The sequence below is a fragment of the Lygodium microphyllum genome, chromosome 8 (genome assembly GCF_053477565.2).
Source record: "Lygodium microphyllum isolate KBCC chromosome 8, Lygodium_microphyllum_v1.1.10, whole genome shotgun sequence".
Classification (NCBI taxonomy): domain Eukaryota; kingdom Viridiplantae; phylum Streptophyta; class Polypodiopsida; order Schizaeales; family Lygodiaceae; genus Lygodium; species Lygodium microphyllum.
Window position 1 is genome coordinate 1,524,870 of NC_141142.1, and position 144,179 is coordinate 1,669,048.

The 144,179-nt window shown below is 40.0% G+C and overlaps 1 protein-coding gene and 1 pseudogene across 5 annotated transcripts; both read right to left on the reverse strand.

The window, feature by feature from the left end:
- Nucleotides 1-43,124: 43,124 nt before the first annotated feature.
- Nucleotides 43,125-100,132, reverse strand: LOC148031890 (F-box/LRR-repeat protein 12-like). Of its 5 annotated transcripts, XM_087682461.1 has the most exons (4): nucleotides 99,590-100,129; nucleotides 50,863-51,057; nucleotides 50,734-50,791; nucleotides 50,491-50,627 (listed from the first exon to the last, which is right to left on the reverse strand). In XM_087682461.1, the coding sequence occupies exons 1-3, from the start codon at nucleotides 99,936-99,938 to the stop codon at nucleotides 50,760-50,762; spliced, it is 576 nt and encodes a 191-aa protein (XP_087538587.1). In that variant the 5' UTR covers nucleotides 99,939-100,129; the 3' UTR covers nucleotides 50,491-50,627; nucleotides 50,734-50,759. The 5 variants fall into 5 exon arrangements, with proteins under 5 accessions (XP_087538588.1, XP_087538584.1, XP_087538585.1 ...); XM_087682459.1 differs by having other exon boundaries at nucleotides 50,473-50,627; nucleotides 50,734-51,057; nucleotides 99,590-100,128; XM_087682460.1 differs by having other exon boundaries at nucleotides 50,620-50,791.
- On the reverse strand, nucleotides 60,076-61,954 carry LOC148031891 (uncharacterized; annotated as a pseudogene).
- Nucleotides 100,133-144,179: the final 44,047 nt, after the last annotated feature.

A 144,179-nucleotide genomic window follows, 5' to 3' on the forward strand; every position in this document is an offset into this window, starting at 1 on the left:
GTCCTTTGGCTAGTGGCAGGGGGGAAGTTCATGCAAGGATCAACGATTTTGCTCGTGTATACGATGAAGAAAATTGCCATGGGATATTTCTTAATTTTTTTGTATATACATTTTGTATTATTAAGGTTGTTTGTTACATCAACTCTTAGATCATTGGACACTGTTGTATCCCACCACTTGCCTCTTGATAACACAGCATGAGATATCAGTGGGGATTATTTGAGGGGGGGCCATGTAGAGAAGCCACACTTTTTTCACATGCTACTTAGAGCTTCCATGTCATCATGAAGGGGTCACCCTCCTTGAGGTGAGATGTGGCATTGCTTCATTGTTTAGGGCTACCTCTAGACAAGATGCTTGTGAATTTCATTGGATGACGATAAGATATTAATCTCATTGCATGTTTTACCTCTTCTTTGTCCAAAGAAGATTCAGATTGGGGAGATGCCTAGCAACTCACAAGTAGATTATGATGCAATAGATAATTTAACTTGCATCTCTCCATATGATGACTAGTGAGTATCTAGCCTATTTTGAAGTGTAAACTGTTGGCATGAATATTTTGTCATGGTCTAGGATCATTTTCTTTTTTGGTATTTGTACTTATTTCATATTGTTTTGTTGTTGCTATCATGTTAGACTTATGATGTTGAGGTGGTTGAATCTAAGGATTTCTCTTTGGTATATGACTTAGGTCCCATTTACATAGTGATGGAATGCCCTGTGGCCTTTTTGTGTAATGCTTAAGTCTATTTGAAGGTTGTGAGTAGAAGTAATTATGAGTTAGAATTGTTTACTTATAGAGTGTTTGTTTTGATGTTATGTTAGTGCGATGTGAATGACCTCATCTTGCATTTGTTTATAGTATTTTACCAAAGTATACAAAGGCTATAGCATGGAAGATGAGTTGTGATCTATATTGCAACCACAGAACAAAGGAGATTTATTGTAGAAGATGCATTTTCTTAGATGATGAGAGCATTGAAGGCAACATTAATATTTAAGGTTGTGTTGTATATTACCATAATGATAAAAATGAGGTAGGTTAGGCATTCAATGACTATTTACATACATCACCTCTAAGCTTTAGATTATGAGAGCATTGAAGGCAATGATAATATTTAAGGTTGTGTTTTATATTATCGTAATGATAAAAGTGAGATAGGTTAGGCATTCAATGACATATTTACATATATCACCTCTAAACTTTTCTGAGTGATTGCTTTTTATAACTGCATTGAGTATCTTGGCATAGTCAATATGACTTGAAAATGGAGAGTCACGTGCTTCCTAGAGTATTGTCTTCCTTAATTCATTACTAGAAGGAATGCATAATCTTTTCTTGAAGTATACAAGCTCTTCCCCAATCGAGAAGTCTTGGTACTTAAGTTACAACTTAGAATCTTGATCTTGGAATTAAACATCTATTCTTAACTATTGATACTTAAGGTACTTTCTAGTTTCTCCCTTTGTTATTTGGATGATAAGGTTACTCAGGATCGATATAGCAGTAGCTAGAGATTCTACCTTCGAGGGTTCTTTTGCAATGGAAACATTGAGGAATGCCTTAGGACTTAAGGCATCCACAACTACATTTTCCTTGCATGTCATGTATTGAATCTCAAAGTCTAATCCTATAAGACTTCAATTCACCTTCAATGTCTCGTGTTTAGATCCAAGTGGGTAAATATCTATTTGAGACATTTGTGATCTATTAGCAAGGTGAATTTCTTACCATGCATGTAATGTCTTCGTAACTTTAGAGTGTGGATCACAACCAACAACTCTAAGTCGTGAGTAGCATAGTTTACTTTATGACTCTCTAGCTTCCTTAAGGAATAAGCAACTGCAAGTCCCTCTTGCGTAAGTACATAACCCAATGTGAGAGAGCTTATCACATCAATAGCAATAGAAAAATACCACTAAACTTTACAAGATGTCTCATTTCCTTAAAGATTTTATCAATACTAATCACCTTTGCACTTTTGCACTTGAGGTGTGTCACCTCATTTTCAAACTCATTTCGAAAGAGAATGCAATCTTTTGGACATGCATCACTACAATCCTAGTCCAACTCAATATAAGAAATCATGTTCTTTGCTTTTGCATGTGATTCTAGCATGCAAATGTCCTAAAGAGATGAAACTTACACAACAATTGAAATAGATCCGTCACACCTATTAATACTTGATCCAAATGATATTTATTAAGCTTAGAAGGGTTAATAAGCTTTGAAAGTTGAGCTCCATTATTAAAAATCTCTTTCAATACATGTGCAATACTCTCCTCTATTACTCTAGCCTTTTCTGATCCCACCTTGACGCTGTATGCACATAGATGATCACACATAATGTCCATGCCCCATGCATTACCATCTCAAAAGTGATACATCATGCATGCATGATGACCAAGTTGGGCATCTTCCTCTACATGTAAATGACCATTGACCGAATTCTCTACATTTGAATGAGCTATATTTGCATGTATCCTTTGTATACATATACTATAATTTAGCAAACTTATGTGTTGTGTGATATCGACACCTCTGCTTGTATCAAAGGTCATAATCTTCTATAACCACCCAACATCAACATGTATATAAACCATGTAATGTCTATCTTGTCAAATGAAAACCATACCTTTAACAAGAGCTCATATATTAAATATGGACACTTGATTTCTTTAGCCTTCATTGAATGATTCAATGTAAGCCTCATGGTTCTTCTCTATATATATCAAGAACGATTTTGTCATTGTCTCTTTTGGTGCTCACACAATGAGCATGTACACGATACCCACTCAAACCATGATTTGGAACCAACTTCCACCTCTTGATCATCAAGATTCATTAAAGAAGGTTTTTGAATTCATTGAAGTAATGACTTGTAGTGAACAAAGAAATATGTGTTTTGTGTAAAATAATATTTTGTCTCTTGTGGCAAACAACCATATCTTACAAGCATTAGAACTTCAAGTGAATTTTATAGATGCTAGAATTTCCAATCTGAGTAGATGCTAGAAATCCTACAATTTCTACAAATATTTTTGGGATTGACATCTCTAGTGTCCTAGATTTTTGGAGGTACATAAACACATATATGTGCTCCATTTATCGTAGTGTTTTCCTTCCATTAGGTTATTGATTTGCCTCCCATTCTTTGTTTATTGGATAACTCAAATATAATGGTGGCTGAAAATGCTCATTTAGATACTCGGATACATTTCAATAGTTTGCAATTCTCTTAGGCTCTATAATAAGTCAAAATAAGACCAAGCTTGTTATTTGGTTGGGATAGTCCATATGATTCATTAGCTAAATATGGACTTTCAAGATTACTATGCATGGAAGAATGTTCAAATATATTGTTGTTTCCTTAGCATTGGATGACCCTAAAATTGAGCTTTAATGGTTGAAGAGAAAGGTAGTAGTAGCTTAGATGGATAAATTAAACTCTATCTCTAAATGACAATGGGAAGACGGTGGTGATTAGGCTACTGTTTGTTGCTATTATGGTATTTGTAGTTGTAGCTTTTAGCTTCAATAGTTGTGTTTTGGGCATCATTGGAAAAATATGTCAATGGGAATTGAAACCTTTGATAGGAGAGAGAAGGCTTTTGCATGAAAAACCTCAATGAGAAGGCTGAAATCTTGATGTTATCCAAGTATTTAAAAAATGTTCAATCATGGGCTAACATTTTAAGGAAATGGATTGGTTTGGTTATATTGCTAGATGATATTTGGAAGGGCTTGATGTCTCTTGGTCAAGGAATTTGGACCTTGGAAGTTGCATTTGACCCTCACTTTTCTCATATGTAGGAGAAACATCAACTATCTAAGTGTTTCTTCAAAGATGGCAAGCAATTTATGATCCAACAAACTTAACTTAGAAGTGCTAGGGAATGGTGCGAGCTTGATAATGGGTTTTCTCAATTCCTAGAGTTGATAATTCTGAGAGGGAATGGATGCAGTTGATTCTATAGAAGGAAAAGGACAAGTGACTAACTCCCTATTAGAAAGTTCATTTGGATTGGGCTGACATTCTAATGTTAGACGTAGGGAAGATACCTTAGCGTTGTCCTAAGAGAAACATATTTGTAAGCCTTGACCATCCTAAGCTTATATTCCCAAAAACCTAAACCTCTCTCTCTCTCTCTCTCTCTCTCTCTCTCAGAACCTAAACGTCTCTGAGAGAGAGAGAGAGAGAGAGAGAGAGAGCTCTGTCAGGCTGCCCGAGATATTGCAAAGGTTATCCTTCTTTGCTGGTGCCGCTCGAGCCGCCACCACCCGAGCTCCCGCTGCTACCCGAACGTGCTTCGACATGCCGATGATGAGAGAGAGAGAGAGAGAGAGAGAGAGAGAGAGAGAGAGAGAGAGAGAGAGAGAGAGGAGGCTGTCAGTAGTTACCTTGAGAGAGAGAGAGAGAGAGAGGAAAAAGGAGAAGTTCGTCTCGACTGATAGAAGCATTGAAGACGTTGCAGGGAGAAATTTGAACTTAGGTTTGAGAGCTTCTTCTAGGTTTGGGGTTATTTTGGTGGTTAAGGAATTACCTTTGGGCCTAACCAAAATAATACAATAATATAATATAATATAGAAGTATAGATTGCCTTTTGTTGGAAGAAGTGTCTCAAGGTGATTTAGATACTCTCTTCATCATTATATTGTTATTAATTACCATCTATGTTTATAATTTTGCACATGTAATGAGATAAGTAGCAAAATGTGGCTCTTATATTTAAAACTAGTAGATTGAGTTGGACACTTCAATACAAAAATGAATATGTATATTGTTCACATGATTTGCCTCAAAAAGATTGTATATATTCTATGCCTGATAAATATGTTAGAATGCTCCAAACTTTAATGCAAAAACTCTAAAGTATCAATCATACTTCTATGAAACTCCAAAATGGTTTATGAAAACTCCAAGTCAAGGACTCAATAAATAATTTCACTCATTCCTAGACAAGTAGTTACTACATTTCCACCTATAGGAGTGCATGTCTTACTTATCCATCATCTTCCATTCTAACAAGATTGTATAATTGTTGCTCTTCTCTTGGGTGCCATTGCAAACAATTGTCCTAACTTCTCTTGATGATTGCATGACAAAAAGTTACTCCTTCATGGGCAACCTAAAATCCAAAAGGATTCTAGGCTTGTTGAAGAACTAGTTTATGCTTCAAATCACTTAGGATTCTCAAATAAATCTCAATTCTCACCACTCGAATATGGGCTATAATTTGAATCAACATAGGGTATAGTGAATATGTAAAATATAATTGTCAGAAAGTGAAACTGCAAGATTTAGTGTTGATCTTAGAATGATTACAAATTGAGTTACTTATTGTAATAACATAAACAGAAAGAAAAAATCAATGCAAGGGAAGAGATACCTTGCCTTCTTGATGATTTGATAAGATGACGAGTATCTAGGTGTAATAAGGATAGGATATGGGCTAAAAATTAAAGTACGAAGAGGGAAGGATAGCATAAACTCCTCTCAATTCAATTGTGTTCCCTATAGGGGGGTACTTCTACTAAAATAGAGGTAGTTGGCCCTTTCTTTAGCTCTCTACAAAATTTTAGAGTTTGTTTATGAGTTAGCAAGCTGATTAGGATCAATTAGATGGAGTTGTGGAGGGTTGAGATTAGTCCACACTGAGGTAGACTATCGTATGCACTAGTTAATAGCTTGGTGTCCATGAGTTTTCATTTTAGATCAATGAGATTCCTCTCTTTGATCATGATTTAGAGATAGGACGATAGTACACTTAGTTTAGAATTAGTTATTTGGGTGTCGATGGGTTTTCACTTTAGATTAGTGAGATCCCTCTCTTTGATCATGATTTAGAGATAGGACATTAGTATACTTCACAATTAGTTATCTTGGTGCTTTTTATGCTTGTGTGATCAATCAAGATTGTCATAAAAATCAAGGTCGAGAGGAGGGAAATGGGCAGCTATGAAGGCATGCATGCCAACTAACTTGGCATATTTTATACTCAAGAGGAGAAAATCATCATGGGTGCCACATACTATACTTCTAACCATGCTATTTAGACCATCACACACAACAATGACCAATACAACCAAATGGGGATTCTACATAAATTGTGATAGGAAATCATACGAGCAAAAACCTCATATAATGGTCCTACAAAAAAAAGGACAGGACCTAAGCATAGATCTAATAGATAGCTTCATGATATGTAGAAAAACAGGCATCCAAATCCCCATAAGAAAACAAAAGTCAAGCACACCATATCCCCAAGCAACTACATAGACTGATTGACTACAAAACCATTGATAATCAAGCAAGACAAGACAAGAAGACACATAGGGTAGAGAGGGAATTTTCATCATCAATATGGATAGGAGAATGCCATGTATATAAAGAATATTAGTGAGGCAAGAAGAAGCGACCAAGAATTGAAAAAAAACACCCATATGTGTTCATGGATTCATTTTAATAAAAAGAAAAATTTGCAAAGTACAATGAAGTGAGGGAGTTAATAATTGATAAATTCCATTAAGATTAAGATTGTACCCCACTTTCATATGATGAATTGAATGGGTCTCTACAATGCAAGTTCATTATTACAATTATATGGTGTGGCACCATTGCATATATAAAAAGGATGGTGGGGTTGATTTTGTTCCAAATTACTAGTATTTGAAGCACATGTGTGCATGCAAAATTGAATGATCGTTTCAAATAAAAATTTAAGTGAGTTGAAAGGTGCAAGGTGCACATGCAATGACAGGGGTTTCTTTTATTTCCCTTGATCATGGGTGGTGATAATGTTAGTGGTGCAATAGAAATGGTTGACTTGTAACAACCTTAGAAAAATTAAAAATATTAAAAAGGTAAATCTTTCATCTCATTTTAATGTCACTCTTGTCCCCATCATCAGTTGCACTGGCCCAATCATCTTCCCTGTGATGTCATCACCACATTCATCTTTGTCGATGTCAACTCCAACTTCTATGGTCGCATATCTTTGATGTGAATTTGCTAAAGTACTGTAGTTAGATCGACTAATAGAGGTTGGAGAAACCCACTTGAACACAGTATAATAAAGGTGGTTGAGTTTGGGGGGTTGAGGCAAAGGCTATAAAAGCCTTAAGACTCCAAGAATTAATGGTAATTACATATTATTTATTTTTTGATTACGCAATGAGTCGCGCGCGCGCACACACACACACACACACACACACACACACACACACACGCACGCACGCACGCACGCACACACACACACACACACACACAGGATAATATACAAGGAGAGAGTAAGAGATAGAGAGAAGAAGAGTGGGCTTTAAAAGTTAGAGGAAGAGAGTGAGAGATTGAGAGGGAGATCAATAGAAATCTAGAGGGAGAGAGTAAGAAGGTGGAGAGAGAAGTATAGAGAGAGTGATATAGAGGGAGAGGGTGAGAAGAGAGAGAATAAATATAGTAATGAAAAGAGTAAGAGAGTGAGAGATAGAGAGAGGGAGATCAATAGAAATATAGAGGGAGAGAGAGAAGAAATATAGTAATGAAAAGAGTAAGAGAGAGAGATAGAGAGAGGGAGATCAATAGAAATATAGAGGGAGAGAGAGAAGAAATATAGTAATGAAAACAGTAAGAGAGTGTGAGAAGATATAGAAATGAGAGAGTGGTTCAGAGACCTTCATTGCATCTTCGTCCTTGTGAGTTCTCTTGCCACATCTCACTTCACCTACTCCAATATAAAATCCCCACCTTTATTCCCATCTTCTCTGCACAAACATCCTACATCCTCCCCTCACCTTGCTATTAAGCCTACTCTCCTAAGCTAAAATTCTCTCTATCCAACCCAACCTACACATTCTTTTAAGCCTTTTCTTACCCCTCGATGAGCCATGGTTTTAGAAAACATGTCGAATGAAGAGCAAAGGGAGAAGGAAGGCAAGGAATGTACCAATAAGATGGTCCCAAAGTGAATAAATACTAGAGCTACATAGGAGGTAGCATGAGAGTGGCGTCCCCATCATGCTAACTCATGTCCAAGAATTTTCCTTTGTATTTTGAAGTAATCATGACGAGATAACAATAGAAAATTGGATACATAATGTGGATAATCTAGGTCCCAACTACTAGGCATTACAAGATCATTGTGGATACTTGAGATATCAAGTAGATGGATAAGAAATATAGTTGCTTAGGAGGAAATTCCAATAGGAATACCCCTCCCATGATGGTACCTAGTTTTTGTTTTAGAATTTCCAAACTATGGATATCTAAAAACATTGATGATGAAATGATTAGTTTGTGGAATATAAAAAATAACTTCTATTATTGAAAGAAAATCTTTAAGGAAGTTATGATAATTTGGAACATTAGTTGAGAAATTATCCTAGTTATCTTTTAAAAATTTATTAGTGGAAAATAATTAACCATTTGAGCTAGTAAGGGTTAGGAAACATCAACCTTTTGTGCTAGGGAATTATCTAACAAGGTATCTCAATGAGTAATTATCTAACAAGGTATCTCATTGTGCTAGGGAATTATCTAATAAGGTATCTCAATGTGCTAGGGAATTATCTAACAAGGTATCTCAATGAGTAATTCATTCTTGGGTAGAAATATTAACCTTAATGAAGTTTTACAAAAAAGAAACTAGATTTTTCTAAAAAGGGAAACCTTCAATGCTAAAAATAGAAGCATCATCTTGTTACCTAGATTGGAAATGAGATAGCCCACTGAAAAATGTATCATTGATAAAACCAAGATCCAAGAACAAGAACCATCACTTAAAAATCAAGTAGAAATTATGCTTATAAGCTCATGGCTTAGATAAGCACTCACGTGCAAGTATATTTTATCATGCTACTTATCACGTTGAAAGGAATGTCCTCATTGCTTGTAGATGCTAGGAATTAATTTACCCAAAATATATTAATTATTGGATGTTCGCACTAGACCTTTCCCAAGGTTAGATACAGTAGTTGTTCACTAAGAGAGCTAGATTACCACTTCGGATTGCTAGGACCAATACTAGATGCGAGAGGTCCCTCCATAGGTACTTATTGTAGGCTAGGAGACTAAGGAGCCACAGGGCTTTGGCCATACTTTTTTGGGTGGCATGTTGGCACTAACTTATCTCATACGAGCTTGGGTGGAACTCTCAAAAGGATCCCATGCTAGTAGCAGAGGGCAGACTTGGCAGTTATTTTTGGCCTTCGAGCGGAGGTTGGATAAGGACTAAAATAATTATTGGAATAAAAATAAAGATAATAAATTTGAATAAATATTTTTTTCAAAAACATTTTTCCATTGTATTTGTGTTTGTGCTTAACTTATGTAGATGAATACTATTTAATGGATTAATCAACAAATTTATTTTTATGTATCAAACTAAATGGTGTTAAGATCATAAAAAAACTAAAAATACTCCTTGAGAAAGCAGGTGGTTAGATCCTGGATGGATATTTCCTATGGTAGGGTAGTCTTGATTAGTTGAGATGCTTACATAAAAATTGGAATTCTAGATTAGAATATGCTAGGAAGGGCCTAGTGAGTCATCCTAAATCCCAACCAGTGGAGTTTTAGGGGGTTGGAGTCAAGACTATATCTTATGGATGGAGGGACCAATGTGCATCTCTCCCTCTCATTTCTCACCCTCTTTGAATCAAGTGTGACAATGGCTTGCTTTAGTTTGATAGATAATAGTAATGTAGTCACCTCAAAAACTAATGCTAGAAAATGTTGATAGGAGGCTCTAATTTTAATTTAGACCACATTTTAGGTTGATCCTTGTGGGCTCAAGTGGAGCTTTCCTAGAGAGAGAGACTCAAACAATTCAATGTTACAAATATTTGGTTATTCCAGGAGAGTTCAGAACAAAAGTTGCCTTGATAACTTGTTGATGGACTATAAAAAATACATGCCATGAGGATTCATTAGATAGACACATTATGCATGGTATCAAAGCAAAGAGAGAGAGAGAGTGGTATAAATATAGATATTATTCGCAAAATATTAAAGCTATATAAAACTTAGTTGTTGGGAAGAAATTCTTTATGGTTTATTTTTCTGCAATGTTTATTGAATTTGTATTAAAATTATGAAGCTTAGAAGCGATTTCTTGTGTTTTGAGCCATGTTTACATTAGCCATGCATTTCCTAAATTTTGGATAAAGGGATTAGTTTATGCATATCTTAGATGAACTTTATGATCCTTCTCCATTGTATCGAGAAAGGCAATGGATGTGAAATGGCATTTATTACTTCATCAATGTTGATGGTCTTTCTTATATTTGAACCAACCTTAAACATATATAGTGAATGGAAAATCTAACGGTTGTCAATATATCTATTTTTGAAAAATCTAGGAATAATCCTATTCATTTCATAGGAGAACAAAAAGTTTTCCTAAATTGTTATATTTATGATGAAGTAATGAAAATAATTCTAGCTAATAAAGTGGTTATTTTAGGTCACTCTCATTGCCAAAATTATTCTAAAGAAGGTTATCTAAATATTCTTTCTAAATACAAAAATTTAGAAGATTTTGTTAAACCTCCATGCTATCACACAATTGATGGATGGGATTTTCATGCATAAATCTTTATAGCAGGATCTTTTATGATGTAATATTTTTGGCTACTAAAAAAATAAAGTAAAAGATGTTTCTTTCTCTTTTACTTATGCATGTTCAATAAAATTTAAAATCTTACATTGAAAATGTGAGAATGATTATATGAAATTTCAATAATGATATGTATTAAACTAGTTCTTTGCACATTGTAAACTAGGATATTACAACAAATGTTAATCCTATTGAACTTCAAGAGGAGAAATCCCCTCTCAAGTAAATAAAATCTCTCGAGTTTGGTGGGAAGGATAAGGATGTAGAGACTTACACTAAAGTCTAGATTGAATTCATGGAGGACTAATAACGGGGAAATACTAGCTACACTGGCTGGTATATAAGGTGAGAGAGACTTAATTTTTCATCATCAGATAATTAATACAATTCTTCTTTCTCCTTCACCTTGCTCTCCAAGCTTCCATATCTTCTCTCTCTCTCTTTCTATCTTTCTCTCTCCATTTCTAGTCTTTCTCTCTCCTCGTACCTATCTTTCTCTCTCTTCTGCTCTTCTGCTTCTTCTTCTCTGCAGTATTCTCTCTCTTCTTTCTCTCTCCCAATCCCTCTCCTTGAAAATTGGCATCAGAGCTTAGGTTCTTGGTCCCAGTTAGTCCTTCATTTTACCCAGTTACAACTTTCTAGTCACATGGAATTTTGAGTCACATGTACACAGGTACAAGGAGCAGTAGGGGAGTTCCCAAAGATTTTTGGACCATAAGGATTGCAGGTAGGAGCATTAATGGCGGCTTGGACCAAGTTTGGAGGAAGGAAGACTGACTTTGGCAGCTCGTTGGTCATTTTTGGCCCATTTTGAAGGTAAACTCTTAGTAACCGTGGTCACAGGAGTTAGAAGAAAGTCTAGTTGGGGTTACTTTTCAGGGAGACTCTTCTCTCTCCCCCTTTCTCAAGCTTCTTGCAAGCTCCCATGGAGGTAATCAACCCCAAAACTCTGCTCTTCCTCTTCCATGGAGTTTACCTTTCTTCCCATGGGCTCCTTAAGCCTTTGAGCTACAGGACAAGTAGTGGAAGTGTTGTGCGAGACCTCCTCTCTCCTCTAGGCAGCCCCCGCATTTCACGACGAAAAATGTGGGCTGATTCCAGGGCAGAATGACAGCACCACAAGCCTCCTCTCCTTCTTGGCTCTCATCCCCAGCTTCTTGTAGGTCATTTGGGCAAGATTGAAGCCTCATTTCTCATCTTCTTGGACTTCCCTTCCATCTTAGAAACCCTAATCATATGCAATCCATGGTAGCCATGAAAGCTTGGTATCAAGCTCAAGAATCTTGAAGATTTTGGTCTCTTCTTGGTCCCGGGGGTTCACTCTTCAAGCCTAGCTCAAGATTTGGCCATCAAGAAGCACGGGAAGAAGATTAGAAGCAAGATTTGAAGACATGCATTTGTGGGCAGCCATGGCTATGGAAGTAGAGCTTCTTGAGCCATCCTATCTCCAAGCTACAGCCACATTGGAGCTCATTCTCAAGATTTGAAGGCTTCTTGGAAGCAAGAAGGCATTATGGAGTGCTCATTTGGAAGGAATCCTTCTCTTGATCAATCTATGCAAGCAATGCCCTTCCCCCATTGAAGAATCCTTCTTCCCCAAGCTTGAATTCATCTCTTCTTGACGGAGCACAACCATTTTGGAGCTATGGAGCATGCATGATCAAATTGGAGCTCTCATAAAGGACTGAAGTGGCATTAGTGGCTACAATCTTCATCAAACAACACAAGGTAACCGATTCTTGGCTCTCATTCTCTCCCATTAAGCCTCTTGTTGAATCCTATCCACTTGTTTGAGAGGATCCATGAGTCCAAGTAGGTAATAGGAGTCCCAAACATTGTATGCATGCTGAATATTAATCTCAGTCATTCTCATTTGATCCTATGACATTGGAATGGATTTTATTCATACTGAAGCTTCATTGATGTAAGAAGCTGGGAATAGTAAGTAAGTGTTAATAATGTTGATATTATCCCATGTCACACTGACATTGGTATAAAAGGAGAGAAGATGTAATTTTTCACATCTTTTTGACACATTAATACAATTACAGTCTTTCTCTCCCTTCTTGCTCACAGCTTCTATGGCTTCCTCATCTTTCTTGTCTTTCTCTCTCTAAATCTAGTCTTTCTCTCTCCTCGTCACTCTTATTCTCTCTCTTCCTACAGTCTTTCTCTCTCCTCTGCAGTCTTTCTCTCTCCTCTTTCTCTCTCCTTGGTTCTCTCTCTGACAAGTGGCATCAGATCTTGAGTCTTTGATCCATTATTTTCTTCCATTTTCAGTCCCATTTTTCTATTTCAAAACCAATTTCAGACAAAAAATGGTACAAGACAGTGACTAGTGGAGTGCTGCAGGACACCTACAGTTAGCAAGTGACTACATCTGGAGATATCCAAGGTCAAATATGGTGGGTAAAGGCTTAAATGGCTGGACGTCATCAAATTTTATGCAAAATTGAAGGTAACTAGGGTAAAGGATGGTTAACCGGGCCTAGTTTGGAAACAAACTATGGTTACTTTGAAAAGAGGGGTTTCTCTTTCCCCTTTACTGGAGTTTCCTGCAGGTTTCATGGAAGATCAGCCCTAAAGATCAGTTCATATCTCTCTAAACCCTGAGTTTCTTGGCCAAATATCACATGGAATAGATTCCTCAGCTCAAAACCTTTAGAATGAGCATATGGTTGCTCAAGTTTGCCACTGCCATGGAGCCAAAAGCAGCCCCAAAAATTGCGGCGCAATTTTCGGGCTGATTCCAGCCCTGCCCCTTGCTCAGTTTGCTTCCCCTCAGCTCTGGCACTCTTCTTGATCCATTTCAAACATAAATCCTCAGCAATATTAAGATTCTCAGCTCCATTCAAGGATTCCTCAGCTCTTCTTAAACCCTAGGTGAACAGTCCATGGGCAACCATGAAAGCCTCAGCCCAAGCTTTCATTTCTTGACAATTTCTTGAAGATTCTTCATCCTTTTGGCCCGTGGAATCATCTCAGCAAGGATTCTTCAACAAATTGCAAGGATTAAGCACGGAATGGTTAAAGATTGAAGATCAAGAGCTTCTATGGAGCAAAAATTTGGGCGAAACGGGTTTAATTCTTCAATTTCAAGCATTTGAAGCTTCAAGATTGGTCTCAAGCACCAGATAAGCAAGCCTTATGGATTATTTTACCAACATTGGACAACCAGGGGCTTTACCAAGCATTTGACAAGTCATCTTCAACCATGTCAAGGTATTTCTCTTCAATTCTTAATCTCTCTCATTAATCCAATTGCTGAGCTTAATCCATTTGATTGAGAGATTAAAGAATTGAACATTATTCATCAAATTCTCAGCCAACCTTTGCTTGAATCCATCTATTCATGAATGCAATGCTTGCTTAATGCATATTAGTTCCAATCAGTGAATTAGAGACTTCAATCTAAAATTTCAGTATAACACTTGAATCCTATTGACTGAATACATTGATTGATGTCTTTGTTTACTCTAATCCAATTGATTGGCTGAATTTCTTTTGCCTAAATTGAAATATTGTAAAAGGATAAGTACTAGCAATCAGTGAGTCACTGAATTGCAGCGGTAAGACCCTTCTCCTATCCCAATTTTTCTTATCTCAATCAATTGCATCTCATGAAAGGCTGAATGAATATTTCTGAATTGCATATCTTGCTGATTGCTTAGCACACTAGCCTCTACCATGTTGATATTCCCACCGAGGAAAAAGGTGGATGCCGGGGGAGATAGTGGGACAAAAGAGAGGTGACCCTCCCTCACTATCGAAGATCCCGAAGGGGTGCAACGAACCGACCCGGGGGGAACTTTGCCCACCTCACGGTGATTCGGAGCCCGTGTAGGGAGCCTGTCATGCCGTTTTATCCCTCACACAGGTACATCGAGTGGAGGATTGAAGATTGAAGACTTTCCAAAGACTCAAGCACCTACAGGACCAAAACAGGGTAAAACAGGGAATTTATAGGTCACTTACAGGGTATTTACAGGTGGATACAGGTACACCCTTCATTGCTGAAGCACAGGTGCAGGTACTACAGGGTACCCAAACATCCTATATACCCCTTTGCAGGGTTTGGTAGCCATTTGGGGTTACTATCTTGCATTACAGGGTCAAAACAGGGCACTTACAGGTCTAGACAGGGTGCAGGACTGGACAGTTCAGACTCTGAAATCCAGCTACAGAATTTTTTTCCCTAAACCTATTATAGCATGCTATAGCTCATCTCAAAGAGGGCATTGTTAGCTTCGATTCACACAAAAAATTTCTGAAATCGGAGCTTCCTAGCCAAAGTTATAGCCGTTTTACTGACAGGGGGTATTGCAGGACTGCACTAGTATGGCAGGACATAAAGGCAAAAATAAGGTCCAGGAGGATTATGCTCAGCAAATCAGGGATTCCATGATGGATAGCACACTTCAAGAGAACCCTGAAGAACTTCAACAAGGAGAAGTCAGTTTGCTCAATAATACTTTGTGTGCCCATGAACAAAGACATAGGGAACGACATGAGGCCATCTTGTCAAGAATGGAGCAGATGGTTCAATCTACTTATCAAACCAAGGCTTCTATTGATAAGTTGGTAGAATCCAACAAAAAAATCATGGCACAAATTGCTAAATTTATGCAGTTGCAAATGGCATCAAAGGAAGTTAATGAGAAGGCTTGTTCAAACAGTGGCCCTTCAGTCCCACTTTAGCCATCTAACCAGAATGGTCATGGAAATGGGATCATTGGAAAAAGAGGCATTCCAAATAGTCAGTATGAAGTAGGAGAAGCTTCACAAAGGCATGATGACTATTTGGGCAGTTTGAATGGGGCCAATACTCAAGCATTTGGACTGCATACTCAAAATTCCAGGGGTACTTTACCAATAGGAAGATTATATGGTAATTCTCAGCCACCTGTTGGAAGATTTCAGTCTCAATTTGGAGGTTCTGTACTTGGAAATCCTGATTAGCCAATTTTGGGATAGCAACCCTTTCATGAAAGAGAATTCAAGGACAAAATTGTTTTAGCCAAATTCAATGGCCAGTCATCTTCACCATCAGAATTAGAGGAATGGACCTCTAAGATGGAGTCCTACTTTGATATATATCCTAAAACTGATGATATGAAGATCCACTTTGCTTCCTTGCACCTAGAAGGATTTGCCCATACTTGGTGGAGGTATATCAAGAAAGAGAATGTACTTATTGAGAATTGGGAAGCTTTCAAGGTACTTATGGCTGAAGTCTTTGTTTCACCTCTTGAAAAAGAGAAGCTAGCACGAAGATGGTATGGTTTGGAACAAAGGGGCCTAAGTGTAAGAGAATATACAAACCAATTCCTCAACTTGACCATGTATGTGGAAAGCATCAGTGATGAGGCCAAGCTACACAAGTTTATGTATGGTTTAGAACCGTCTTTGTCAGCTGATGTTATGGCGCAAAATCCTACTTCACTTTTCAAGGCTATTGAGCTTGCGGAGCGCTATGGAAAAAAGTATAGGAAAGAGTCTTCATTTCAGCCAACTTATGGACAACCAAGGACTGTTTTAAAGCAAGGACAAGTTGGTAACATTTATGGCAACAATCATATGCCTCGTGGGAGCTTAGGGGTACCAACTTATCCTCCATTCAATGCTTCTAGGTTTCAAAGTAATTTCAGGACAGCAAACAGTCCAAAGGTTGAGTTTAAGCAGGGTGACAACAAGCCTAAGTCCACTTCAGCTAATACAAATCCCAAATCTATTCCCATGGATCTTTACAAGGAAAGGAAGGACAAGGGCTTATGCTTCAAGTGTGGAGAAAAGTATACTCCTAACCATGCTTCAAAGTATATATACAAAAATGTCAAGCCAAAGCTTCAGAGTATGCTAGTTTTTGAGGACTTTAAAGATGACATAGATGAAGCTAATGCAGTGACAATCAATGTTGAAAATGAAGATCTTGAGGAGGACATTGGACAGGAGTACTTTTATGATCCAGCCGACTCTTTTCCTTTTGTTCCAGGCGGAGATGTTCCTTTTGATCCTGGTGGATCTTGTGATGGGTCGCTTGTTGCCACTAATTGTTCTATCTCTATGGATGCTTGGACGGGATCTAAGAGCCCTAATACACTTTGTATGAAGGGAAGCATATGTGGAAAGCCAGTGTTCATTCTGATAGATAGTGGCAGTACTCACAGTTTTGTCAATAAGTCCATTATGGACAAGTTAAATTGTGTTCCCACAGACTTACAGCAGCCCATTAGAGTACAAGTGGCTAATGGTGAAGAAGAAATCAGCACACAGATTTGCCCACAGGTTTCTTTGCAGTTGGTTGAAAATTTTGAAGTCAAAGTAAACCTAATCACTTTGGAAATGGGGCCCATAGATATTGTACTTGGTTGTGATTGGTTGATGACATTAGGCAGGATCACTATGGATTTCTCACAGTTATATATGGAGTTTATCTCCAATGGACAGCTCATCCATTTATAGGGAATTCCTAGTAGATCTGATTTTCAGCTTATTACCATTCAACAACTCGAGAGAATACAAGAAGCGCTCACAGATATTTGTTTTGCATTTGAACAAAGAAACACAAGATCAGCCCAATAATTCAGCAAACCATCCAGCCTTGACAGCTCTTCTTGAGGAGTATAGAGATTTGTTTGAAGTACCTACTTCATTGCCTCCTAAGAGAGTGGTGGATCACCCCATTGATTTGGAGCCCAACTCAAAGACAATCAATAGGCCACCTTACAGACTATCAAAATGTGAACGAGAGGAAGTAGCCAAGCAAATCAAAGAGCTTCTTGAAATGGGATTCATTGAACCAAGTTCTTCACCTTATGCATCTCCAGTCCTGTTAGTAAAAAAGAAAGATGGATCTTTCAGAATGTGCATTGACTATAGGGATCTCAATAAGATAATAGTGAAGAACAGGTATCCTATACCCAGGATTGATGATTTGCTTGATGAGCTTAAGGGGGCTCGATTCTTCACGAAGATTGATTTGAGATCAGGGTATCATCAGATTCGTATGCGAGAGGGTGATGAAGTCAAGACTGCTTTTAGGACTAATCGTGGGCTCTATCATTTCTTAGTGATGCCATTCGGGCTTACAAACACTCCAACTACCTTTCAAAGCCTGATGAATAAGATCTTGCAACCTTTCCTCTTTCAGTTTGTCTTGGTGTTCTTTGACGACATTTTGATCTATAGCAAGACTTTACAGGATTATTTATCACATATGAGGAAGGTTTTTGATGTGTTGAGACATCATAGGCTTTTTGCTAAGGAGAAGAAGTGCTCTTTCATGCAGACTGAAGTGGAATACTTGGAACATATAGTTAGTGAAAAATGAATTCAGGTTGATCCCAAGAAGGTGCAATGCATAAGAGATTGGCCAACGCCTACTACTACTACCTCTCTTAGAGGATTTCTTGGTCTATCTTCATTCTATCGCCGATTTATAAAGCATTATGCGGCAATTGCAGCTCCTTTGACTGATAGGTTGAAGAAAGAGGCTTTCTTTTGGGATGCTCTTGCAAATATCAGCTTCAACCAGTTAAAGGAACTACTTACTTCTGCTCCTATCCTAGTATGCCCGGATTTCTCCAAAGAGTTTATTATACAGTGTGATGCTAGTGGCCGTGGCATTGGGGCTGTTTTACTTCAGGAGCATGGAGTAATTGCATTTAAGAGCCGTAAGCTTATAGATAAGGAGATGGCCATGAATGTTTATGACCAGGAAATGTTGGCTATCCTGCATGCAATCAAGAAATGGCACCATTACTTATATGGCAGCTGATTCAGAGTACATAGTGATCATCGGGTACTCAAGTATTTTCTTACTCAGTCAAATCTCACTCCAAAGCAACGACGATGGGTAGCTACATTACAGAATTATGACTTTGACATCACTCATACAAGGGGCAAAGATAACATAGTGGCTGATTCTCTTTCTCGTATGTGGGCTTGCAAAGTGTCAGACATGACAGAACTACATAATGATTGGATTGAAGAACTACAGGAGGCCTATCTTTTAGATGAGGAATTCAGCCAAATCTTTCAGAAATTACAGTAAGGTCTTATGGAAGAAAACTCTCATTACCAGCTTAAAAATGATCTTATTTGGTGGAAGGGCAAGATTGTTATTCCCTCTACTTCTTCTTTCAAGCGGAAAATTATGGAGGAGTTACATTCTTCGCCTTTAGCTGGACACTTGGGAGTTTTCAAGACTTATGACAGGATCAGCAAGAGCTTTTATTGGAAAGGACTGTGAAAAGATGTCAAGGACTGCATTATGAAGTGTATGCCTTGTCAACAAAATAAGGATAGCACCCATAAGCCAGGAGGTTTGTTACAGCCATTGTCTACTCCTACGGGTAAATGGACTCATATTACTATGGACTTTATCACTGGCTTACCTACTACAAGAAGGGGTGGAATAGTATTTATGTGGTGGTTGACAGACTCACCAAAGCAGCTCATTTTATCCCAACAAAAATTCAGTTTACTGCTTCTCAAGTGGCCAATCAGTTTATGGAGCATATTTTTAGACTACATGGATTACCGCAGGTGATTGTCCATGATAGGGACTCAAAGTTTATGAGTAACTTCTGGCAAGCGGTATTTACATCTATGGACACTAAGTTGGCTCCATCTACGGCTTATCATCCCCAAACTAATGGACAGACAGAGAGAGTTAATAAATGGTTGGAGACTTATCTTCGCCATTTGTAATAAATCCATTGTATAAGAGTGAGTTGGCAGTGAGTCACTGCCGGTAAGCTCTCTATCCCTATTCCCAATTCCAATTCCATGCACTTCATGAAAAGCCAATATTTTCACTCCTAAAATGCATCTCATGCTGGGTGTTTAATTAATAAATGTCTGCCATGTATATTCCGGGTGAGGAAAAGCCCGATGCCACGCGAGGTGGCAAGACAAAAGAGGGGTGACCCCCCCTTGCCATCAAAGACCCTGAAGGGGTGCACAAGCCGACCCGAGGGAAACTTTGCCCACCTCCCGGTGATCCGGAGCCCAAAATTCGTTTGCAAATGCAGGTATTTCTTGGGAAATTAGGAAATTGACTTGGCATGATGGAAATTTTGATGACTATGGCATGACATACTCTTGTGTGCATGGGATGTATGATTGTACTTCAGCACATGTATCAGCAAATGTATCTTTAGATACACATGCAGCTATGTATGCAGTGATTTATGGGAATGTATTGCTTCACTTGGATTGAAGATGGATATATGTATCATGGGATACACCTATGTAGTCATATATGTAGTAAGGGCAGTGGTTATACATGTATGAGAGCCTATCTTGTTGGATATGGTCATGGGAATGCTTACTCTTATGCTCAATAATGCTAAAGTGATGCCAAACATGCTAAGGGATGCTAAAGTGATGTATGATGCCAAGCAAACAGTGAATCCCACAGTGCAATAGAAGGGAAATCCAATTTCATCCCTCTTGTGACTGTTTCAGGGTGCTGTACAAAAATTGCTTGCATTTATAGAGGTGTTGCCACTCCCAAGAATTGAGGTGCTGAACTTGGAGAGTACCTTGGCCTTGCCATGAACCCCGCTCAGTTTTGGATACCCACTTGGAGCATACCAAATACCTACAGCCCAAAACAAGCCTTTCTTAGGTGTAGATAGGGTGTTGGACTGCATAGAACAGTCCCACATTTTTTATTACAAAATTTTCTGTATAAAACCTAGGAATATGTAGCTATTCTCATCTTGAAGAGGGCATTGCTGCCTCCGTTTTGAACCAAAAAGTTGGTCAATCGGAGTTGTCTAGCTCTAGTTATAGCCAAAACAGTGACAGATGGTCTCACGGGAATGCACCTAGACATGGCGGGTAACAGGGGGAAAAACAAAGCAAATGAAGATGTTCAGCAACAGATAAGGAATGCGCGCATCTCGAGGGATGACACCAACTTTGAGGTTGAAGAGGAAGACCTCTCTCACTCCATGGGAAGTCTTAGTGCACTCAATCATACCCTTAGTTCACACGAGACTAGACATGCAGAGAGGCATAGGGAAGTAATGGAAGGTCAAGCGCAAATGGTGACGGAGATGCACCAAATGACCTCTACCATGGAAGCACTTGTAGCCAAGTTCTCAATGTGGATGGATTCCCAAATGAAAGGCAAGGAAAAAGAGGATAGACCAAGTATGCAAGCTGAAAGAATGACCATCCCATCCGTGAATGTAGCCTATGCAAGTACCCAAGGTATTTTGGGAAGAACGCGCATTCCCAACATCAGCTTTGAGCAAGGAGAGCCCTCACAAAGGCATAAGGAGCCCATAAACAATGGGATGAGGAGTAACTCTTAGCCACCCCCCGTGCTCGTGCCACCTATGCGTGCTCAGCCGTCTTTTGGAAGGAATCACTCAAACAATGGATCATTTCTTGGTAGCCCAATGGATCATCCCCACTTTGGGTATATGGGACAGCCCCCCAACCATGAAAGGGAGTTGAGAGAAAAAATCATTTTCTCAAAGTTCAACGGCCAGTCATCCTCCCCAACTGAATTAGAAGAATGGCTCTTGAAGCTTGAATACTACTTTGACATAATGCCAAGAAATGACGATCAAAAGATACACTTTGCCATGATACACTTAGAGGGCTTTACCCACACGTGGTGGCAGTGCATAAAGAGAGAAAATCAGCAGCTTGTTGACACTTGGGATGCATTCAAAACTCTTATGATTCAAGTCTTTGTATCTCCAGTTGAGAAGGAAAAGCTTGCAAGGCAATGGTATGGCTTAGAGCAACGTGGGATGACGGTGCGTGACTACACAAACCAATTCCTCAATCTCACAATGTATATTGAGTCCATTAGTGACGATGTAAAGCTTTACAAGTACATTTATGGTTTGGATCCCCAACTCTCAGCTGATGTTTCAGCCCAAAGTCCATCAGATTTGTTCAAAGCTATTGAGTTGGCTGAGAGGTACTCTCGTTGTACCGCCGAGATGCTTCAATTCAGCATGGACAGCAAAGAGGGGCGTCTTAGCCATTGTTTGGGCAGCAAAGAGGACCTATGCAGTCACATTTTGGGCAGCAAAGAAGTGCTGTAAGGCCCTGGCAGTTTGGGGCAGGTTATGGTGGTGGAAATATGCCATTCAGCACCCCGAAGATCCCCACATACCCCACCTTTAATGTCTCTAAGCAAAATAGTAATTTCAGGACTGCAAATCAAGGAAGAGCTGAAAATAGACAAGGGGACAGCAGGGGTAAAAATGCTTCAGCTTTTGGTGGTCAGCGCTCTATCCCGATGGACCTCTACAAAGAGAGGAAAGAAAAATGACTTTGCTTTAAATGCGGGGAAAAGTATACAGCCAAGCATGCATCTAAATGTGCTTATAGGAATGCAAAAGCAAGGGTACATAGCATGTTAGTCTTTGATGAATCTAATGCGGATCATGAGGATGCAAGTGCCTTTGCAATCATTGCCGAAAATGATGAGGTTGAAGAGGAATGTGGGCAAGAAGAATTCATTGACCTAGTTGACACCTTTCCATTTGACCCCAGCGGTCATGTAGATGTAAATATGGGTGATAAGAATGGTTCACATGTTGCTGGCACTGTTTGTACTATCTCCCTGGATGCTTGGACAAGATCTAAGAGCCCCAACACTCTTCGTCTTCAAGGCAAGATTCATGGGAAAGATGTATTTGTCTTGGTAGATAGTGGTAGCACACAGTTTTATAAATAGAGCAGTCATGGACAGGCTGAAATGTTTTGTCTCCAATTTACAACAACCAATGAGGATGCAAGTGGCCAATGGGACCGAGGAAATTAGTACTTATATATGCCCAGATGTACCTATTAACCTTGCTGAAAATTATGAGCAGAAAGTGGATTTGATTGCACTCAACATGGGGCTGATAGACATTGTGTTGGGTTGCGATTGGCTGAAAACTTTGGGTACCATTTCCATGGATTTTTCATTGCTGTACATGCAGTTTTTCAGGGTCGGGCAGCTTGTTCACACGCATGGAATTAAAAATAGTAGTGAATTTCAGCTTATTACAGCCAAACAACTCAAGAAAGAGTTCAAGAAATGCTCCCAGATTTTTGTGCTGCAATTAAACAAGGAAAATGTAGATCAGTCCCCAAAAATACATGATAATTCAGCCCTTAAGGCTCTACTTGTGGAGTATGGTGACTTGTTTCAGTTACCTATAGCATTACCTCCCAAGAGAGCGGTTGATCATCCCATTGATTTGAAGCCCTACTCCAAGACGGTCAATAAACCCCCTTACAGGTTGTCCAAATGTGAAAGAGAAGAAGTGGCTAACCAGGTCAAGGATTTAGTAGATATGGGATTCATTGAGCCTAGCTCATCTCCTTTTTGCATCACCTGTCTTGCTAGTCAAAAAGAAAGATGGCACTTTCAGGATGTGCATAGATTACAGAGATCTGAATAAGATCACTACCAAGAATAGATACCCTATTCCTAGGGTGAATGACCTATTAGATGAGTTGAAGGGAGCTAAGTATTTCACAAAGATTGATTTGAGATCCGACTACCATCAGATACACATGCGTGAAGGGGATGAGATAAAGATTGCATTTAGGGCTGATTGTGGGCTCTATCACTTCTTGGTCATGCCCTTTGGCTTGACTAATGCACTAGCCATGTTTCAGAGCCTCATGAACAAAATACTTCAGCCTTACTTATTCAAATTTGTATTGGTATTTTTCGATGACATCCTCATTTATAGTCTCTCAAAGGAAGCTCACCTTATGCACATGAGGTAGGTATTTGATATACTTAGACATCATAGACTCTTTGCTAAGGAGACAAAGTGTTTGTTCATGCAGACTGAGGTTGAGTACTTGGGACACATTGTCAGTGAGGCAGGCATTAGAGCTGACCCAAAGAAAGTGCAATGTGTCAGAGATTGGCCCACACCTGCAAATACTACCTCTTTGAGAGGATTCTTGGGTCTCTTCTCATTTTACCGCAGATTCATTCGGTACTATGCCACTATTGCAGCCCCTCTCACTAATAGGCTGAAGAAAGAAGCATTTTTCTGGGATCCATTGGCAGATAGAAGCTTTAATCAGCTGAAAGATTTGCTTACTTCAGCCCCTATCTTAGTATGCCTTGATTTTTCTAGGGAATTCACCATTCAGTGTGATGCCAGTGGGAGAGGAATTGGTGCAGTCTTGTTGCAAGAACATGGGGTCATAGCTTTTGAGAGCCGAAAGCTGGCTGAAAATGAGAGGGTTATGAATGTCTATGATTAGGAAATGCTGGCCATCCTTCATGCCATCAAGAAATGGCATCATTATTTGTATGGCAGCTGGTTTAGAGTGAAAAGCGACCATAGAGTACTCAAGTACTTCTTGTTTCAGTCAAATCTGACTCCGAAGCAGAGGAGATGGGTAGCCACCTTATAGAACTATGATTTTGACATTATCCACACTCGTGGGAAGGACAATGTAGTGGCTGATTCCCTGTCTAGGATGTGGGCATGTAAAGTCTCTGCTATCATGGAGCTACACAGTGATTGAATACATGAGCTTCAGGAGGCTTACATGTTAGACACTGATTTCAGCAATGTATTTCAGAAATTACAACAAGGACAATGTGTGGAAAACTCTTCGTATCAGCTGAAAAATGGGCTTTTATGGCATAATGGCCGAATTGCCATCCCTCATGCTTCCCCATTCAAGTAGAAAATCATGCAGGAGATGTATTCAACCCCTATAGCTAGTCATTTGGGAGTCTTTAAGACCTATGACAAAATTGCTAAAAGCTTTTACTGGAAGGGCCTTTGGAGAGATGTGAAAGACTTTGTCTTGGGCTGCATGCCTTGTTAGCAAAACAAGGACATCACCCTAAAACCAGTTGGTTTACTTCAGCCATTGCCTATGCCTGAAGGCAAGTGGACACACATCACTATGGACTTCATTACCAGCCTATTGGTGACCAAGAAAGGTTGGGATAGCATCTATGTAGTTGTGGACAGACTCACAAAGGCAGCCCATTTCATTCCCACAAAGACTCAGTATAATGCTTCTCAAGTAGCCAGCCAATTCATGGAATATGTTTTCAAATTACCTGGCTTATTACAGGTCATTATGCATGACCAAGATGCTAAGTTTATGAGTAACTTTTGGTGGGCAGTTTTTAGCTCTATGGGCACTCAATTAGCCCCTTCCACTGCTTACCATCCACAGACAGATGGTCAGATAGAAAGGGTTAACGAATGGCTAGAAACTTACTTGAGGCATTTCTGTCATGATGTGCAACATGGTTGGGACTCATGGTTGCATTTGGCTAAGTTTGCCTATAATAACTCCACACATGCTAGCATTGGAGTTTCACCTTTTGAGGCCTTCTATGGCTACAAGGTTCCCCTTCCTGTGGTAATCTTCAATGATAAAATAAATCCACAAAGCAAGGAAGAATTGGATAGAATGTAGGCCTTACTTCAACAGTGTAAAGCTAACTTGAAGAGAGCTCAAGATCAAATGAAGCTTTATGCTGATAACAAAAGACAGGATGTGGAGTTCCAAGAAGGGGATTTGGTGCTCTTGAAAGTGCCTAAGTCTAGATATGCCTCCCTTAAAGATGGGTCCATCAATAAGTTGGCACACAAGTTCTATGGACCATACCAGATTATCAAGAGAGTGGGAGACTTGGCATATCGATTGGTATTACCCCCATCTACGAAGATCCATAATGCCTTCCATGTGAGTCAGTTGAAGCCCTTCATTGGCTTAGCAGTGGACTATGTTGAGGAACTCCCACCAATAGATGAAGAAGGCATCATTCAATACATACCTGAAAAAGTCATAGGACAAAGGGAAAAGAGGCCGCGCTCTTGCTCGATCATGGAATACTTGATTAAGTGGCAAGGTTTACCACTTGAGGAAGCTTCTTGGAGGCCAGTTTCAGTTTTGGATGAGTTCCTATATCTTTTAGAAGCAGAATTGGTTGAAATCTAGCTAACTATGGCCCTGTTTTCTCCCAGATTGACTGCAGACATCACTCTATTTTAAAGCAGATTTTATTCTGTACTATGGACACCAATGCACACCATACATGGTTTGAAAGTACTTCTCGAGAGCTCCGTTTTGATATATAGCACACCCTGTTTGGAGCCTTCCACAGAAAGTTATGATAGATTCACTACAGCAGGGTTCTGTAGTAAACAGCTTGATGTCCATTGTCTAAACCCGCATTCACTCTAGATATTTGGGTCAAAACTCATGTTTATAACTCCCCAATAAGGCCCATGTATTGTACATACCCCACGACCTATCATACACAATAATACCTCTTCATTCATCAGTATACCCTTGTAATAATGCAATAGAGTAGTACTCTGATCGGGCCCTCCCAGTTACCACACGTGCCCTTTTGAGGGCAAAAACCTTCGGGTGGGGATGGAATGTAAGAGAGGGGGACTTAATAACGGGGAAATACTAGCTACACTGGGCTGGTATATAAGGGGAGAGAGACTTAATTTTTCATCATCAGATAATTAATACAAGTCTTCTTTCTCCTTCACCTTGCTCTCCAAGCTTCCATGTCTTCTCTCTCTCTCTTCCTGTCTTTCTCTCTCCATTTCTAGTCTTTCTCTCTCCTCATAATTGTCTTTCTCTCTCTTCTGCTCTTCTTCTTCTTCTTCTTCTCTGCAGTCTTCTCTCTCTTCTTTCTCTCTCCCAGTCCCTCTCCTTGACATAACCAAGCAAGCTAATTTAAAACTAATAAGGAAAGCACATCTTTGGTGGAAGCAGTGGTGTAGAGACATTAGAGTCTCAAAGATAGTTGCTATATGGGGTCTCATAAAGGAAGCTATGTATGGAAGATATCTTCCACCTTCTTACTGTGCTTGGAAGATGAACGAGTTTTTCAAACTTTGCCAGTTAGGGTTTAGCATGGAAGCATACTACTCCTCATTTGTGACTCTTAAGAAGTATGCTCCACCTATGCATATTACTCAATAGGTGACTAATTTTTTTTCAAGACTTAAATCCTCCCTTGGATACTCAATTAGAAGGGATGCACATCTAGAATCAAGAAATGCAAGATATTGGGGTCGAGGGTCACCCAATAAAGGACCCGTGTCTTCATAAAAAGAGCACAAGGACAATTTGATGTAAAGAACAAGGCTAATGTTAATACAACCAGCATCTTGGTCCCATTAAATCAAAACAATGGTTCTCAAATGTATTTCCACCGCTATATGAATTGAGCCACTATAAAAGACAATGTCCCAAATTAAACTAGCCTCCTCGCAATAAGGATAATTTCATGGCCAAAATAAAGAAGAAAGAGGAAGAGAAAGAGTTACTGTAGTGATCATCATAGGGGAAAAGGAAGAAGAAGAGCCCTCAATGGAAGCAAAAAATGGAAAAGAGGGATGATTCATGCCACTGTTAATAAGAAGGACCAAATTGCTAGTTCTCAGTGATTGAGACATTGGCAAACCATCAAGGTAAAGTCTTCAAAATTTTGATAGATTGCAAAAGTACTCATTTCTTTACTTCTCTGAAATGTGTACAAAAGCTAGTATTATAAAGGTTGCACCAGTATCTAAACTCTTGGTAGAATTAGCAAATGGAAAGGAAGTTGTGTCATCACAATAAACTAGGAATGTAGAGTTTTGATCTAGGCAATGAGCACACGAGCGTAAGGTTATGTGTCATGAACTTGGGTGGTTATGAAATCTTGACAAGAATTGATTGGCTAATCCCCCAATGATGCTCACAACCATTATGGAAGAGGTTAGGTCTCATTCTGAAACCTAGAAGGAAATCAAGTGACAACTCAAGGAAAAGCTGGAAAATCAAAGATTTAGTTGGTTAAAGCTTCGTAAATAGTGCAAGGGCTATGAAAAGGATTGCATGTATACTTAGTCAAACTCAATAAAATTAGTTAAGATAACAAATCAAAAGAGGAACCTTCATGTATGAGGGAGTATGTTGACCTTTTTCTAGAATAGCTATATAAACTTTCACCTCTAAGAGAAGTTGACCATGAAATTAAGCTACTTCTAGGGGCTTCTTAAGACTATCCTAAATGTCCATCCCTAAAGCTATTGAGTTGAAAGAAGAACTAGAGCAATTATTGGATCAGGGATATGTTTGATCAAGAAATTCACCATGGGGAGCCTTGGTCCTATTTTGGAAAAAGAAAGGTGGAACTCTTCATCTTTGCATTGACTATCACATAATACTAAATTAGGTTAGAGTCAAGAAGAACAAGTATCCAACCCCTGGGATTGATGAGTTACTTCATTGATTTCAAGGAGAAAATGATATTTTTCAAAGATCAACTTGAGGGTTTGGATACTATCAAATAAGGATAAAAGAAAAAGACATCCCAAATTTAATACAAGGTATGGATACTATGAGTTTATTGTTATGTCTTTTGGACCAACCAATGATCCTACAACCTTCAATAGATTAATACAAGAAATCTTTTGGCCTTATCCTAATGATTTTGTTCTCGTTTTCTTTGATAATATTTTGAGCTATTCCAAGAAAGTTGAGGAATATGAGCCATAACTCTGCATTGTTTTAGAAACAATGAGGGCGCATAAGCTTTATGATAAGAAAAAGTATGTGTTCTTTAAAAGATAGATTGAATATTTTGGATTTAAAATGTTAGGAGAAGGAAGTATTGTAGATCTTGCCAAGATTAAGGATGTACAAGAATGGCCATGCACAATGATGGTGACAAAAGTGCATAATTTTTAAGGATTGATTGTTTGATACGGAGTTTTTATCAAGGAATGTGCTTTGATAAAAACTAATCATCACACCTCTCATAGACTTGTTAAAGAAGTAAACCTACATATTATGGATTCCAATCGAGCAATCTACTTTTGATAGACTCAAATGAAGTTCAGTGATTGATCCCATTCTAAAGCTTCTCAACCTAAATCAAGAGTTTGAGATTGTGGTCTAATGTGATGTATGTTTAGATGTAAGTCCATCACTAGCCTCATACCACAACATACAAATGGAAGACCAATTATGGAAAGATACAAGGTCCCCAATGCTTAACCATGTAAAAAGACATCAAGATAATCTAGACTTTATATTAGAGCTTGGAAATGTGTGGCTTAGTCTTCTAATGGATATTGTGAACCTTTTTGGCATTTGATCCACAAAATGGTCAATGTGGCATGTTTCATTAGTGAACTACAACATCCTACACTTTCTTTGTTGATTCCAAGGAATCACAAGATCAAAGACATAAATCTATATTTGGAACCATTGTGGGGTGTAGATGCAATCCATATATAGACAATGAATGGTTATCCAAACTTAAGCAAAGGTGTGTCATTGCAACTTGATGGTTACAACACATGCCCTTCATGGAGTTCACAATCGCAAGCATTGTTATAGTTTGTAGTTGAACAAGGTAGTGTATGAAGCGCATATTAAATATCTTCTACACAATCATCTTGATCATATGTATGGTATGGGACCAAGGTCCATTCACATGACACAAGGTGATTGACTAGATGCATGGAGATATTATGGATATAAGTCTCCCACAGGTATGAAAGCTTTATCTATGTTGCATAAATTGACTTACACTGGATGGTCTTCTTATCTAGCATCTTCAAGATCCAAGTATGTTTGCACAATTTGGGATCACTTAATTGGGAAACTTGACAAGAAAATGTGTGTGACATTTTGCAAGAGTATTGGGCAAATGAGAATGGTTTTCATTTGCAAGATCCATAGGTTTATTAAAAAGAGAGACGCAATACATAAAAAGTACAAACCCCATGGGTTTATTTTGCGAACTCTGTGGATGTTATCAAAAAGAGAGAAGTAATACATAAACTACACAATGACATCCTTCACCCCTTAAGGTGTTATGGACTGCTTAAAGGGATCATTCATATGGGAATAACAAATTGACCATCTTGAAATCACGTAATTGGGATAATGTGTTGTATTTCATACTACCTTCCTGTAGTAATTGATTGTAAGTCATTGTTGGATGGTGTGAACCAATGTATATATAAGTTGGGTCAACTAATGATATGGATTTTTCACTAAAAATAGTAAAAATGGATGCTATTGAGTGTGTATGATTAATAGAAGAACGTTTTTCTACTAAGTTTTTGAACAAACAAATGCATCTTTTGTCCTTTGGTTGATGAAGTTGAGCTTGTTGGCACCATGACACAATGTGGATGTTTTACTTCATGAGAACATTAAATATTTTTTTCAACAAAGATCTCTCTCTAAATGTCACATGACAAAGGGGTGGCTTGTGTAAGATTATTTTATGTATATCACTAAATACCTTGGTCTCATGAATGCCAACATGTCTAAAGTGCCTCACGACAAAGAAGTGAAAATTTCAAAAGTAATGCACAATAAGATCATGTCCTGTCATCTATTGAATGTGGAAGTGATACAAAAGTGGTGCAATGAATGTGACAAAGAAAGAGAGAATCTTTTAGAACCGTGAAGGCAATGGCATGTAGCCAATCATAGTGCATGTTTAGAGCATTTGCAAAAGGCAGCAAAGAATACATAAACATGCCATGGCATCCGAATAAAGAACGCAAACATAGACGTATTCTCTCTACATAAACTTCAACTCCCATAACCGAAAATCATTTATGGTTCCAGAATACATAAATAGAGATTCAAATACTTAAAGAGCATGACAAAAAATGTTGAGAATAGCCTGTAGCGATCATGAAGACCTGGCGTTGAATCTCTTTGTATATTGAAATCATGTGACTCTTTTCCAAGAAAATACGACTACCTGTGTATCAGAATCAGCGCGCCTGAAATACAGGTATCCTATCCTATGACATTTAAAGACACAATCACATAGGCTAATCTCAAACCATTATATCCTTACATGAAAGTAAGAGACTAAGGTCATTAATGGAATTCAAGGCCTAGAGATTTATGCCCCTAACACCTGGCACAACCCAGTGGATGATTGGCATAGGCATGACCCGAACCCACAAGCATAGAGTAAGAGTCTGAATGACATAAAGAACATACTTATACCCTGCCATAAGCCTTGCACCAATAGACAAGCCACACTGAGCTATCATGAGTAGAGCTCCTCTGAGACACTCATAATCCTCTTATGCAATTGCATAAGTAGTTTTAAAGCCAATCAAAAGATGAATGAAGTACAAACTCAAAAAAGAAGTAATAGCATAACACTATGAGCAACTAGAAAGTAATCATGACATAAACAATGATATCCCTGTAGGAGGACATGTGCATTCCAGAAGATGGACCATCATGTCCAGTGGTACACCTCCTCTCATCTCTTGGAACTCCTCATGCACTTCATGCATAACCTCCTGCACCACATCATTGATGTCACCGGCATAAAAATGCTTCTCCTGCAACAAAATAGCAATATAATCCTCACTATGACTTTTTGCTTCCAAAGCCTCCTGCAACCTACATTCCAAATCATGACATTTGTCTTCAAGCATAGACACCTTCTCATGTAATCGTGCATCGTTATGGACCTCAATCGGCTGCTTTACCATAAACACGTCCTTAAACATGGCATATGGTTGAGAAATCAATGCATCCAAAGTTTGAGAAACCCTTTGCCATGACTATTTTACTTCCAAAATCAAAGCATCATGAAGTTCTTCATACTCTGATTTAAGCAGTACTGCCCCATCTACATCCACATTCAAATTTTGAAGAATCTGCTACTCCACCATTTTCAAAGGAGCAAACCTATCCTGTAAAAGTTTATGATCAACTTGTAACTATGCATACATATCCATGAAATTCTGCGTACTATCCAAACACTAAGATTTCAATTCTTTGGTCCATCTTTCAAAGACATTGACTAAAATTTTGTTATGCTCTATCTGTTACTGCAATACTAACACCTACTCATGATGTTTAGCAAACAGAGCATCATAATCTACTACTTTCTGCTTTAATTGCCGATCCAAATCCTCAACCCTCATCCTCTTGGCATTCGATGCTGGACACTTCAAACCTGTGCTACAATACGTGAAAGATCTCAGTCATGCTGTCCCACATAAACCATGATTTTCTGCATCATCCTTATGACATTAGACATACTCGTAACCTAAGAAACATTAGTATCCATGCCACCCGAGACTGAAGGAGTAGAAGGTACATGCACAGACTCAAAGTCTCCATGTAAAGCCATTTTAACATTATCAGAAGCATCAGTTGACACCTATTTTGGCTACTCATCCATATTTCTTTTAGCCCTCAGTCAAATTATACCTATCTTTTCCTTCTTTTTCCCTGTAGATTTCAATACATCCCCTGTGACCCTTGCATCCAAATGCTTCATCTTCTCATCATACATTGACTTCCCATGATCCTTCACAAAATCCATAACAACCTCTCCTGCATAAGACTTCTAATAACCTGCCTGCAACAAATCTTTATAAAGAGCTAATCTCTCTTCATCGCCACCAAAAAGATCAAAAGTATCAGCACTATCTTTCCTATTACTAGTATCCATTGTGACATCATTAACATGCCCTACATCTCGAGATATAGAATCAGGTGTCCAAGTCAATAGGGACTCCATAGTCAAACCAACATATTGCTTAAAAGCATACTCATATAGGGCTGCCAAGAAACAACCCATTTGGGATTTATGAAAAACCTTTTTAGTATTCAGCACTTTGATCTCTATCATTAACCTGTCATACAAAACCCTAGCCCAATTCGGCATATCCACATTCTCAACATAATAAATTAAGCCATAAGTCTCCTGAGCTATGGAGTCAATATTAATAAATAGCACTTCTCCATAAACCACCGAAGATGCATTCTACGATCAGCATCAATATGTTTCATAACATACACCTTGCATGGACCCGTGACATCTCCGAATGCTTCATGCATTTTCTCATCAAAGCATCTCCACAATGTGGGATTTACATTCATTGGTAATGCAAAAACATGGCTTACAGCAACCATTGTAAGCTCATGGTGACTTGCAATTTTACCATGGGATTGTCGCAGGATATCCAGTTGCACCGAAGCATGTATATTGGTAGTCCATGAATCCCAAGGAAGGCATGCAAACTGATACAACCCAATTCTTTCTAGCCATGCCTTGGTAGATGCATGCTCCACATCCAGTGCCAAAGTAGAATCTACAAACGGTGTAGATGCAGCACTCGAAGCAAGTACCTTAGGTGAAGACCTCAGTGTTAGTGCCAAAGTAGAATCTACAAATGGTGTAGATGCAGCACTTGAAGCAAGTACATTAGGTGAAGACCTCGATGTTGATGTCGCTTCCAACTACTCTGAGCGCTCCTCCTCGTGCAGATCATACTTAGTGTCATCATCATCCTCCACATGATCTCTTTTCTTCCTGGACAATGCTTTGGTGGATGTACACCAAGTATGTGTCATAGTTGGCAATGCAGGTCGACACACAGACAAAGATGGAGAGAAAGAAGAGGAAAAAAAAGAAGAACTCTTCATCTCCATCTCGAAATTGAAGTCCAAGTCCTCTATAAGTTTGAGCCTTTTCATGCCAATTGACATTTTAGTATGATACACCTTAGACCACTCCACCCAATCACTACATGTCACACTTGAGTTAACAAACCATGATAAGATTAAATTAACCTATGCATAATATGGTTGAATCAATCTTTTAAGTCTGAATCCATTGATTGAGCACGTTGCCTTGCAAATCTTTGAGCAAAAATGTGCCATGCCCGACATCCTTAAATATCACAAATGGACCTGCATAATGGAGTTTTAATTTACTCAGAAACTTACCGAGTCAAGAATTATACATCACCACCCAATCACCTTCCTAAAATATTTTCTTTTTGATATGCCTGTTTACCCAAGCTTGTCTCCGTTGTTGGGTAATTCTTGAAATATAAGCAGCAAGAACCCTATCCTCCTCTAACTTCAAGAGTTGTCCTAATCTGTAGTTCATTGATTCCTGGGGATCCAACTTATGTGTTACTGTAATCCTTAGACTTGGTACCACAAACTCCATAGGTACTACAACTTCCAAACCATAAACAAGCCTAAAAGGTGTAAGCCCTATTGAAACATTGTATGATGTCCTAAAAGCCCACAATGTTGAATCAAGTTTTGCATCCCAATCATCCATGTTATCCTCAACAATCTTGTTCAAAATGCACAGTAAAATCTTATTTGAACTTTCAACTTGACCATTAGCCTAAGGATGATAAGGAGTAGACTTCTTATGCAAAATCATGTGCCTGATAGTCAGTTCCCTAATAGCTTGATTTAAAAAATGTTTTCCCCCAATCACTTATCAACTCAATAGGACAACCAAACCTGGTCATAATGTTAGAATACAAAAATATGGCCACACTAACTGCTTTATTGTCCTTCAATGCTTGATTTTCCACCCATTTAGTACAGTAATCGGTACAAATCAAAATATATCTGTTACTGGTTCTCTTAGCTACTGGCTTAATCGGCCCCACAAAATTGATTCCCCACTTTTGAAAAGGCTCAAGTGGTAAGACAAGATGATCTTGCATTCTATCTCTCTCAAGAGCCTGACCTTCTTTCAAACATTGCAAACATTATTTAGCATATTGATGAGCATCCTTTAACATAGTAGGCCACCACAGACCTGCCTGTAATATTTTCCTACATGTTATTTCTCCTAAAAAAAGACCACTTGACAATCTAGAATGAGCTTCATACAGAACTATTGGCTGCTCATATTCAAGAACATGTCTTCTTAGAACATTATCCACTTCTCTTTTATACAAAACATTCATAATAACTTGAAATGAACGACTTTTTAATGCCAATCTTCTTCCTTGATCGACATTAAGGTGTGCAAGCATAACTCCTTCCATCAAGAAATGCAACAACTGATCATAATATGAATCAGGATTAAGAACCTGTACTTCATACAATTCAACAACTGGGAGTTGATCAGGAACCCCAACTTCAAGATCATCATTATCCAGTCTACTCAAATAATCAGCCACTACATGCTCTTTGCCAGGAGTATGCATAATCTTAAAATCAAATTCTTGTAACAGCAATATCCATCTAGCTAACCTTCCAATTAAGTGAGGTTTGTTAATCAAGAACAACAATGCCTGATGATCCACATGGAAAATCACTTGGCTCCCTAACAAAAACCACACCAAGTGCTTCTCTTTCCGTAACTGAGTAATTCCATTCAGCTATGCTCAATCTCCTACTAGCATAGTAAATTGATCTAAACCAGCCTGATACTTTATCCTACATACGCACTAGAACATTAAAAGCCTTGTCCTGATCAAAACCTCCACACAAATTGCATGCCCTTCTTGGTCAATGTAGTAAGAGGGAAACAAATATGAGACAAATATTTCAAATATCTATTGTGCCATTTCACTTGGCCCACAAATCTCATAACTTCCTGCACATTAGTTGGAGCTTTTGCTTTCTGAATCATAGTAATTTTCCTTGGATCTGTGACCATACCTTCTTCAGAAAGAATATGTCCTAGAAGTACTCCCCCCTTTGCAGCAAAAATAGATTTAAAAGGATTCAAAGACATACCAAATTTTCTACATCTTTCAAAACATTGCCAAAGATGCTTCAAATGATGACTTTTTAGGCCAAACACACAAATATGATCAATAAAGACCCTCATAAAAGTTGTCAAATAAGGCTCAAAAGTTTTATAAGCTGCTCCTTGAAATTCTAGAGGACCGTTCTCCAAGACAAAATTCATCATTGTATCGACATAAGCTCCCCATTCAGTAATAAAAGCAGATTTATCCATATCATCAAGATGCATTCTAATCTAATATAACCTGAAAATCCATCCAAAAAACTATACATTTCATGTCGTGCTACATCATCAAGCAAGGAATTAGTAAAAGGTAATGGAAAGGGATTAGTAAACTGTAGCTACATTCAACTTCCTATAATCCATGCAAACTCTAATCTTGCCATTCTTCTTAGGTACAACAACAATGGAGGACAACCAAGTCACCTCATTAACTAGTTTAATAAATCCAACTCTCAACAACTTATCAATTTCCTCCTTAACATGCTTAGCATAATTAGGATTCATTCGATACCACTTTTGAATAATTGGTTTTGCATACTTTTTCAAGTTGATTCTATGCTGACACACTACTGGGTCAAACCCTTTCATGTCTGTATAATCCCAATCAAAAATATCATGAAATTCTTGACATAATTTGATAAGGTTCAATTTGAATACCTCATCTACATAAATGCGCATTTTGATAGGTTTTCCTTCCCCTTGTTCATTTAAATTAACTTCCTACACCTCATCTTCAACTACCCTTGCAGATCTTCTCATGGTATATTAGTACCTCTGTTCAGCTTGAAGAATAGCTTTCTGCCCTTCCTCTTCCTGTATATCAAGATCATCTTTTTGCTGATCATGTTTCAATTGCTGATTATCAGATCCAATGTTGCATTTATTTTCAGGAGAACTACTTCCTGGGTCCTGAATCACTTTTCCCTGACTAGTTTCCTAGCCTCTTCTAAACATCAAGTTGATTCTGCTCTTCACAAACAGTAATAGATTGTTGTCTAACAAACTTGAGATTGCAAAATCAAGAATTTGTTGTTCCAAACCTGCATTCCCCTTCCACTAGAGGAAACTCTTGATATCCTTCAATAATACCATCAACATCAATCTCAATAACTGGGACTATAGAAGGATTTGCTTGCAAAAGTTTCTATTTGAGCTTCAATAATAGCTTTTCCTTAAAACCAAGAATTAAATCCAAGATTTGTTCTAAGGTTAAGTCCAAAGAACACTTTGCTAAAGCATGAAATAACTCCTCAGAGCCACCTTGCTATGACTTTTCAAAAACTAAGATTTTAGAAAATTGCTCCTGATATTCAGGGCACTGCTTCTGTAGTTCATGAGACTGGTCCTATAGTTTAGGGAACTGCTCCTGCAGTTCAGGAGATTGCTCTTGCAGTTCAAGGAACTACATTCCAAAACCTCTACTATCATCCAATTGCTTCAATTGAGACTTTTTAGCAAGCTTCTAAAACTTTTTAACTTGCCTTATGGCTTTTTTCCTTGTCTTCTCTTGTTCCTGCCAATCCAACTTTGGGCATGCTTGACTCTTAGTGACTGCTAGTACCAATGCTTCATCAGGACATTCTTCCACTTGAATGCAATTACAACAATCACATTCCAAATGCTAACTTACAACATTTGATATCCTTGACACATTTTCTGACCCTTTGGGGACGGACTGTTTTAGGATACCTTTCCTCATAGCCATCAACATTTGAATTTTCCAAAGGCTGCCTTTGCTCTTGTTGGTTAGGAAGCTCTACGAGGACTGTTGTGACCAAGGTAGGTGGTTGTTGTAGATGAGATGCTCTTGTAGGTCTTCCATCATTGTGTGGCCTTGGTATTGGCATTCCTCTCTCAGTCCTATGCCTTGCCCAAAGTTCACAATTGGGTCCAATAAAATTCCCTTGACCACTACAATAATGGCATGCTTCCATTTGTGTAGGTTGTTGTTGTGCCTGAAATTTTCCCCAAGGTTTTCTTGCATGCATTCTTCTGGGTCCCCTGAAAGGTCTCTGAGGCACTATATCAGACATAATCTGATTAACTGCAGCTGGCTTCATAGGTCTAGGCCTAGGTTCCATCATTGGAACCCACTATGCTATCCTGACATTAGGATTATACTAGCAATTTCGAGTCTCATGGCCATTACTCTGGCAAATATCACAATACTTGTCTTTCTTCTTAATATCAGAAAGATCCAAATCTTGTAGCTTCTATTTAATCTTCTTGTCTACTTTACTTTCCACAACCTTTGCTTTAATTTTATATTTTGTTTTCTTACCTTTGCTTTTGACTGAAAGAGATTTATTTTTTCTTCTTTTTCTTACACTTCTTCTTCTTCTTTGAATCATCTTCATCCTTTGAATCATTGAAATCATCTTTTGAATCCAAACTAAAATCTCTTTCCTCTTCTCCCATATCACTCTCTGCTCTTGAATCCGAATCTGGTTCTGAATGTGAGTCTATATCTAAAGAATCATCATCTTTTCAAGACTTTGACCTAGAAGTACCCAACCTCTTTTCTACTCTCATAGCAGCTCTAATCATAGTATCCAAAGTATCATTTCTGACCAAGTTCCAAATTGACTATAGGGTTCCTCACCTTACTTCTAAGACCTTTGATAAAGTAAGTAATCTTCATTTCTATGGATGGTACATTAGCAGCATTCAACATGTTAAGAAGATTTTTAAACTTCTAAGAATAATCCTCAACCAACATACTCTCTTGCTTAATCTTCTTAATCTTCCTCAAAATATCTCCAGGAGTTTTATCCTTCCTAAACCTTCTTAAAAATGCAATTTTTAGTGCATCATATATATTAAATGCTCTCATTCCATAACTGCTAAACTAGTCCATAGCTTTTCCTTCAAATGTGGCTGCAAACTGCTGCTTCTTAACTTGATCATCATATATCTAGTTAAACCCACTTGCTATCCACCTAGTTTCAAACTGGGCTACATGACAATCAGGGTCTTCTTTTTTCTTTCGTGAAAACTTAGAAGCTCTGACCTTTGGGTTGACAAGCTAATTGGGATTCATTATGTTCAGCTTATGAGGCCTCCGCAATGGTGGTAATGGATTAAATTTTAAAGACTTCTTAACTTGAAATGATGTACTTCTCAGTAAAATTGATCTCCCAACCACTATATGCCGCAACCTCTCCAGTGCCTGCTTAGGAGGAGTTTCCTGATCTTTAGGTGGCAGTAATGGTTCCTCATCTTCTAAAACATTAGGTGAGATTGAAGGAGTTGAATGAGTTGGAAAAGACTCTTCATAACCAACAGGAGAATTAAAAATAGTTGTTGTACCCCCAAAGGGACCCACATCCAAGTACAACATGTTCCTCATCTGGCATGCTTAATGTTGCAACTACCTCTGCATCATTATGAAAACCTTCTTGTTACTATGGTTGTGCCAATGCTTCCCTTAATTCTCGTGATCTGCTCCTAGTAAGAATGGGATTGCTAAATAAGGATAATTGTCTAACATAAATGATGTCCATAGGCCAGGAGGCACCTGATAGATCGCCAATGCCATCAGCAGTCCTGTCGCCTGATCTTGCCACCGAATTTCCCATATATTAATTCCAGCTCTATGCTTAAATCAAGAGATTAATTCCCTGAAACTGGCAGGGATCATCAAAGTGTTTAGAGCATTTGCAAAAGGTAGCAAAGAATACATAAACATGCCATGGCACCCGAATAAAGAACACAAATATAGATGTATTCTCTGCATAAACTTCAACTCCCATAACCGAAAATCATTTATGGTTCCAAAATACATAAACAGAGATTCAAATACTTAAAAGAGCATGAAAAAAAATGTTGAGAATAGTCTGCAGCGACCATGAAGACCTGGTTCTGAATCTCTTTGTATATTGAAATCATGCAACTCTTTTCCAAGAAAACACAACTACTTGCATACCAGAATCAATGCCTAAAATACAGGTATCCCTGTCCTATGACATTTAAAGACACAATCACATAGGCTGATCTCAAATCATTATATCCTTATATGAAAGTAAGAGACTAAGGTCATTGATGGAATTCAAGGCCTAGGGATTTACGCCCCTAACAGTACATGATAGATACATCTAGAGTTTACTATCCCTCCAACATGTGACTAGGAATGATTGGATAATAAACTGACACTGAAAGAGGTCAATGGTATTGACATAAGTAGGGAGAAAGAAGATTTTTTGTAGGGTTGTGATGGGAATTTTTGCAAGCTCTTTGCTATATAGTTACATGGTTAATAATTTTGTATTGCTCATATTGATGAGAATAGATCAATATTTCATTTTGGTGTGCTAGCTTTCTTTGAGCGCCATAAGAATGATTAGGGAGTTGCTAGCTCACTTCTAGATTATCGTGGTCTTCCTAAAAGAGTCATTGAAGCAAGCTTTTAGTATCTATCTCCTCGATATTAAAGGGTTTAATGTGGTGTACCTACAAGGACCTAATGCAATTATGCAAAGAGGTAAGAATGGTTTCTATGGCATAGATTTCACATAGCCATGGGGGAACAATGCAAACATGTATGTATTTTCTCATCATTTTAAGTCACCTCGATCCATGAATTAGAATTCAATAACTTCAAGTCAAAGAGCATCATGTGTGCAATCATTTCAAGTCAAATTGCAAGAATTTTGTAGATATGATGATCGATTATAATCCATTAACATGATTGATAATTCATAAGAGAGAGAAGGAGGGAAGAGAAGGGGAGTGAAGAATGGAAGGGGAAGAAGAGGGGGAGAACAAGGAAGAGGGAAAAGTGGAGAGAAGAGAAATAAATGAGGAAGAGAGATGGAGGACAAAAGGAAGAGGAGGAAAAAGGGAGGAGAAAATTTGGGGAGAGAGAGAGAGAGAGAGAGAGAGAGAAGAAGAAGAAGAAGAAGAAGAAGAAGAAGAAGAAGAAGAAGGGGGTGAAGTGACGAGTACGTAGTGGAGATACAATGGTCAACAATGGTAATGGTTGAGACAAAGACAGAGAAAGAGTGAACAGCAATAGAGAGTATAGAGTGTGAGATGCACGATGTATGGGTATGAAAATGAGTTGTACCTCTTTTAGGTCTTTGTGATAGATATATGTAAAGTACAAGTGCTAAGGGTATGTTCACACCTGAGCAGGTATAAAAGGCACAGTGGCCCTTTATTCCCAACAACCTCCCACCTAAATGCAGCGTGCCTTAAGGTTGAAGAAAAGAATCGACTAAGTCCAAGTATGTACAAAGCTAAAATACATATACTATCCAACTCCCATCATCTATTGGCAATGAGCAAACCCGCTCTACTAAAACACCCTTCGTGAGAAGAACTGCAAGGTTATCATATGTATGTAAAGCTCAATGCTCTTACTGTCAAGTACATCCCTGATAAAGTAATACTTCACCTATATGTGCTTTGTCTTTGTGTGAAAGGAAGGGTTCCGTGCTACCATGATAGGCAGGGTTCTGTGCTTTGTCTTTGTGTGAAAGGCAGGGTTCCATGCTACCATGATAGCACTCTAACTATCACAATGGAGGACAAAGGTCTCAGTAATGCCAAGCTCTCCCACCTAACGTAAAAGCCATAAAGCCTCCTTGCATGTCTCAATGGCCACATGCTCTAACTCTATAGTAGATAATTCAACACACTTCTATAACCTGGAAATCCAAGAAATTGCTCTCCATGTGAAGGTGAATACATACCCTGAAGTAGACTTCTTATAATTAGCATGACCAACATAGTCTACATCCGGAAAGCCAACAATAGATGCCTTCTACTTTCCAAAGCAGATGCACGTCCTTTGTGCCCTTAAGATATATTGTGATACCTTTCACTGCTTCCCGATGCTTTCTACTAGGATGTGACATATACCTACTAACCACTCCCACTGTAAATGTTATTTTAGGATGTATAGAAACCATAGCATACATCACGCTACCCATAGCTGAAGCATATGGAATCTTGGCCATTTCAGCCTTTTCATCATTAGATGTAGGGTTGTCCTTTGCACTAAGCTTCATATATGAAAGCAATGGTATACCAATTGCTTTCTCCCCCTCCATATTGAAACATTGCAAAATCTTGGATACATACTCCTTTTGTGATAGATAAAGAAGATCTGTTGATCTATCCCTGAGTATATGCATGCCAAGAATGTGATTGACCTTGCCAAGATCTTTCATGTCAAAGCTACTATGTAGGTTATGCTGCTTCAATGTGTCCAAAGCATGAACATCCCTACCACCAATCAGCATGTCATCCACGTACAAAACCAACACAATAAGGCTACCATCTACTACCTTTTTGGTATATAAGTAATGATCCAAATTCCACACGACTCCTTTTGAATCCTTGTGATTGCATGAATGTCCCCTTGGCCACAAAACCTTTTGGTTGTTGCGCATATATGTCCTCATGCAAATCACCATATAAGAAAGCAGTCTATACATCCATTTGTAGGAGTTCCACATCCTCACATGCAATCAAGCCCAATATGGTTCACAAAGTAGTCATCTTGACTATAGGAGAGAAGATCTCGTCAAAATCAATCCCATGTTCCTACTTGTACCCCTTTGCAACAAGTCATACTTTGTACTTTGGCAAGGAACCAAAAGTGACCTTCAACTTGTAAAACCATTTGCATGGTAAGATGTTTTAACCCTTGCACAAATGCATCAACTCCCAAGTACCATTATTTTTTAGAGATTTCATCTCTGATAGCATACTTTATGCCATTTCTTGATGTCCTCTCTTTCCATTGCTTCCTTGAAGCATGATGGCTCACCGCAATTTGTCAACATGACATAATCCACAACATAATTTGCACCATGAACAAATCTATGTGGTTGTTTTGTATTTTTGGTTGACCTACAAACCCAATGATCAGTGTTTACTAGTTGTTCAACTTGCAAATCTACATTAACAGCTTGATGTTCAAACGGTTCAGCATGTTGTCTTGCTTGTTTCGGCTATTCTAATGGCACATTTTCTAGCTAAAATTGTGATATATCATGGGCAAATTCTTGTTGGTCAATTTTAGCATCATTCCTTGCATTTATAGGGTCATTTACAATAGGTATTTATTGTTATATAGTAGGCACTCTTTGATGTCCTACAAATATCTCTTCTCGGAACACAACCCTTTTGACTTCCTTAGTCTTTTTAGCTTATTTATGCATGTGACCTTCCCGAAAGATAACATCATTGCTAGTACAATTTTCATTTTCTTAGGATTCCATAATTTATAACCCATTTCACCCTCGTCACCATATCCTAGGAAAATGTATTTACAAAACTTTGACTCTAATTTTTACATTTTTATTTACATATATGCACAAAAGCCTCGCAGTCAAGCACGCTCAAGTGTGCATACAAAGATGCCTTGCCGAAGCACACTTCTTCAGGGACTCTCCCTCCCAAAGACGTATTTGATGACCAATTCATCGTGTATGGCTATCATAACAGCCTATGCCCAAAATCCATGAGGTAATGTATAGCATGGTACGGACCTTCTCTTGAATAATCCTATTTGTACACTCTACAACACCGTTTTGGGGTGGATTATAAGGGGCAATGAGTTCCCTCTTTATTCCTTTGCTGTCACAAAATGTCTAAAAGGCTTTTGACACATATTCTCCACCATTATCAGAGTAAAGACAATTTAATGTCTTACTTGTCATATTTTCAACAAGTGCTATAAATTTTTTTAACTTATCTAATGCCTCATCTTTACAACAAATTGAATAAACCCATACTTTGCATGTGACATCATCAAAAAAAGTGTGATAAAATGTTTCTTTCTTCCTAGAGACAACCCTAGTATCTCACATACATCTCAATGTACAAACTCTAAGGGTGAAGATTTTAATGAAAGAGACTTATTATGTGATGTTTGAGCATGCTTACCAAAAATGCAATGATCAAAATTAGCATACCTGAAACACAGCAAATAACCCAAATAAAAAAGCACTTTCATTCCAATTTGACTCATGTGTCTCAACCGACTATGCCACAAAAACACACTTGGCTGCTCAATTATGGCAACAACATGATCATGCACACTAGATACATGTAATGGATACATAGTGTCACTCTTTGAGCCTTTAGCAACAATCCTAGATCCCTTACATATCTTCCATTCGCCACCTCCAGAAGTGGCGTGATAGCCTTCATCATCTAGTTGCCCTATGCTTATTAAGCTCTTCTTGAGCTAGGATACATGCCTTACATTAAGCAAGGTGAGCATTGAACCATGCTAAAATGCTAACTTCACACTTCAAATCCCTGCAATGTCACATGCATAGTTGTCCCCCAAGTGGATAACACCATGTCTACCACCACTATAGTCAAAAAACCACTCATAGTGTGGTATCACATTGAATGAAGCACCTGAATCAAGAAGTGCATGTCATCATTAGAATCTACAATCAAACTATGCACTAAAAGAAGAAGTAAAGAGTACATCACTACCACTATTACTCTCATGACTAACTACATTGACTTCCTCTATCTTCACATTGCTCTTCTTTGCATGTTGGTTGTCCTTTTTCTCATCTTTGCTATCATCAATGCTTTTTCCCTTGCCCTTTTCTTTCTTCCACTTAAAGTAATCTCACTTGAAATGCCCTTTCTTGCCACAATGATGGCACTCTACATTTTTTCTACAAGACTTGATATGTGCTTTGTTTTTAAAATCGTCCTTTAGCTAGGATTCTGCCTCTACTATATGCAATGCATTGGAAGACTTGTTTGTTGAACTATTTTGCATGTTTAGCTCTTTCATTATGAGTAAATATCTCTCCACATCTAAGTATAACAGTGTAGCATTGGAGTTACTCATTGATGTCCTAAAAGTATCTCAACTTTCAAGCAAAGTGCATAGCAAAAATATTGCCTTGAACTTCTCATCAATGTGGAATTCCAAAGCAATCAACTAGCTGAAAATAGAGTTAAACTCATTTAAATGTACTGACATGGTTATACCTTCCTTCATATGAAGATCCATTAAACCTTGCTTTGTTGGACTTTTCTAAGCATATAACTCCTCGAGTCTTTGCCACATATCATAAGAAGATTTCAATTTCTCTATGTTAAAGAGCAAAGTGTCTCACACTGAAAACTCTATGGTGGAGCATGCAAGCTCATCTAACTCATCCCAATCATCTTGATCCATGGTTGCTAGTTTTATTCATTTTATCTTTATAGGCTTCACCCATTTCTTTTGCACCAAGACATTATAGCACTACTTCTACCATATAGCAAAGTTGTGTGGACCAAGGTACAAAGCAAGTAGCAACCAACAATGAAAAAACAAGTAATTGTAAAAAATTCAAATCTACAATTCAATTTTCAGAGTCATAAAATGTGTGCTACAACACAGCACAAGTAATTGCAACTATGTCACATGCTAATACATCAACTGCATGAAAAATCCCCAAATTTTAGCTACAATTTTTTCTCTAAAAACATCCACGGGCATAAATTTGACTCACATGGTCCAAAGCCCCAAAATATATTTGCTCAAAATGCTCAAATTGCGTCAAACATAACTCCCGAGTGGATTCCACAATCCAATTTTGCCAAAAATTCACAAATTTTGCAAAAGCCCCAAATTTATCCAGGGTCCAATGTGGTCAATTTGCATAGGAATTACATTGCAAGCACACACCAATACCAAATTTCACACATTTTACAAAATCCCCAAATTGTACAAGGTCCAATGTGTCAAAATTTTAGGAAATTGTATATGTTCCAATGTGATTTTTCCAAATACATGAAAAGCCCCAGTTTTTAACACCCAAAAGTGTGCAAATTTCACAAATTTTACTCAACCAACCAAAATCTTCGAATATATGCCAAAAGCCCCAATTCGCAGGAGTAAATGCATGCCCAATGTCTCAAATTTGTCAATCTCTCAAATTTGTCAAATTGTGCTTACATGCACATGACAGTCCGTCAACATTTACCAAGGGTAAACCTTTGAAAAAAAACGTGAATCTTTTTGCTTTTTAAAAAAAGTTGACTTCCAGGATGTTGTGTGCAACCTGCACTTGGGAACTATCGTCAAGGTATCGTTGAATCTATGCCTCAACTACGTTGACTTAGAACTATTGTGATTGTGACCTACTCCTAATTTCAACCTACCACTTGTACATGGTCAACGTGACATGCGCCTGCACAATGTGTGATTTGCAAACTGCCCTTGATGACTTATGCCTGGTCAAAACTGAAGGCAACAACTTGAACAGCTTGAATGGACTTTGGGAAGCAGCTTCATGATAACCGTCTGCTCTGATACCAGTTTAAAGTGATAGGTGTGTAGTGGAGATGCGATGGTCAACAATGATAATGGCTAAGAGAGAGAAAGAGAAAGAATGAGTAGCAACAAAGAGTAAAGAGTGTGAGATGCATGATGTGTGGGTACAAAAATGAGTTGTACCACTTTTAGGTTTTTGTGATAAATATATGTAAAGTACAAGTGCTAAGGGTTTGTTCACACTCGAGCACATATAAAAGGCACAGTGGCCCTTTATTCCTGACAAGGAGCATGTTAGAAATTATCCCAATCTACATTTAAGGCATATCCCAAGAGAGAGAGAGTGAGTGAGTGAGTGGGAAAAAGAGAAGGAGAAGAGGGAAAGTGAGGGAAGAAGTGAACATGGAGGGAAGAATAGGGAAGAGAGGGAATATGGGAAGAAGTGACAAAGAAGAAGAGTAAAAGTGAGAGGAGAGAAGAGGAGAAATCAGCCCATTAGAAGGCTCACCCCTTACCTTCAATATCATACTATCTGCATTTCATATTGGCAAGCCAACCTTGTAGGTAAGGTCAATTACAATTACTTAAGGGGGTTATTTGCAAGGGTATGATGAGGCATACGGACATCAACCCCACAAGCCACAAGTTATTAGGCACTTCCTCATCAAGCACAATAACCTAGATTTTATTAAGTTGTTATCTATCTAGTGAAAGGCTTGATTGTGGATATGTTTAGTATGTGATATTAGGTTTAGCTAAGCAACAAGAAGAGAGTGATTTATGGCATTTGGGCCATCCCAAGCCAAGTGATCATGACACCCATGGAAGGCAAAGAAATCATTAAAGTCACTCCAAACAATGATTGAAGATCAAGCAATGAAATGAGATCGCACTAGGTATATTATTGCAAATAAGGGGCTTATGAGGAAAATAGTTCTTCCTGGCAATTCCATGATAGGGATCCAAACCATGATGTGCCCAGTGTGTGAACATTGGAAAGCTCAATTCTAAATATCAATAGATTAGACTCTAAGGTGAGTTCGAATTCAATATGAGTCAAGGATGTGATGAGTTAGGAGATCAAGAGTTTATAAATAAAGAAATGAACCTAAGCAAAAAATGTTGCTTTAAAATGGATGTTTGATTGTCATGTGTTGTGCCTAAAGAATGTGTAATAATATATGTAACAAGCTAATTAAGAAAGTTAATTTTGTATGTTTCGCACTTTGGTAGCATGCACTGTTTAGAAAACTAAAACTATTTCACTAGGTGCAATGAGTGGAAATTGAGTGGATATGACCTTAACAGTTGCACCCTAAGGATGGGTAGACCCAATAAGTTGGATAGCTTTCCAAGAGTGTAGCGATACTAATGAATTCAGGGTTAAACACCTCTAGAACTTTTATTGGCTTCATTTTGGAAGAATGGGATTGTGGTTGTGCCTATTGGTCAAGGAATCTCATACCCCTCGATCACACTCTATGAATCAAATGCGGAATCAATCATCTTATGCGAATACCCCCATAGGCCCTAAGGGTACAATGTTCCATGGGATTAGATAGCCATGGGATTGATAATAGATTAGATCCGCAAGTAGAGCTAGCTAGGATGGCACATCTCTCTTCATGGTAGAATAGAGAATTCCCTAAGTGGCTAAGTCTAAGCGCTCTAAGGAGCCCTAATCCCATGGGATTGGCCCAAGCTAATAATAGATTAGGTTCACATGTAGAGCTAGTTAGGATGGCAGATCTCTCTTCATGGTAGAATCAAGAATTCCCTAAGTGTCTAGGTTTGAGTTACTCTAAGGAGCCCACCCAACTAGGGTCACATAGGATTGGAGGTTGGTCAAATACTAAAGGTCAACACCCTTGGCCTCTAGGCGAGTGTCAAAGGAAGGGAAATTGGAAACAATCCCAAACAAGGAAGCAAAACCTATGATTGATCGAAAATAAAGTGGTAAAAGTTATTCAAGGATTTGGATTTGAAGGTTATGAAGTGGTGCATTGAGGTGTTAAGGCATGATAGGCATTTTGGTTTTGAACTTGTTTTCCCCTTCTCCATTTGACCCCCCTCTTTATCACCTCATTGGTCAATGGAAAATGTATATACCTCTCCCGTATGAAAGCTATTTTTCCCCCTTCATCCCACAAGAACAATTGCTTTACTTCTTTTCATCTTTCCCATGTGAACCTCCTTTAATATTTCACCAATTAAATAGATTTTTATTTAAAAATGAAGAAAAGGCAACCAAAAACTCTAATAGAGGAGGCAAGTTGGAAGTAGGAGACAATGGGGAAGAAGTGAGAGAGTGGGCGAGAGATGAAGTGTGATAGGGAAAATGAAGCCACCATACAATCAAAAAGTAATTTTCCCCCTCTCCTCTCCTCCCTCGCCCTTGCCCCCCCCCCCCCCCCCAAAACACAAAAATCCAAATGCAAATTTGACCTTCCCTACCCTAAAGAGCTATTTAAGGACCCCTATTCCCTACCCCTCTTTCATTCATGATCATCCTCATCATTGTCCACCTCCTCATGCTAGAAAAGAGATGAGGATGAAGTGAGGAAAGAGAATGAAGAGGTTAAGAGGAGAGAGAGGAAAAGGAAGCAAGGATGATAAGGAATATGAAGGAAAGAAGGGAGAAAAGGGTGGGCTAGATAGGAAAGAAGAGAAGAGGAAGGGAAAGGGGGGTGAGAAGAAAGAGAAGAAACAAGGGAGGAGGAGAAGGAAGAGGGAAGAAACAAAAGAGAGGAAGGAGAGGCATTTGGGGGGGGGGGGGGAAGAGAAGAACAATATGAAGAAGAGAGAAGAGAAAGCAAAGAAGTGAAGGAGATCCAAGGAAGAAGAGAGAAAGAGAGAAAATATAAGAAGTGAAAGAAGAGTAGAAGTGAAACAAGAAAAGAAAGCAGCCCATCGGTAAACTCACCCATTGTCCTCAACACCTTGTCATCATCTCATCCTGGCACGCCAACCTTAAAGTAAGGGTTATTATGGTTGCCTAAGGAGGTTATATGCAAGTGTCCAATTAGGCATAGAGACATCATCCCCACAAGGCATTGGCCACTCCCTCATCGATCAAAGTAAGTGCTATAATACACTTTCTATACTTGGATTTCTAAGAAGTCTAATAAGCTCATATCATGCTTGAATGGCCTAGCAAGAAGAAGAGACTCGTTTACAATAGTCATGCCACCCTAGGCTAACTACTCATGCCACCCATAAGAGATGAAGAAATCATAAATTTTACTTAAGATAATGGCTAAAGGTCAAGCAACTAAAAGGCCAACATGACATCGCCTTGGGCTCCTTACAACACACTAGGCACTCTTGAGGGGTACAGTTTCCCATGACAAATCCAATGATCAAGGTTTGAATCATGATGTACCCAATATGAGAGGGTTGAAAGACCCATTTCTAGGTGCAAATTGATTAGACCCCAAGCTGAGTCAACTCCACAGTGAGTCAAGACCAAAGAACTTGATTAAAAGTTTCTAGGGGATTGAGCCTGAGTTTTAAAAACTCTTTTGAAGTATGTTTGATTGTCTTGGTGGGGCTAATTACTTTTACATAGTTTACAATAGGATAAAATGCCTTGTTTTAGAAACAAAAATTGTTGGCTATGTTGGGTGAAAAGTGGTTGGTTGTAACCCTAACGATTAGGTTCTACAAGTGGATGGACTTAAATCAGGTTGCTTCATAAAGTTGTGATACTTTCTTGAGGTTTTGATCCTTCAAGAAACAATTGGATGGCCCCACCTAAAGAGTGTCTCATATCCTTCACATTATGCTCTCTATGGAACAAATGCAAAATCAATCGTCTTATGTGAACGCCCACCAATCTCGAGGGTGCAACACTTTGTGAGACTAGATAGCCTCAAGATTGATCCAAACCAATGATAGTTTGGATCCACAAGAAGGGTAGAATGCCACATTACTCTACATGATAGAACCAAGGACCCTCTTGGTGGCTAAACGTGGCCTATGGAGCCCAAATGGCGTCCAAAGCCAGTCAGTCGACTATCAAACGGCAGCACCTCTGGCCTATCTAAGGGTCAAGTAATTACAGTTCACAAAACCTCAAGAAAGTATTACAACTTGTAAAAACGATATTGCATGATGTGATACGTGCCTAAAGGGCGTTGCATCGTATTATATTTTGGTTGTGTTTGAAGATTTAAGACTTCACAAAAAGATATTGGCGTGATTGCACATGAACCTAGCTCTTCTCCAATTATCTACAGATCGAATGGACTCTCCCAAGTTCCAACACCTTTGTCTTTTGTGTACACTAGTACCTCACTGGAAAAGCACCACGATAGGCTGACCACGTGTGTTCTCCAACTTCCCAAAAGTAAAGAGTTGAATTACTTGGAAGTTTGAAACTGCCATTGAACCAATTTTGCTGACAACTTTCCTTTATTTTGATTGGGTGATGAGTTGAATTAGAAGGAAAGAATTGTTTCATCAGTTCATTTATTCTAAATATCATAAAGCCCAAAAACAAGTAAAACTTAACAGATGGCTTCATGTTTCAACAGTAGATTAAAACATAACATTAAGCATTTGCAGTAAGAATTTGTTAGCTGCACTCAACTACCCAGAGCGCTCAGTGATATGTGGTACAAAGCTTCAACAGGACCTTGTTGAGAAATTATCTGTTTTTCACTGTAAACCTTCTCGGTCTGAACTGAATCTAAAAGAACAAATCTAGTGTAAGCACTCCTGGAAACTACATATAAGACATAATTTGGAACTACAAACCTAATGAAACACTCTTATGGCAACTAGAAATAAGACACATGATCCTCGAAGAGTACTTTACAGCCCTTTGGAAGGATTAGAGTCTCCACAGTTGCCACAGAGACTTGAATGCAATATTTCACCTCCAAAACCTCTAATTGAGTGAAAGATTTTGAAATGCTTACAACTGCTGCACTTGTGATCCCCAAACAATTGTTCAGCTTTAATGTTTTTAAAGCCCTGGAGCATTCTATACATCCACTGAAGCTATCGTCAGTCAACCTCGAACAGCTTTCCAAATCTAAGAGTTCCAATGATACACAAGAAGAAAATATTGCTTTCACAGCTCCATCGGTTATATTGCTCAGCCAACTGAGGTCTAGCATTTTGATGCTTAAACCACATCTGGCAATCGCTCTAATTGCTTCATCTGAAATCATTCTACATCCACCAAGCATCAAATGCTCAAGATTTCTGCAATTTGTCGCCATAATTTCAAGAGCATCATCCTTCACTTTCGAACAGCCACACAACTTCAAACTTCGCAGATTGACACAAGCTTTGAAAATATTCTTTATACCTGAGCTGCCAATTTTTGTGCACTTGCTAATATCCAGTTCCTGCAGACACACACAGCCCTGCAAATGCAGTAAACCTATGTCCCCAATGTTTATACAACCCTGCATGTTCAATGCTACCAAGTGCTTACAATTTCTTGCCAAAGATTCCATTGCTTTATCTGTCAAAAGCTTGCAGCTGCTAATGTGAAAACCCTGCAAATGAGGACAACCTCTGGTTAAGGCCTCCACACCTTTATCTGTTACTTGTTTACACTCAGACAAATCTATCCACTGTAAAGTGGAAAGGCCAGCTCCCAATGCAGCCAGGCCTACATCAGTGATTCCTGCAATTTCAATGCAAAATTCGTTAGACTATGACCTTCTAGAGGTACAACCTCGCCTGGGCTACTACATATCATGTTAAGTACTAATATAGTAACTAAAACAGCAGTAGGCAATTGTTGGGATGTAAAGGCCCGGTAACCTCCGTGTATATAGTACACGTACATTGTACATGTGAACGCACCCTTTACGTGCCCCAAGTATAAATACATTTTATTCTTTGTGTACCAACACATTGTTGGTACACTCTTATCGTCTCGTACTTTCACTCTGCTCACACTCCCTCAAGCCGTCACACTCACTCGTTCACTCCTGCTCGAGCTGCGTCCCTATCGCTTCCAACAACTGGTATCAGAGCTGACTTTTGTGCACGCTTCCCATGAAATAAACCAGCAGCCGAGCAGCCGAGCAGCTGAGCAGAAGATGAGCAGAATACTGCTCGAGGTGACCAGGCAGGCGTGTGTCGTGACCACGCTGCAGACTGGCGACAGACGAGCGTTGACTTGCTGCAGCGGACGACTTGGTGTGACAGGCAGGCGACGGGTGCCACACGACAGGTCAGCACGCCCACAGCGCAACAGGCAGGCGGCGTCACGCGACCCGCCTGATGGGTCAACGGACTCCCTTCCGCTGTTTTTTTAAATCAGAAATTCTTTTTTTTTTAATCCCTTTTATCCTCCTCCTCTAACGGAGTTCACGCGTGGAAGCACAATTTTCCAAATCTGTGCGAATCTGGCCTGAAATTTTGGGGCTTTTCCCAAATTTGATCTCATCCAAGCCTGACAGTAAATTCCGAGTCAGAAATTGCAGACATTGCAAGCGGTGACCCAAATTAAATTGGGGATTTTGCAAATTTTGTTGAAATTTTGCCTTTTTGAGTAAAATTTACTGACATTAGATCCCAAATATTTGGGGCTTTTCATGTATTGGCAAAGCTTTACTCAGCTGGGTCAGATTGACTGAAATTAATGCAATTTTCGAGCTGAAATTTTGGGGATTTGCGCAGAATTTGGTAAATTTCTGCATCTTTTGCCTGTTTGTTGGCTGGTTCATGTACAAACAACAGAAATTTACTTCTGGTTGAGAAAGAACAGCAATGCATTTTGCTGGTTCATGAAAAGCCCCAAATATTTGGGATAAAATGGCTGCAACTTCTTCCAGTTCAAACATCAAGAGTTTGATGGAGATCAAATGGTTTGATGGTCATGGCTTTGACCTTTGGAAAGACCGTATGCAAGGCATTTTGTTCCTAAAGGATTGTGAGGATGCTTTGCAGGAAGATAAACCCACACTAATGTCTGATGCAGATTGGGCCAGAGTGAATAAAAAGGTTGTGGCTTACATAAAGATAGGTGTCACTGATGGCATTCTGCCAGACATTAAGGTTTTAGACACAGGTTATGCAATATTGGAGAAGCTAAAAACTACTTATGAGATCACAACACCTGTTAATCATGTGCATTTAATGCGCAAGTTGGTGAATATGTGACTGGATGAGTCAAAGCCTGCAACTGAGCACTTCAGTGCATTTACAGGGATTCTAAATCAGCTCAAAGATGCAAATTTGGGATTTTCATGATAAGTTAAGGGCGATCTTTTTTATCATGACACTGCCGGACTCGTGGGAAACCTTGGTGGTTTCACTCAACAATAACCCCAATCTCTCATATGATGGGGTGAGGGATTCTATCTTGAATGAAGAAATTAGGCGTATGTCTAGTGAAGAAGGCAGCAACTCAGCTTATAATGTAAGAGGCAAGTCTGAAAAGAAAAATGCGAATGTAGAGCAGAGAAACAGGAGCAAAAGCAAAGGAAAGGAAAAGAGTGACATTACTTGCTATCACTGTGGTTGGAAGGGCCACAAGAAACCTGATTGCAGGTATTATAAGAAGGAACAAGAGAGAGAAAAATGCAGGAGATAAAAAGAAAGAAGGATAGACATGCATCGGAGACAACCAAAGGCAAAGAGAAGGCCAATATGGCCTCTAGCGTGGTCATAGAAGAGCTTTCAGATACAGAGACTGATGTATTATGTGTAGTTGATTATGATGCCCTTGTATGTCACATGCAGGATATGCAAATTACCAAGGTTGATGTGATTGATGTACTCTTGTCAGTTGATGATGATGTCACTCAGACTTGGATTGTAGACTCTAGTGCCTCTTTCCATGTAACTCCTTGCTTGGAGTGTTTTGCTATGTTCAATGCAAGCAATTATGAAAAGGTGTACCTTGGAAATAACCATGCTTGCAACATTGATGGGATTGGCACCGTACACTTGTCTTTAGACAATGGTCAAGAGCTTGTGTTGAAAGATGTCAGATATATGCCTGGCATTAAAAGAGTTTACTATCTGTTGGTCAGCTTGACTTGCATGGCTACACCACACTGTTTGGTGGTGGTTTGTGGAAAGTAAAAAAGGGTTCCATGCTGATTGCAAAAGGAACCAAGAAGGGCACATTGTATTGTTTGCATTGTAAAGCCTTGAATGTCAAGTTTTTTGCAGTTGCTGAAATTTGCAACCACTTGGAGTTATGGCATAAGAGATTAGGCCATATGAGCCAAATAGGACTTGATGTCCTTACCTCTCTGAAGAGGGTTGATGGAAAAGGCTCTAAACTTGATTTTTGTGATGAGTGTCAGTTTGGAAAGCAAATAAAAATTTCATTTTACTCTGGTATCTCTTGTAAGTCCAATGTCTTGGACTTAGTGCATTCTGATGTATGTAGTATGCCCATGAAATCATTGGGTGGTGCTACATATTTTTTCTCCTTTATTAATGATTGTTCCAAAAATATTTGGGTGTACTTGTCGAAAAAGAAAAGTGAAGTGTTTACTATTTTTAAAACTTTTCATGCATTTATGACCACTCAAACAGGTAGAAAGCTGAAATGCTTGAGAACTAATAATGGGGGTGAATTCACATCGACTGAATTCAAGTCATTTTGTGACTTACATGGTATTAAGAGGGAGCTTACAGTCCCTTACAGCCCTTCTTTAAATGGGGTGGCTGAAAGATATAATACGACTTTATGTAAAAGAGTGTGATGCATACTGTCCACTACTAATCTCCCTCATGCATTTTGGGGAGAGGCACTCAAAACCACAGTTCACATTTGCAACCGCTCTCCAAACAGGTCCTTAAATAATGGCATCCCTAAGGAGGTTTGGTCTGGCAAATCGGCCTCATATGATCATTTATGCATATTTAGTTGTGATGCTTTTGTGCATGTTAGGGATGAGCTGAGGAACAAACTTGACCCAAAATCCACCAAAGGCATTTTCATGGGCTATGGTGATGAGGGTGAATTTGGCTACAGAGTGTGGTTACCTCAATCCAAGAAAATTATTCGCAGCCATAATGTTGTGTTTAATGAGGCAAAATTGCTGAAAGCCACTTTAACCTCTAATGAAGATCTGAAAAAGGTGAAGTTTCAGAGTTTGCAGCCACCTATTACTTCAGAAAATGAGCCTCATGATGCTGTACCACAGGCTGAAACTGACGATCAGCCGGTTATTTTTGAGCCAGATGGTGATGGACAACAAACAAAAGCACAAGGAGATCATGGACAGCAAGATAGGCTTATTGATTATGAAAATGCAGGTGCTGGAAATGAAAATGAAGGTGCTGTACAGCATGAACAGCATGCTGAAAATGGTTTACAGCAGCAAATGAATGCTGAAAATAATATACCTCCAGGTGTAAACCCAATTCCTAAAAATGTTGATCATTGGGTACGCATGTCTACACGTGTAAGAAGGCAACCGCATAGGTTTGACCCTCCTTGCATTATGTGATGCTTACAGATGAGGGTGAGCCTCTTACATACAAAGAGGCCAAGTCATCTAAGTTCAGCAATAAGTGGCAGCTAGCTATGCAGGAAGAGATTAAATCTCTATATGCAAATGATACTTGGGATCTTGTGTCATTGCCAAAGGCAAGGAAGCCACTTCCAAACAAATGGATGTACAAAGTCAAGACAATTGATGGGAAACCCAAGTACAAGGCAAGGCTAGTTGCCAAAGGTTATGCACAAAAGGAAGGGATTGACTTCCAAGAGGTTTTCTCACATGTTGTGAAGATGACCACTCTACATGTGCTTTTTGCTCTTACTCCTGTTCTGGATTTAGAGCTGTACCAAATGGATGTAAAAACAGCTTTCTTGCATGGTGCTTGATGAGGAAATCTACATGAAACAACCCGAGAGCTTTGTAGTTCCTAGAAAAGAGCAAATGGTGTGTAAGCTAAAACGTAGCCTATATGGGCTGAAACAAGCACCACGGCAGTAGTATAAAAAGTTTGACACTTTTATGCTATCTCATGAGTTTACACACAGCCATACAGATCATTGCTTGTACATGAAAAAGGATACAGATGGCAGCCCCATCATACTGTTTTTTATGTGGATGATATGTTGTTAGCTGGGAAAAGAAAGACTAGCTTGGATGCTCTCAAAAATCAGCTGAAATCAGCTTTCTCCATGAAAGATTTGGAAAATGCAAAGCATATTTTGGGCATGAGGATTCGTAGAGATAGAATGCAGAAATTATTTTTTTTATCTTAAGAAAAATACATTGGAAAGGTACTGGACAGATTTAACATGGCTGAAGCTAAGCCTTTTGGGGTACCCTTACCTCCTTATCTCAAGCTTAGCAAAGCCAACAGCCCGAAAGATGATGTGGAAGCAAATGCTATGAAGGGAGTTCCTTATGCATCAGCTTGTGGCTCTCTTATGTATGATATGGTTGCTACTCGTCCAGACATTGCTCATGTAGTAGGAGTTGTTAGCAGGTTTATGTCAAATCCTGACAAACCACATTGGGAGGCTGTCAAGTGTATTCTTCGATACCTTAAGGGTACACCAAGAAAAAGTATTTGCTATGGGCAGGGTGCACTTAGTTTGCACGGTTATTGTGATGCAGACATGGTAGGTGACTTGGACACTCATAGGTCCACCAGCGGGAATGTCTTTACAGTTGCTGGTGGGGCTGTTTCTTGGTGTTTCAGGTTGCAAAATATTGTTGCACTGAGTACCACTGAAGCTGAATACATATTAGCTACTTAAGCTTCTAAGGAAGCTATATGGTTGAGCAGACTTGCAGATGATCTCGGTATGTCTATGGGTACTGCAGTTTTGGGATGTGATAGCCAGAGTGCTGTGTATCTGGCTAAGAATGCCATGTATCACTCACGCACAAAGCATATAGATGTGCGATATCACTTCATCAAACAGATTTTGAAAGATGGTCAAATCACATTAACTAAGATTAAAACACAAGATAACCCTGCAGATGTTCTCACTAAAAGTCTAAGCAAAGCTCAACACGAGAATTGCATTCAACTAGTGGGAGTTAGTTAGCTAAAGGTTCATATCGGACCTTTAAGTGGAAGGTTGTTGGGATATAAAGGCCCGGTAAACTCCGTGTATATAGTACACGCACATTGTACATGTGAACGTACCCTTTGCGCGCCCCAAGTATAAATACATTTTATTCCGCGCCCTAAGTATAAATATATTTTATTCTTTGTGTACCAACACATTGTTGGTACGCTCTTATCGTCTCGTACTTTCACTCTGCTCACACTCTCTCAAGCCGTCACACTCACTCATTCACTCTTGCTCGAGTTGCGTCCCTATCGCTTCCAACAAGCAATCACATATTATTCATTGTCATAAAACTCAATTTCATAAATCCTGAAGGCCAAGGAAAGGAGCCTATGTACAAGTTGCATAACTCTTCATTCAACGCATCTTCAAATAACATGGTATGCCTCCTGAAATCATCCTAGATAGAGTTTCCAAATTCACAACTAACCATCAGTATGCTTTACTTGGAGTTCCAGATCACTTAAAAGTTCTATTCATCTTTTAATCCTCAAATTATGGCTAAATAGAAGCCTTGATACATGAAAGCTTATGTTAGTCTATATTTACCTTTACTAGAGTTTAACCTGGTCCAGCTAAGACACAAAAGGTTCTAGGTTCATTATATTCACATTAGCATAGTGTGTGTTTTCATTCATTTTCATTATCTCTGAGTTACTCTTGACTTTCATTTTTACTATTTACATTGTGTAACTATCATCACTTTTAAATATTGTCGACTCTTTGAGTTTATCTTCTTTGTCCAAATATCTTTCCAATCTCTTCCAAATTTTGTGGTTAGGAGACTTCTATGGAGACTCCATCCACATTAGGGTTTGCAAAGTCTAAATCCCGGTGGAGAACAACTCTCATGAGTTTGGCAACTTTTCTGAGTAGCATGGCATTCCTTTGGAGTTTGCAATGCAAACACACTACCAAGAAATGTAGTGAAGTGACAAAAGTGGACCATGTTGTAGATGCACTCACTACTATTTGCATCTACAATAGGTCATTGATTGTTGCATTGTACGGCATGACTCCCTATGAATACTATTTTGCCTGCAATGCTCATTTTTGAATGTTTGGAAGTGATGCCTAATGTACAAGAAAAAGAGAGTACATTAAATCCCAAGTCAAAGCAACATACCTTTGTTGGCTACAACCAAATTACTAAAGGGCTATCACCCCTTATGACCCTGATTTCCCAAGTGATGAGCCAGCATGTTGTGTTTGATGAGGAGTTTCTTCTTCAAACTCTCCTCTCAATGGTGCTTCTAGATTCTTTCTTCAACATGGCTTCAAACGATCAAATCATGACCCAACCTTCACTTTCAATTGGAGGCTGGACCGTGTGTACTCATTATCCTTTATGTGGATGATTTAATCGTGACAAGTAGCCAAAAATACAAGAGATGGAGCATACACAGGAGCTCCCTAAGCCAAGAGTTCAACATGATAGATCTTGGCCTATTCCAGTTCCTCCTTGGTCTTGAGGTTTACAATTACCTCAGGGCATTCTCATTTCTCAATATTAGTATATCTCTAAGTTGCTTAGGAAGTTTGGAATATCTGCATGCAAACCCAGTTCTTAGCCCATGGAACTCAAGTCCAAACTTTCATGTGCAAGTGATATAGCATTGATAGATGCATCCCGCTATCAGAGCTTGGTTGAGTCTTTGATATGGCTCAACCATATGTGTCCCATTATCTCTTTTATTGTGATTTTATTGTCTTCTTTCATGATGACTCCTTTTCTTGCCCACTAGCAAGCTACTCTCTACATGTTGGTGATGTCTACAAAGAACCCATCCTTACAAGATCTTGTAAGGAGGGGGCCACATTGAGAAACCGTAGGGTTTGCATGCAAAATCACAAGTGTGCACGGCAAACACTATGACAAAGAAAACTCAAAACACATAAGAAGAATGAAGAATGAAAACCACCAAATCACACTAAATGCATCATGCCAATACAATGAAGTTGAGCTCGGAGATGACTGCACTATCATAGTTGATCAAACCACAACACCTAGAAGGGATTTGCACTGTGAAGGAAATGAAACACAATCTTTTGAGCAAAGGTATCAATGACAAGGAAAACAGCTACTCTATTGAGGGAGCAAAATACAATCCTTTGGACAATGGAATGTCAAAGTAGAAACTAGAAGATGAAGGACAGTACTAGAGGAAGTGAAACGTAGTCCTCAAGAGCTGTTGGAGATGAAGAACATGCAAATGTCTTTGAGACGATGGATGATGTCAAGGCGAATGCTAGGCAGCCAATTGGAGAAGAAAACACAAGAATGTCTAATGAAGATCTCTCCATGAAGGTTGCTGCAAACAAGTGACTGTTGGGCATCCCTTCAAGAGAGAAGAAAATGCAAAACGCCTTGTTAAGCTTAAAAATGCATTACAAACTTAAACCATTTAATTAGCTCTTTAAAACAGCCCCAAAACGCATGATTATTTAGCTTTCCTAGAGAGTGTCTCTGTCTCATAAGCCAGACCCTGATTTGGGAGGATCTAGACATCTATAAATAGAAGGCTGCCCTTCCACTTAGCCCATCTCTATTTGCAAATTGTCGGTGCCCTATCTTCTATTGTCCACACCCCTCCCAAGCACATATCTTGATTCGAGCTGCTGTCCTACAGCCAGATGCCAGTTTCCAGCCCTCCATGAGCCTGTGTTTACTGCTGCTGTCCAGCCCCAAAACTGTGGTGTTTTGCTGCCAGCCATCACCTAACAGCTGCCACATCATCAGCCTGCAATAGCCCATCATCCAGACTGCTGCATTTGTGGCCTGTGAAGGCAAAAGCAGCTGGCTGCAAAATGAAGTTATCAGCTGCCCTTGGAGAGAAGGTGACTGCTGTAGGCTACAAATGCAGGCTGCACATGAGTTGGTGTAAAGAAATGACCGCTGTGAAAGTAAACTAGAGAGACAGTAGGGATTGTGGGGAGAAACATAAAGTGCGTACAACAAACACAAGGAGAGGAGAAACTCAAAAAACATAGAAGAAGATGATGATGAGGCACTGAATCATGCTAAGCGAACAAAGCTGATACAGCGAAGCAGAAGCTCTAAAGATGACTGCATTGTCCTATCTAAATTGGGTGTTAACACCTGAAGCGAGTTTTGCACAATGAAGGGAGTGAAACGCAGTCACCCAACAATAGGATGTTGAAGATATGTGCTGAAGGTGAAGGACAGCTTTCGAGGGAGAGAAACAGTCCTCAAATCCCCTCAAAGTTGAGGACATATATCACCAATTGTTGGAGACTGATGCTGATGTTGCGGAGTGCCCAGACTACCAAACACAGCTAGCATGATGATGCTTGGTGCAGAGAGACTGCCGTGTGGTAGAGAAGAGTCTCTGAATCTGCAAATGCAAGCACAATGCTGATGCCAGATACTGTGGAGGAGATGCCAAGAGGAGGAGGAGGTGCCAGGCCGCCAAATGCAAACAGTAGCAGCCTGAGAAGCTAACGCCAACAAGAGGAGAAGGTCGTCAACTGAGGAGAAGCCACCAAGATTACAAACACAACGCAAGTGTGCAGAGCCTGGAGATGCTAACACTAGTTGATGATGACTAACGCCAAGTGATAGTGGAGGCACAGGCTGCCAAACACAAGTACCTGCAACCTCAGGGAGGAGTCGTCAACATGAGAAGAAGGTCACCAGCAAAGGGGAAAGAGCAATAAAGGAGAGGCTAGAAAGAAAGAAAGAAAGAAAGATATATTAACGTCTACATAAGGCCAATGTGGCCTATGAGACAAAATCCAGAGTACATCCATGTCTAATGTCATCTCATCAGTAAGGTAAAGATAACATTACAAATAAGTGGGTGGCCTATGAAGCAATACTGAAAATAACTATACGATGGGACTATACTAGGGTTGAACCATGTGTAGTGTTGTTTCATCGATAGAAAAGGAAAGGAAAGGAGAACTAGATCTAATATAGCCATGTACAAAAGTGTAGTGGAGACTATGGGATGTAGCTGATCTCAAGATCTGCACATGATCTTAGCTATGATGCGGTCCCTAGCTGTGTGTCTCGTGATAATGGCTCTAATCCGACTGTGGTGTGGCCTCCTCGGACGTGATCCTGGTAAACGGGATCGTCGTGCTCGACAAAGGGAAATGGCTCTATCCAATGTGACTCCACGGGGTGGCCTGTAAGGTGTCTGGCGGGGTGGCTCTATCTCTACTAGGCTGGTAGTGTTAGTAGGGTCGGCTCTGTAGAAAAAGTCTATCACTGCTCTCTGTGTGTGTCCTTCTAGATGAGCTGGCCTCCTGTCTCACAATAGTGCAGTTCAGCGCCTCTCAAGCTCCAGGAGGGAAAGACCTAGGCATCTCTGATCCTCATACTCCATGACGCGCCGAAGAGGTCCAAATCCATCACGGAAGAGGCAATGGTACCGTCCTCGTATGTCATAGTATATTGTGCATCTGCATATGTAGTGTTCCTCCGTCTCAGGCTCTCAACCACAAAGCTGGCAAGACCTATCCTTTGCTGGGGTGTTTGTCCATCTGCATGTCTCCATCTGAAGCCTATGTGAGGAGGTGTGAATCTGTCCCCGTATGCTATGGGAGAGATGGGTGTCCATATATGCTGGCCGAATTGTGAAACTATCATCAGAGAGAGACAAGAAATGACTCCTGTAGAACTCCATCCTCGATCCTAGAGGGAGTGGTGGATGGATCCATGTCCTTGCTTTCTCAATCCTCAAGATATCAGCTCTGATCACTTGTGGTTCAGCTCTGATCAGCTGAGAGAAAGTGTAGGGCAGTCAATGCTATAATCCAAAGGTGAAAGACGGTCAATATCCAAACCATGTAGACTCATCCAAATAGCCATCTGTGAAAACCAACAGTTCTCGCCTCCTGGTGCTAGTTGTCTAGATGAGGTTAGTGCCAATCTAGAGTATCTATGGCGTGGAAGTTCCCATAGTCTATGCCAAAAGGTCACTGCCCTGAAGAGTGCCTCTGTAACTATAGGTGTTGCCCCTAGCTCTGCTCTGACAATGGGATGTGGGGTGGAGGGCTTACTCCTAATCATGCGTGCTATCATCATGATCAATGGCCTTTCCATGCTATCCCAACCATCATAATAATCCCTCTCTACTCCAATCTGATCAATGAGTGGGCTAAGACGCCTATGGTACAAGCTGCAACCCCATACCTCTGCTCCATATAGTAATATAGGTGTGACTAGGGTGTCAAACAACCAAAGTTTGGTGCCGGGATCCTGGAACTGTATGTGAGCACATTGACTCTCGAGTGCCCCTAGTGCTGCATATCCACATGCCAGACGTGCCTCTGATACCCCTCTCAACAAAAAACGTGGGCCAGAGAAGCTGACTCCCAAATAGACATATTCCCTCACATGCTCCAATATGTCTCCCCCAAATGTGAACTGGTACATAGATCTAGTCACCCATGCTGCTGAAGTATTGAAAACCATGGTTTTGGTCTTCCCAAGGTTCACTGTGAGGTCTTTATCTCTACAGAAGATATGCAAAGCGTCTAGATGGCACTACAATCTCTCCGGTGAATCTGAAATGAGAATAGTATCATCTGCATACAGTGAAGAGAGAGGAGAATGCATACAGTGAGGTGTGTGCTAGAGAGAGGAGAGAGATGATGGAGAGAGAATGCATGAAGGAAAGATTAAGGGGGTGAATGAATGGGTGGAGTCAATGTCATATATATATATATGCATAGATTGTCTGGAGTGTCGCCCATCCAAGTGGTGCCCCAACTCTCTAGGAAGGTGCCCAAAAATCCTTTTTGGACTCTGAATGAAAACCAAGAATAGAAATGGAGGGAAACTGTGCTAAATGATTTGGTTTCTCAAGCCCAAAAAGAAGCACAACAGAGGAGAGAGAGAGAGAGAAGAAAATACACCTTGTAATCCAAGAATGCCACTTGAAAGAAGAATTGTAGGGATGAACAAGAGACAAAATGAGCTATAGAACCCGAAAGTCAAACTCAGGAGAGAAGCCACTAGCTTCATGACTCCATGCTACAAGGAATACAAAGGCCTAGCCACCAAGTCTCAACTGAAAATCTAAGGCCCTGATCTAGGTAGATTCTTTAGATCCTGGGTATTAAAAGGGGAAATGATTGCTCGAAAGAGAACCACTCCTCAAAAGTAAAAGATGGTGTGTGAAGAACCTCATGGTATTGGAGCTCAACTAGATGTAGCAGAAGCTCGATCGTGAGTGTGACTACTGGTGAGAGTGAGAGAGGAGTGAAGTATGATTTGATATGAGTGTACCAACAATTGTGTTGGTACACAAAGAATAATGTTGGGGTAAAAGGCCTCTAGGCCTGCCCGTGTACACTGTGACTGCCTATTCTTTATTCATATATAATATGACAGTGCAATAAGGCTGTCAGTTCAGTTGGACAACACCTACATTGTGTGTGCTCTTCTCTCTTGCATCTTCCTCTTCTCCTTCTCCACTGCCATTGCATCCCCTTCAGCTGGTATCAGAGCTTTGGACCAAAGCTTGATCGTGGAGCTTGGCCCGCCGACATTACTTCAGCCCAGATTGAATGCCTAGAGCTTGGAGCCTCAATGCCAGCCATGGCTTCTTCCCCCGAGATAAGATTTCATCTCCCCGACCCTCAAAGGCCTCTAGGCCTGCCCGTATACATTGTGACTGCCTATTCTTTATTCATATATAATATGATAGTGCAATAGGGCTATCAGTTCAGTAGGACAACACCTACATTGTGTGTGCTCTTCTCTCTTGCATCTTCCTCTTCTCCTTCTCCACTGCCATTGCATCCCCTTCAGCTGGTATCAGAGCTTTGGACCAAAGCTTGATCGTGGAGCTTGGCCCGCCGACATTACTTCAGCCCAGATTGAAGGCCTAGAGCTTGGAGCCTCAATGCCAGCCATGGCTTCTTCCCCCGAGGTAAGATTTCATCTCCCCAACCCTCATAGGCTTTTTTCAGGTGTTCCTTGGCTTCATTGGGCACCTTGTATGCCCCCATTTGCCCCCTTATCCTCAACATAACCAACATCCCCCACAATAGCAGCTCATGTTTTTGCGCCTATTTCAAAATCTGGCTTAAAAATCCCATTTTTTCTCATATCTCGAGTATCCGGAACTTGATTTAGGCAAGGTAAGAGTCTAACTTGGGGTTTTGGCACGCTCCAGACACAATGGCGATGTCAGATCTACCAAACTTTGATCATAGAATTTTCTATAAAAGATCTGGGTTGATTTACAACAAGAAAATGTCATGCTCTTAGCTTACGTAATGCTCCTGAGGCTTGGTATTTGATGCCCAAATGCTTTGGGGATGTTTGCCTAATGTTTTGAGATGCTTTGGGACTTGGTTTGAGCTTCCATAGCTCGATTTATGCAGGGATTTAATGTTGTACATTGTTTGGGCAGCAAGGTTTTATCAAGGACGGCTTATGCATAATACTCTTTGCTGACATTCGGATGTCTTATTGGATGTATTGATGCTTGGTCATCATGGTTTATGCCCGGATATGCTATTTGAGAGCTATTGAGCCTTGATTTGGATGCAGACACTTTTTTGTTGGTTGGGATTTATGCTACCTTAGTTGACACGTTATTTTACCTCCAATTTGGTTATGCCTATGGTCTACGGGTGCTCCCGACTACTCGGGATGATATGTTGATGTATTTGGATGATGCCACTTTGGTATTATACTCCCAAATGCTTCTTGAGCAAAGAGTAGAGCTTAATTCTTGGTTCACTGTCATTTTCTTTGCAGCTGGCATTTCACTTGACAAGGTTTATGCCCCATGCTACCCATTATGGGACTGATATTTGATGTGGATGCTTTTGGGTTTGGCTACAATATGGCAGATGTTTGGGCTTGAATCGACTTGCATTTGAGAATTTTGTGAAGCAGTTTGCATTTGGTAGGCTTATTACTTATGTAGCTTGAACGCTATTTAGTCTTTAATGCCCCGATTATGGATCTTGGATTTACTTGGATGCAAATACATGTTTAAGCAGTGCTTGCTCCATTGTCTTGACAATTGGTTATTGAGCTTACATTGCTCATTGATACTTGGTTCTTTGCGGGTTACTCCTTGATCAATGGACTTCTTGATAGTGCTTGGGTTTAGCAGTTATGGCTTTGTTGCTTCTCTGTTGCCTAGCTTCTATGCTAGTTGGGTTGCTTTTGCCCATACAAGTCAGAGAGCAGTTGCTCTTAATGCTTACCTGGCTATGCACTTTGTCTACTGTTATGTACTTTACAAAGCCACTTACTTGGATATTGTACAGATTTTTGGGCTTCTCCTGGAGCTCGACTCTTGCAGGATGCTTTGCCACTTGTCGGTCTTTACTTGACTTGGATGTTCCTAGGTGGAATGATGTACTGCAGAGCTATGCGTATGCGTATGGCTATGGGCTGAATACCATATGCTCTTATGACAGATGTCTTATGCTTTACCGTACTGTGGTTAGTTATGTCATGCAGTTAGCTACGAGTCTTTCTCATGTGGGAGCTTCTGCATCCCTAGTTGATGCTTCTGTGCTTCTCTCTCCAGTAAGGATAGAAGAGTACTTACAGTAGCGTGCTTCTACCACTTGTGCTTCTACTTACAATTGTCTTGATTAGCAGATTCCCTTTGTTGGGACAGCCCATGACTCCTTGAGCTCCGTGGATGCTATGGATAGCCCTATTCATAATGACTTGGATTCTTTGTCGTCTTCTACAGATGTATGCTTCCATTGTGAAAAGCTTGGGCATGTTAAAAGAAAATGTTTCAAATGGATTAGAGAGCAACAGAGACAAAGACGGACTCGACATGAGCAGAGAGTCAGAGATACAGAAGATGCAACGGGTGTTACCACTGTTACTAGTGGTGAGATACATGTTGTTATCCATGATGATGCAATTGAGCATGTACTCCAGTCATCTAGTTTCCCTACAACTTTCTTGCTCAGGGATACGGCCTACGCCTCAGATTGGCTATTGGATTCTACGGCATCTTGTCATGTTACTCCACATAGCGCATGGTTCTCTACTTACAGGGAGTTTGATGGATACATTTCTTTGGGCCTTCAGCAGACTTATGCTATTCTTGGTACAAAGGACATACACCTAGCCTTGCCTAATGGGACTTCTCTTATGCTTAGGGATGTTTTACATGTTCCCATGCTCAATAAGAACTTGATTTCTGTCAATCAGTTGTATGATGCAGGTTACTCTGTTTCTCTTCAGGATAGGTCACGGAAGATCTTTCGTGGTTGCTTGGTTTTGGCCAAAGGTTCTAGAGTTGGTTCTCATTACCCAGTGTGTATCTCTCATGTGGGAGATTCTATGGTTACAATTATCCGGATACCACATGCATTGTTATGGCATTATCGCCTAGGCCATATGCACCACAGAGAGATGGAGATCTTGTCTTGTTCAGACTCATTGTTGCCTCCCATGTCACTTACAGATCTTGATGCTTGCCCTGATTGTACTCTTGGTCCTTGCAAAGCCCCCTTGGCTTATGGCAATCGTACGAGGCGTGCTCCTCTAGATCTTGTCCATTGTGCAGTATATGGACCTATGCCTTCCCAGTCACTTGGTGGAGCGTCGTACTTTGTGACCTTTGTTGATCATGCTACCCACCATGTTTGGGCTTTTCCCTTGGTGCAGATTGAGAATGCTACAGTTATGCTTGACAAGTTAATGGATTCTACTGGTAGCAGGCCTAGGTGCTTGCAGATGGATTATGAGAGTCATGCTCTCTCTCCCAGCTTTCGAACCTCTTGTCAGCAGTATGGCATTGATTTCTTGTGCCCACGGTATTATGGGATTGCTCATGGCATGTGCCTAACCTTACAGGCAAAGATTGCTTCTATACTTACCACAGCTCGGTTGTATTATGGGTTTTGGACTGAGGCCCTTATGACAGCAGTCTATTTGGTTAACAGGATGCCGCGCTTGACCTTGGATCGTATTACACCCCATGAGACATAGAGCGGCATGCAACCCTCCTATGATTACTTAAGGATGTTTATGTCACCATGTGGTGATACTTTTTACAGTTGCTTTTTTATTTACTTATATAAATATTTTATTTTTATTTTCTTTTGTTGTTGTTGCTTTTTACCCCCAGAGTTCTCTTGGAATAAGTGGGATCTTTGCATGGCTAGAAGAGGCAGTCATTGGAACAAATTGGACTTATTGGTTTATCTAAGCCTTAGGACCAGTTCCATATTGAATGGGCACTGAACAATAGAATGCCAGTGGTTTGGGACTATGTGCTTAGCCACTGGAGATGATGCAGGACAATGAGCCTGGCCAAGATAGAAGATGCACATGTGAGAATGCTCACAGAATAAAAGTCACCGTAACTGAGCCACATTATACTTTTGATGTGGTCGCAATGATAAAAGTTGCACAGAACAACTTGAGAAATGCAAGGTCACCATCCCTAAAATTTACAGAGTTACTATTTTTGGACCCCAGAATCTATTCGCATCATTGTCTTCATTTTTACACGAGGATTAATTCTCTAGTCTGTGCCGAGGTCAAATTTTGCACCGATCATGGAGAATTTTAGACCGGAAAGTTTAAACGGGAAAATTGTTACATGTATGCCATGTGGCACAAATTCCTAAAAGAGAGAGAGACAGCATTAAAAAAAACGTAATAGGCATAAAGTGCAGATGGGAGAATGAAGTTTGGAGGAGCTGAGGGCAGATTGCTGCAAGAAAACCAGCATGGAGAGTATTTCTACGTCTCTGACTCAAGCACAGAGGTAGAGCTTGCTCCCTCTGATCACCTCTCTCTCTATTCTCAGAAGAAATGCTTTGCATGATGGATTGATTCCATCGAAGGTACAATTCTATGTTTTTTTCTGCACATGGTGAATCGTACGAACAGTGAACTCTACTCATACTGAATAAGAACAATGAACTCTGCACATGCTGAATCGTAAGAACAGTGAACTTTGCTCATGCTGAATAAGAACAGTGAACTCTGCACAAACTCTGCTCATGCTGAATAAGAACAGTGAACTCTGCACATGCTGAATCGTAAGAACAGTGAACTCTGCTCATGCTATATAAGAACAGTAAACTCTGCACATACTGAACAGTAATAACAATGTGCTGGACAGTAAGAACAGCGAATTCTGCACATGCTGGACACTAAGGGATGTTGATCCTATGCAGCTGGGATTTACTTAGAAGAGATGAAAACCAACTGTTCACAGGTTATGTATTTTGGAACATTACCATTTTTGTAATTTTCTATCTTTTAATTGATAAAGAAATACCGAGAGGGGTGCCGGTCTTCGGGGCCAATCTGGTGTTGAGCGAGGGAGAGAGGTCTCTGTTTATGTGTGTGTATGTAAAGTCCAGGTGTTAATTGAAGGAGCTACCCCTTTATGTGAGTCATAGACCCGTTGCAGTTTGGCCGCCAGGCATCTGTACATATGCCACATGAGCCTATGTCACGTAGATGTATCCTCCTTGGTTATGGAGATGGTAACTTTAAGGCCTACAGATTATGGGATTTGGATGCCCAACATGTCATACGCAGCCGTCATGCTATCTTCTATGAGACGCAGACACCTCTCAAGCTTCTTGATGAGCATTCAATATGCTTTATGGCTGAATTTAGAGCAGCTACATGTCAGAAGTGGAGCAGCGGTGGAAGCATAAACATGTGCTGAAATAAACTGCTAAAACACAAGACAAAAAGAGAAAAGAAAAGAACACAATACAGATGAGAACTCAGATGTATGCACAGGAAATGGAATCCATATATCTGAACACGAGACAGTCGCATACAACAGTGAGTCACTGGCTGCGTGGGCACTGGTACTGGCACTGGCTCCTCTCTCCACAGAGTCTGCAGATGGTGAAGATGATAATGACTGAGGAGGAGTACTGAGTATAAATAGGCTGAAAAAGTGGGGAGTAATAATGCTGGTCAGACAACATTAATGCTGGCCGACTGGTGCATAAAATCCCCCAATGGCATAAAATGCCACACCAGAAAAATACCTAAAATACCTAATAAAAATGCCCAGCCCAGATCAAGCTCAGACTCACACATGAGCTGACAAATACTCTGCTAACACCCTCTCTCAGATCATGAGTGATCTGATACAATACAATAGTACAATGAAAAGGGATCAGAAACTATACAACATAGAACCACCAAGTAGAACCATGGATACCCAAGCAGTGGGTGATCAAGCCACCACCAAGGTGCCTCGGAGAAAACCTGATGTCGATGTCGATCGGACCAAACACCTGAAAATAGAGAAGAGCATAGCATGTCTCTGTGTCCATCACCAATGTCTCGCAGGAGCCTACAAGACCATCCTGTCAAAAATGCCACTGAACATAGGTGACCATGGATTCCCCGCTTTTGGCCAGACCGCCAAAGTGTCCCCTCATGTGAGCTCCAGACCAAAGCCTCCCGCTTTCTGTCGGATAACCAGCTCATCATGAACCTGGATGTCAATCCCAGCTCTAGGATTTGATTCCGCCAGACTGAAGTCGATGCGTCAGGGACGTCCCTCTCTGGAACCTGTGCACCTGTATAAAAGTAGAGATGAGGCGCGGCTGCCCCATCTGAACACCCACTCACACTCCCTCTCTGGCACAAGAGAGTCGTGAGGGATGACCTCATCACCACCACTAGAAAGCAGCCAAGGAAGGGGCCACCAAGCCCTTCCCGCGATCCAAAGAAGAGGATCCCTTCCGCGCCTTGGACTTCACCTTGGTCGGAGAATCTGAGTCGGAGTCTGATGAAGGAGAGAACTCATCTCCTTCTTCCTGGAAGCCACTAACGTCTTGCAGTCCTTCCGCAAATGTCCCTTCTTGCCACAGTGGTAACACTGGGCCTTCGACTTCTTCTTCCTGTCACCCCTCTCTGAAGCTACATAAGCCTCACCTCCATAATGTGCCGGAAGCTGCCCTTGTAATCTCAAGGATGTCTCATGCTCGAGAAGCATCGAGGTCATATGTGTAAAACTGACAGGAGTCGATGATGTCTGCGCCCACAAAGCATCGACCACTCCATCAAACTTCGGGGGGAGCTTGTAGAGAACCGTCCCGACGAGATGCGCCTCGGGAAGAGCAGATTGCATGTGCCGAAGCTGGTCCTGTACCTACGTAACACGAAGAAGAAAAGACTGAATAGTATCTTTCGGCTCAAACTTCATCTGCTGGAGCTGGCCATAAAGTGTGACTGCCCGCATGATGGAAGGTGCCTCGTATATCTGCTGCAACTTCTGCCATACTTCAGGAGATATCCTACAGGAGGTAACCGCCGGTAAGACCACTTTAGAAATACACCGAAGCAATGCCGAGTAAGCACGGGCATCGTCCGAGTCCCATGTGAGCATTGCTTTCTCATGGTTATCCTCATCAAAATCTTCAGGAAGAGGAGAAGGACGGAGAGGTTGAGCAATAGCTCCACAGACGATGTACCATAACCGCTTCTGCACAAACCAAGCTTTCATGACAGCACTCCATGTGAGATAATCAGGGCCATGTAACTTATCATCAGTGGAAGTGCACGAAGGAGCCATATGGAGAGGATAAGAAGAGAAGTAGAGAAGAGATGGAATTTAGAGAGGAAACACAGCCAAAACACAAGCACAGACTTCAGAAAATGAGAATTCACATGCAATAGAACCCAAAATTTGATCAATAGAAGACAAAATCTGCTCTGCCAAAAACAGCAAAAACGGCCTGAAGTAACAATCACCCAGCCACGAGAGACGCTGAATCAGCAAAACGCAGGTGGTAAACTGGAGAAAAGCAGGTAGAAAACTGTCGCCAGCAGCTGCAAATGAAAAACGCAGGCAGCAGAGGGTGCGTAGGCAGCAGACGATGGCAAAACTGCAAAAAACGCAGGCTGAAAACAGCCCCAAAACAGGTCGCCTGGCTGCGACAGCAGTCGCCTGATCAGCAGGGGTACAAAACAGTCCTGAAATCAGCAAGAAAACACAGCAAGAGCACAGATCCTGAGCTCTGATACCATGTCAGAAGTGGAGCAGCGGTGGAAGCATAAACATGTGCCGAAATAAACTGCTGAAACACAAGACAAAAAGAGAAAAGAAAAGAACACGATATAGACGAGAACTCAGATGTATGCACAGGAAATGGAATCCATATATCTGAACACGAGACAGTCGCATACAACAGTGAGTCACTGGCTGCGTGGGCACTGGTACTGGCACTGGCTCCTCTCTCCACAAGGTCTGCAGATGGTGAAGATGATAATGACTGAGGAGGAGTACTGAGTATAAATAGGCTGAAAAAGTGGGGAGCAATAATGCTGGTCGGACAACATTAATGCTGGCCGACTGGTGCATAAAATGGCCCAATGGCATAAAATGCCACACCAGAAAAATACCTAAAATACCTAATAAAAATGCCTAGCCCAGATCAAGCTCAGACTCACACATGAGCTAACAAATACTCTGCTAACACTACAGTGCTATTACAGCAAGCTGTTTATACTGAAAATGAGGCACTTATTGGCCCAGATGACGTAGCTATCCATAGCAGTCAGGGTCAGGATCTTGGCGGTCAGCCTTGCAAGTGTTAGATATGATCAATGCCCCACCCTCATTAGGTGCTACCAATGATCCATGGTGCTCAAAGTTGTAAGGCCCCCATTATGAGGAGAAGCCAAATGTGAGCCCGGACATTGGTTGAGTCCTGACTTGTATATCAGATGAGGTCTATGTGACCGGATGGCAAAAAGGTGACTGTTGTGGGTCTAATCTTTGGGTTAGACGGAGTGGTTAAGCTGGTAGCAACTCGAGGCACATTGCATTGAGTTGCGTGGTAAGGGAGTTAAAAGGGGCCCCTATTGTGGGGTCCGGGGGCCGCGGAAGCGGCCCCTGGCTGGGGGGTCCCAGGGGGGCCAGCGGCCCCCCTGGCGGGGGTCCGGGGGCAGCGCCCCCGGCCCGATGGTAAAGGGAATATTCCCTGGAATATTCCCTGGCCGACTAGTGGAGGCTCATATGGTAGGTCGGTCAGCAGGCCGACCTAACGACCTTCGCGGGCTATAAAAGCTAAACCCCTTCGCAGCCATCTTACACTCATCTTTCACCCAGTCAGAGTTGTTGTTCCAGCTAGCCTTAAGCTCTTCACCTATCTTCTGTCTAGATCGCCATCTAAGCTTCATTCATTGGAAGCGCACGGGTGGACAGAGCCATCTTTGTATCAGTTGTTTGGAGTTAAAGAATTTTACTGATTCTCCTCTTATCTGTTGTGTACTCTCTATCTCTTTCTCAGATTCTGTTCGCTGCGCCGTGTAATATTTTACATGGTATCAGAGCCCAGGGGGCTCTAGAGATCGGAGAGCGTGCAAGAGGCAAAGGCTTCAACAGCAAAGAGAAACGATGTCGACTCCGGGAAGCAGTTCTGGCGCATCAGGAAGCGGTGCAGGAGGTGGTGCTGCTGTACCGGCTATTCAAACACTGAGGATTCGTCCACCAACCTTCAGCGAAGGCAAGTTAGATGGTACAAACTACACCTTGTGGAAGTTCAAAATTACTACTATCCTTGATTCTTATGAGCTTCTGGAGACTGTGCTGGGGACTGACGCAGAACCACAGCCTACCCCCGACCCATCAAATCCTAGTGTGATGATTCCTCCGAATGCAGATCTTCTACGAGCTTGGAAACGAAGGAATGCAGATGCATTGTGTGCCTTAGTTACAAGCTGTTCTGACAGTGTTTTGACTCTGATTCAGCATACAACCAAAGCGTCAGAGGCTTGGAATGTACTAAGGAGTCAGTATGAAACACGAAACCAAACAAGGATTCAAAACTTGGAGAATCAACTAGCAGCGGAGAAGTTTGCTGAAGGAGAGACGGTTGAAGCATTCATCACTCGGATTAAGAATCTGCGCGACCAGATGGCTGGCGCTGGGATACAAAAGACTAGCGAAGAGCTAGCTCGGAGGTGTCTTCGGATTTGTCCACAAAAGTTTGATGGACTAGTAACTGCCCTTAATACTCAGGTGAGACCTCAAGCTTTGACTTTTGAGGAGTTTTGTGCATTATTAATGGAGGAGGAGTTGAGGCTGAAAGCCCGAGAAGGAAGCAACAATGGAGATGCTGCATTCTCTGCCAATGCAAAAGGCAAAGGTGTTTCCTCCACCAAAAATGATGGTGACAAAAAGAAAAAGGGCGGCAAGAAGAAGTTTCAAGGAGAGTGCTTCTACTGTAAGAAGAAAGGACATGCAATTGCAGATTGTCGTGTCAAGAAGGCAGATGAAAAGAATGGTACCCTTAAAACTAAAGGGAAAGAGACAGCCAATACGGCTGAAGCAGAGTTGGAATTATTCATGGCGACCATTGAGGAAGTGTGCTCCTCGGCGCAAGAAGAATCTACCACTGACTCTTGGGTGTTGGATAGTGGGGCCTCCCGTCACATGACCAACAAGAAAGGTCTATACAGTTCTATGCAGCCTCTACAAGAATCCATCACTGTGACGGTTGGAAATGATGCTAAATGCCCTGCTGCGGGCACAGGTACTATTTCTTTTGTTGCTGCAAATGGTGAAGTCAAAAAGCTTTCAAATGTGTTGTATGTTCCCGAAATCAGGAGAAATCTCTTATCAGTTGCTGCCATAACTGATCTTGGTCATGAAGTGAGGTTCAAGAAGACAGGTGCAGAAATTATTGATAGTGCTGGCACAATTGTTGGCAAAGGAGAAAGAAGGAACAACCTGTATGAGCTAAGTGCTCTTACAGCCACCGCTGGAGTGGGCACAAGTAAGCTTTGGCATGAAAGGTTTGGACACATCGGATTTGCAGTATTGAAGGAGATGCAAAAGCAAGGTATGGTTGCTCACCTACCTACAATAACTGAATTGAAGGAACCATGTGAAGCTTGTATGATGGGCAAGCAACAGAGAAAGGCATTTCCACAAGAAAGCAAGAATAGAGCACATGCTCCTCTAGAGTTGGTGCATGCTGACTTGTGTGGTAAGATGCCTACACAGGCCTTGGGGGGATCTTCTTATTTTATGTTGATTGTCGACGACTACAGTAGGAAGATGTGGGTGTACTTCCTTCGTGATAAGGCTCAAGCTTTTGGTAAGTTTAAAGAATGGCTAATACTTGTTGAGAATGAAACAGGGAAAAGTGTGAAGAAATTTAGAACAGATGGTGGTGGTGAGTTCAACTCAAAGGAGTTTGAAGGCTTTTGCAAGAGCAAAGGGATCAAGCGTCAATTGACGACGCCTCACACACCTCAGCAGAATGGTGTTGTGGAACGCAGGAATCGTACCATTGTGGAGATGGCAAGATGCATGCTAAAGGGCAAGGGATTGCCTAACCATTTTTGGGCTGAAGCTGTTAATACTGCAGTCTACATTCTAAATCGGAGCTACACAAAGGCTCTCAAGGGAAAAACACCTCATGAGGCTTACACTGGTAAGAAACCATCTGTTTCACATTTCAGAATTTTTGGATGTGAATGTTATGCACATGTTCCAGATGAGAAGAGAAACAAGTTACAACCAAAAAGCAGAAAATGTATCTTCTTGGGTTATAGTGATGAGCAGAAGGCTTACAAGTTATATGACCAAGAGGCAAAGAAGATCATCGCGAGCCGTGATGTGGTGTTCAAGGAGGAGCCGCATACAGTGGAGGAGGAGAAGGCAAGGTCTTCCACTTTATCATCAAGCGAAGAAGTAGTCCACTATGAACCTGTCCCGAGAGCTATCCCTATCCTTAAGGAGGAGGAAGCATCATCTTCAGATGATGAGGAAAAAGTTCACCAACCTGACATCACCCCACCGGAAAAGCCATTGCCGCGCTGGGTGAAGCAGCTCTATGACCACAATAATCCTATGCCTGCATCTGTTGAGGAGAAGGCAGACGGACCAAGGAGGTCTCAGAGAATAGAGGAGCAAAGGAGGGCTTCTGCTCACATAGTCAACATGGCCTTGATGGTTGAGATTATGAGAGAAGTAAAGGAGCCAACTGACTTAGAAGAAGCACTTGCAGATCCATCATGGAAGGCTGCTATGCAGGCGGAGTATGACAGCATAATGAAGAATGACACTTGGGAGCTAGTGGATCGGCCAGCAAAGCGGAAGATTATTGGCACCAAGTGGATCTGGAAGGTAAAGTACAAGGCTGATGGTACCTTAGAAAAGTACAAAGCTAGACTGGTTGCCCAAGGATTTTCACAAGTTGAAGGGTTTGATTTTCAAGAGTCATTTGCCCCAACTGCCAGAATGACCACTATTCGCACGGTACTTGCAGTGGCTGCCTACAAGAAGTGGCCAGTGTACCAAATGGATGTTAAGTCAGCGTTCTTAAATGGTGACCTCAAGGAGGAGGTGTACGTGGCTCAGCCACCAGGGTTTGAGGCCCCCCATTCTGAGAACAAAGTGTGTAAACTAAAGAAGGCATTGTATGGGCTGAAACAAGCCCCCAGAGCATGGTACCAGCGGATAGATAGGTTCTTTTTAAACCTAAACTTCAAAAGATGTGCCTCAGATGCTAACTTGTATGTTTACAGGGATGGTAAAAAGTCTGTAGTGATTGTCCTATATGTGGACGACCTTCTTATTACAGGTGACTATGAAGATATGATCAACCAAACTCGAAAGGCTTTGAGTTTTGAGTTTGAAATGACAGACTTGGGCTTGCTGCACTATTGTTTGGGGATTGAAGTCTGGCAAGAGCCAGGAAAGATCTTCATCTCTCAGAAGAAGTATGCATGGGAGATCTTGAAGGCATTTGGCATGACCGAGTGCAAGGAGATAGCTACACCTATGGAGGTGAATGTAAAGTTATCCGTTGAGGATACATCAGCACTAGCAGACATTGGGAGGTATAGGAGGTTGGTCGGCAGTCTAATCTACTTGTGTAACACCAGACCAGATATCAGTTTTGCTGTTGGTGTTTTGAGCAGGTTCTCAAACAAACCTCATGAGAGTCATTGGAATGCTGGGATGCGGGTGCTCAGATACTTGAAGAAAACTCTTGACTATGGTATCACATACAGTTTCGGAACTTCTCTTGTGGGGAACTGTGACTCAGATTGGGCAGGAGACATTGATTCCAGGAAGTCAGTTTCTGGTTATTGTTTCTCTTTGGGTTCAGGAATTTTCTCTTGGATTAGTAAGAAGCAACCAACAGTGGCATTGTCTTCTACCGAAGCAGAGTACAAGGCAGCTTGTTTTGCTGCATGTGAGGCCGTATGGTTGAGAAGGATTCTATGGCATATGGGAGTGCAGGATGAAGAACCAACTGTGCTGAGATGTGACAATCAGAGTTGCATCGCCATTGCCAAAAATCCAGTGTTTCATGCACGCACCAAACATATAGAGATCCAGTATCACTATGTGCGTGATTTGATGGAGGATGGGATAGTGGAATTGGTCTACTGTCCAACAGAGGAGAATGGAGCAGATATCTTCACCAAAGCACTTACGAAGGATCTGCTTCAAGTTCATCTTCAGAGACTCGGCATTGGGCCGAGGAGATAGTTCACCTATGGGTGGACATTGAGGGGGGGTGTTAGATATGATCAATGCCCCACCCTCATTAGGTGCTACCAATGATCCATGGTGCTTAAAGTTGTAAGGCCCCCATTATGAGGAGAAGCCAAATGTGAGCCCGGACATTGGTTGAGTCCTGACTTGTATATCAGATGAGGTCTATGTGACCGGATGGCAAAAAGGTGACTGTTGTGGGTCTAATCTTTGGGTTAGACGGAGTGGTTAAGCTGGTAGCAACTCGAGGCACATTGCATTGAGTTGCGTGGTAAGGGAGTTAAAAGGGGCCCCTATTGTGGGGTCCGGGGGCCGCGGAAGCGGCCCCTGGCTGGGGGGTCCCAGGGGGGCCAGCGGCCCCCCTGGCGGGGGTCCGGGGGCAGCGCCCCCGGCCCGATGGTAAAGGGAATATTCCCTGGAATATTCCCTGGCCGACTAGTGGAGGCTCATATGGTAGGTCGGTCAGCAGGCCGACCTAACGACCTTCGCGGGCTATAAAAGCTAAACCCCTTCGCAGCCATCTTACACTCATCTTTCACCCAGTCAGAGTTGTTGTTCCAGCTAGCCTTAAGCTCTTCACCTATCTTCTGTCTAGATCGCCATCTAAGCTTCATTCATTGGAAGCGCACGGGTGGACAGAGCCATCTTTGTATCAGTTGTTTGGAGTTAAAGAATTTTACTGATTCTCCTCTTATCTGTTGTGTACTCTCTATCTCTTTCTCAGATTCTGTTCGCTGCGCCGTGTAATATTTTACAGCAAGCTCATGAGAGCCGTTTTCTTGTAGTTTTGCAGGCTGGACAACCAGCCATATGTCAATCTTCCGCTTCACTGAGGCCACATGTAGTCTTGAGACCCCGTTGGACGAGTATTCGAGATGTTGGCTCTCTTTCAGGATTGACTCTGGAGAGTTTGATTGCTCTCCACTATCTTGTATGCGCCACGCTAATGCTATGCGACTCTGATGCTTTACAGCCGTGCACTGATGAGTTGTGCTTGCTTCATGAGAAGCATTCTTGGATTGCTCCGTTGTATGGAGCTGCAGGATCGCTTTATCTCCTGGATGTCATGGACTCAGGGATGCTTAACTCTTCTTCTGCAAAGGTTCCCGACACTTCTTGCACAGCTCGCTTTCCGATTGGGCGTTGGATAAGATATCATGATTTCTCACCTTATCTTTTTCTTTTCTTTTCTTTGTTTTCACTCCCGAGCCACATTGGCCTTTTAGTGGAAGGTTGTTGGGGTAAAAGGCCTCCGGCCTGCCCGTGTACACTATGACCACCCATTCTTTATTCATATATAATATGATAGTGCAATAAGGCTGTCAGTTCAATTGGACAGCACCTACATTGTGTGTGCTCTTCTCTCCCACATCTTCCTCTTCTCCTTCTCCACTGCCATTGCATCCCCTTCAAAAAAAATGTATTTATACTTAGGGCACGTAAGGGTGCATTCACATGTACAACTAAATAATATGCGTATACTATATACGGAAGGTTAAACGGGCCTTTATCCCAACAACCTCCTACTTAAAGGTCTGAAAAGAACCTCTAACCAACTCCCACTAGTTGTAAGCAATGCTCGTGCTGAGCTTTGCTTAGACTTTTAGTGAGAACATCTATAGGGTTGTCTTGGGTTTTAATCTTGGTAAATGTGATTTGACCATCTTCTAGAATCTGTTTGATGAAGTGATATCGTACATCTATATACTTTGTGCATGAATGATACATGGCATTCTTAGCCAGATACACAACACTCTGGCTATCAGATCCCAAAACTGTAGTATCCATAGACATGCCGATATCCTCTGCAAGTCTACTCAACCATATAGCTTCCTTAGAAGCTTCAATAGCTGATATGTATTCAGCTTCAGTGGTACTCAATGCAACGATGTTCTACAACCTGGAACACCAAGAAACAACCCCACTAGCAATTGTAAAGACATACCCGTAGATGGACCTACAAGTGTCCAAGTCACCTGCCATGTCTGCATCACAATAACCCTGCAAACTAAATGCACCCTACCCATAGCAAATACACTTTCTTTGTGTGTCCTTAACGTATCGAAGAATATACTTGACAGCCTCCCAATGTGTTTTGCCAAGATTTGACATAAACCTGCTAACTCCTCCCACTGCATGAGCAATGTCTGGACGAGTTGCAACCATAGCACACATAAGAGAGCCACAAGCTGATGCATAAGGGACTCCCTTCATAGCATTTGCTTCCACGTCATCTTCTAGGTTGTTAGCTTTACTAAGCTTACGATAAGGAGGTAAGGGTAACCCAAAAGGCTTAGCTTCAGCCATGTGAAATTTGTCCGGTACCTTTTCAATGTATTTTTCTTGAGATAAAAACAACAATTTCTACATTCTATCTCTACAAATCCTCATGCCCAAAATATGCTCTGCATTCCCCAAATCTTTCATGGAGAAGGCTGATTTCAACCGATTTTTGACAGCATCCAAGCTAGTCTTTCTTTTTCCAGCTAGCAACATATCATCCACATACAAAACAAGTATGATGGGGCTGCCATCTGTATTCTTTTTCATGTGCAAGCAATGATCTGTATGGCTGCATGTAAACCCATGAGATAGCATTTTTTTGTACGACTACCGTGGTACTTGCTTCAGCCCATACAGGCTGCGTTTTAGTTTACTCACCATCTGTTCTTTTCCAAGAACTACAAAGCCCTCAGCCTGTTTCATGTAAATTACCTCATCAATGTCACCATGCAAGAAAGGTGTTTTTACATCCATTTGATACAGCTCTAAGTCCAATACAACAGTGAGAGCAAAAAGCACACGTAGAGTGGTCATCTTTACGACAGGTGAGAAGACCTCTTGGAAGTCAACCCCTTCCTTTTGTGCATACCCTTAGGCAACCAGTCTTGCCTTGTACTTGGGTTTCCCATCAATTGTCTTTACTTTGTACACCCATTTATTTGGAAGTGGCTTCCTTCCCTTGAGCAATGACACAAGATCCCAAGTATCATTTCCATATAGAGATTTAATCTCTTCTTGCATAGCTAGCTGCCACTTACTGTTGAATTCACATGACTTGGCCTCTTTGTATGTAAGAGGCTCACCCTCATCTATAAGCATCACATAATGCAAGGAGGGGTCAAACCTATGCGGTTGCCTTCTTACACGTGTAGACCTGCGTACCCAATGATCAACATTTTCAAGAATTGGGTTTACATCTAGAGGTATATTATTTTCAGCATTTATTGACTGCTATAAGCCATTTTCAACATGTTGTTCTTGTTGTACAGCACCTTCATTTTCATTACCAGCACCTGCATTTTCATAATCAACAAGTCTATCTTGCTATCCATGACCTCCTTGTGCTCCTATTTGCTGTCCATCATCATCTGGCTCAAAAATAACCGGCTGATCATCAATTTCAGCCTGTGGTACAGCATCATAAGGCTCATTTTCTGAAGTAATAGATGGCTGCAAACTCTAAAATTTCACATTTTTCATATCTTCATTAGAAGCTAAAGTACCTTTCAGCAATTTTGCCTCATTAAACACAACATTACAGCTGCAAATAATTTCTTGGACTAAGGTAACCACACTCTGTAGCCAAATTCACCCTCATCACCATAGCCCATGAAAATGCCTTTGGTGGATTTTGGGTCAAGTTTGTTCCTCAACTCATCTCTAACATGCACAAAAGCATCACAGCCAAATATGTGTAAATGGTCATATAAGGCCGATCTGCCAGACCAAACCTCCTCAGGGATACCATTATTTAAGGACCTGTTTGGAGAGCGGTTGCAAATGTGAACCGCGGTTTTCAATGCCTCTCCCCAAAATTCGTGAGGGAGATTAGCAGTGGACAGCATGCACCGCACTCTTTCACAGAGTCCTATTATATATTTCAGCCACCCCATTTGAAGAAGGACTGTAAGGGGGTTGTAAGCTCCCTCTTAACTCCATACAAGCCACAAAGGACTTGAATTCAGTAGATGTGAACTCACCCCCATTATCAATTCTCAAGCATTTCAACTTTCTACCTATCTAAGTGGTCACAAATGCATGAAAAGTTTTAAAAACAGCAAACACTTCACTTTTCTTTTTCAACAGGTATACCCAAATCTTTTTGGAACAATCATCTATAAAGGAGATAAAATATGCAACACCATCCCAACGATTTCACGGGCATACTACATACATCAGAATGTACTAAGTGCAAGACATTGGACTTACGAGAGACACCAGAGTAAAATGTATTTTTTATTTGCTTTCCAAACTAACACTCATTACAGAAGTCAAGTTTAGAGCCTTTTCCATCAACCCTCTTCAGAAAGGTAAGGACATCAAGTCCTTTCTGGCTCATATGACCTGATCTCTTATGCCATAACTCCAAGTGATTGCAAATTTCAGCAACTGCAAGAAACTTTCCATTCAAGGCTTTACAATGCAAACAATACAAAGTGCCCTTCTTGGTTCCTTTTGCAATCAGCATGGAACCCTTTTTTACTTTCCACAAACCACCACCAAGCAGTATAGTGTAGCCATGCAAGTCAAGCTAACCAACAAATAGTAAACTCTTTCTAATGCCAAGCACATATCTGGCATCCTTCAACACAAGCTCTTGACCATCGTCTAAAGACAAGTGTACAGTGTCAATCCCATCAATGTTGCAAGCATGGTTATTTCCAAGATACACCACACCTTTCCATAATTGCCTGCATTGAGCAGAGCAAAACACTCCAAACAAGGAGTTACATGGAAAGAGGCACCAGAGTCTACAATCCAAGTCTGAGTGACACCATTGTCAACTGACAAAAGTGCATCAATCACATCAGCCTTGGTAATCTGCATATCCTGCATGTGACATACAAGGGCATCATAATCAACTCCACATAATACATAAGCCTCTATATCTGAAAGTTCCTCTATGACTACACTAGAGGCCACATTGGCCTTTTCCTTGCCTTTGGCTGCCTCAGATGCATCTGTCTTATCCTCCTCCTTTTTATCTCCTACATTTTTCTTTCTCTCTTGTTCCTTCTTGTAATACCTGGAACCAAGTTTCTTGAGGCCCTTCTGACCACAGTGATAGTAAGTAATGTCACTCTTTTCCTTTCCTTTGATCTTGCTCCTGTTTCTCTTTCCTGCATTTGCATTTTTCTTTTCAGCCCCGTCTCTTACATTATAAGCTGAGTTGCTACCTTCTCCAGTAGACATACGTCTATTTTCTTCATTCAAGATTGAGCCCCTCACCCCATCATATGAGAGATTCGGATTATTGCTAAGAGAAACCACCAAGGTCTCCCAAGAGTCAAGCAGTGTCATGATCAAAAAAATCGCCCTCAACTTATCAAAGTCCAAATTTGCATCTTTGAGCTAATTTAAAATGCCTTTAAATGCACTCAAGTGCTCAGCTGCAAGCTTTGACTCATCCAATCGCATATTCACCAACACTAAATGCACCTAATTAACAGGTGTGGTAATCTAATAGGTAGTTTTTAACTTCTCCCATATTTCATAACCTGTATTTAAACCCTTAATGTCTGTCAAGATGTCATCAATGACACCCATCTTAATGTAAGCCACGCCCTTTTTATTTACTCTCGCCCAATCTGCATCAAACATTAGTGCGGGTTTATCTTTTTGCAAAGCATCCTCACAATCCTTTAGGAACAATATGCCCCGCATACGGTCTTTCCAAATGTCAAAGCCATGATCATGAAACCGTTTGATTTCCATTAAACTCTTGGTGTCTAAACCGGAAGAAGTTGCAGTCATTTTATCACGAATACAAGAGTAAATGCCCCTAAAATGCAAAGGCACAAGTTGAACTAGCAAACACATTGTTCTTCCTCAACCAGAAATAAATCTCTGTTGTTTGTACATGAACCAGCCACCACACAGGTAAAAATGCAGAAATTTGCCAAATTCTGCGCAATTTCAAAATTCCAGGTCTGAAAGTGTGCATAAATGTCAGCCAATCTGACCCAGCTGAGCAAAATTTTATCAATACATGAAAAGCCCCAATTTTCTAGAATCCAATGTCAAGAAATTTTACTCAAAATAGTAAAATTCTAACAAATTTGATAAAATCCGGTCACCACACGCAAAGTCTGCAAATTCTGGCCTAAATATCACTGCCACGCACGGACAAGAACAAAACCAAGAAAAGTCCCAAATTTTTGGGCTCAAATTTGCACAAAATTGACAAATGTGCTTTCACATGTGAATCCCTATTAGAAAGAAGGGGGTAACTTTGAAATTAAAGGAATTTTTTTATTCCCCTTTTTTTTTTAAAAACTGACCGCGTCGTTGCTTGTCAGCGCCTGGAGTCCCCGTCGTCACGCATACTGGTCCATTGTAGCCTTCCTGCTCCGTTGCGTCAACTGCCTGCCCGTCAAAATGCCGTCTGTCGATTGGTCCCGTCAGCTGCCTGCTACGTTTGCCTGCACCCAACCCTATCACCTGGCGCCCATCAGCTGCCTACTGACGTCTGTGGATTACTTGTCACCTGGCGTTGTAAATTGCTTGTCGCCTGGCACCCATCAACTGCCTACTGACATCTGTTGACTGGGAAGTATCGGGATTGCCCATCGCCTAGCACCCATCAGCTGTGACGTTTGTTGTTTGGGAAACATGCATAAAACCTTAAGCTCTCATACTAGTTGTTGGAGCTCAGCTTGATGCAACAGAAGTTCGAGCGTGAGAGTGACTATCGGTGAGAGTGAGAGAGGAGTGAAGTACGATTCGATATGAGTGTACCAACAATTGTGTTGGTACACAAAGAATAAAATATATTTATACTTAGGGCACGTAAGGGTGCATTCACATGTACAACTAAATAATATGCGTGTACTATACACGGAAGGTTAAACAAGCCTTTATCTCAATACAGAAGGAGAAGCCCCCTCTCAGGACAGAATATTCCCCTCTGAGAGAGAGGGAATCCAAACACTCATGGACCACAGACTCCAAAGCATCTACTGATGAAGGAAGTGGCATTGGTGGTGCCAAAGAAGGTATCTAGGGCTCAAAAGGGATAGAAACCATAGAGCTCCCAAGGGTAGTCTCAATCCTAAGTAAAAGAGAGTGGGGTGAGAGGGGGCTCATGCTAAGCCAAGGTTGGGCAACAATCATTGTCTCTTAGTGGAGCAAACTATGAATAAATTCATAATTCATTTCAAATTACTTTGTTGAAATCTTTTAAGAGAACCCACCAATAACCCCAATTGTACATGATTCTCTGTTGTTAGAGGAAGACACAAGATATTAGTACTCAAAGTTATTCGAGACCATGACCAAACCAAAATTGGAACTGGAAACCAGGATCATAGATATCTAACTAGTGACATATATAAACCCCATTCTGTTGAAGAATCCCATTGGATTCAAATGATAGCACTAGCTCCATTGGATTCAAATGATAGCACGAGAAAGTGTTCCATAATGATCCATGGTTCTCTTATTTTCATTGAAAATGTATAGATTTGTTGCATAAGACAATACATATATATTTCATCATTCATGTAGTGCAGATTTGTCATATGCAGTAGCACTACCATGTGGCTGATCACCTATGTAATTTTGTATTTTATCAACTGAGAACATTTGCTTTATAACCCCCCAGCAATGTTATGAAAATTACTAGAATTTATGAAAATTGCTAGAATTCACTATAAAAATAAAATCACTTTTATTTTATTTATGTATTCTTGTGGATTTTGTCTATCTGTCGTATGATTCTTCACTTGTTGCACGTGTACATGCGTGTGACACTAGTTGCATTATGCCTTGTAGATAAATGAAAGAATACTAATGTGCTTTGAGTTGCGATGAGCTAATTATCGAACCGAGTTATGTAGATAAAAATTTTAAGAAAAAGTATTTTAATATATAGAAATTATTTATGGTTGAACGTTTCATAGCATGAAAATATTGTATTTTTGGGTGCTCGCTAGCATGAGGATATGTATGCACATATATGTAAATTATTTAGTTGAATGTAACTATTGTACAAGACCTAAAGGACTTGATTATTATTTTTATACACCTTAGAATAGGTTTATTAGAATAAAAGTTGAAAAATACTGAGACAAAAGCATAGCATTCATGCAAAGAAAGTAAAAGTCCAAAAAGGAGATGCTTTTCAATGATTTTTTAGTACAAAAAACTTAATACAAATCCATAAATACATGAATGGGGGAGGTGTTCATCCATGCATGGGGGGAGATTATACCCAATCTTATGTCATGCATGCCTTCTCCATTTCTCTTCTTTCTTACAAATTGTGTTCTCCTAAATTTTGTATTAATTTTCGTAATTGTATGATGAAGAACCTGAATTGCGGGGAAGGGGGGTCAATCGATCAAACGAAGAACCACCTACAATAGAAGCACCATCAATCAGATAGGTCGTACCCTCATCAAATACCGCATCCCCGCTCACCTCAATCTTCCTTTTCTTTGGGTTAAAGAGCCTATAGCCTTCGCGGTCGTACTATAACTAATGAAGATAAACCTCTTCAACTTTGGGTCAAGCTTGCCCCATTTCTTTTTTTCCACCTAGACAAAGGCATTGTACCCAAAGATGTGAAAATGAGACACAGACAGCTTTTTTCAAAGAAAGCCTTATATGGAGTCATGCCCTGAGATACCGAAGTCAAAGACCTATTGTGGATATGCACTACTATAGCAACCACCTCACTCCAAAGGGAATGAGGAAGACCTAAATGTTCCAATGTCGAACAGGCCATCTCAAGCATGGTCCTCTTGGCACGCTTCAACACACCATTCTCAAATGGTGTGTTCGAATGAGAGTACTCATCTAAATTCCATGTTCTTTGCAAAACCTACCAAAAGCCTTGGAGCAAAACTCTCCACCATGATTAGCTCTTACACCACAAAGCTTGAAAGAAGTTTGTGTTTCAGCAAACACTTTCCAATCACAAAAGTTCAAGTATGCCTCACTCTTGTACTCCAAAATATAACCACATACCTACCAAAGTCATCAACGACAAGCATTGAATATTTGGCCTTCTCAATGGAGACTATGCCCACAGGTCCATGCAAGTTAGTATGCACCAACTCAAGCGTAGTAGCCCTGCAAGAAGCAACCTGTGCATGAGGCTACCTACGTTGCTTGCCCATGAACAGCTCGAGCCAGTGTGAATGGGCAAAAATCTGCAAGTACCTCCACTAACTTCTATAGGCCATCTTACAGGCTACATGTTGATGCCCTTTGATCCATGATTCAGGCTCCCTAGGCATTTAGACTATCATTAAATGCAATTGTTGCCCCTAGTGTCCTAGTCACTAAGTGACACCAAGGTTAGGGTATATTTTAGGGTTTCTTATGACGGTTAAGCAGTTAGGGTATCATTTTTTATTATTTAAAGATAGTTCATGCCTCATTTTTAAAAACTATGGCATTATCCAATGTGATCGCCTTAAACATTGTACTCTCTTTCACTCATTAATACATTACTTCTCATTCATCATCGAGTATCATTATGCATCAATCAATTCTTTCATTCTATCACGAGGATATAAAATTTTGAGATGCTTTAATCTTGCTAATAACATTTGATTAAGTTATTAATCAATGTAAAAGTTTATTTAGCACATGTAATACATATGGCAATTATTTCATGGTAGCAAGCCAAGGACCACAAGGATACAGTGGGTGTCAAAGGCAAAAGTTGTGATAAGTTATGCTAGCTAGGCTTTGGGGATCAGTTGGTATCAATTTTGACCCTATGACAGTTATTTGGCCAATAGGTGATACTAGGAATTAGTATTGATTAATTAATTAGTGCCAATCTAAGGGTCAACAGAGGTTGGGGACCACTCCAAGTTGCTAATGGCCTATCCAATTTAATTATGGATAGACACATTTAATTTTGGGTAAGGTCAAAGGGGCTGAAATTAAATTTCAGGATTATTTAATTTTAAAAATTAATTAAATGGCTAGATAATGCTAAAAAATGGGTTTAGAAGGCTACCACTTGGCAAAAATACCCATGCAAATTGAGAAAACATTTTTGAGGGCTAGAACTCAACCATTCAATTAGTTTTGCAGCCTATGGGAGAGAGAAAGAGAGCTATTGGTCCATTTTCTAATTAGAGGACAACAATCTGCTGCAAAACACGGCCATCTGGGGGCCTCAACAAGCAAGGGACAACAAGGAGACACCTCCCAAGGACTGGCAACAACATTGCCGATTAAGTGGCAACATTTTGGAGGTGTCTGGCAATAGATAGTTGCATTAAATGCAAGTTGAAGCAAGCAGCAAGCAGATTTTAGGGTTTTCTCACGGAGAAAATTAGATTTCTCTCTCATCTTAGCTCTCTCTCACCTTCTTCAACCCATTCTCAAGACATCTCAACATTTCTTAGTCATTTTGAGCAGATCTCAATCAAATTTGGTGGACAGCAAAGAGATCTCTGCTGTAAACTCTAAATTTCTGCGGATATTAGGGTTTACCAGCCACCTTGGGACCCATGCCGACAGGACAAGGCATCATACACTAAAATCAACACCTGAAATTCGTGGAATCAATAGGGATTTCAAATGCCATGCCATCCATTGCGAATTGGAATAACATTTGGCCAGTTGGTGGTTCCATTTGTGTAAACCCTAGGTGAAAATCAAGGGGCAATTGGCCCCAATTGTTTGTTGATTATATGTACAACAAGGGGCTTTTGGATCAGCAAAGGAGATTGTGGAATCTCAACTTATACTCACTTGGAGAAATTTCAAAATTATTCACCTATGGATACCAAATGGATGGAAGAGGATGACTTGGCAAACCATCGTCAATTGTTGCAGCTTTATCTAGATGCATTTCAGTTAGAGCCGACTTTAGTTCAAGCTCAGTCAAGTTTAGCAGAGCAAGGGTCCGAAGTCTTACCTGATGCTCAAGGAAGAGGTAGCACTTCCACTCTACCAGTTATGGACAGCTCTCGTATGTAGTGGATCTCCGATGTATTTAGCATGCACCCAAGGTATTGTGCTAACAATATGTTTACCATGAGGTCACTACTTAGTGTACTAGTCACTATAAGATGTATGCAAATGAGTATGAGTTTCACCCAAGCAGTGAAACTATACTTTTACATCAACTTATGATCAATTTGGCATGAATTTTGCCTCAATTTTGAGACAAAAATTCTAATCAGTTTCGACTTAGTTTTTTATGGATTTGAGAATAGTTGTTACTTTTGGAATCAATTTTTGCATTGATTGCTAGTTAGTTTTTGCAATGATTTTGTGATCGGTTTAGGGTCATATTTGCAACAATTTGTGATCGGTTCTCAAATTGGCAAGTAATCAGTTTATGATCAAACTATGCTTAGTTTTTAGTGGTTTGCAGGTAGTTCCATGGACAATAGCATGTTAGTAAATGCCATTGATAGTTTTAGCCATTCTTTATGCTAAATTAATGCTTGTCTATGGTTGATAGTCAAAACAATTGAGAAACGTGAATTATGGATGCATCCAATGAGTTTAGTTCTCGACTCATTTTCAGTTTTATGTTATGTATATGTTGGTTGGAAATTGTTCTATAGGTTTAGGACATGTAGCATGGTTAAAGAATAGTGGCCAATGTCGTGAATATGATGCCTTATGGAAGCTCCAATGCACTATGCTTTTCCATTGGCAGAGTACAATGCAATCGAGGATGATTCCAAGGATTTCAAGGGGAAAGTTTGTCACAAGGACATGAAATTTTGAGATGCTTTAATCTTGTTGATAACATTTGATTAAAATATTGATCAAATATGCAAGATTGTTTGGCACATATGATGCACATGGCAATTATTTCATGGTAAGAAGCCAAGGCAGGTGTTAAAGACAAAAGTTGCAATAAGTTATGCCAGCTCGGTTTTGGGGGTTAATTGGTGTCAGCTTTGACCTTGGGATAATTATTTGGCCAATAAGTGTCGATAGTGACACTAGGAGCTCACATTAATTAATTAATTAATGTCAGTCTAAGAGTCAACAAAGATTCGAGACCACTCCAGGTTCCGAATGGCCTAGCCAATTTAATTATAGATGGGTATATTTAATTTTTGGTAAGGTTAGAAGGACTGGAATTAATTTTCAGGATTATTTAATTTTAAAATTAATTAAATGGCTGGATAATGCTGAAAAATGGGCTTAGAATGCTATCACTTGGCAAAAATGCCCATGCAAACTGAGAAAACATCTTTGGGGGCTGGGTCTCAGCCATTCAATTAGTTTTTACAACCTATGGGGGGAAGAAAGAGAGAGAAAGAGAGAGAGAGAGTGTGTGTGTGTGTGTCATTGGTCCATATTATGATTAGAGAACAACGATTTGCTACAAAAGACAGCCGTTTGGGTGCCTCAACACATTGTTGATCAGGTGGTAGCATTTTGGAGGTGCTCGGTAGTAGGTGACTGCATTAAATGCACGCTGAAGTAGGCAACAAGCAGATTTTAGGGTTTTCTCACAAAGAAAATCATCTCTCTTATCTTGGCTTTCTCTCACCTTCTCTAGTAATTTCTCAAAATATCTCAGCGCTTCTCAACCATTCTCAACAAATCTCAACCAGATTTGATGGACATGAGGATTTTTGCTGTAAACCCTAAATTTCTACAGAAATTAGGGTTTGACAACAACCTCGAGACCCATGCAATATGAAAAAACATCATACATTGAATTTGGCACCTGAAATTTGTGTAATTGTTAGGGAATTCAAATGTCAGCCCATTCATTGTAAATTGGGGCAACATTTGGCCAATTTGTGGTTCCAATTATGCAAGTCCTGGGTAAAAAGTCAAGAGGCAAATGGCCCAAATTGCTTTTGGAATAGCAAAGGAGATTGTGGAATCTCAACTTATACACTATCATTAGCAATCAAAATTAAAGACATACCCAAAGGGGGGCCAGTTTTGGGGCCAACCGGATATCTATTGTCCAAGATTGTTAAGGTAATGTCCGCATTTCAATTTATGCTCACTTATTAATTGTTATAATTAAGTGCTTGATCAGGTTTTACCACCCTATCCAAAGAGGAAGGCTAATTACAAATTCTCATTCATTTTCCATTAAATTAATCGCACAATCGCTCCACACCTGGGCCAACAATGGTATCAGATCCACTTATCTTCTTTGCCCTCACCATTGCTCGCAATCACATTGTCATCAACCATTGCCATTTGAGCTCTTCCCACTTGGCCTACTACCTTTCGAACCATTGCCCTTGGGGTAGCTCTAATCCTGTCATTGGCAATTATCCTTCATGCCGCCATTGATGCTACCACGAGGTCTTGTTCCCAACATACCAAGAGCTAGTCCATCTCAAAATCTCATTGCTACCAACAAGTTTCACCATTGTTGGTCCTGAGCGCAACACCCTACAAACTTCATTTCAGCCACCTACGAGCTCAAGCCAAGCCCATCTAGGCCAACGTCACTGCCTTGGCTTCATCGAGGTCCTTACGCCACATTTGAAACTACTGTCTAGGCCAATGTTGCTAACCAAGCATGCCTGCCTTCCATCGACCAGCAGCAGTCACACTTGGGCAGCCTTGTCAACCACCTATTGTCTGTCACCACACCACTTGCCTCCCCATGCTAGTCACCTACCTGCTACTGCCTATGCCCTAACCTCTACACTTCTGCCACTCATTAGCCTTGTCACCGCTCGCCTGGAGCACCTCCCTCCCATTGACCAATGGACCTGCCGCCTTGTCTGTGAGGCGCAGCACATGTCTATCGTGGACATCAAACCGCCCTGCAGATCGCAACCAACCCTATCGACACATTCCAAATTTTCTGCTCATGCTTCATCACCATGTCAACTTGGGATCCAAACCCTTCTCACATCACCATGTGAACACAGCAGTGTGCAACCTTTAGCCCGACAATCTCAAATTAAATAAAATATTATTTTGTTTGTTAATTCACTTATATTCATTTCAGCAAGCCCTTGTCCTTCCATACATCCCCTTCCCAAGCACAAATTTGGGACTTTTATCATATTTCCTTCAATTTGTGCCCCATCTTCACAAATATTTGGGGCTTTTATCAAATTTGCGAATTTCAACACCGGATCAAAGAAATTTCAACACCGGATCAAAGATATTTGGGGCTTTTATCAAATTTGCGAATTTCAACACCGGATCAAAGAAATTTGATATGCGCTCTTCATCAAATTTGGGGCTTTTCATCAACTTGACCAAAATTTCCCCAAATTTCATTGAATATTTTGGGGCTTTTAAAGAATTTGACATTCTTGAACAATATTGGGCATCAATTTATCATCAGGCACGACATTTGGCATCCTTTGGGTAAAAATTTCTCAAATTTTATCAAATTTCTCTTCAATTTCCCGACAAAAATTAGGGCTTTTCATCATTCAAGCCCAATTTCACTCCAATTTCTTCGAAGAATTCGGGGCTTTTTTGAAATTCATCAAATTTCATCATATCGAGGCACAATTCACCATGAGGTGCAGTATTTGACATTAATTGGGTAAAAATTTTATCCATTTTCTTCAATTTCTCTTCATTTTTAGGTTAAATTTAGGGCTTTTGCCCAATTTCTCTTCATTATTTGGCTGCTAGCCCTGTTTTTTCCTGACATTGAAGACAAATTTTATTATTTCAACATATTATTGGGCGAATTCAGTATATTCTGCTGTTGTCCGCATTATTGGAGCACTTTCAGCCATTAATCTTTGATTTCAGCATATTGCTGATTGCTGCCTTGATCGGATAATATTTTACTTCTGAAAATAATTATTTTCTGCATATTTTTATCTCCTCAACAAGAAAAAAATTATTATTCTTCATATTATTCAGCTTCATTGAGGCAGACAGCATCTCTTCAATCAGTGATTTATTATTATTCGGACATATATTCTCTTTCTTCACTTGGAAAATATCATTTTATTGCTGATTTTCACTTACGGCCAGCAATAATAATGATTTGTTCTACATGGTTGGCGCCAACAACAATCTCAATGGCACCAATTACCCAATGTGGGCTTACATGATGCAACATGTTCTTGTTGCCAAGAATCTATGGCATATTGTGAACGGCAAGTGCGCAATGAAGCGCATGGATGCCTATCTCACTGGCATCAAAGATCTTATTGAGCAATTATTAAACATTGACGAAGATGTCCCAGATAATCAACTTATTTCTATCACTCTTAATGGTCTACCATAGTCATATCAAGGTTTTGCTACCACCTTGCAATTAGTAACAATGGATAACCAAGTTAACTTAGTTTTGACTGACTTGTGTCTCTTTTGTTGCAGGGAGAACAAAGTCGGCTCAACCGTAATGCTACCATGGCAACCAAACAAGCCTTTTCCACCCATCATCATGGAAAATGAAAGCCGAAGGTAAAAAACAAAGCTGCTGATCAAAAATCAGTAAACTTTCATGCTGGCCATCCTTCTTCTTCCACCCCTTCAACATCAAAGACACCCTTCAATGCTGGTCCATCCTCTTCCAATCCTTCCAAGGGTACATTCAACAAACCTAAGAGGTGCACTAATTGCCAAAATACATGGCACGACATCCTTGAATGTCATAAGCGCATTGCATCAAAGAAGAATAAGAAGGAATCCGGTCTTACTTTTACACATGAGACCACAAACTATTCTCAGTTTAAAGATTATGCTTTTTTCAGTGTCTGTTGGGCCTGAGTGCTACGATGTGCGTGACAGAAATGAGCAGGGATAGAGCTAAGAGCTGCAAGTGAGGGAATCGAATGTGAGTGCACTAGTGTTGCATAGTACACAAAGAATAAAAATGTACTTATATGTTAGGGTACAAGGAAAGGGTGTGTTCACACCCTTTACTTGTATGTTAGGGTACAAGTAAAGGGTGTGTTCACACCCGTAAGTTTATACACACGGGATTAATGGGAGTTTACACCCAAAGGTATACCTTGTCTAAAGCATACCAGCTAAGAAACACATTTCTTTGAATTTGAAACTTACGTAACGTTTCTTAAAGTACGAAACCTTTTTGAGAGTAAAAAACTGTGGGTTTTTTTTTTGTGAGTTGGCACCCAAAACATGGTTTTTTTGACAAAAACCATTGGGCAATGTTAAACATGATGATGATGATGTGTAATGACTCATGAGGGCTCAAGATTTTGGATGAGAGACGACTTTAGTCTCATTTATGAGTTATTTATTATATATTATGATTCATTCTCGATTTTGACATTTTGTCAATTTGTTTTGAAATGAGAATCATGATGTTGCAACTTGACTCAATCCATATTGTAGATAGACTGTTTACATGTTAATTTCAATTTTCTTCATATCATATGTATGAATCATAATATTTGAGTTCTAAACCATAGTATAGCTTGTCCAAAGACTAACTTTAACATAAGTGACAAATCAACGATGGATCATGGATATGTAACATATTATTCTCAATTGACTATTATCACTCAAGCTCAATTGGCCATTCTTTGTTTAAGAGAGAGTTCCATAGAGGTTTAGAACCTCTTTCCCTAGTCAAAACCATTAAAAATCCCTATATAAAAAAACCCGTGTTTCTTATTTTACCCCCTCTTAAAAGAAAATACAAAACACGTTTTTGTTGTTTCGTTTCTAAACGTTTCTGACATTTCTGGCTGCTATGGTCTAAAGAGCAACCCCCTATTCTTGATCAATTGGAGCATACAAGGGCTGAAGTTCAGCAACCTAAAAGAGTCTCTCACTAGCTGCTAGATACTCTTTGAGACAACAAACAGCCTACTCCCTTTGAGGATTGTAAGCCCAATTCTACTCCTAAGGCTGCTAGACACTCTTCAAGACAGCGAACAGCCTACTCCCTTGGAGGATTGTAAGGAGCACTTTTAGTTTAAGGATTGTAAGTCTGTATCTACTCCCTTGGAGCCTAGTTTTAGATTCATTTCTGATAATGGTAGCGGATCCTTTGATACCACTTTATATCAACATGTTGTTGAATGCTTGATTTATCTATGTCACAAAAGGCCCAATCTTCAGCTTGCTGTCTCCCAATTGAGAAGATATATACACAATCCTTCAATACTTCATTGGCAAGCAGTGAAGTATGTCTTTTGTTTTCTTAAAGGCACCCAAGATCTTGGCCTTCTATATAGGGCTGATGCTTCACTCTCTTCGCACGGATATTTTGATAGTGATTGGGCTAGATGTTTAGATTCTCGTGTCTCTCATAATGGCAACTGTTGCTTCTTGGGTACATCTCTTATTTCTTGGTTCAATAAGAAACAAACTACAATTGCTACTTCTAGTTGTAAAGCTAAGTACAAAGCAGCATTCACAGTCACATTGAAGTGTGTTTGGCTCCGCAAGTTACTTGCATATCTTCATGTGCACCAGATGGCTCTGACACTTATCTACACTGACAGCCATAGTACTTTGGCCATTGCACAGAACCTAGTGTTCCATGCCCGCACAAAGCATATAGAAGTTCATTATCATTATGTTCGTGAGCTGATGTTAGCTGAAGAAATAGAGTTATGCTACATATCCACTAAAGAAAATTTGACAAATCTTTTCACAGAGGCTCTTCCTCAACCAAAGTTCTAGGCTTTTCTTCAACAAGCCTTCAACTTAATTCCATTTGTTCCATGATCTATCGTATTCTGTACTATCATAGGTTGTTATATCCACTCGGATAAACTTGTGTAACCATGACCTTATATTTCTTTTTATTTTCTAAGATTCTATCATTTCTCCTAGATCAATCCGCCCATTTCATGGAGGGAGGTCTGTAGGCCAACTTGTGGGCTACGCGTTGATGCCCTTTGATCCATGATCCGGGCTCCCTAAGCATTTCAACCATCATTAAATCTAGTTGTTGCCCCTAGTTTCCTATGCACTAAGTGATACTAGGGTTAGGGTATATTTTAGGGTTTCCTATGATGGTTAAGCCATTGGGGTTTCATTTTTTATTATTTAAAGACACTTCGTGCCTCACTTGCAAAAAGTGTGGCATTACTCAATATGATCACCTTGAGCGTTGTACTCTCTTTCACTCATTAATACATTGCTTCTCATTTGTAATCAAGTATCGTTGTGTATCAATTAATTATTTCATTCTCATTCATTTTCCATTTAATTAATCACACAATTGCTCCATCCTTGGGCCAATAGCTTCTTCCAAGAAGCGTATCACATGGAGTCAAAATTCTTCAAGTATCCATAATGAGCATGCCAAAGCAGCCCAAGCTCATGGAAAGTTTGTGTAGTAAGTATGGTGGGCTTGTAAAGCCCACCCTCCTGAGTATCTATCCAAAGAATAGGACCTGTAGAAGAATCCTGAACAGTCATAGCATCTTGGGTGAAGACCACACGAGTACCTAGCTATGTCAAACCATGGACAAAAAAAAAAGGTTAAAACCTAAATCTAATACATAAAGAATTTCGATGGATGAAGCATCTATATCTAGCAAAAGAGGAATAGTCCCCACTCCACGAATAAGCATAAAAGAGTTGTCATCAATGGTGACAAAATCCCCTTTGGAACAAAGATCCTAAAGTCAATCCTCTCGGTAGGTCATGCATGAAGAGGCCCCACTGTCAATGAGCCATAGCTTTGCCTTAATGAAAGAAGCAAGTGTTATATCTTTAATCTCAAACAAATGAATAAAGATTGGTAGCCTTCGAGTCCTTGGAACCTTTCTTGACTTCAAATGAGGGTACTTGTGCCAACACTTCTCCTTCAAATGAGTACCCTTCCCACAGTATGGGCATGTAGGCTTAGAGAAACAACCACCTAGATATGGTCTCCTCTTGTAAAAGCCTCCAAGTCCTCACTTAGACAATGATACCATGTGAGTACACAACGAGAGATAAACATGAACATGGAGAGGAGAGAGACTACAAGAGAGAAGAGAATGAAATAGTAATTTGCACCAAATAAATATCGAAGGTTAAATACAATGGTAGACTAATCAGTCCTTGCACACGTTCCATAGCATCAATGAGGGCATCGAAGTCTAGAGCAAGCTGATAACGATGGCTTAGAGGAATGTTGGAGACAGAGTGTGTTGAACCTACAGAACAGAGAGATGATCTCCAAGTGTGGGGAGGCTAGCTATATATAGCCCAAACAGCCCAAAACTAGCTGACCAATATCTTGGCAGTCAAAACAATGCAATCAGCCCACATAAAACAGGCCGACCATCTACACAGAACCTAAGAAATGCTAGTGAAAATATCTGAATAGGTAGGTCTCCCCCTCTACCAAGAAAAATAGTGATGACCAGCCATTGAAAAAGAAATGCATATGGCTTGTACTAGTTTGAACATACTCTAGACACACTGAAAAAGAAATGCACACACCTAGACCAGCTAAAATAGTCAAAGCTCCTCTATCTCTGTCACACTCTAATTATAAGCACAAAGAAAAACGTTAAAATGACAATACTTTGAACTTAACCAGCTTGAAAATCAGAAGACAGATGAAGAGGTTGTTAACACTTCAATGTACATTCTCAATCAATGTCCAACAGTGGCATATTACCATGTATTTTGTTAGTTTATCAACTTCTAGTTGTAAGCCCTCCACCATTGGAACCTATAACAGAAGATCCCCTTGAAGTAGATGAGCAAGAAGAGATACTTCAACCAAAGCAAATAGTCTTTCATATGATTAGAAAATAAGGAAAGAACATTTCTAGAAATTTTCCTTTGAAATTTAAAATTACTCTCATTTAGTTTCTAAATGGGTATCATAAAAGTATTTTAAAAACTACCCAGAAATAATTGCAATTTATGAAGAAGTTATAGGATCAAGAGTACTTCAAGCAACATCTTAAGGACAAGATGGATTTCAAGAGGGAGGGATGTTATAAAGACATATTGACTTTGAAAGGCAATTTGTATTATTTGAGTATTTCACAATACAGTTAAATGTTCGTCGTTCTATTCAAGGGTGGCCGATTGCCAAAATGTCCTATAATTATTCTTGGGTTGTCATTGTCTAGATACCTAAGAGAAATTAAAAGTTTAGTTGGGTGGTCAAATTGACCAGAAAGCCCAGATGACCAAGACTTTTCACTCAGGTAATCACTTTGACTAGAAGTCTATACCATGAGTGGTTTCAAAAAGTGAAACCAAATGCTCATGCTCAAAGAAACAAACCATGTACCGATGAACCATGAATCTAAACAATGAAGCTCTCTAGAAACTAAATTTAATGGCTCCTAAAATTTCTATATTTGAAAGTTGCTCAAATGGAAATTATGTTCGCATCAAAGGCTTCAAAATTTCATAAGAAACAATTTTGTCTTTAGCAGCTATCTCAAATTATTAACCATTCAAAAGATTTTTAGAGTAGAAGGTTTAGAAGCTTCTTTTTCTAGAAAAGTGACATGTAGCATCTAGAATAAAACATGTGTCATTTTGAAGAGATCAGTACATAGATGCTCAAGAAGATCTATTACGAACAGCATAGAGTGCGCCATGTTCATCATTGAAATGTTCTTATACTCTATGGCTCCATTTTGTAAAGAAGAGTTAGTAGAGATGAATTGACGTTGAATGTCATGCTTATATAACAACTCAGAGGAATTGTCACAAGGACGTGAAACTTAAAGATACTTTAATTTCGCCAATAACATTTGATTAAGTAATTAATTAAATGTGCAAGATTGTTTGGCACATGTAATGCACACGACAATTATTTCATGATAACCAACAAAGGAGCCCAAGGATACAGTAGGTGTCAAACGCAAAAGTTGTGATAAGTTATGCCAACTAGGCTCTGGGGATCAGATGGTGTCACTTTTTACCCTAGCACACTTCACTAGGGGCTAGCATTAATTAATTAATTAATGCTAGTCTAAGGGTCAACAAAGATTGGGGACCACTCCATGTTGCAAATGGCTTAGCCACTTTGATTATGGATGGGTGCATTTAAATTTGGGTAGCGTCAAAAGAACTAAATTTAATTTTCAAGATTGTTTAATTCTAAAAATTAATTACATGGTTGGATAATGCTGAAAAATGGATTTTAAAAGCTACTACTTGGCAAAAATGCCCATGCAAACTGAGAAAACGTTTTTGGGGGCTGGGTCTTAGCCATTCAATTAGTTTTACAGCCTATGGGAGAGACAAAGAGAGCTATTGGTCCATTTACCGGTCAGAGAACAGCAATTTGTTGCAGAAGACAGCCAACTGTGGGCCTCAGCAAGCAGGGGACAATAGGGAGACATGTTCTAGGGGCTAGCAACAACATTGCTGATCAGGTGACAACATCACGAAGAAAATCAAATTTCTCTTTCATCTTGGCTTTCTCTCACCTTCTCCAATAATTTCTCAAAAAATCTCAACATTTCTCAGCCATTCTCAGCAAAACTCAATCGAATTTGGTGGATAGCAAGAGAATTTCTGTTGTAAACCCTAAATTTTTACAGAAATTAGGGTTTTACAACCACCTTGGGACCCTTGCCAATAAAAATAGGTATTATACACTGAAATGAACACCTAAAATTCATGGAATTGACAAGGATTTCAAATGCCAGGTCATCCAATGTAAATCAAGATAGCATTTGGCCAGTTGGTGGTTCCATTTGTGTAATTCCTAGGTGAAAATCAAGAGGCACCCAACTTGCTTGCTAATTCTATGTACAAGAAGGGGATTTTGGATCAACAGAGGAGATTGTGGAATCTCAACTTGCTTACTGTCCATTAGCAATTAAAGATAAAGAAATACCAAAAGGGGCGTCAATTTTGGGGCCAATTGGATGTCTATTGTCCAAGATTGTTAAGATAATGTGTACATTTCAGTTTATACTCAATTATTAATTGTTGTAATTAAGTGTTTGATGAGGTTTTACCACCCTATCTAAGGAGGAAGACAAGTTTCACTTGTATCGTAATGTGTGTTGCAAGATGGATCCTTGTTTGATGAGGTTTTACCACCCTATCTAAGGAGGAAGACAAGTTTCACTTGTATCGTAATGTGTGTTGCAAGATGGATCCTAGTAGGGCATTGGTAGTTACAATCCTCACCATGGCTCCCTATGACAAGCAAATCTTCAACAAAGAATGATAAAAATGGCCAACCCAACATCCATCCACAAGCAAAGATTATGTAAGTTATAACTAGACCTTTAAAAACCATACTAAAAAAAGAAATTCTTCTAATACCAAGCCTAGGTTGTCTACCTCAACCCATAAAGATCTCTCCACAAGGATTAGAAATAATCTCCCCAACAACCACTCGATGAAACCAACTGGCTGCTCCAATATCTCTCCTCTTGAAAAATGACACTTTAAAGCAAGATTGACTTGGCATGCATCTAGATTCTAATAGAACCAATGTTGAGTAGACCAAGCAATCATAATATGAATGATAGTCATCTTAGCTATAGGGACAAAGGTCTACTCACATTTTAGTCTAGGGTCCTAAGCGAATCCCTTGGTAACAAGCCTAGCTTTATGCTTGTCCAAGGTCTCATTACACTTCCAGATTCAAAGATCAACAACCTTCAAGGTGAAAAATTAACTCCCACATATAAATCATCTTGATCAAATCAAGCTCCAACTACATGTCACATTGCCACTTGTTATGTGCAAGGGCCTTCTAAATAGTAGGCTTTCTATCCTCAAGAATACAACATATGAGCCTATGGTTCACCTTACATGAACTGATATGCTTGATGAATCGTTTTCTAACACTGCACTAAAGAAGTGAGCCTTCAGCCATAAAGACATGCAAACGTGAAATCAATTGCCTGACACCTCTAGAACCATCCAAGGTAATCCCTTCTACTACAATGATCCATCTTGCTTTGGTGAAGCAACGACGTTCAATGGGGGACTCTGTATGAAATCAAGATGGATGATGGCCAAACCAGTTGGCAGTCCAATGTGTATGGCCCATCAATGGAACAATGGACAAGACAAGTGCCAAAGGAGCCCCTTAGGATGGAGGATAGTAGGAAGCTCTTGGATAATCCAATCAAAGTAAAGACAGATCTCTCCCTGAGCTGCCACTGGACCTGGTTACCTTATGGCAGCAACCAATATGCAGCCATCTTGTGTGATAATTTTATTACTGATAAAAACAGCGTGATCCAAATGATAAATGAAAAGTGCAGGTACTTAATGTTTGGCCTGCATGGCTCACAGCTGGCCAACGACAGAAGGGGCCTATCTGTTGACAACCTCATTAATAGCTATTAGCTTCCTTGCAAGTTGCAATTGATATGATGTGGCAATAAATGTTTGCTTATATGCTACACAAGCCTAACTCCAATAGGCACAACTGGATAAGGGTGAAAAGGCACCGCCAATTGTAGTAGATGGCCATTCTTTGGTTATACAAAAGCACTTAAACAGATTCTACAACCCGCCTAGAAGATGACTTTTTTTAGTTATCAGCACACATGCACATATCTGCATGTGTATCTGTAAATTCGAAGCAGCATCTTCTGCTCACAAACTCCTTTCGCACAAAATGCTAGGGCAAACATGTTGTTGCGGTTCAAGAACAAAATGCACCTTTACATTGCAGGTTAATCCTTTCCAGCATCTTTTGCTCACAAACTCCTTTTTTGCATGAAGAAGTTTGAATTAATTAATGAAATACTAACAAATGGCCTTTTGGCCAACCGAGCAGACTGAATCACAGGTAGAAAATAACACAAACTACTTTCACACAAAACATGTGGTATTGGTTCAAGAGAAGAATGCACCTTTACATTGCCGCAAGTTGATTCTTTCCAGCATCGTGAAGCTCCTGGCGATGGTAATAAGATCATCATCGCTGACACCAGGAAAGAAGGACCTCGACAATACTTGTGAGATGTCCAGATCCCGGAGGTGTGTGAACCGAGCCGCAAGCCGTTCCAGCATGAACGGCCCCGCACGAGCGCCAAGCCGCTGGCGTTCACAGCTCTGCAAATTCAGCCATCGCTTGCAGACAAGGCCGTATGTGTTCTTGTCGCTCTGCGTGGGAAGCTTGGAGAGGATGGCCCTCAGGCTGTCGTCTGTCAGCACGTCATTTATGCAGATCGGGGGGGTAGCACCTTCTGAGATTGCCATGGCTTCAGGCGCCTTACATCCGCCTACAGGATGTCTTCCGCATTCTCAATCTATGGCTGCTGTTATCTCTCTCAGACGGCAGCAGATCTGTCTGTAGGTTGGTGGTTTAGCGGCTTCTTTCTCCAGCTAGCCCCCACTGGTATTTGGTAAAGCGACCGAAAGTCTACAATTTGCGTTATACTTTTAACGTGTTCTCAAATCTATGTTTCTATCTATCTATACTACTATATTATATATCTATATTTACATATCTCGATTCTAAAGTAGTAACACGCAACTCTGAGGTGCAATAGACAAGGAGTTAGGCCACACCTACGTCTCGAGACCTAGGTAAGTCCAAAAAGTCCTCAAATGTGCCAGGCGAAGCAATACTTCACTTATTGAAGTTCCAAGGCCCACTGAGCAGCCCTTTCCTCTCTACTTCACCTAGTCTTTGTAGTCCCTCCATTTTAAGAGGGACTACAATGACCCTCAAGTTTGCATATGTGAACACCAATTAAAAATCTCTATTTTCCTTGAAATGCTTTTTCAAGAGTTCTTTTATTATTTAAATTTATATTATTTTGCATGGGCTATGTGCTTTGAGATAGAGTCCACGGATGTATGAGCTTCAACAGGGCCGCAGGCTCCTGCTACGTGAGCCCATCCATGCCAAGTCCATGTACTTAGGCACTAGGCGCTCCGCGCCTAGACTAGCCCCGGCGCTTCGCGCCAAGGCAGGCGTGATTCCTACCCCACATCGCGAAGTAACACTAAACAGGGCCATTACACTTTATTGAGCACTGTGACCTTGACTATGCAATCAACTGAATGAGAGGCCCATGATAATGGTCAAATCAGAGCCATCATTGCGAGACATAGGAAACTCACCCTCTCTCTCTCTCTCTCTCTCTCTCTCTCTCTCTCTCTCTCTCATTGTTGGTGCAATAGAAATCACCATATAGAGAGAGATTGTTTGAGTGATAGCCCAATTGGTGCAATAGAAATCGCCATATAGAGAGAGATTGTTTGAGCGATAGCCCAATGAGAGTGAGAGAGAGGTGTGTGTTTTTGGGGGGTGGGTGTTGGATTGTGGTAGGATGGAGGGTGGCACAGAGAGAGAGAGAGAGAGAGAGAGAGAGAGAGAGAGAGAGAGAGAGAGAGAGAGAGAGAGAGAGAGAAGGGAAAAGGGAAGAGAGGTGTGTGTTTTTGTGGGGGGTGCTAGGTTTGTAGGATGGAGTGTGACAAATAGAGAGGGAGACACAGACACACACACACACACACAGGTGTGTTTTTTTTAGGGAGAGGGCTAGGTTGGCGAGGTGAGGGGGTGGCACAGAGAGAGAGAGAGAGAGAGAGAGAGAGAGAACGAGATGTGTTGTATTGTTGAGGGGGAGCTAGATTGGTAGGGTGGGGGCATGGTAGACACAAATACATATATTGGCATTAAAATTATGTTTTACAAGTATATATGGTAAAATAGTAGTAATGAATAATTCAAATAATATTTAGCATATAGACATAATAATAATGTATATATAGTTTTTTATTATTATTATTAAATTTTGAATTTATATAAAAATATGTATTTTAATAATAAATGATTTATACATAAATAATTAATATTCAATAATATATGTGTACATTTAAATTTTAGATCATGTGACGGGGTGATGGGGGCTGGCCATGAGTGCAAGGGGGAGATGCAAGTGGAGGTGGGGAGGGGGATGTGAAGGTATTAGGGGGGACGTAGGTCATGGTGGGCATAGAGAGGGGGGAGGGGGGGGGGAGAGGGTGGATGGACAAAGGGGATAGAGGGAGGGGGGAGAGAGAGACATGAATGTACCTCAAAGAGTTTTGTGCCCTATGAGGATCATATATCCTATTTGAGGAACTCTCGGGGCAGATCGAGAAGCTCATTTTGAGGTTTACAAAGGCAAGTGTGTGCCTCAACAGCTACCAATGCACAAGCATAGGGGGGCATGACCAAATGGATGAGCATGGATGAAATAGGACAAGTGGACCATGCTAGTAGCAAACGGGACCCTCTACATATGGCCTAATTTAAACGTTTGCAAGGCCGGGGACTAAATGGGGGACAAATGGTCCCCCACAAACCTTTGCATAATATGTGTACCATATAAGATCTTGGTAGAATTATGATTTATGTACATGTCATAATTTTAGGACTCTTTTACATTGTATGATGAGTTACTATTTGCCCATTCTGTAGACATAAAATTTGTATGTTATGCATTCATTATATAGATGGAACACATATATTTTGTGAATGTGTGCATGAGAGGAAGAGTTTGCATGTTTACATCTATGTACCCTCTGAGCATTAATGCCATGAGAAACTTTGTTATGTTATGAGAATAGTGGATAAAGGGCACTAAAGACGAAGAAAGGCACAAGTGAATTGATTTAGTTGCCTGCTGCAACCCCTAATCTATCTAGAACATGTAAGGCCTATAGTGTTGTATACAGAAACATGGCAGATTTCTATTGGTATTCAAAAAAAGAATCATACCATGTCAAGAAATAAACACAAAACTCAAAGATAATGCTACAGATCCATGCAAACACATCATAGATCAATCATGACAACATAAAAAGGATAGAAAATAGAGAACATGATTGAAACAAGATAGGAATATGCAGTACGATGATGGTGTCAATAGTCAAAGCATCTATTATTAGGAAATCCCCTTGTACACGAAATCATGATTATAAAAATGAAACATGAAATACACATATTTAGGCCAAGCCTGTAATAGCATTGATAACTTCATTTCATATGACAAACTAAGTCTATTCACATCAAGAGACAACATAGACTAAGGTATAAACCATAAGTAAGGGTAAATGTGATATAATGTATCAAGCCATGGCTAACACTTGGCACAACCGAGTGGATGGCTTGAACAACCATGACTCAAACCCTTCCATGTCAAATACCTTATCCAAAACTAGACATATCCAATGAGACAAGTTATGCCACACAAAGAAACCGTGGGTAGAGCCTCTTTAATAGGATACTCATAGACCCCTAATGCAATTGCATAACCCATCCAAAGATAGTCATCAAAACCATAGGCATATACTTAAACATATCATGATCATGATGGGAAAATCAAAACAACAATAGTTTGCCAAATCATGTCATGAGCTATGATGCTCGTGAACATCATGAGAATCTAACATAAAAACTACATGCTTATGCATAGTGATTTGAAACTACATCAATCTCATGAATCTTTTCATGTGTAAGCTCTCTAATTTTGACCTAGTTATTAATATCCAAATGAACTTCATCAATATTGGATTTTGCTACATCAACTAATTGCAATTTAGCATGCCCAAGTGACTTACAAACCAAAAAATACCACAAGCATTCTATCATACTCCTTTTGTAAACCATCCAACCTATCTTTGAAAGCATCCTTTTCCTATATCAAACCTTCTAGATTTTCAAAAATGGAATCTGCTACATCAAAACATAAGGTCCACTAATCATTTGTGACATTCTATTCATCATCACAATCCACTATTTCTTCAAAATTAGAAAAGATTACACTTTTTGCAATGGAACTCCGATAATGCTTTGAAAATTTTGCATTGCTTGTAGTAGGACCGTATATTGTCTACTACACAGAACCATGCGAACTCATCCTTTAGCAATCATGATAGCATAATAAGGATAGAAAACCAAGAACATGATTAAAATAGGACAAAAATATGCAGAATGATGATGGCACCAACAACCATCAAAGCATCTCTTTTATTAAGAAATCCCATCATACATGAAATTGTGATTATCAAAATGATACTTGAAATACACATTTTCAGGCCATGCATGTAACAACATTGATAACTTCATTTCTTATGACATATTAAGTCCATTCACATCAAAAGACAACATAGACTAAGGTATAAACTATAAGTAAGGGTAAATGTGATATAATGTATCAAGCCATGCCTAGCACTGCTTATTCTCATGTTTACATTTATCAATGCAAAGTAAAGTATTGCCTACACATTAACATTACCCCTTCTGCTTCATCCTTGATCCTCAACCCACACATTGATTGATGCTTCTATCACATCATTGCAATGCATCTACACAAGGGATCAATTTAAGAAGCTTAGGTTATTGGTTGCAAAATACTTCACTACTTTGTGGATAGTAATGTATAGGAAGGTATATAAGAACATGTGATGTGGTAGAGATGTGAAATAGAACGTTTGGTTCATTGTTAATAAGAGGGAATTGAATTTACCATGCAAGGAGAGAGGGAGGAGGGAGGGAGATTGTGTGTGTATCAATATGTTGCTATGTGGTTGTTGGACTTAAAGCTATGGGCTTAGCATGCATATGTTATATGGATGTGTTGCACTTAGGCCCATGGGTAAAAGAGAGATTAGGAAAGATGAAATATGAGTGCCAAAAACGAGGCCATGTGCTATTGTTATTTTGGCTTCTACGGCACTTGATGCACTCACTAATAGAGATACAATGATGCTTTGTGCGTGCACATGCGTGTTTAAAATAGAAAGCATTTTGTGGTAGTTATTACTAGGTTGATGAAATAGCTCAACATGGGTAGGTTATACATTCATAGAAAGTAAATTGTTGCATCATGGAGTGTCTTAGCATACTTCTAATGGTAACTTGAATTCACAAATTCTTCATACTAATCTCCAATGCACACTTGCAAATATTTTATACATAATCTTATGTTGTCGATTAAACCAGATACATCCACAATGAAGAAAGACAACACTTTGATGAGTCACATAGATACAAGAGTGTGAGACATACACATCATGATAAACAAGTATGTTGTGTATGTTGATATGCAATAGTTAATTTAACAAGCACATATTTGAAGGCACACAATTATACATGTATTTATAGATTTGTTTGTCTAATTTATTACCTATACTTGCTCTACCACCTTAATTTATACGACATGTCTATACTTTGAATTTCCCATAATGAGAGAGAGAGAGAGAGAGAGAGAGAGAGAGAGAGAGAGAGAGAGAGAGAGAGAGAGTCTATAAGGGTCAATATATATTTTATTACTTTATATGCTCATGGTTTTTTATAGATTTGGCATCTTAACTAACAAGCACATAAAGAAGACACTCAACCACATAGGCACACAATACATATATTACTAATTTATTACCTATACATGCTCTACCACCTTGATTTATACGACATTTCTATACTTTGAACTTCCCATAATGAGAGAGAGAGAGAGAGAGAGAGAGAGAGAGAGAGAGAGAGAGAGAGAGAGAGAGAGAGAGAGAGAGAGAGAAACTCTAGAAGGAACAATATATATTAGATTAGTTTATATGCTCATTAGTTTTTTTAGAGCTGGCAACATGAGTTTAGAAGTTTGTTACATATTTATACCAAGTTTACCAAGTACACCTACATGTCTCACAACCTTAGGAGTCTACTACATTTATATGCTATGTATTAACTTAATATACATTTAGGTTTCAATTTACATGAGCTTGCCTAACTTTTGCAACACTAAGGTAGCATGTACAAAAAATTATGTGCATGTATGTGCTGCGTGAATACAAGAGAGAGAGTGCGTGTGAGAGCATTGTAATGAAAATGTTGATGTGGGAGGGGAAAACCAAATGAGAGCATGGCCACCCAAACCATTAAGTGATTTTAATAGACATTAACTTCCTTGACAAGTGGTGACTACCAATCCCTCCATGCATGTAGGAGGCAGCAAGAGGCACACTAGTGACTTTGACAAATCAGATTGGGATGCTGAAAGTGGTAGAGGAAGGATGATATGATGGAAATGGATTATGCTATAATAGCATCGATAGTGAAGTATCAATTATTATTGAGGCACTTGGAAACCCATCGTATATCCTTGCTCCACGAACAATGAGCAACATTGTTAGAGCATAGAAGAAATTTTGCATACTATGGGACAGGAAAAAACAAATACCTAAAATAATGGAGTTGTTTGATCCCAATGGATTGGAACTCCTATTGAAGGTTAAGATTTCTACTTCTCTAGAAGCATGTTTTTGTGTGCAAGGAAGATGGGCACTCTACCTAGTATTGCCCTCATAGAGAAGAAGGGAACAATAAGAAAGAAATAAAGGCCAACAAGAAGATGGATAAGGTGTAGCATAGTAACAACAAGGAGCAAGGAAATCAAGGGGATCAAAAGGCTTTGACATACAAGGGGAAGGAGCTAGAATAGAATAGTGAATCAAAGGCCAATCAAAGAACAACAACAAGAAGGTTGCATGCAAGGAAAGGCTCAAAACTTGACCATCAAAGAGAATACGGCCCCAAAGAGCACAATTGATGCTAGCAAAAAAGGCAAGAAAATATTCATAAGAAGTTGGCAAGGAAGCCTCTCCTAGAGCATAATTTCTATGTGGTTTTGGATGTGGAGGAAGACTAGGACATGGATCTTGCTATGTATGCATGATATGCTCATGAACAAGTGCACAATGGTACCATGGATGGTGAGGGGATTGGGATTGGGGGCTAAAAGAGATGCTTGTCAAATCATTATTTGGAAGGGGAAGCCAAATGTGTTAAGCTTGCAAGAGATTATGCTTGGGACATAGGAGGCTAATGCAATGAAACTCAAAGGCTACAAAACCTTTAGAGGTAACTTTGAAAGGCGGAGAAGGGGAACACTATTACTCATCGGATACTAAATCCGACTTTCCAAAGGAGCAGGCAAGACAACGGATGCCTAAATGTAGTACTAGTTGAGATAGCTAGGAAAAGTATTTAGATTGTCTTGATCTATGGTCCAAACTCTTCAATAGATATTTGAGTTATGGAATGCACCAAAGTGGAATCATCAAGGAAGGAAATGCCATTACACCAAAACATGAGATTATTGGAAGTGATAGATCACACATGGGAGGATCCGTGATCAATCTAGAAAGGGAAAGATGGAACAAACTAGAGGTCACACCATGAGTTTGTCGACATTGTAGTGGCATTTGGGAGAGCCAAAAGGTGCCTTACATGTGGCACAATAGACAAATAGGTGCTACTTGGAAAGCAACAAGGTTGATGGATTTACCTAAATAGTGGGGCTTGGTGGGGTATCCCGAATGTAAACATGCCATCGCTTGTGGAGATTGCTACCTCAGATCACACTCTAGTCATGTGTACCTTAAGGTTGGGGGGTTAGAACAAATGATGGTGGGCCACCTTTATTTAGGTTCAATACCTCCTATTTGGAAAAAGTGGAGTACTTCAATCTATTGTATGATGCTTGGAAAGAAACAAGTGAGGAAGGAAAAGAGCCAATTAGCAATTGGTTGTCTTGTTGCGTTGTTATTTCCAAGGTGGTGAAAAAACATGGTAGAAGTCATGCAAGCAATATGAGAAATATGCTAGCAAGCTACTAGTATGTTATAGAATGTGTAATGTTAGGCTACTATTGTTTTTCTTATTGATGGTATACTACATTAGATTTTTGGAGGGGTGAAGTGTTTCATTGATGATAAGCAAAAGGTACGAAAGTATAACTGAAAGGCCACTGGATTTTGGTTGGAGATGCTTGTGATTCATACTTCTTCAAGTTTCTCCAGGTGAAGAGGATGAGGGAAATGATATTAATGATTATGGATGAGGAAGAGTTGACTCTAAAAGGAGATAGGGAGATTGTTAAATCTTTTACTAAGCATCTCTTGGCTATAGTAAGCACTGAGGTGGTGCGACCAACTGACTATAGAAGGAGGCTTGGTGCTTTTTCGGAGGGGGAGCATGGTTGTATCAAATTGAGGGAGGGGCTATTCCTAGGTACTACGAAGGGACTGGAGTATGTAGTGAAGAGGATGAAAAAAGGCAAATTGCCTGGTATGATGGAATTCCCATTAAGGTGTACTAATCAATATGGGAGGTATGTATTGGAGAACTTTGCAAGCTATTGAACAATATTAGAATAAGAGGAGAGTTCCCAAGGGAGTTGATGAACTGTGGTCTCATAAAATTAATCCATGAAGTCTTGATGGGTTGGGTGATACACCCTCAACAACACAATTTTGTTGATGGAAGAAGAATACAAGATGCAATCTTAAACCTAATATTGGCAATGGATCATACCTTATCCATGCAAAAAGTGTTTATACTCATCAACATGGATTTTAAAAAGTCATATGATAGAATAAGCTAGGACTTTATGTTGGAAGTAATGAATGCTATGGGCTTTACTATTGGGTTTACTGGCATGATCAAAGCATTGTTCACTAATGCTTTGGCAATGGTGTTTGTGAATGGGATTTGTTCTCTCTTTTTTGAAGTCAAAACATTAGTGTGATAGGGCTAACCAATTTTCCCCTTACTATTTGCAATCATAATGGATCCATTGCCATGGAATTTGGATAGGAAGGTATAGTTGGGAGTTATTAGAGGGTTGCAATTGGTGAAAGACAAACAATTTGTTGCTTGGTTCTTTGCAGAAGACAATTCTAACATTTAAAGGGTCAGCTCTAGGTGGTCAAGGAGACAACGTAGGTCTATAATGAATTTTGTCACCTATCAGGATTAGTGAAAAGTGCATCCAAGATAGAGTTAGTCTACTTGGGGTTTAATGACCTAGTTGGTCAGGTTGAGGACTTAGGATTCAAGCAAATCTAGATTGGAAAAGTGTTCAGATACCTTAGATGTCTGGTAGGGGTTGGCATTACCATGAAACAAAGAGTTGAATGGATGTAATTGAAGATCCAAGGAAAAATTGACAAGTGGAAGGGCTGCTAGGTTTCTAGGTTTCCTTCCTTAGTAGACTCTTAATAATGAAAGTCATGCTCCTCATACCCGTGACTACCTTTCTCATAATGTGCTAAATTCTAGTAAAAGAATGTGGGCTAAAGTTGAGAAGGAGTACACAACACATCTTTGGAACAAGTTGTAGGAATAAGAGGAAGGAGATCTATATGTTGGTCTCAAATAGCTAAGGAGTGGAAGAGGGTGGATTAGGCATGCTAGAGTTAGCAACAAATGCAAAGGCACTTATGTTTAATCTCTTTAAAAGGATTGAGATAGAGAAACCATGGACCTTACGAAACATTGGCTTAACAAAGTAAGGTTGAAGGGGATCAAGGGCTCTGAGATTAGTTAGTTGGACCACCTATTGTCATCTTGCAAAGTATTTAAATAAGGCTATTGCAAATGGCTTAGAGATTGGCAAAAGCCTAGAAAGAGACTCTGAAGGGTGCTAAGAGGGTAGGGGCTTAGGATTGTAGGGGTGACTCTATGCTCTTGCAATTGATTTGGAAATTTGACTAGGCCTTTGACACCCCCCCCCCCCCCCCCAAGGCAAGTGGAACTAGATCCAAGAATGATAGAGCATTTATTTGAGAAGGGAGTTGTGCATTCAAAGGATATTTGGAAGTCTAAAGACATGCAATTTATGCAATTGGAGGAGATCTAGGAGAAGTTCCACCTCACTAATGAGATGAGGTGGAGATTCTGAAAAGGAAAATGGCCAAATTGATAGACAGCTTGCCTATGGGAAAAGTGAATGCAAAATTGGCTAAGTTCATTGCCTTGTCAAGAGGGAAAATGCTCTAGAAATGCAAAGGGCCATAGGCGAAAATAAGAAATACATCAGTCATATGGAGACCTATTGGAAGAAATGGTACCCCATGCCAAATTGAGGACATGCCAAAATAGAGCATGGAGTGGAAGGCCACTCCCTCTAAGAGGCTAAACTTCATGTTATGGAGAGTCTCAATGCATTAAGTATTGACTAGAGAGGCTAAGAAAGCTAATAAGAGTCTCTCCCTAATGTGATGGGATTGTCCAAAATTAAGGAAGGTATGGAGGCAAGTGAAATGGCGCCTAAGAGAAGTTGGGTTTTCAAAAAGATAATAAGCTCAAGAATGAGATGATGATGAAGCTTTGGAATACCATTAGAGGAGTGGTCTTTTGCAAGATATGGAGGCATAGGAATGAAAAGGCTATTGGTAGGGTCTCAAGAACAATAGTTCCTATGGATAGGTGGGTGAATATTAGGAAACAAGTTTTGTTAGCCCTTAGAGGCTTTGTAGCCAAAGACAAGGTATATAAGGTCTTTCTTAAGTCCCTAGGGAAAGCATTATGCTTTCTTAGACAATGACCCATAGCCAGTATTTGCATATCTATTAATTTATCAATATATGATCTATCCACATTAGTAAAAAAATGTTTCACAAATGAAAGAAAAGCAGAAGGGATGATTTATTAAGTTTCACTCACATTAGTCTTACACATGGTACCCCTTAAAGATACACATAAACCAAAAGTGGAAAGTAATAATATTTTAGCATGCTAGATTTCATTCCAAGTTCAAGAGTTTATAAAGGGGCCACACAAATGATGCAAAATTAACATGAACCACTTATGAAGTACAACATAGCCCATGAATTGTTATACCCTCTTAAATTTTGTATATGGAGGGAGTGAACAGCCCTTTTTTAGAAACTATGTACCCTCAAATTACCCCATCGTATACCTATAATTAAAAATTAAAGGCTACCTTGCCCAGCACTATTGTATTTCATAAGTAGTTCATCTTAATTTTGCATCATTTGTGCGGCCCCTTTACAAACTCTTGATCAACTTGGAATGGAAAGAATGTAACGGCCCAAAATTTTGGGAAGATCCATGTGTGAGGAAATCATACTCTTAAGGTTTATAACCTCAATGAAATTCTCGTTGTGAAAAAAAGAGAGAAATAAAATGAATTGTGCCATCGTCAATCGAGCCACCATTTGTGTCATCCTCGAACACATTGCCATTGACCTTAACATCTCCCAATCAAACGTATGATGAAGATTAATAATCAAAATCATCAAACCACTGCACATTAATTCCTAGAATAACCAAAACTAGGGACCAATGAGAAGATGCCATCGATATAACCAATAGCCATTAGGCTATAGTGATTCCCAAATGGCTATAAAGCCTTAGCCTTGGCATAGGCTAAGGCTCCTTGCTGAACCCACCACCAATTGCTACTACAAAGAGAGAGAGAGAGAGAGAGAGAGAGAGAGAGAGAGAGAGAGAGAGAGAGAGAGAGAGAGAGAGAGAGAGAGAGAGAGAGAGAGAGAGAGAGAGAGAGAGAGAGAGAGAGAGAGAGAGAGAGAGAGATGGAGAAGAAGGGAAGAGAGGGAGGAAAATAAGAGAAGAGGAAGATTAGAAAATAGGATGATAGGGGAGGAGAATAGAAGAAGAAAGGAAGAGGTAGATGAAGAGAAGAGGAGAATAGAAAGTAAGAGAGTGAAGAAGGAGAGAGAGTGAGATGAAGGAGACCAAGAGGTGGTCATCATCGATCGTGAAAGAGAGCACCACTTCAGATTGTGAAAGACTCGTAGTGCCTGTGGGACAAGCTCTTCTCCTTTCTATGAAGTCTCTGTCTTGTGCAAAGAGCCCAACTAACCGTTTGTTCTAATCAAGACCAAGTTCGAAGCTAGCATATGTGGACTCCCTTCTAGCAATGGCCCCAAAGAGACGATATTCTAGAGCATGGAGCCCAAGAGCTATGAATCTATTCGCAAATGTGGTCAACACACCATCATGTGCAACATAACACCAGGTTCTTCTTATAGATTAACGATCAATTATTAATACATGAATAGAAACCTAAATAAAAGAGTTTTATTATTTGGCAAAGAAGTTACAACTTAATGAGAATTCAACATGAAGGAAATGTTAGAATAAGTAAAGGCTATTAATTTAGAGTTTCAAAGGTAGGATAAATTCCATGACATTGAAAAGCATGAAATAAATTCTCTCTAACTATATATAAATGAATTGCATCAAGAATTTTCAAAAGCATTTACAAGTTATATAAATGTAGGAAAAAATGAAAAATACATCAAGAATATTTCTTTGAGCATTTATAAATTATGTAAATGTTTAAAAAGTAAAAATTACATCAAGAATATTCATGGACAAGCCAATATGAGTGGCTAGTGAGAAGACACCATCAATATAACCAATAGCCATTAGGTTATAATGATTTCCAAAAGGCTATAAAGCCTTAGCCTTAGCATAGGCTAAGGCTCCTTGTTGAACCTGCCAATTGCTACTGCACGAGCACGCGCGCGCGCACACACACACACACACACAGAGAAGTGGTCGAGAAGGAGGAGAAGAGGAGAAGAGAAGAGGTGGTGAAGAAGAGAAGAGGAAGAGGAGAAGAGAAGAGGTGGAGAAGAAGGGAAGAGAAGGAGGAAAATAAGAGAAAAGGAGAAGAGGAAGATCAAAAAATAAGAGGATAGGGGAGGAGAAGAGAAGAAGAAGGGAAGAGGTAGATGAAGAGAACAGAAGAATAGAAAGGAAGAGAGTGAAGAAGAAGAGAAAGTGTGAGACGAAGAAGAGCAAGAGGAGGTCATCATTGATCACAAAAGAGAGCACCACTTCAGATTGTGAAAGACTCATCTACCCTTCGTACGTCTAGTGTTGTGGGACAAGCCCTTCTCCTCTCTACAAAGTCTTTATCTTGCAAGGAGCCCACCTAACTGTTTAGAGCTCTAATCAAGACCAACTTTGAACCTAGTATATGCGGACTCCCTTCTTATGATGGCCCCAAAGAGATGGTATTTTGGAGTGGGGCACAAGAGCTACAAATAACCTTTATTAATAAGGGTTATAAGTAAGATTACAAACAAAGCCTAATGATAGCCAAGGAAATACCCAATGAAGGAAGACTAATCAAAATTTAGATCTCTGAAAGGGGACTTAGAAAAGAAAAATCCAAGGGGAAACTAGGAGAAATCCAAGAAGTTAGGAAGAGGGTCAATTTGGAAAGAATTTCACTAGCTTAGATCTTGCTTAAATTGCCTCCCTATTTGTGTAGAAATATTGCTTGAGGAAGAATTACTTGTACTTGTAATGATGCATACAAGTTCAACTTGATGCAGTTAGGAAGTTGATTGAATTTAATAAAAACCCTAATGTACAAAGTTTGTAACATGATAAAAAAGAGAAAGCATGCTAGACCTTCCCCAAGGCTAGTTGTTGGTTCATTTTCCAGAGGGGATCAGCTTGCCACCTAGGAGAGTTCAGATTCATCTCAATGGAAAGAGGTCGCTCCGTAGGGAGATTCTTGGGCAAGAGGAGTTAAGGGTACTAGGGGGCTTTGGCTAGTAAACTCTTAAACTCCTAGGAATCGTCCAAACCCCTATACGACTCAAGATGGACTTCCTAAGGTCCCAATACTAGTTAGGGGCAAAAACCTTGGAAAAATCAAGATCTCTATGTCGTTCTTCCTTATGGATGGAAGGTGAACACTATAAGAATCTCTATTAAATAAAGAAGCTAATTTCTGAAGGGTTGTTTTTCATTGTTTGTGTATTGTGATTTAAATTACACGAACAAACATTGTAATTAAAATGATTAATTAAGGAAACTAATTTTAATGTACAACTTAAATGTGTTAGGTAAGTAGACAACTAAAACTGCCCAATTGAGGGAAGTGGGAGAGCATAATTCCTTATGAATCCTCCCTAAGGCAGGGTGGTATCGATAAGCCAAGAGCTTCTTTACAAATTCAATGCATTAGAGTGCAAGAAATATTGACCTAGAGAATCAATTAGGACCTTGACTCCGTATCATTTTAGGGAAGAGAAGCGAGACTTTGCCTTACAGTAGTGGGGTTGACGTACTTATACTCCCCCTTATTTCTCACTCTCCTTGAACCAAGTGCGATACGAGTAGTGGCTTTGGTTTGGGCAATCTTAACACAAGAAGTTGCTCGAAGATAGACGCTAATAAATTGGTAGAGACTGTTTGCATACCAGCACATAGACTGATTTCGAAACATAACTGTTTGTGCACGATGAGACATCCACTATTGCATTGATCATACATATGGTATCAACTCCTAGAAATGCATAGCAATTGTTTGAATTATAATTGGCCTACGCTTGAGAGGGTGAGATTCCCCTTGCCGTGGGTTAGTCGTTCATTTCTTGGGGGAAATTATTGGTGAGGAAACATGGTATCTCCTAGATCTTGCTGAAAAAAAGGAGTCTTGTGCGAATGTGTTTATATGTAAAAGCAGTGCATCGAGGGGCCAATCCCCAAGATGTAGGAGAGCTACAGTGGGGTCATGGAAATCAGTCGATGGGGTGCCTCCTATGTCTGTGATATGTGGCACTTATTGCCAATATGTGTGGGATATCCCCTTTGAGGGGTTTTGGGAAAGGCACCGTTTGAGTCTTATCCAGCTACAAACGCAATATTAGTTATATCGAGTGTGCATTTAGTCATTACAGATGCTCCTGATCCGTGAGGCCGTGTGGTGGTGGAGTTATCTGTTGTGTGCATGAGGTTCGGCTAGTGCCATAGCCAGTGCCAGCCCATTTTTGGTCCCATCAGTGGTGCATTTGCCATGAGCCGCCTCAAAGTGGTGGTTTTCGAATCTAGGGTCTCTTGGGACCTACTTGTTAGTTGATGCCCTTTGAAGAGATCCGTCAAGACGAACTCCAAAAACATGAGAGAGCCGAAATCAATAGGTGTTATTCTCCTAAATGGAGTAGTCCTGAACCTATTCAAGGGCGGGGTCTTAGTAACCTTAGCCTAAATTAAAGTCCATTAGGAGGTGGAAGTTCTAGTACTTCCCCCCCTCCCAATTAATCTGCCCACTTCAAGTGGTGTGATAGCTTTGCCTGTCCCGATTCCATTAGCAAATTCGATCATTGCCATGGCGCAACCTATTGCAATCCGTGCGAGAACGGCAGATTTACCAACCTTAAGTTTTCCCTTACCCATTTTTAATGGGTTAGTGGAAGAGGATGCGGAGCTTCATATAAGGGAGTTCCAAAAGCTGATGTTTAACTGCCGCATCCAAGAGGAAGGGCATCTAATGATGTTCTTCAACATGACCCTGAAGGGAAGGGCAGCTATATGGTATCACGGCCTTGAGGTCGGAACCATAACCACTGTGGACTTATTTTATGATGTTCTTCAACATGACCCTGAAGGGAAGGGCAGCTATATGGTATCACGGCCTTGAGGTCGGAACCATAACCACTGTGGACTTATTTTATGAAGCCTTCCGAAGGGAGTTTGCCCTTGAGAGGGGTGGCCAATATTGGCTGCCCGTGTTGAATTTGACACACCAAGAACTACATGAAGATATATGAGCGTATGCCAAGAAGATTAAAGAGGTTTTCCATAAATTGGATGCCTCTATCCCTATCCCACCTGCTGCCCAGTTGCAGTGCTTGCATGGTCTTAATTTCAACATCCAGGTGCAGCTGAGTAGTGTCACCTTGGCGGATATAGACAGTACCATTAAAGGAGCACAAGAAATAGAATCATGCTGCAAGCGGCTTATGCTTCTCGAACCAATCCCAATATGGGTCTAGCGTCGGGAAATAATTCGCAACCGATCAATGGCAGTGGAAGCCAAGAGATAGGGATGGCCAATCCTAACGGGAGAGGGAACGTGGTGCCGAATGTGCCTTTATTGCTAGCTCTGCCTAGTATGACTATGCCTATGGCTAGTCAAATACCTCTAAATGTGGCAGGCCAAGCAACGAACCTTAACGCTGTTCCTGTGGGTCAACAACCAATGCGACCAATGCCTAATCAAATTGTGCGGCTAAGGGACCGATGGTTAGACAATCAGGGCTATGAGTCGAGTTCGTCAAATGTCCTTAGTGAAGTCAAGGACATGCCCAGGACATGATGAAGCACTACACGGATATGATCTCTGAACAATATCGGCAAATAGCCGTTGACGTTAATTTCTTAAAGAAACAATAGAATCTAATAGGGAGTGGACGCCCCGAAGAGGGTGCACCCTCTAGATTTAGCTGCAAATGGTGTGGTGGGCCCTTACAGGTAGGGGATGACTAGTTTGAACATGCAGAAAAGCACTGCCTAAGGGTTGCAACCTATGTTGATGGGATTCTAGTGGATAATGCTATCGTCGACATAGGATCCTCAATTAATATTATGAGTTCTAAATTCATGGAGAGGTTGGGTCTTGTGATTCAGAAAGATGCCTCCACAATCCTTAGAATGGTGGACGATAGTTTGAGACAGTCGAAGGGCTGCATTACTAAAGTCCACGTGACAGTTGCCAATGTAGAGTGCCTATTGGACCTTAGGGTAATTCGATTTGCAGGGCGTCCGAGTTACCAACTATTGCTTTGTTGACCTTGGATTTCGCAAGCAGACTATCAAGTAGATATACCCGTTGGTAGATTGATATTTGGCAGAGGTGCTAGATGTGTGGTAGTCGATGCATATCCTGAATCACCTCAAAGTGAGCAAGCTCCCCTGTCTTTTACAGAGTTAGAGACAATGGAAGATGTGTTTGCAAGCGAGATATTGTCGATTGACAAATCCAAAGAGGGATCGACCCACAGAAGACGTCTATCAAGTAACGCTGAATGAGCCATTAGAAGCTCAAGATAGAATAAGGGACGCATATGTTATCGAGTTAGACCTTGGTACACCAGATGATGAGCGGCCAATAAAGCTAGGGTCCATGCTTAGTGCGAAGGAATAGGAGGATTATGTCACTCTGATCCAAGAGTTCCGCAATATTTTCTCTTGGAGTTACGATGAACTTAAGGGCATTCCTCCCAGCCTCATTGTCCATACAATTCCGTTGAAGGAAATAAGTTGTCCTGTGCGATAGAAAGTCAGGCGTATGCCATTTGAGTTGTGGGATGGATTATTCAAGGAGTTACAAAAATTACGGAAAGCAGGTTTGATCTTTCATGTGCAACACACTGAATGGTGTTCACCAATTGTGATCAGGAAGAAGAAAAATATTCAAATCTGGCTATGTGGGACTTTCGAGAGTTGAACAAGTAAACAATTAAGGATTACTACCCACTGCCCTTTATCCACTAGATTCTAGATCAATTGGCATGTAGGGAGATATATTCATTCATGGACTGTTTTGTAGGCTATAATCAGATGGCGATTGCAGAAGAAGATAAGCTCAAAATGACGTTCATAACAGTCTTCAGGACCTTTGCGTATCATGTGATGGCTTTTGGTCTATGCAATGCACCTAGTTCTTGGCAACGAATTGTCGATAAACCTTTGGTGACATTTTCCCTAAGGAGCTGAAGGTATTTATTGGCGATTTAGAGGAAGTGTGTTTTTGGCGTACCTTATGGGCTCTTACTTAGCCATGTAGTTAGCTCGATAGGGATTGCAACGAATCCTGAAAAGATCAAAGCTATAGTCGCCATGAGTCCGCCACGCACCCCCAAAGAAGTCCACAACTTCCTGTCATCAATTGGATATTATTGACGGTTTATAAATGGTTTGGTAGAAAGAATGTTGCCATTGACAAATCTGTTATCCTTCAACTATTTGTTTATGTGGAGTGACCCTTGTAAGGTGGCTTTTGAGGATGTAAAGTAGGAACTCGCAAGAGCACATGTGCTGAAAGCATCGAAGAGGGGTCATTTTTTAAATATATTTTCAATAGCTACCATGCATGGCATTAGTTGCAGTTTAGCACAGATGTGGGAAGAGAAGTGGTATCACCCAATTGCTTTTGCCAGTCGAAAGCTGGGTGCATTCAAAATTAATTATACTTATATGGAAAAGTTGTGCCTTGCGATGGTCTTTGTGACTAAAAAGTTCAGGCACTACATCCTTTATGAGAAGGTTGTCCTTTATACGAAGACGAAAGGGCTACGACTGTTGATGAATAAGCTACAACTGCCCGTGACTATTTGGCAAAGTGGTTAATCACTTTGCAAGAGTTTGACTATGAGGTTAAGAGCAAGCCACCTAGGTTGCAGGGTATTGTAGAGTGCCTTGTGGACTTTGGGGAGCCAAAGGAAGCTCTGATTGAAGGTAGTGATTGGGACTCATTGTTCAAGATTGACATGGCATCTATTCCCTCATGGTATGTGATGATAACACATTATTTGTCAATGAGAGAGACTAGAGTTGGTCTATCAAAGTCAGAAAAGCGAAAGATCAAGCAGTAGGCTTTAAATTTCACAGTAATTGCAGGCACGTTGTATTGACAAGGGGTAGACGATACTACGACTGATACGTAATGCCTGATGAGGTCCCTTTCATCTTAGAAGAGTGCCACGACTCTGCTTGCGGAGGTCATTTTGTTGGGTAGCTAATGTTGAGGTAAGAGGCTCTTGGGCCTGCCCATGTATAGTGACCGTCCATATTCTTTATTCATATATATATGAAAGTGCAATAAGTCTGTCATAACATTGTTGGCAGCACCTACATTGTGTGTGCTCTTCTCTCCCACTTCTCATGCATCCCTTTCAATTGGTATGAAAGCAGATTCTTCGTGAGCGCTTCCTGGCCTTCCCCGGCATCTACAAGAGGTATGAGAGCTTGCTTCTCACTCAGTTCTCAGCCATTCTTTGATATGAACAGCAGGGTTTCATGAAGAGGCAGCCATAGCTTCCATCATTGAAGCTTGTTCTCTTCACCTCTTGCTTGGACTTCTCCTAGGCATATGTAGGCCTATTGTAGGCCTTCATTGGGCTCTTACTTATCCCCTACCCACCCTGATTTGGCCCCTCAAGTACAGCAGTATGCTCACATTTTATTTGCGCATGTTTGCAAAAATAGCTTAAAAATCACTCTTTTTGTCATATCTCAGGCATTCGAAACCCGATTCAAGCAAGTTAAGAGTCTAAGTTGGGATTTTGGCACATTTCGGACATGATGGTGATGTTGAATTTGCCAAATTCTGATGACAAAATATTCTGCAATAGATTTCAGGTCTGAGATAGCATGTATTTGTATGCCTATGGCTTATGTGATGCTTCTACTGATGTCTATTGATATCGGATCACTTGTGGATGTTATGCCTCTTATGTGAGACACGTTTGGAGTTGATTTAGCTAAGCCATTGACTATTTTGAACAGTCCCATAGATATGTCCAAAACAGGACAACCACCTGTTACTTCAATTTTATGCTTATAGGTCTTGGCATTTGATGCCCGATTATGCCCGGTTGGTGCCTATACATACGGGAATGTATGCCTATGGTTTGCCTATGGATTTGAGCTTGGATTGAGCACTGATTTGCTCAGTTTATAGAGGTTATATGCTGCTGGAAACTTCAGGGCTGAAGCTATTTATGCTACAGTTGGGTTATGCTGCCTATTGGTCATGGGGTGCTCCCGGCTACTCGGTATGATGTCATGATGTATTTGGACTATGCCACATGTCTTGTTTATGCTCCGGAATGCTTTTGAGCTAAGATTAGAGCTTGATTTGGGTTTGATTATCACTTATTTGTAGCTGGCATTTCATCTATGACATGGTTTATGCCTAGGCTACCCAGTACGGGTTATGATGTCTTGGTGAATGCTTTATGCTTTGGCTGTGGATGACAATTGTTTGAGCTCGTCTCGACATTCATTTGAGTATTCCCTTGAGCAGTTGGACATTGACTTGGCTTTTTCCGTTACGACCTTGGATGCTATATGGGATTTGATGCTTTGATTATGGATCTTGGCTATTACTTATGCACTTGCATGTATTGAGCCGTGAACTGGTCCCTTGTTTTGGTAGTTGCCTATTGAGCTGTGATTGCTCGTTTGCATTTGATATGCGGGATACTTACTGATCAGTGGACTTGGATTTTACAAAGCCTCTTACATGGATGCTTTTACACGGATATTTGGGCTTTTATTGGAGCTTGATTCTTGTAGGTTTATTTGCCACCTGCCATTCTTGGCTGGACATGTATGTCAGTACATGGTATGAGACACTACAAAGTTATGTATACTTCTATGTTTCGGGAAAGCTTATGCATTTATGGCTCTGAGGCATGCTTATGCTTTTATGGCTGTGAGCTACATTGGTTGGATATGCCATGCTTTTGTCTGCTAGGCTTGTCTGTGTGGGAGCTTTTGCATCCATGGTTGATGCCTTTGTGTTCTCCCCTTTTGGTTTGGATGAGTCCCCTTTGCAGTATGCTATGACGACTTCCAACTCTTCTAGTCATGTAGACAGTCCTCTTGATGAGCCTATTCTCTCTGATGAGAGTTCCCCTCATTCTTTGAGCTCCTTGGATGTATTGGACAACCCTTCTCATGCTATTACAGAGCAGTTGTCCTCTTCTACAGGTTTTACAGGTTCTGTTTGCTTTCATTGTGGAAAGACAAGGCATGTGAAGCATAAATGCTTCAAGTGGATTAGAGAGCAGAAAAGATTACGCTGCACTAGACGTGAGAGCAGAGTCAATGATATAGTAGGTGAGACCACTGTTGATAGTGGTATGGTGCATGTAGTTACCCATTATGATGCAGATGAGCCTAGACTCCTGGCATCGTATTACCCTATAGATTACTTGGTCAGTGATACGGCCTATACCTTTGATTGGCTTTTAGACAGTATGGCATATTGTCATGTTACTCCGCATAGAGCTTGGTTCTCTTCTTCTAGGGAGGTTGACGGATGTATTTCTTTGGGCCTTGAGCAGGATTGTCATGTTATTGGTATAGGGGATATACACTTGGCTTTGCCAAATGGGTCTTCTCTTATGCTCCATGATGTCTCCATATACCTATGCTTAGTAAGAGCTTGATCGCTGTAAGTCAGTTGCATGGTGCAAGATATTATGTCTCTCTTGGGGATACTTCATGGAAAATCTATCGTGGTTGCTTGGTATTGGCCAGAGGTGCTAGATATGGTAGTGATTATGTAGTGCACGTCTCTCATGTGGGAGATTCTATGGTTGTAGTTATGCAGATACCACATGCATTGTTATGACATTGTCGCCTAGGCCATGTACGACACACTGAGATGGATGCTTTATGTGATATGGGCTTATTGCTTGCTTTTTCCATGCTACTTGTCCTCATTGTACTCATGGTCAATGCAGAGCCTCTTTGGCTTATGGCGATCGTGTAAGGCATGCTCCTCTAGATTTAGTCCATGTTGCAGTATATGGACCTATGCCTTCCCAGTCACTTGGTGGAGCATCGTATTTTGTGACCTTCATGGATCATGCTACCCACCGTGTTTGGGCTTACCCTTTGGTACGGATTGAGGATGCTGCAGCTATGCTTGACAGGTTTATGGATTCTGTTGGTTGCAGGCCTAGGTGCTTGCAGATGGATTATGAGAGCTATGCTATCTCTCCCGGCTTATGGATCTCTTGTCAGTAGTATGGCATTGATTTCTTATGCCCCCAGTATTATGGGATTGCTCATGGCATGTGCCTGACTTTACAAGCAAAGCTTGCTGCTATGCTTACCACAACTGGATTGTCTTATGGATTTTGGGCTGAGGCCCTTATGACAACAGTCTACTTGGTTAACATGATGCTGTGCTTGACTTTGGATGGTATTACACCGCATGAGGCATGGAGTGGTATGAGACCCTTCTATGATCACTTGAGGATGTTTGGCTGTCAGGTCACTGTCAGTATGCCACATGAGCCTATGTCACGCAGATGTCTTCTCCTTGGTTATGGAGATGGTGACTTTACGGCTTACAGGTTTTGGGATTTGGATGCCTAGCAGGTTCTACGCAGCCATCATGCTGTCTTTTATGAGATACAGACACATCTCAAGCCTCTTGATGCACATTCAATGCACTTTATGGCTGATTCTATAGCCGTATGTCAGTCTTCCGCTTCGCTAAGGCCGCATACTGTCTTGAGACCTCTTCTGACTTGTGTTCGGGATGCTAGCCCTCTTTCAGTGATTGACTCTGGAGAGTTTTGATGCTCTCCGCTGTCTTGTATGTGCCATGCTGATGCTATGCGCTACTCTAATGATGGTGATGTACAGCCTTGCACTCATGAGTTGTGCTAGATTGCTTCGTTGTATGGAGCTGCGGGATCACTTGCCTCCTGGATGTCTTAGACTCAAAGATTCCCGATACTTACTGCACAACTCACTTTCCTATTGGGCGTTGGGTGAGATGTCATTATTCCTCACCCTCTCTCTTTTCTTTTGTTTTGTTTTTTCACTCCTTGGTCCATTGGCCTTTTAGTGGGAGGTTGTTAGGGTAAAAGGCCCTTGGGCCTGCCCGTGTACAGTGACTACCCATATTCTTTATTCATATATATATGAAAGTGCAATAAGGCTATCATAACATTGTCGACAACACCTACATTGTGTGTGCTCTTCTCTCCCGCATCTCCTGCATCCCTTTTAGCTAACTACGCAAAAAGCCTTGAGGGCGGGATATTGGTGGCCGGTCATCTTCCAGCACACATTCGAGTACGTTAAAAGATGCAACATCTGCCAACGACATGATAGCCAAGAGAATAGGAAGCGACCACTCACTCCTATTACGGCGATCCTTCCGTTTGAGAAGTGGGGGATTGACTTTGTGGGCCCTATTACTCTGTCGTCCACTGCATAGAAAAGATATATTATCATAGCGACTGATTATTTTACTAAGTGGTCAGAAGCACGTGCAACACAGAAAGACGATGCAAAGGAAACTGCCAGTTTCCTATTAGAGCAAATAGTATGTCTATTTGGTCTGCCAAAAGAAATAGTATCGAACCGAGGGATGCATTTTTTGAACAAAAGTGATAAAAAGCGTGATTGAGGCTTGGCACATCAAGCATAATAAAAAAACCCCTATAACCCACAATCGAATGGGCAAGTCAAGAGTACCAACAAGTAGCTTGTGGATATTCTGTCTAAGGTAGTATCGGAAAAGAAACGAGATTGGGACAAAAAGTTGTATGTGGTTGTGTGGGCATACAATATGATGTTCAAACAAGCTACTGGTCACACCCCATTCAAGTTAGTATATGGAGAGGAGTGAGTCGTACCTCTAGAGATCAAGTTGCCGATGATAAGATTCACGATCAATCATTCTTTGGGTGATGGGGATGCCCTCTTAGAGTGCTTTACGACTCTGGCACACCTCGATGAGATTAAATTATAGAGCTTGCTACATTAGGAGGTGACCAAGCATCGGATAAAGCGGTTCCATGACCTAAAAGCAAATAAATACACTTTTAAGAAAGAACGGCTAGTATTGTACTATGATGCGCGTAGAGAATTATTTCCAGGAAAGCTGAAGCTCAAATGGGACTGTCCTTATAGGATTTTCAAGATTGGGAAGAATAAATCCACAGCATTATTGGCAGATCTTAAGGGTGTGGAGTTTAAGAATAAGATTAATCTTAATAAGATTAAGCCTTATCATTTCTGACTGCGCTAATGACATAAGTGCCTTGTAGGTTTATGCGCAATTGTTCAGACATCTGCAAGGAAACAACGATAGAGGTTGATGGGTCGACTGATCCCTTATTTGGAGCACCCATACTTAGAGCAGTGATATCATCAGGAAAAGCTCATCTAGTGGAGTAAAGGCTATAAAGTGATTGAGCAAGATGACGGGACATTTGTTTGGGAGATTAAGGTCTTCTGTCACTGTTTGCAGATTTTGACGAGTGTCCCTATAGTCTTTAATGATGAGGGTAGGATGAAGCCTAAAGTTCATCCTTTGAACATGCTGAACTTTGATTATCATAACTACAAGTAGAGGATGGCAGGTTGTATAAACCCATTGTGGACATACACATTATATTTCAATGGAGCATCTAGGGGCCCTAATAAAAAAGGGAGTGTTGGAGTAGTTATCCGAGATCCCCGACGTAGAGTTACAAGTTACAGTGAAACTAGCTGCTTATCTCGGGGTAGGATTCACTAACAACATGGCGGAGTATAAAGCCTTGATTATGGGATTGAATATTGCCAAGAAAGGTGGTATTTGGTAGTTGTTAATAAAAGGGGATTCCCAGCTGATCTTAAATCAACTCAATGAGATATATACAATCCGGAATCTTATCCTTTGTATGTATCATCGAACTGCTATAACCCTACTTGAAGAATTTGAGAGCGTGTCTCTTCAGTTGATTCCACGTTTTTGGAATCAGTTTGAGAATTCACTAGCTAATTTTGCTTATGAAGAGAACCTCTTCTTCAACTGTGGTCCTAGTCCAAATGTTGCTCTTGATAATGAGACATGACCTAGTCGTTTGTGGGGAATGTTATCAGACCACACGTTATATGGCAAGCGATGGTTAATATGGGTAATGCGAAGAGTAGCTGAGACCCATCTACCACTATTATCCTGGACCCATAGGTTGGTCAGATGACATGTTATGCGTACGCCTCTTGCTATATATGCAGGAGGTATGGGTCACAACTTGATGCATTTAGTTTAGGGTTGGAAGCCCTATTTTTCCCTTGGAATAGAGCATATTTTCGTATATCTGCCTTCTTCCAAGGAGGGATCTATATGAGCTGGTTTGTTTGATTTCTTTAGGCCAAGAGGGCCAGTTAGATTGCAGTACAAATGTGCTATTCCTTTAGGCCAAGAGGGCCCTATGTCTGTTTGGTGCAGGTACGATTAATGGTTTGTTGTTTTAGTGATTGCATTATACAGATTGATGAAGTCGCTAGAGGGAGCCTTTGCTGCGGAGGAGCTTCTTGTGGCCATTCCTGGTGGTTTCGTCCCCTTTTCGAGTTTTTTTTCCTTTAGCAAATAAGGATACATGTGTAAGGGGGTACTTTCTTTTTGTTTGTTGGGAATCGGCAATCGAGGCATGAAGTCCTAGGTTTAAGTTATGTATGTTTATGGGAGGTTTGAGTAGTCGTTGCCTCTTATAAAGGCATTGTCAGACACTGAAAGACCTATTTTCGAAGGGAGTTCTAGTGACCCTGTTTTGATGTCCTGCTAGGTAGCCGTTCTAGGAGTTTCTGTTAGTTGTGAGGCAGTTACAGAAGCTTGCACTTAAATATCAAGAGAAGAACAAGTTCTGAATCTAGCTAAAAATACATATACGGAGGTGTGTAAAAAGGGGTTCTGACCCTTAGAAAAAAATATGGAAAAGGAAAGAAAGAAAAATCCTTGAGTAGTTGTTTATCACCTTGCAAAGGCTTGGTAGGTCCCTGGGGACGAGTCAAACTTGGGGCCGATGCCTTGTCTTCCTAGGGGTGGCATTTAGCTAGAAAAATAAGAATAAAAGAAGGTTGGAGTGAAAATAAAAGTGAGCATTAGAAAAGGATTAAGTGTCTCCTTGTGAGGGCTTGGTAGGTTCTTGGGTACCAAGATAAGACTTGAGGCCGATGCCTTGTTCTCCTTGGGTCACTAAGCTCAACTCCCTCCTTTTTACATGCTCGAGTATGAAAAATAAGAGGCTAAAGAACCAATGTGCTAAAATATAATATTTGTTGATCAGGCTATAGGAGTCCTCGCCTAGTAGGAGCTCCTAGTTGAGTTGTTGTTAGGTAGGTACTTCAGACCACCACTTAGGATGCCCTCTTTGATAGTTCTTTTTAGCTTGGATGTGTTGAAACAGTTAGTTAGTGACTAGCTTTAGGCTTTTTATCACATTATGCTAGGCCTACTCCTCATGGATTTCATGCCTTGGTTTTGTCAGGGGGTAGGATAAGAGCTGTGATGTGTTTCGATGTGTATCTATTTTGTATCAGCTTGATGCTTCCTTTGGTTGTTTTTGTGCAGATCTGTTCATGGGATTTGATGGGCTGAGTCGCCCTATCCCGTGGTCACCAATGATAGATTGTTTTTGATGCCAAGAAGTGCTTAAAAATAGCCAAACATTTTGAATTTCAAGGAAAAAATAGACTTCGTCGAAGGCGGCAGCTGCAATCGGTACGATTTTAAGCGGTAATGCCCCAAAAGTGCTTTGAAGATCCACCCAGCGGCGGTTGGGAAATTTTTATAATTTTTTGACTGTTAGGCGGGACTTCTGGAGATGCCTAACAGTGTGGGACTTTAAGACGGACTGCCATAATTTTTTGAACTTCAAATCCGAGGCTAGACATGGGAGATACGCCAGAAAGGAGGGCCAATACCAAATGGCCAAGTGGAAATGGACTTAGGAAACCCCAAAGGGTGTGACCCTTAGGGCCTCCCTTTGCGGGTCCTTTCAAACTTGATTTTTGTGGGGGGGGATCTGATTTTTGTGCTCAGGGAAAAAACTGACGCCATGGATGGAGGAGGCGACGATTTGTGGGAGGGGGTTTGTGGAGCTTCAAAGCACTTCCCTCCCCCCCAATAGATTACATACACGATTTCCCTCTTCTCTACGCTCTCTATCGCCACCTTTGGCCTCTCCAATGGCTGCCTCAAGATGAAGATAAAAAACCAATATTTCTCTCTCCTCCCTCTCTCTCTTCCAAGCGGTGGTTCATGTGGAAAGAATCAAGAAGAGAATCGTGTGGTGAACGCTTGTCTAGCATGGTACCGGATCACTCCCGAATCAATGGAGGGCTAGAGTTGGTTGTTTGGAGGTGGGCTGAGCCTTGAATGAGGGCTGATCTGTAGTCCCGCATTAGATTTTAAAACACGCAAAGAAGGAAAAAAACAGCAACTCTATTTTACAAAGGAATTTTTTAAAAAATATTTGATTGAGCCAATGTTGTTCTTATGGAGTGAAAATTGATAGACATGCTGTTTACTGTTTTCTATGCTTGCATAGTGGAAAAATAAGAAAACATAAAGTCAAACTACTGGAAATAATTTTTTGAAACCCCGTAAAACACGGATTTTATGATAAAAATGGGGTTTTTGGTGTTTTCGAGTGGGATAAACAAATACACATGGGATAAAATGCCAATAAAATCTATATTTCTACTGTTCTAAGAATCAAGAGCAACAAATCTGAAAATATATCAATTATTTTATTAGAAAAATAGAGAAAAATGGAGAAAAATAAGAGAAAAATAGGAATACACCTTAGAAAAATGCGTAAAAATATAATAAGTGGTTGTGAATGTATGGTAGTGGCAAAACATGAGGTTTGGCCTCAGTTTTCCCTATGTTTTGGTTAGAGTGCGTGATTTATTACTTTTTATACCTTAAACCATGACAAATCAACCTCTATACACCTATGCAATGAAGCAAAACTTAAACGGTGAGGGAATGTACACCTTAGAGGAGGGTATCCTATTTTTAGGCAAGAGATTGTATATCCCCAAAAATTTGGAGTTGAAGAAACTCATCCTGCATGAGATACATGATGGCAAAATTGGAGGCCACAAAGGGCAAAGCAAAACCTTGGAGGCCCTTAGGAAGCAGTTCTTTTGGCCGAATATGAAGGAAGAAGTAATAGACTGCATCAAAACTTGCCCCACTTGCCAACTGGTCAAAGCACCACGATCAAGATCAGCAGGACTACTACAACCATTATCGGTACCCAACCGCCAATGGGACGTCATTAGCATGGACTTCATTGTGGAACTACCTGAGTCCCATGGGTACACAATCATCTTTGTAGTGGTGGAATATTTTTCCAAACAGGCTCACTTCATCCCGGCCAAACCACCATTGAATGCCAAGGAGGTAGCACGCCTCTTCTTCACACATGTATTCAAACTTCATGGCTTACCACTGGCCATTGTATCAAATAGAGATGGAAGATTCATGAGCGACATGTGGAAGGAACTTTTCAAGACCCTAGAAACACAATTGAGATTCTCATCATCCATCCACCCAGAGATAGAGAGTCAACCAAGGCATCGATGATTATCTCCGGAGCTATGCCTGAGTGGACCAGAAAGATTGGGCCTTGTACCTTGATGTCTTGGAATTCCACTATAATAGCTCCATCCACTCGGCAACAAGGTACACCTAGCATCCGGAGCGGCCAAAGCAGAAGATCAAGATGTAGAAGAATTCTTGAAGAAATGGAGAGACCGAAATACAGCAACTAAGCAAAGCCTCGAGCAGAGCGAGATCACCATGACAGAGCAAGCAAACAAGAAGAGAAAGGTTGTAGTATTTGCAAAAGGAGACATGGTCCTAGTTAGCTCTAAGAATATGTCACTCCCCAAAAACATGACCCCCAAGTTCAATCACCGCTACTATGGACCCTACCGAATCACTCAAGTGCTGAACGAAGTCACCTACAAACTGGACCTGCCAGACAATGTTTGTGTTCATAATGTGTTTCATGCTCGTCTTCTGCGCAGGTTCTATCCCGACAACCAATGGGGACGGCGCGTACCAATGCTCCATTTCAATGGTCCCTTCGAAGTGGAAGCATTCCTCTGACGCCGGGAACAAAGAGGCTTCCCCGAATACCTCACCAAGTGGCGCGGGCATCCACTCAAGGAGGTCACTTGGATCTCAGAAGCGGAGGCCCGTGAAGGCTGAAAGGATGCCTTCGCCCTTTGGCTCGAGGAGAACCCCCCTGCCCCTTCCAACGACCCTTGAGCCTCTCCAGAAAACCAAAAAAATAATAATGCGGTTCTCAATCATGGACCCCAACGTGCCTCCACTCCTCAAATGTAATCGAGTCGAGGGTGGACCCGCATGGTAACAATCATCAAATAACTCCAAAAACAAAGCCCCAACTTTCCAGTCTAGATGGGTAGACACTAACCAGCTTGCTAGAAAAGGCTGTGTTAAGACCCCCAAGTCCTAGTGCGACAGACACTGGCCAGTTTGATAGTATAGATTGTGTTAAGACCTCGCGGTCCCCTTAGACCGGCAGACACTGACCAACTTGCTAGGAAAAGCTGTGTTAAGACCCCAGATGAGTCAAATAACAAAGACTACCCTTAGATTGCTAAGGACAGCAATCCAGCAAAAGCGGGGGTGAGTGTAAGGGCTTTATAGCTATACCATGCCGTTGCTACCGAATGCACCTATATAGGGAGTAGTAGTGACTCAAAGCCCTGCCTTGTTTCCACTCTACACGTGATTTCCTATACCCAGTGGTGAACCCCCTTATGTGCGGTGTCACGAGGGTGTAGTCCTAGGATGTGTCTATGTTGTCCCGCTTTTTGGATTGAATAATACAAGAGTATACCTTGAGCTCATATATCGTGTTACCTTTTTGTGCCGTGTTGAGTGCGTAACGAGTGCAGGTTTATCCCCCCCCTGTGATCACCGTGAAGAGGGAGAAGGAGAGAAGAGGGAAGGAGAGGAAGAAGAGAAGAAGAAGAAGAAGAAGAGGAAGGAGGGAGAGAGGGAAGGAGAGGAAGAGGAAGAGAAGAAGAGGAAGAGAGAGAATAGGAGAAGGAGAGAAGAAAAGAAGAGGAAGAGGGAGAGAGAGGAGAAGAAGAAGAAGGAGAAGAGGGAGAGAGAGAAGGAGAAGAAGTAGGAGGAGAAGAGGAAGAGAGGGAAGGAGAAGGAGAAGGAGAAGAAGAAGAGAAGAAGAAGAAGGGGAAGGAGGGAGAGAGAGAAGGAGAAGGAGAAGGAGAAGAAGAGAAGAAGAAGAAAAAGAAGAAGAAGAAGAAGAAGGAGAAGAAGAGGGAGAGAAGAGAGAGAAGAGAGAGAAGGAGAAGAAGTAGAAGAAGAGGGAGAGAAGAGAGAGAAGGAGAAGAAGAGAAGAAGAAGAAGAAGGAGAAGAAGAAGAAGAAGGAGAAGAAGAGAGAGAGAGAAGAGGGAGAGAAGATAGAGAAGGAGAAGAAGAGGAGAAGAGAAGAAGAAGAAGAGAGAGAGAGAGAAGGAGATGAAGAGAAGGAGCTTGAGAGACGTGGAAACGATTGGAGCTGTAGGACCATCATGAGTCGACGGAAATGCGGTTAGAAACACCGGCGGGAACGCAAATAACATGTCCCCCCCCCCCCCCCCCCCCCCCCCCGCGACCGCTCAGGCCCAGATTCCTTGCTCTCGACCATATAGTAGCACATGTAAATAGATCTTTGAAATTGAAAATAATCCCATATCATGTAGTCAAGAGGAAAGGAAGATTTGCATGATAAAAGTACATAGAAAAGGAAAAGGACATATAGAGTTGAATGAAATGATAGCTTTCTTTAAACAAAAGATGATAGACTTTATGTTGAAATTTTGCATGCGATGGTATTGTATAGAACTGCACGAATTGACAAAGCCATATTATTTCTTGGGAAATTATAAGTTAGGTGATGGGGGGGAGGATATTCCAGTTACATTGCATACATTGGGAATGGAAAGATAAGGGTGCACTAGGGGTTGCAATGACAGAAAAGGAAGGTATCACAATTGCATTAGGAAGATATAAGGCAATCATAATTTATAATTCATTGAGAGTTAAATGAATCATAGGCCTTTGATTAACATATACTGTGTACGGATGTTTATTGTGTTCATGGCTTAGGCGGAAGGAAAGAAAAAGAAAAAGAGTAAAAATTATGTATAGTATCACACTTAAAGATAGAAGGTTAGAAGATGTTGCATTTACTTAAAGTTGATATCCAACTGAAGACCAACAAGGAGGGTTTATTACCATACCTTGAAAACCTAAGAACCCAACTCCAAGGACTTAGTCGTTTCTTTTCCAACAAAGGGTTGTCCATCAAAGGCTCTATGGTTGTGAAACTCAATAAACTAGACAGATTGTCAAGTAAGTTGCAACTGTCGAGGGTTGCGCAAGACAAAGGGACCTTAGATTGAGTCCAAGATACAGTCCATTAGACCTATGGATTTAGGGCAGTTGTGAATTGCCAAGAAAGCAAATTGACCAACCAAGTTTAGGACGATGGGATTGTCTAGGAACTATTTAACTGTAGTATAGGGAAACCTAAGGTAGTGATAATTTAGGGTCAACGGGGTATAAGCCCTAACCCAAGGGGGAGAGCGAACTTTAAGGTAGTTAATTTATTCTAAGCATGTTGCTTGGAACTGTTGAAATGGTTTTAACGAAGGTTGATCTGGTTAAAGATGGATTGTTGACCCAAGTTATGCTTGGTTGTTTGAAAAGGGTGTCTCCAAGTGAATGTCAACCGGTTGTGTTGGTAAGAGGAGAGAATCTTACTAAGGATAGGTGGATCATAAGCAAGGTGATTGCTTGATGTGGTTTTGGATGCTAATCCAAGTTGTTTGTGATTGATGATTGCATGGCCGGGTGTGAGATGACTGATTGCCATGGAAACAAAAGGGATGTTTTCCCTAGTAAATGTTATTAAGCTGGTTGCTTCAGCTGCGGTTGATTTCCTAAAGGGATAATTAAGGAAGGATGGCGCTAGCTACCCCCCCTGAACCGCCAAACCCTAACCAAGTGGGTTATGAATACGCGCCGGGAATGTGGACTGAACCCACCGTGAGAGGTCTCTCCGTAGAAATTACTTGGCGTAGGAGGATGCTTGGGTGGCAGTGGGGGCTCTGGTCGTAAATCCCAATGCCTCCGGGCCCTACACAACTATTCTACGTGACTCGAGATGGGATCTCGAGGCCTTGATACTAGTTACAAGGTGGAATCTTGGCAGGATAAACCTTCGGGTTTTTATTGCCGGGAGATGGAATGATTTTTCTGCAGAGGTAGAAAGGAACACTTGATTCTCCTGTATGGGTGGGAGACAAACATTAATCTGAAGATAAGTTAAGGAAGTGTTTGATCTTGTTTTATCTTGTTTTCATGTCAGTTTCCTAAATTACGTAAAGGAACCTGTGATTAACAGGATTAATTAAGGAAGCTACTTTTATGTGTCAAACATAATGTGGTAGGTAATTAGATAACTAAAACAACCCCCGAGGGAAGCGTGGTGGATGTGACCGTCGGGTCCATCCTACGGCAAGGTGGTCTCGGTTAGCCGAGAGCTTTCCTCAAAGGAAATGTTAACGAGGAATGTTAGGAAAGGTCGGATGATGACCTTAGACAATGTTGGTTAGAACCCTGATTCATACCATTTTAGGGGACTGAAATGGGACTATGCCCTATGGGCAGAGAGGTCGAGCGATGCATCCTTCTTATTTCCCATTCTCTTTGAACCAAGTGCGGTATGAGTCTGCTTGGGTCCAGTTATATCTACGCAAAGTGGAGCGGCTGTCGACGACCGACACTAGAAGGCTATTAGAAAGACTCGATTACAAGGAACCCAGATTTCAGGTCGATCCTAGTGGGAACGATCGGATAAGTTCCGTGTTGCAGGATAGACTCGAGAGACCCTAGTTGGCAAATCTCGTGTCATTCCTTGGGAGTGCTGGGTGGCATCTTCTAGATATATCTCTCGATGGACTACTAAGACGTGTCTCGCGATTTGAGGAGCGGGCACGTTACAATCATTGAAGCTTATCATGGGCATTGGTGTTGTTTTGGACGTTGGGTCGACAAGTAGAATGCCATGGTTGGGATTAGATGGCTCTTAAAATTGAGATGTTTTATCACTATTGGACTAGTTGGATTTGAATGGAATGTCAAAACTTGTGATTGTGTGGAGAATATTAGCTCAAGGTGGAAATTACAATTGAATTTCTTGTACCTGCAAGGGTCAACCTCTCATGCGCTCTCCCTAGGGGAGTGCTGTAGTTGTTTTGCATGCACAAAACATATTGTTGGACGGGGATGGGTCGAGATTTCTAGGCAATCCTTGAAGTGTTGTTTGACACTTAAGTGCCTAAATTTATACCTACATTATGGTGCAATTACTATGTGAGTGCACATGCTTTCTTAGGCTATTAGCTAGTTATAAGACACCTTGATGACTTGTGTTTGTTGTTGATTCTTATGAAATAAGGCACTAGTCTATGGTGGATAAGTGATGGGAAGTATTATTGTTGGTAAGGTATAAGAAAGTCAAGGGGAAATAATGAAGGAAACCCTGAGCTACTTTGAGGAGCGTGGAGCTCACGGCCATGAATGTGATGGTGGAGCTTCTATTACAATTTATCCATGAGTAGAGATTGCAATGTTGATTGGGACTATAGTATTTTGGAAAAATCACGATTAATTAACTAGCTATCATGCTTCTTATATTATTGCCATGGTAACTCCATGGTAATGAGAGATTTGGAAAAGTATGAAGGGAATTATGCTAGTGACTCAAGGAGATAGGTCTAGCCAAGAGTCCCTAGGTGTGTCTTGCCCTTGATATGCCCTGAGTTTATATAGGGGAACCTTAGGGGAACCCAGATCAAGGTTAGTGGTTTAGGGATATAGTTGGCCAATCGAGGCCAATGAGCTATCTAACTTGAGGACCCCTAAGTGTGGTGTAATGTCTGTGAGTGCATATTTTTCTTTTTCTTTTCTTCATTTCTTTCTTTTGATATACAATACAATACAAGAGGTTTTTCGGCCTTTTTGAATATGATAAGATCGTAAGGATATATAGGTGAAGCTTGACTAAAGGAGGTTTGATAGAAAGAATAACCTTGACCCAAAAAAGACGTCAGTGATTTGGTACTTGTTGGAACTTGAGGCAAGGCATTTTGAAGATTGAAGAATGGTCGATGAAGGAACCTTTACCATTGATGGAAGCTTGTTTTCTTATCAGAATTGGGCCTTGTTTGTAGGAAGAGAGAGTAGCTAATAGACACGCCTAACAAGGAATACTTGCATACTAACGATGATCTCTATAGATGTGGTCATTGAAGTCTTGTTTGGTGAGGTGTAGCATAAAACTTTGTTGCCCTTGATATAGCTTTTGGTGATCCTTTAAGAGGAATGGTGGTCCTTGAGGGCTTGGAATGTTTGATCCATCGATTTGATTGTGTGTTAAGGCTACATTCACTTGGTGAAGATGTGAGAGCACATGCAATTAATGTGTTTCAAACATAACGAAAAAGCTTAATTGACAGAAGTATCACTTATCTCGATTTAGTTGAGTTAATTTTGATACTTGTTATTATTGCTTGGCAATCATTGCTTGTAGAGTGTGGGGATTTTGTTTAGTTAGTTAAATTTATACGCAATAATTAAAAATAAATTTTAATATACAGATATATAGGCTATGGTCATGTGTCATTTCAAGGTGGCGAAAGCCCATTATAGAAGTCAAGATGATAGTTTAGTATAATGCATACATCAAGGAGTTGTGGCAGCTTCAACTAGTGAGGGATATTTAAGCATTGGTCCTATAAAGTCCATGCCTTGAACAATACCAAGTATCGAAAAGGAGGTAGGGACTACATATGTTGGCCTCTTTGAAATTGCCATATAGCTCACCATTTCTTTGGGATAGTGGTAAGCTCACCTCTGAGTTCACAACCATCGAAGCTTGATTAATAAATCAATGTTACTTGAATTGGCTTTATCCCTCAACTTATTCTTTCAACTTCTGTATCTCGAATAGACCATATTGATATTGTACTTCATTAAAGGTAGAAGTTAAGCAAGTTTCCTCTGCTTCTTCATTTGAGATGTTTCATGTGAGGTCATCTAAAAGCTCACTAGAGTATATATTGAGATGTTCTTTCTCCTCTCACATTAGTGGATATACAAGGTATTTCTCATGTTTCCTTAGCAATGTGCCCATGTTGTCATGGACATAGATGCATGCAAATAGTATCAGCTTAGCATTCAATTTAGTAAGGCAATTTGTGATATTTCATGAAATTCAATAAGTCAATCTATGATATTTCTATCCTTTATGCGAGGTTGCTTTGCTGCCATTTCCTTGAGAGTCCTAATCATTGACATGGGCTTTAGTTCATGGCTATTGGAGGTTTGGAGCATGATTGATCAAGTATGGGGTTGCATGTACTTTCCACATTCTCACGGTTTTCTTGATATACCATAGCTATTAAGACTTGTTGCTTGTCGCACATGACAGATGTATTTACAAATTGTGGTTGCAACTACTTTGTGTCCACTCTTGATTGGGCATCATGCACTTCATTTTCAATGGGCTAAGTTTTATCAATAGCAATTGAAAGTAAATTTTCCCTGGAATCCTTGAAACTTCTAGAAGTATCCATAGGCTTGTTGCTTTTGGGAGAAATGGGCATGGAAATATTTGTTCTTGTTATCTCTTGTACTCCCATTGTTAAGAGTGAGGGAGAGAATGAGTGAGAAAGAGTGTGTGAGTGAGGCACTTAAATTGAGAATCTCATATCCTTCTCTTGCTTCTCATTTTTTTCTCCCAATATTGAGAGTTTGAGAGTAGAGTTGTGTATGAGGGAGAGTTGTGAGTGGGAGTGAGGGACAAAAGCAAAGTGAAACTCTACTACAATTGTATGAATGTTAACTAATTAATTGATTACTAATTTATAGTTACTAGAAAAGTGATTGAAATTTTCACGTACATGAATTTTATGTTTTGTCACATAATTGTGATTTGTTGCATGAGAGAACATGTAGCATTAATCACATTATGCAAGGTAGACATAAGAAGGATTAATGTGTTTTGTGATATTAGTGGACATATATTTAGATTAGGAAATAAAAGGTCTTGGAATTTATGAAGTGCTAGATGGAGGATGAATAATTAGCCTTGCTAAAATAATATAAACATATTATTGTATGCTTCTAAGATTGGACATTATTAGTATGTTTGAGCCCAAGATATTATAAAACTTTTAATATTAGGAAGAGGGGAGCTGTTCACAAAAAGAGAGTAAATTATGAATACAACATACTATTTTGGGCATAAGAGGAATAAATCTCTATATATACATGCATTAGGGAGAACCCTACCGATGCATGGGGGATGATTGCACCCAATTTGTGCCATACTTCTCTTTGTGCATTTGTCTCTGTATTTTCTTTGTATTCAATTTCAATTCAATTTAGCTTATGATTTTGTAGTTTATGGTGGATTATTGATAGCATTGGTATAAATGTGTGATTGGTGGACTTGCCAAATCAAGCATGATTCTATCATGTGCATGAGGTTCTCTCCCATCATCATCATCATCATCATCATCATCATCATCATCATCATCATCATCATCATCATCATCATCATCATCATCATCATCTCTATCTCCAAAGCTTTATCCTTTTGTCCATTGTGTAATCAACTCATGCCCATTGGCTAAATCCCTACCTTATTTTTTCTCCTTATTGGGACCCTTCCTTACTTCTTCAAAGGATACACACTCTTCTTTTCTTCAAGTTTTCTTCTGTGCACAGTCTCCAAGTCTTCTTTTTTACACTCACACACAAAGAGAGAGAGAGAGAGAGAGAGAGAGAGAGAGAGAGAGAGAGAGAGAGAGAGAGAGAGAGAGAGAGAGAGAGAGAGAGAGAGAGAGAGAGAGAGAGAGAGAGAGAGAGAGAGAGAGAGAGAGAGAGAGAGAGAGAGAGAGAGAGAGAGAGAGAGAGAGAGAGAGAGAGAGAGGTACAACTTCTTTATAATTCAATTTCTAAGGTTTAAAATGAAGAAAGAGAGAGATTGATTGTACAACTTTAATGTACTTTATCTTTCTACCTCTTTGTTCTCTTTTGTCTTGTAAAAATTGACACTTCTTATAGCCTTAGCTCCTCTCAAAATTGCATTGTCCTATTGTTGTGTCACATCCTCAAAAGAACTCTCTGAATTATCCTCATGTACAACTATAAGTCATTCATAAAAGGGGGAAGAGAGAATACTATAATATTCTCATTATCAACTATACTTCAGAATGGGGGAAGGAATGATGCCAGGAGGCATATTTCACAGTGGATTCCATGGTTCTGTAAAACTATTTATTTGCCAGGGCTCATACACAAGGTGGATTCCTTATGCGAGAAGTTAACGGGGACGCTTGTCCTTTTCGGGCGTCAGGTTAATTTAATGTGCACATGGGTGATTCCGTAAAATACATATTCAATTAATGGATGTTTATGAGTTTAGAGTGCGCACTCGAATTAAATTAAGGCCATGACAAAGTTCCAACCTATTTAATTATTTTGTAGGTGAAGACTGCTAGGTATTCACTTTTGTTGGGTTTTATTTAATTATTTTCTAATAATTATGAATGCTTCAGTTGATGTGTAGTGCAGGCAGCGATGGCGTTGGGTAGCATCGGGCGATGACGTGAATCCAAATGCCTAGAAGAATTACTATTTTTGATGGGCGCACACCTTATCACTAAAGGCGTGGCGCCAATATTTATTCTAGCGTACTTATTTATTAAAGTGCTTGACAAAATATTTACTATCTTGCATGCGCATAGGCACTCAGTTTAATATTTCATTATTTGATATTTGTATTTGGGCACAGCTTGACTTTTGGACGCCCAAACCCCTTACTCTATATTTGGGCAAAAGCAAAAGCATGCTATTTGTAAAGTTGGCTATTTTTGGGTGTGAAGAAAAATAAATCTATAAATACATGCCTTGTGAAGCGCTCACACAAGGCATGGGGGGAGATTGCACCCAATTTGTCTTCTTTTCTCATGTTGTGCAAATTTCCTTTTGCTTTTATGGAGGTTTGTAGAGTTCTTTGTTCTTGGGGACCTTTCGGCATTCACTACGCATGTATACAGTAACTGATCTACACACTAAGGAAGGATATTATAATATATGTCCTCCCTCAGGTCCATGTTGACAAGTGGACCTCAATAGCTCTCAAAAAAGCTTGTAAGCCACTAAGGCTTTATTAAGCCATATAAGGCTTCTCCCCTACGATATAAAGCTTCACTAATGTAAAGTTTTGATCATAATCTAAGGCTTCTTTTGCCCCTTCTTGTTGCTCTATATATTTATCAAATCATTTTGATCATGCAACATCTAATGGTTCGAGCCTTAGAAGATTCAAGAGCTCATGTGCATATAAATTGATCTATTATTTCAACAATGCAAGCTTTTATCTCAATATATCATTGTTGCTTCACTACTTCTCTAAGTTCTCTAAGTTGTGGAATGAAGATTTCTCCAAGTTCTCTAAGTTCTCTAAGTTGTGGAACAAAGATTTCTCCAACAAGAACTTTACATCGCATCAAGCAATGGATCTCAACAATATTGAAGATGATCCAGGGCCCATATCATTTGCTGACCCCTTACGGACTTAAAAGTAAGACATCACTTAGTGAATGTTAAGTTAAAAAAATGGGGCCCCTTTGCTAAAAATACTATTTAGCAAGAAAGGAACCATATTTAACACAATTTAATGGTCACATGTGTTTTATAAGAACATGAACAAGTTCTCTAAGTTGTGGAACACAAAGTTCTCCTAACAAAAGATTCTTTACATTACATCAAGCAATGGATCTTAACGATATTGAAGATGATTTAGGGCCCATATCATTTGCCAACCCCTTAATGACTAGAAGTAAGAAAGCATTTAGTGAATGTTCAGTAGAAAAAAGGGCCCCCTTTGCTAAAAATACTATTTAGCAAGAACTGGACCTTCAACAACACAATTTAATGGTCACATGTGTTCTATAAGAACATGAACAATAATAAGGCCGAGCATCCCAAGAAAAAGATGATCTCATCATTCACATTCTTTATGGTGCCTTTGATGTACATCAAGCACAATAAGAGAAAAAAATTAGCAACCCGGTAAGTCCTTCCAATTTACAAAATTTGATGGTTACAAGGATGTAAATTTATTTTATCTTGGCTTATTCGGTTTGATTATCATTTTGCTAAAGAATCCTTCTTCAGAAGAACAAGATTAAATGTGCTACTAACTACTTGCTCAATAAAGGTTCTCTTTGGTGGAATGTTCTTTGCTATTGTGCCAATAAGCCTACAAAATGTGATGACTTCAAATCTAGGAAAAAAACAATTCTTATCTCCACAATTCCATCTCCAAGCTAGATGCAACTGGGCCAATCTCTTACGACAAGATGGAGATATTGTAGCGACATATATTAAGATATTTTGGCAACATCTTCTTTTTCTACACATGTTAGAAGATGTTGTTGAGAACACACTACTACAAAACAATAAAGATGGCCTATAGCTAGGAATTCAAGCAAAATTAAACACCCTTCAACCCTCTTTGCTTTAGAGGCTCATCATGTTCCAAAGAACAAGGAAATAATCACTAGTTTGTAATTAATAATCATTCATTTAAGAATATTTTAACTCTTTTCATAATGGCACAAATACAACTCCATGAGCATATAATTTTCAACTTAAGAATACAAATGAAACTAAATATTTTGAAGCAAAATATAAGCCCCAAAATACCAAGTTAAATACTCAATATGCAAACAACCTTAGATTGTTTGCTATTGATGTGGGAACCTCGACCTTGTTCGTGCTAATTGCCATGTAAAGATGTCTCTCAAGAAGTCTACTATAGAATAGCTTCATTATGTAGAGATATTCAAGACTATATGCCCAATTATATGAACAATTCATGAGAATAAGAGGTAGCTAGTGGAGAGAAACCATGCGTAGAGGTAATGCTACGTCTATACGTGCATTGCCTCATACAAAAGTGATTCCAATGTTAGTCATTTACATGATGATGGTAGCTCATATGATTTTATCTTCAGAAATGTTGGTTAAAAGATTACATTAAGAAACCACACAATCTTGGTTCAATGATTCCTACACATACATATGTCATGATTTTGGTTATGCATGGAAAACATTTTAGAATTCAAATGTCACCATCTTTAAAGGTTACACACATGTAAATGGATTCCTATATTACCAACATAAATTGTGTGCAATTGTACCTTATAGGACCATTGCTATGGAAGAAATGCATATATTACCCTACATGGGACATAGAGGAATTTAATGTGCTTTAGTTATATCTAAATAACATTTTTATTGGCTTGATTTAAAGCATGATGTTGCTAAGTATATCTTTGAATAGATTTTTTGTTAGTGTATCAAATGTCATCATGGTAAATCTCATAGTCATCCCATAATGATATGATTTGAACAATTGTTGCTAGATTTAGCAAGCAAGCTTATTATATACCTTGTAAAAAGATCAGATCCATCCCTCAAGCTACTAACGTTAGAAAAAAATTGGACTAAAAAATGGGCCCTTAATAGTAATATAGTTTAAGAGGTGGGCCTTTTGGATTGTCTAATAGGAAGGTTGCATGTTGATACCCATAGAGGGTGAACATTCTCTCTCCAAATCTTCGGTTTTTTATTTTAAAAAGGGGTAGTGGGGGACTTTAAAAGGTAGGGAATGAATAGTTCACAAATTTTGAGTTTCTCGGACCTCTTACTCTCCTCCCCCCATTTTTTGGCAAATCGTTACCTTTACTTTTTTTTCCTTCACAAAATCAGTTGGACCAAAAATTAGGTAGTAGTGACCACTTTCTATCTTTTCTCCATTCTAGTGATTTTCATTGCCATCGAAGCTCTATGGAGACAGTAATCATAGTTTTGATCTCTTGGCTTACCTCATCAAAATTTTCTCCATACAACTGTAGATTTTGGAAAAAACACAAGTGCAAATCTCTCTCTACATTTTCTCTTTAGTTCTATTTTTTAAGTAGGTTTTGATGCTGATTTTGACTTTAAATATTCTCTTATTGCACATATAATTTTGGACATGAGATATATGTACTCTTCTGTGTGTGCGTGGTTTAGGGTTTGCTCGATACCTCTTGTTGTTGTCTTTAGATCATTTTTGGAACACACACACACACACACACACACACACACACACACACACACACACACACACACACACACACACACACACACACACACACACACACACACACACACACACACACACACACACACACACACACACACACACACACACACACACACACACACACACACACACACACACACACACACACACACACACACACACACACACACACACACACGTGTCTCTACTTTCTCATTATTTGCTTGATGTAGGTTCTAACTCTTGATGTTGCTAAACTTAGTTTTAACTCATGATGTTATCTTCTCATGGAGATCATTTTAGCCAAAATTTCATAGGCACTCTGTGTGTGTGTGTGTATGTTCTCACACTATTTTTTAGTAGAGCTTTATGTCAATTCTAACTCTTGATATTATCTTCTTATAGAGATCAATTTGGGCAAGGTTGCATAGGTGCTCATCTGCGTGTGTGTATATATATGTATATATTTGTGTTTTCTCTTTTTTAGTATTTGTACAATAGGATTTGATATCGGTTCTAATTTTAGAATTGATTATTATTACAGAATCAATGTACAATAGGTCAAAGATTCTCTCTTCTTTTTTACAAAACAACTTATGGGTAAAATTGCACTCTTATGTGTTGACAAAATTCATATGATTGGTTAGATTATTATGATTATGAGAAATTAATGTTTTTCAATGTCTATCATTTTCAATAGGTTTTGATGATCATAGCCATATAATCAAGTGTTCTTGCAATGATCAACATAGGGCAGATCATAGATTCAGTCTTGTTTTCTACAAATTACTTAATAGATAAATTTGCTCTATATTTGTGTTGCCATATCTCATGTGTTTTAGTTCTTGAGATAATATGTTTTATTAACATGTAGGTGCAATTTAGGAATTAGGTAAATCATGTAATTCTTGATCCACTTTGCTATGATGAATTCTTCTTTTGTGCCAAATGGATTGAGTGTTTTGGATGTTGAGGTTCAAAAAATCTCTAAAATGTATATCCCATGGGCCTATTTGGATCTACGTGTCATTTGGTTGCTAGCCTTATAACTCTGATGTTGTACTAGTCATATATCACACAATGTACCATTTCATAAAACTCAATTGCAAATCAAAAAGTTTCCATTCGAATTTGCATGCCATTTTCCTACATCCTTGTAACTATTATTGTGTATTATCCATTTGTTCATCCAATGTTTTAAGTTATCAAGACATTCTCTATTCAATAAAATGAATTCTCTTTCTATAAAATTGTCTTTTTGAGTTTTTCTATATTGTTCATTTCGTTCTATTTTGTGTAAACATAATGATCAATATGATAGTTTCAATTTCAATCTATGTTTATATGAATGTACAGAAGGATACATATTTTTGTTCCAATGCGTGGGTCTAATTATAGAATGGTTGATACCTCTTGATGCCATGCTTATCTTGTATGGCATAATTGTGATTGTTGATATGTATTATAATGCTTATCATTTAGGGTTTAACATATAATTCTTTACTTGAATTGTCTAGGTCATAATGCTAGAGAGAAGAACAAATATTCTCTCAAAATAGAAGTGTGCAATAGGAAGGATGAGGAAGGGAATTCCATTGACACATATCATTGTTCATCTTGGGTATATATGCATCTAAGCATGATGGGAGCTTTCAAACTGACAGTAGTTGCAATAGGAGATGTATCAAACCACTTCATTGCTTAGCTAACTTTTCCTTCCAAATACAAGTACTTTGTTGCACCAAACTTTATGCTTGTTATTCAAGTATCACAAATGGAAGATGTTGAAGGGTGAATGGTTGTGCCTTGACTAAGAGACACATGATAGTGCAATTGTGGATGTTATTGTCATTTGAGATAGCCATGGGTCCCAAGTATTGTAGATGGAGAACAATTGGCCCTTGAGTATAATGTGCCAAGAAATCATGATTTTAACATAGAATCCACATGTTAATATCTGATTTCAAGTTAGATGTAGGAAGTAAGATTCAAAATCAAGCTTAGAGTACAATATACTAGTGGAAAATTGTGTGGCTCCATACATCTTAGAAGTTGTGGAGTCTCCTTAAATATCCCAACTACACATGTTGTATTACCAATGATTGTGATTTTTAGAGTTTTGTCTAATAAAATACAAGTACTTTGCAATATCCTATGTTTGCAACCTTTTAAGTTTTAATTATTTTTCAACTTGTCATATGCTCATGCCTATTATTTGAACATGTTTTTTAAAAATGTACATACACTGAATATCTACCATGAAAGAAGAAATACCTTTGCTACTTTGTATTTTTTGAATGTGTATATATGCATTCTTAAATTGAGATAAGAAGCATATGCAGTAAGTCCACCAAGAGAGGGATGAAAAGAGTACACCTCCCCTCCAAAATTAGTTGATGTACTACTTGTGCATTCTCGCACTTTACAATGATTTTTTAAAAACATGTATATAGTTCTTTTTTTGAAATAAGATGCACACACACACACACCTATGTGCTGAGGGAGGTGGGGAGAAAGAGAGACAGGAGAGTCCCATCTAAGATTAGCCAATTCAGTGATGAGCAAGTGTCACATTGGCACATTGATATATACATATTAAAATTTTTAAGGCATTCGTTGAAAATGTAAGTTGAAATTGTGTGAACAAGCTCTTTTTGTTTTAAAAGTTAGGGTTTTTAAGATAGATTAGTTTACTTTTGGTTTCATTGTTTCATTTCATAAACTCTCTCTTCATCTCTTCACATGTAGCACATTCCTTCCACCTATTGCACAATGGATGCTTGCACTCACTTCAATGAGTGGATCGATGATACATGGCTCATTGGTGCTAGTGTGATTAGATCTTTGCGTTCTTCTCAAAGATCTTCAACCTAGGGTATATTCTCTTAGTGCTAGATCTCAATCTCCAAGTCATTTGTGAGAACCTTCACCACTCACTTATATGCTATGGCTAATGAGCATACATCATGGAAATAACCAACAAAAAGTGGTTAATGTGTGTTTTGGTCAATGTGGCTCCATGGCACAGAGCATGCACTATACCTATGGGTAGTACTAGAGATATGTCACCCTTTGAGTTCATGAAGTGTGACACTTCCTTGGTTGTCTACTTGCTTGCCTTGGAGATACCCATAGAGGAGGAGAGCGATGAAGATGCAAGTTCAACAAATCTTACTAATGCTTAGAAGGAAGAAGACCAGTCAAAGAGCCCATTGACCTTGAAGAGGAGTACAAGTATGGTGACAAAGCAAGGATTGGCTCTCATAGTGTCATCATTTTTAGAAGAGACAATCATGTACAAACCCAATCTTGCCTCCTTGATGCCCATATAGATAAAAGGCATACAATACTTGGTATTGTCTAATGTGCTCAAGTACTGGAGATGAAGGAGGAAGAACTCTTCTCGAATCTCATTAGAGATTCGATGGATGACATCATTCACTAGGACTATGTGGATGTGCATGTAGCAATGGAAGAGGTTGGAAGGTATGATGGCACAAGTACAGACAATGTGAGTACAATCATTGTTGCCCAATAGGCCATTGCTTCATTTGAGGCAAATTATAACATTTTTAATGTCTATTTTGAAGCTTTGTAGCATGACCTCTTTGGACCAAGGCCCAAGATTTCAATGAGGAGGGAATTTCTTGATCCATCTACTCAAAAGGGTGCTTCATTAATGAATGAGGAGTTGAACGCACACAATGAGCTAGAGAAAGTAAGTTTTTCAAGTTGAGTATATTCTATTGCAATGAAACTTGATCGAGGGGTGCATCGGGTCTAAGGGATGCCATTGATGAAAATGGCCCCAAACACCAAACTTGAGACCAAGGCCATACAACTCAAAGTCTTTGGCAAGATTTCATCACTGGCATCCTCTCAACCCAATGTAGCTCCTGTTAAGTTTCATCACATTCTGATAACTCTAGTAAGGTAGTAATCATCTCTTTGTTTGGACAATTTGATCTAGGACATACTTTATATTGATGAGTTTGTGCCACATTAAGGAGGATCAAGGCATGTGGATCAACACAAGGACTTAGCCCTAAAGGACTACATTGTCCATCTTACTATTGATATGTTATCTTCCACAA

Excerpts from the sequence above, each read along its gene's own strand:
- LOC148031890 (XM_087682458.1), bottom strand. The coding sequence starts at position 99,938 with ATGGCAATCTCAGAAGGTGCTACCCCCCCGATCTGCATAAATGACGTG. Across the intron at positions 51,058-99,589 it reads CAACTTGCGGCAATGTAAAG|GAATCACTGATGTAGGCCTG; the intron begins GTGCATTCTTCT and ends TTGAAATTGCAG.